The 144,179-nt window shown below is 42.9% G+C and overlaps 3 protein-coding genes across 8 annotated transcripts; 1 reads left to right on the top strand and 2 right to left on the bottom strand.

Moving 5' to 3' along the window:
- Window positions 1-34,141: 34,141 nt before the first annotated feature.
- On the bottom strand, window positions 34,142-38,538 carry LOC124519064 (cytochrome b-c1 complex subunit 7). Its single transcript, XM_047089018.1, has 4 exons — window positions 38,445-38,538; window positions 36,240-36,311; window positions 35,024-35,190; window positions 34,142-34,351 (listed from the first exon to the last, which is right to left on the bottom strand). The coding sequence occupies exons 1-4, from the start codon at window positions 38,461-38,463 to the stop codon at window positions 34,274-34,276; spliced, it is 336 nt and encodes a 111-aa protein (XP_046944974.1). The 5' UTR covers window positions 38,464-38,538; the 3' UTR covers window positions 34,142-34,273.
- A 3,300-nt stretch (window positions 38,539-41,838) lies between these two features.
- On the bottom strand, window positions 41,839-60,910 carry MTERF3 (mitochondrial transcription termination factor 3). 3 transcript variants are annotated; one of them, XM_047088972.1, is made up of 8 exons: window positions 60,639-60,910; window positions 57,902-58,250; window positions 56,005-56,157; window positions 50,961-51,150; window positions 46,831-46,978; window positions 46,378-46,449; window positions 45,023-45,184; window positions 41,839-42,130 (listed from the first exon to the last, which is right to left on the bottom strand). In XM_047088972.1, the coding sequence occupies exons 2-8, from the start codon at window positions 58,233-58,235 to the stop codon at window positions 41,936-41,938; spliced, it is 1,254 nt and encodes a 417-aa protein (XP_046944928.1). In that variant the 5' UTR covers window positions 58,236-58,250; window positions 60,639-60,910; the 3' UTR covers window positions 41,839-41,935. The 3 variants fall into 3 exon arrangements, with proteins under 3 accessions (XP_046944928.1, XP_046944929.1, XP_046944930.1); XM_047088973.1 differs by lacking the exon at window positions 60,639-60,910 and adding an exon at window positions 58,738-58,897; XM_047088974.1 differs by lacking the exon at window positions 46,378-46,449.
- Window positions 60,911-61,063: 153 nt separating this feature from the next.
- Window positions 61,064-125,959, top strand: PTDSS1 (phosphatidylserine synthase 1). 4 transcript variants are annotated; one of them, XM_047088869.1, is made up of 13 exons: window positions 61,064-61,365; window positions 72,361-72,452; window positions 83,862-83,906; window positions 86,925-87,049; window positions 91,372-91,530; window positions 95,004-95,155; window positions 99,541-99,682; window positions 101,592-101,704; window positions 104,808-104,873; window positions 112,696-112,795; window positions 121,738-121,806; window positions 122,543-122,603; window positions 124,860-125,959. In XM_047088869.1, exons 1-13 carry the CDS (start codon window positions 61,187-61,189, stop codon window positions 124,967-124,969), a joined length of 1,413 nt encoding a protein of 470 aa, XP_046944825.1. In that variant the 5' UTR covers window positions 61,064-61,186; the 3' UTR covers window positions 124,970-125,959. The 4 variants fall into 4 exon arrangements, with proteins under 4 accessions (XP_046944825.1, XP_046944826.1, XP_046944824.1 ...); XM_047088868.1 differs by having other exon boundaries at window positions 61,066-61,365; window positions 122,543-122,612; XM_047088870.1 differs by lacking the exons at window positions 121,738-121,806; window positions 122,543-122,603 and having other exon boundaries at window positions 61,065-61,365.
- The last annotated feature ends 18,220 nt before the right edge of the window (window positions 125,960-144,179 follow it).

Here is a 144,179-nt window from a genome sequence, read left to right as displayed (position 1 = left end):
TAAGACCAGGAACTGCAGGTTTGCAGGCTGGTAAATTTTTCTCGCACTATATTCCATATGGCAATAGCAAATGGAGTCTCTCATTTCTTCCATTTCTTTAGAGACCATAAAAAAGTATACATTTGCAAAATCAATGTGTTTCCTTTTCTGCCATTTCATGTGATAGACAAACACAAGCCCAGTCCCATAATAGAAATTACATTGTGCTTTGAGATTGCCCCAGAAATACGTACATAGCCAGACAGTTTAATTTCCAAATGCTCTGGTGTCCTGGGCTGGTCTCATGGGAATGTACATTCAGATGGTACCTGGGAAGCTTCGAGGACATCTAAGGCAATGCCTGAAATTGATTAGAGCAATATATTCCGGGAGAAATGTTCTGCTGCATGAGCGGGGGAGGAGACTGTCATCACACTCGGATGAGACCTGTGAGCCCACAGTAACTCAGACCTGACAGCAGGACCTGGTAGGCAGGAATGGGTGAGAGGCCCACAGTCATCTCAGCAGCATGTGACCAAGTGATACGACCAGGTGAAGAAAGCACCTTCAAAGGCTGTGTGCCTAGAAAATTGCATTAGACTTGCGCTAAGCAGGGCAGAGAGAGACAAGAGGTAGGAGGGGGTCCCTCTGGAGATTTATCTCCTCAGGGTCCTGGACCCTGTCAGCCATTAGGAATGTGAAAAGTGTGAAACAGAACAAGCGAGGGAAAGAGAGAGGGGTGGGGCAGGAACGCAGGAGAAAGAAAGAGATGTCTGTTATCTTCGGGCGCTTCACTACCACTATCAGGTAGAAAGGTAGCCTGAAGTAATGAAAAAGAAACGTTCAAGCTGTGCTCCATTTAAGCAAAGACTCAAACTTGGGCTCTGTTATTTATTCATGTACTCATTTACACATTCAACAAATACGGAGTCTCTACTTTGGAGATACAGGAGTAAACAAACGGCCCCTGTGAAGTTTACAATCTAATGAAGGAGAGAAACAATGAGCCAAATAACCAAATAGACATATAATGTCAGGCGGTGATAGGTATCACACATCACAACAAACGGAGAAGGAGACAGGGCTCCGAGTGTGGGCACCAGCAGGGTGTGCCTTCTGAGGACACGACTTCCCAGCAGAGCCCTGAACCAAACGGGGGTGAGCCCTGCTCTGGCTGCCAGAGCTGTTGATGCAGAGGGAACTGTGATCACAACAGCTTTGAGACGAGTATGTGCCTGGCTTGCTGAGGAACGCAAGAAACGTGGAAGCAAATCACTCCGGTCAGGAATTCACAGGACCAGCTCACAAAAGCTGTGTCACCTGAAGCTAATACCCGGGTTCCACTTATATAACTTCTTACTACCCCATCGGTACCATATTGCTATACTAACCACAGCTTACATGAGGACTCTGTGTCACAAAAACATGATTGACTTGTAATCAGGAAGTGAGGATTCGCCTGCCGATGTGCACAATCAGAATGTGGTTTTTCAACAACATGTACTATCTGTGTATTTGCTGTATGTATATATATATATATATATATATATATATGTATATATATATATACACAGCACAAATATACATATAGTATATATAGTATATAACACTGTGTGTACATTAAAAAAGTACAAGGCTTGTTTTTTATTGGATGCAAATTTAAGGTGACTAAATAAAATGTTGAATTTTAAAGTTAAATTAAAAATTAACCTATTGGGGCACCTGGGTGGCTCAGTCGGTTGAGCATCTGACTTCAGCTCAGGTCACGACCTCACAGTTTGTGGGTTCGAGCCCTGCATCAGGCTCTGTGCTGACAGCTCAGAGCCTGGACCCTGCTTTGGATTCTGTGTCTCCCTCTCTCTCTGCCCCTCCCCTGCTCTTGCTCTGTCTCTGTCTCTCTCTCAAAAATAAATAAACGTTGAAAAAAAATTAAAAAGCTATTAATATTTGACATACCTACTTGCTGAATGACTTTTAATGTCATTTACTTAACTAAATTGTAACATAAAAAATCACATATGTGAATCAGTGACTTATATAAATATATAATAATAGTAGCAATGTAATCAAATTTTTAAAAAATTTATTCAATTATTCAAGATTCAAGAAAATTATTTTCCAGCAAAAGTAAAACAATTGGGAAATTAAATTAATTTCTTAAAAATTATTTTCAGGAAGCTTAACTTTTCACTTTAATTCCATATGAGAAAATAATCTTTGCTTTAACAAGCTGCTGTATATCCAATTGATACTGTGGATATTTTTTCTCTTTCCAGCACTTGACATAATTATTGGTGGAATAACTTTGGTAGAGTTTAACAGTAAACACACTTATTCAATTAATTATTCATTAATTAACTATTTTTATTTAATTCTCAAAGACAAGGGCTCTGAGGAGCAAATACAAACAACATTCACAAGGCAGCTAATGCTGGCCAGAAGGCACACACAGGCCACCTCTGGAGATAGGACTTGAAGATTGCACAATCAGTTGAGAGAAAGACCTCTAATTGCACCTATTCACCATAGTTTGTGGCATTTTGTGTCTTTTCCATGAATTCAATGTCAGTGAAATGACAGATAATAACAAAATGCAGTGTAAGATGGTGCGAGTAGGTGGCTAACAAGGCTACAGGAAAAGGTCACTAGAATTGATGAAGTCAAGGGAGTGAGGCCAAAGTGTTGGGTGAATCGTCTGTATAGATGCTGAAACCCCCAAAGTGGTGACAGGAGTAAAGACTCACCACCTTCAGAGCTGATCTGAGCCATCTTTGTCTCCCCGAAGCCTGTTTATGCCTCAGGACTTTGTGATGCCTGTGATATTCAGTCTTTATTACAGGAATCCCCATATCTGGAGCTGCACAGAGGAAGTTTCCATTCTTTGTACCCAGAAAGTCACAACCAGAGTTCACCAGGAATTCCCCCTATTTTCTATTAAAAAGTCAAGTTTCTATTTTATTTCCTCTGAATTTTGGTGAAAGAGCTTGGGAGCTAGAATGAGACTGGGTCCCGGGGTGGATAAAAGGAGGGAAGACTATGTACACGTCCGTTGGTTTATTTTTCACAGTACACTGGCCAGGTTGCTCTAAAATTGCCCTAGACTTTGCTGTTACAAGACATATGAAATCCCCTTCTTTGAACATTCTAGCCATGGTGGGTACAGAGTGTGCTCTACACACGCAGGCCAGCCACATTGTGCTTTGTAAATTCTGCTTTTAAACTTTGCTGTCCCAGGTTCCTAAACACCATCTTTTTGCAGAGAAACCACAAAAACTTCCAGTCAGATCATGCATTTTACTGGAGTCTCTTAACTCTGAGACAAGATTTATGGTGAGTTAAAATTCAGTTGAATCGCCTAGAAAGATTCATTTTCAAAAGAAAGAGAAAGAAAGAAAGAAGAAAGAGAGGAAGGAAGGAGGAAAGGGAGAGAGGAAGAAAGGAAGGAAGGAAGGAAGGAAGGGAGGAAGGAAGGAAGGAAGGAAGAAGTGGGGGAGGAGAAAGGAACAAATGAAAAAATGTACACAGTGACATCATTGGACAGATCCTGCTTTACTAAAACTCATTGGCGCATCATTGAAGGTGACTGAAATTTTCAACAACTCCTGAGTTTGGGCTGCCTTCAATCAAATATAACTCGCAGGGAGTTACAGCTGTAGCTGTCCTTCTAAAATGAAGAAAAATCATTCTCAGAAATGAGACCCTAAAATGTGTTTAATATGTGGCAGATGTGCCCCACAAGCTAGACCATCATCAGAATGCTGGTCTTTTCCTTGTCTCTGCAGGAAAACCATGTAACACAAATGGATTTATCAGGTGTATTACCACTAATGTTCTCTAGATTCTTAAGTGTCCCTGTGGATTCGCCCAGATAACTTAAAAACAGCTGCTGCCTAACAATTGGGACACATGGAACAGATGAACGAGTATAGCACATCACAAGAAAGAAACAAAATCCTAACGGAATCCCCACCTGCCCCCACCCCATCATGATCATCAAAAGGCACTTGGCATATGGAATTCTTACTTCCCTGCCCAGTGACAGCAGCAACATTTGGGAGAGGGATGAGAACCTGAGGCTCCTGTGAATTTGTCTGCCTTTTTCTCACCAAGGAACCATAAGGGATTCTGGACACAAGCCAGAAAACTTGCCTATGGATTTCTATGTCCTCAGACTAGCCATGCCCTAACCTACAGCTCTGTGAGCCACAGCACCACCAGCTGTGGCCCAGTGCGAATCCGGGCATGAGGAAGTTTTGTTCGTTTGGTGGTTTGGTGAGTTATTTCCAGAATGTGTGTGCTTAATGCCTCACCACACGTGTGTGTGTGTGTGTGTGTGTGTGTGTGTGTGTGTGTGTAGTTAAGTTATATTAGGTCCTGAGACTTTCTATGGAGAAGGGAAGGAAAGCAAGAAAACTAGCCTCATTTCCTAGGTGAGAAACTAAGACAGATACAGATACAATACAGATACAGATACAATACAAATACAGATAGAAATTTCTATCTGTATTTATCAGAAGAAAGGTAGCACTTGGTGGAGAGTTCCTTAAAGATGCAAACTGTCTCTTACTCATCTTTGAATCTTTAGTGTTTGAAGATTAAGAAATAGTATATGACCTGAATGCAAATTTGCATGTTTGAGCAATGTTTGTTGGAATTACACGTGTCATGCCCACAATGCTCCAGGCACATATATTATCTCATGTGATCCTGGAAACTACTCTATCAGATAGATGTCATTACCCCCAATTCACAGATAGGAAAACGAACTTTGAGAGGTTCAGTAACTTTGTCACGGTCACACATAGTTCATAATACAGTGTGTAAAGTCAAGTCTTGGCTTTCCAGCTTATGATAGATTATGCCATCTGGCCTCCTTTTCGATTGCAAATTAGTGGCCTCACCACCACCTTGCTTGAATTCAGAACCTGAATTTCATGAGGGCAGGGACCACTCTTAGGCCATACTGGTAAAGGAAAACACTCTACTCTGGAGCTGGTGTCTTGTTTGGTTTTTTTCTTATCCTTAGTGTCTGGCTCAAGGCTTGGCACATTGTAGGTAATAATGAAAGAAGAAAAACTGAGTAAATCAGTAAGTAAATTGATTGTCAGTCTAAACTAATCTACACAAAAACCAAACCCTTGCTCTGAATCATGTTCAGGAGCTTCACTTCCATTGTTTAATGACTCTGTGAGTCTTACTGTGAAAATTATTTCTCAGTGATTCATTCTTCCAGTCCTCCAACAATGTATTGTTATGTAGCCATGACTATAAGGAAGCAGATTTTCTTTTGGGTCCTTGTCAACCTCTCCAGCCCCATCTCCCCAACTGCTTGCCACCTGCTTTGCCATTTCAGGTGCCCCAAAGGACCTGTAGCGTTCCACCCCCTAACCCTACAACACCATTATCCTATCTCGTACCTCTTTACTTTTGCTCATATTTTCCCTGGATTCCTTCTCCCCACTCCTCCCTCTGCCTACCTGCCCTACAACTGCTAGTTGTATCTTATGACTCAATTTAGATGCCACCTTTTTTTTGGAGGTCTTCTGGGATTTCCCCCCGGGCTGGCACATATATCTTTATTTGGAGATTCCATGTGTCTCCTGATCACCACATTTCCATCTCCCACTGGTCTGGAAGTTTCTTAAGGACAAAAATTGTGTTATTCATTTTTGTGTCAGCATTTCCATGGGAGCTTAGAAAAGAGGGAAAAAGGAGGTAGAGAGAGGTTTTCCATAGATGGTGAGTTTGGGATGGCGAAATGTAAGGAAAGAGGGTAGTGGTTCCCAAAATTGGGGGACAGCTTGAGGAAAGACTAAGTTGGATGAAACATTTAAAAATATTGGAGAAAAAGATATAATTATAACAGGGCCAATACAGTGGAGAAGCAGTGGAGAACATAATGAACTTCCTTGGTATTCGCTGCCCATAGCAAGGGAACAGGTAACAGCAGAAGCAACCTGATTCTCTAGGTATATAGGCATTGCTGGGGTTTCTAATCTCACTACGTAAGCGATCCTTACAGTACGTGCTGGACTTGTATAAGCTTATATGGCAGGGCCAACTTTGCATAGTGCACACATTCAGTGGAAATGGATTTATGCTGAGTTAGTTGGACAAATACACAACTTGTTGAAGTTTCTTTCCACAAAAGCTATCATACTGAAAGAAAAGTCGAATCCACATTATAATGGGACTTGCTGAATGTTCATCCCAGGCTGTGCCAATGTGGGACTAGTAGGAAAGTCATTCTGTGTCTATTAGGTGGTTAAAAAGCAGTTGCATAAAATCATCACCAAGTATCATTTTCATAGGGCCCCAATTCGCTCTCACCAAGTAATTCTAGAGTTAGGAACCTTTCCAAAGAATTCCTGCAGAGCTATACCGGGATAAAATCTGGCCCATTGTGAATATAAAATGGCAATTTTATTTAAACAGTTGTAGCTCCTTGGGTCTCTTCTGGCTGACTCGAATATTGCTCCTTGTCTATATACTTTGGACACATTTTCACTTTCCTCTAAAAAGAGTTTTACTGCTTAATCATCTTCCTCATGCCACCTCTCCCTTCTAGTGAATTCTGTGTTGGAACAATGGAATGATTTTTGCTCGGCAGTCTGTTGATGAATTTCGTAGGAAAGTTATCGCTAATAATCCTCAATACGTGTCCCTAAATCTGGCACAGTGACCAAGCCACTTAACCTTGCCATGCCATCATCTTTCCAGCTGTAAAGCTCAGCTGAGACGTCCTAATGCCGCCAGGTTCTCAGCTGCAAAGGATTGCACGGTCTTCCTACCATTCCTTTGCCAGCGTGAGTAATGGCTTCCAATTAAAAAGGCTGACTTCAATTATTGTCCCACCTGTGTCACTTTCCCAGCACACAGGGGCTAGTAAAATGGATGTGACCTGGAAAAGCGTTAGTAGTGTTTTGCAAGGTATTTCTAGTTTAGGGCCATAAAATTGAATTGACGATGCATTGGCCAAGTAGTCTCATCATCAGACTTAGCCAGCAGGGTGCCTTTGAGTTTTACTCGATAACAGATTATGATTTAATGTTTGGTTAGGGGAAAACATAGATTGATCTATGCAGCCAAGAAGTAATTATTTGCTATGTATTATGTGCCAGGCGTGGTGAAGAATGGTGAGGGGGTTGGTTGGTTTTTTTCCCCAGTGGCGGGAACGCCCTAACCAAAGGGTAAAAGTCAAATGCTTAGGGACTATGCTAAACCAGTTTGCATGGCAATAGGTGTTGACAAGTTTCATCAGTGCTTGACAGGGTCTGAGCAAGGGTTCTGTCCTTGTTTCGCTCTTCTGGTACTACCTCAGCATGGCCATGACTTTATGCTTTTCCCTTACCCACCCCTTGGCCAGAGTAAAGGACCAAACCCGCCTCTGTGGGAGTGAATGACATCCTTGTAGGACACGTCATATCAGCTGCATCAGCCTAGATTTGCACCCTTCCGTAAAATCTATCCTAAAAATTCCCAAGTTATTATCCAGTTTTCCTTCCTTTTGCAACCAAATGTCTTGAAACAGAAACCTATCTTTGCTGCCTTATTTTTTTTTTCAATGCCACTCACGTTAAAGATCCAATCACTTTACCGGTCAAACAGCTTTTCTGGCTCCCGTGTGTCTGTCGTATTAAGTTCATTTCTACCTTTAATAAGATGTTTTCCAATGAGAAAAAATAGCTAACCTTTATTGGAACATATGTGCCAGACATTGTGCTAAATGCCTATTAACTCATTTTGTCCCCAAAAGAGTGTGAAATTGATGCAGTCATAGCCCAGTTTACAGATGAGCAAATAAAGTCCAAAGAGGTTTAGCAACGGGCCCAAAGTAGTTTCTGAGGATGGAACAGGAAACCAGACCTAGATTCTCCTGATTAATCTTGAGCCATCAATACCTGAGGCTCCATTTTTCACAACTTTCCTGGGGTCCATTTAAGTGAGCCCTTCCTCCTCCCCAGGTCCCATCTGAACAGGATGGCCCGGTGCAAGAGGACATGTGGTCATCCCCTGAGACAATGATGTCCCTTCCTTATATTTCCTTATCCTTCTTGGTGTGGACAGAGCCTCCTGACCAGCTTCCCAGCTGGAGGCCAAAACCACATGGGAACACAACTGCATCAGAGAAGAGTAAACCCTGTGTTTCTGAAAGACACCAACAGCTACACTCAGCCACACCCCTGTGACAAGACATGCCCTGTGTATATGTGTCATGTTGGCAAAGACCTCCTTCGGACAGAGGAGAGGAAGTGTGTCCTTGAATTAATTTCAGCAGATTCCTATATTTTTTACTCCACTATGTCCTTTCTCCATCTTCAACATCACTGACTATGAGGTCCAATGACATTACTGTTCCAAGAGCTTTCCTGGCTCCCATGGGTCCGCTCAGTGTGGTGACCTCATGCCTTATGCTCACCGCACATCACCAACCTCTTCTTCGGTGGGGGTCCACTGCACCCTGTGCAGACTTTATCAGGTCAAGTATTTTCCTGTCTACATGTTTTTATCTGAGTATAGTTGACACACAGTGTTACATTAGTTTCAGGCGTACAACATAGTGGTTCGACAAGCGCATGCTTTATGCTGTGCTCACCACAAGCCCAGCTACCATCTGTCCCCATCAAGTCAAGTATATTGCTTCCTAATCTCGGTAGACTGTAAACCCCTTAAGGACAAATACCTTGTCTTGTTGTCTTTGCCCCCGGCATTTAGCAGAGCTAAGCCTGTGTTGAGTGGCTCAGCTCCATTTCCAGCTCCCTGAGAAGCCTTCCCTCACACCAACCCCCGTGCAGTCTCTCGTTCCCAAGCAGGATTAACAGAACCTTCTGCATCCCAGGCCACCACATATGCACCAGCAGAGCACGTGTGTTACAGAGTGGCATGACTCTCTGTTCCCTGCCACCTGACCCCTGGCTATCTCTCCTCTCCGCCCTCACTTCCCCTTGTCTGTCCTGCTCCATCCACACTGGCCCCTCACCCATTTCTCAACCACGCACATTCCCCCCTCAGAGCTTTGTACTTTCTGAGTACTGGAACTGAGTACTTTCTGAACCCTGGAACTCTCTCGCCCCAGAGACACATGGCTCGCTCCCTGGCTTCCTTCCGGTTTCTTTTCAAGCCTTCTCAGAGAGACTGTCCCCCAAACATGCTACCAAAATACCAACCCTACCGTCACTGTCTGCCCCACTTTCTTCAGACCTCCAACCCCAACCAGGCTGATATTATCTATTCTTCGTTTGTGTGATTACTGTCGCCTACAGTAAAATCTAAGCTCCTTGAAGACAGGGACTTTGTCTATTCTCTCTTAGAGCAGAGCCTGGAACATATAATAAGCCCTTCAGGACTGTCTGATGAATGAATAACTAAATTTCCTAAGGGACCGTGAGACCCTCAGGAGCCAGGATTGTGTCATTCTTTTTTTTTTTTTTTAATATTTATTTATTTTTGAGAGAGAGAGAGAGAGCAAGCGGGGGGGGGGGGGGCTGGTTGAGAGAGACAGAGGGAGACACAGAATCTGAAACAGGCTCCAGGCTCTGAGCTGTCAGCCCAGAGCCCGACGCAGGGCTCAAACTCGGGATCAGTGAGATCATGACCTGAGCCAAAGTCAGACGCTTAACCGACTGAGCTACCCAGGCGCCCCCAGGATTGTGTCATTCTTCAACCTCCAGCATCTGGGCATGGTGGGCCTAGGACAAAACATGAGCTTGTTACTTGATTTATGATGCAAATTAGAAGTGTGTGCAGAAAACCAGCTGCAGAGTGCCCCCCCCCCCCCGTGACAGGTCTCTGTGGGAGCAGGTATGTGCTGTGGTTCCTCTGCACAGCTTTGCGAGGTAGTTGCTATGACACCACTTAAGAGGGGAGGAGACTCAGTGTCAGAGAGCTCAGGGGAGACTCAGTGTCAGAGAGCTCAGGTGACCTGTCCCAAGTCATAGCTACTGAAGGTCAGATGGGGATTTGAATCTTGTTCTCACGCCAACTGCGATTTCGTCCCTCCTCCTTGTTGCCTCTTCTGAGACCCCAGCTACATTTAAGCAAATGGGTATTTGGATCCGGTAAAGTCCTGTAATCAGTGAAGTAAATCAAAGTAGAAAATTTAGAAAAATCTTTTTTTTTCTAAGTAATCTAGTTTACTTTCTGTGATTTTAAAATTATTTTTCCCCTAGGCCAGTGCTATTTTCATCCTCCCTTTCAAGAGGAAATAGAATGGAAGTGGTTAATGGTAATACACACAACCATCATTGAAACCGGGTGTGAATATAAAGTGTTTTAGAAAGCACAACAATTATGAGGCTAAAGTCTTTGCTGCCCCTTGCAAATCTTTGTCAGAAAAATGAATTAACTCATTCTTGCAGCTCTTTCAATTCAACCTAAAGAAATTCATAAATTTAGCATTTAAAAAAACCACAGGATTTGCACATTTACCCATTTCCTGGGTCTCAGTGAAAGACTTCCTTTTCTTACAGGTGTGCTGTTTGAGATGTGCCCTCCTGGGGGAACACAGCACTTCACAGAGCTGTTTGCTCAAACTGTGTTCAGGGAGGACTGTGTGGAGAATGGGGGGTATTTTGCAAGAGAACTGAAGCTTGGACTGATTTTATAAAATTACTGATTTTCAAATATTTTGCATTTTCCTAAGTCTGAAGTGAGTACCTTTGCCAAATGACGCCGTTATCCCGGTGGTTGTGGTCCATGCGCTCAGAGTCAATTAAGGACACATCAAGAGCCAACCGTGATGAGTTCAGACATCTAGAGGCAGCTGTTTGTGCTGATTCGGCTCAGGAACGGTTTTGCCGTGTGGCGGTCCTGTCAGTTACAACAAAATAACACAAAATGGAACGAACGCTTGCTCCCACTTTAAGAGCTAACATGCCTTGGCTTTGAATACAACCTGTGTGCGGTCAGTGCCCAGATTTACAGTGCCAGCCTAAACCCTCAGGCAGACTCGGTGCCCAGGCACCAGCCCCTAGTCAGTGCCTTCGCTTGTGTGTCTAATAGGCGTCTCGGAGGTAGCATGTGCCAAACTGAGCACTCAACTGGCCCTTCCTCTCACCCTCCAACACCAGGTCCTACAGCCAGGTGCCCCATCTCAAGCAGCGGCAACTCTGCTCTTAGATCCTGCTGGCTTTACCTTAACATATTCCGAATCTGACCCTTCTCACCACCTTCACTGGCCCACCTGGTCCTAGCCACCATCTTTGCTCACTTGGACTCCAGCAATTGTCTCCTAACTGACGCCCCTGCTTCTGCCCCTTGTGTCCCACACCCTAACATAGTCCCCAAGCAGATTAAAAAAAAAAAAAAATTCAGATCATGTTGTTCCACGACTCAAAACCCTCCAATGGTCCCTGTATCACTCAGAGGATAAGTCACATTTCTCAGGATGACCTCCCAGGCTTCAGTATGACCTTTCTTAGGCCTTGTGTAACAAATTACCACAATCTTAGTGGCTGAAAACAATGGAAGTGTATTCTCTCGCCATTCTGGAGGTCAGAAGTCTGAGGGTGTTGACAGGGCTGCTCTGCCTCCAAAGCTCTAGGAGAGAATGCCTTCCTTGCTTCTTCCAGCTTCTGGTGCCTGTTGGCGCTCTTTGGCTTGTGGTACATCTCTCTGCTCTGTCTTCCCATTACTTCTCTGTGTGTCTATCTTATTTTTTTTTTAACATTTATTCATTTTTGAGAATGAGACAGAGCATGAGTGGGGGAGGGGCAGAGAAAGAGGGAGACACAGAATCCGAAGCAGGCTCCAGGCTCCGAGCTGTCAGCACAGAGCCCGACGCAGGGCTTGAACTCACGGACTGCGAGATCATGACCTGAGCCGAAGTCGGACGCTCAACCGACTGAGCCACCCAGGCGCCCCTCTGTGTGTCTATCTTATAAGGACACGTGTGATTGCATTTAGAAACCACCTGGAGAATCCTAGATAAGCTCCACCCCACCTCTCAAGATCCTTAACCATATTTTTGGCAGATAAAGTAATATTCATCACTTGCCATGTAAGAGAACATTCACAGGTCCCAGGGATTAGGGGATACAATTCAATCACTAAGGTCCCTACATGATCTGTCCCTGTCACCTCTCTGGCCTCATCTGCTGCTCCTTTTACCCTTGTTCTCTTCATACTCACTGGCTTCCTTGCTGTACCTTATGTAAACCAAACTCATTCCTGCCACAGGGCCTTTGCATTTGCTGTTTACTCTGCTAGAATTCCGGCTCCTTCACTTCCTTGAGGTCTTAACTCAAAAATTGCCTACTCAGTGAGGTTTTCCCTGGTCACCTTATCTAAAACTTCAATACCCCCTAGCATTTCATTTATTCCTTCCTTGCTTTACTTTTCTCCTTAGCACTTATATTATAGACCTTACCATTTCATCTTATTACAGATTTTATATAATTGCTTATTATCTGTCTTCCCCCACCAGAATAAAGCTACCAGAGGGCAGGGTTTTTTGTCTAATTCACTGATATGTCCCCAGCACCTAGAAAAATGCCTAGCACATAGTCTTTCAGTAAGTATTTGTTGAAGGCATAAAGGCACTGGAGCACTTAACTCTTTGCTAGACACTGTGCTGAGGGTCTTACATGCATTGCTTCACTTTAATCCTTACAACAGTATGAGTGAAAACTGTTATTCCTGTTTTGCAGAGGGGTAAACTGAGGCTTCCAGGTTTATTAAATCACCTAAGATCACACAGCCAGGAAGAAGCCCAGCCAGGATTCAAACCCACATTGCCTGACCCGAAAGCTTGTACACACAATGATTACAAATACCCGTTGTATTCGTTAGCTAGAGCTGTCCTAACAAAGCGCCACTGACTGGGGGCTTAAACAATAGACATTTGTTTTTTCATACTTCTGAAGGCTAGATGCCAGATGCGTTGGTTTCTTCTGGAGCCTCTCTCCTTGTCTTGTGGATGGCTGTCTTCTTGCTCATCTTCACACGGTCTTCCTTATGTGCAGGCCTGTGTCCTAACCTTTGCCTATCATGACACCAGTCGTGTTGAATTAGGGCCCACCCATATGACCTCATTTTACCTTACTTGCCTCTTTAAAGCCCATGTCTCCACACACTGTCACGTTCTGGGGTAGTAGGGATTAGGGCTTCAACACTGGGCGTCACACAAAAGGAGAGGGCCCCTATTCTTAAATCTTTGGTTCATAGTTCATCTTTCTATCATTTTTTTTTGAAAAATTTTTAATGTTTAGTTTTGAAAGACAGAGAGAGACGGAGCGTGAGCAGGGGAGGGGCAGAGAGAGAGGGAGACACAGAATCCAAAGCAGGCTCCAGGCACTGCATTGTCAGCACCACGAATGGTGAGATCATGACCTGAGCCAAGGTTGGTAGCTCAACTGACTGAGCCACCCAGGTGCCCCTCATCTTTCCATCTTCAGTGGCTCCTTCTCTTCAGCCCACAAATACACATAAATATACCCAATTAAAAACAATTCATCTGTTTCCATCCCTTCAGTGAGTATGCCCTCTCCTTCCCTTTGCTTCCAAACTCAACAGAGCTTCTTTTGGTCTTCTTTCATTGCTTGAAATCATCATTCTCCTCCCAGTGTCCATCAGCACCACTTTTCCAGAAGTCACAAAGCCCAGGCCTGTGGCTTCTTCCCAATCTTCCTCATCTCTCCGCTCTCCATTGCACACCATCCCCCATGCCTTTGGGTTTCACTCCACACCATATGTTTATCTCTAACGCCTGTGATGCTCTTGGCTTGGCAAAGGGGAAAAGGAGGTCGGAGGGTAGTTTTTGGTGGTTGGTGTAAGAACAGAGATGTCTGTTTAGGGCTTAGTATTTAGGGTTGCCAGATAAAATACACATTACTGTGCACTAGTTGGGACATACTTATACTAAAAATTCCTCATTGTTTATTTGAAATTCAAATTTAATTGAAAGTCTTCTACTTGCTAAATCTAGCAACCCTGCTGGTATTCAGTTCAGGGGAATGGATTCTCCTTGCCCTGAACCTTCAGTAAAGTCTGCTACTCCCAACCAGTCATAATTGGGGAGTAAGGGAACCAAGGGTGTGTTCTAAAGAAGCAAGAGTTTGAGGAAGGGAGAACACTCACAAGAAACTAAATTCAGAGACAGAAGGACAGATATAAGCCCAGAGAGCCCCTCAGATCTAGAAAAGGTATATTGGGTACCCAGCTTATAGGAAAAAAAATGTTCAAGCCAATTGATTTCAACATTAAAGGAAACAATCATTCACATATTGTCTGTAATGTAATTTAGAATACTGCAGCATAGAAAGAGTGATATGTATGTAATCTACACCCTAGGAATATCCTATCAGAAATATAGTTACCATTGGAAGAACCCATTAGGCATCCACACTCTAGAAACAGCTACTATAAGAGTTTTAATGTTACAATTGGTTCTGTAAACTAGCATTAAGAATGTTATAAAAATATCTTACAGTGGAAATGAGTGGTGCTGAAGATATGGGGATTGGCTAGAAACATTGTAGAGGCATTTTGCATGAAGAGGATATCAGATCTGGTGAATCCAACACTTAATGCCTTTGGAGGGGATTATTTTAATCACCTTCTGTTCACCCCATTGGTGAAGGAGGCATCCCTGTCCTAGGGTTATGGAGATGACCAAGTGTGTGATACTCGACACTGGACAACATTTTATAAGTCATGTACACTCATAGCCTGAGGGAGGAGGACACAGAATGTCCCACAGGGGTTGTATTCCGGAACAGAGTAGACAACCAGGGACTGTAGGAGGCAGGCTTTGTAGTAACAAGAGGGGGAAGTGGCCCATGGCTCTTTTTTTTTTTTTAATGTTTATTTATTCTTGAAAGAGAGAGAGAGAGAGAGAGCGGGGGAGGAGCAGAGCGACAGAGGGACACAGAATCCGAAGCAGGCTCCAGGCTCTGAGCTGTCAGCACAGAGCCCTGTATGGGGCTCAAACTCACGAGCCATGAGAGCATGACCTGAGCCGAAGTCAGATGCTTAACCAACTGACCCATCCAGGCATCCTACCCTTGACTCTTTTGACAGGATGTGCTTGGCTTGTTTGAATAATTCCACGGACTGGCAGGGAACAGAAGACTGCTACTGGGAGGCAGGAACAGTGCCTGGTCCTTGTGATAAGGTTTGTTTGGCCAGAGGACCTTATCTGCAGGAGTAGAGTGGGGAGTGGAATTTGTGGCTAGGCCATTTGTGGCCTTCCTGATTTTACAAGATGTCAAGGCAGCATAAACTATTGGGCCTTGATGTTAGTCCACATGGCCCTTGGCTTTCAAGCTCCACTTGGTCGTATGTGTCCTTACTTCAGGGAGGATTCATCCCATCAGCCTAGAAGAAAAGATGATCCCACCACCGTTCTCACATCTGCTGCAGAATCAGACCTATAAATACAGACAACAAACCGATGGTTGCCAAGTGGGGGGCGAGGGTGGGAAATAGACAAAATGGGTGAAGACCAATGGGCAGTACAGGCTTCTAGTTATGAAATGAACAAGTCATGGGAGTAAAAGGCACAGCATAAAGAATACAGTCAGTGATTATTGTAATAGCATTGCAGGTGACAGACAGTAGCTCCAATCATGATGTTGTATACCTGAAACTAATGCCATATTGTATGTCAACTATACTTAAATAAAAAAAAAATTTCTAAAAAGAGAACATTACATGCAAAGTATTGTTGGAGAGCTAGGACTTCACCAAACCTGAAAGAAAAGGTTGGGTGAATGTCTTTCACTGCACCTGCTGATAAATGTGTGTGGTCTAATTCCTCCAAGACTTGCTTTTTCCATTGCAACATACCTCCTGATGGAGACATTTTGTAGGAGAGACCATATATTTCTCATGTATGTCTAATCCTCAGATTTCTCTTCAAACCAGCCTGGCATTTGTGAAAGGCCAACAGGGGTCCTGGGGGTCTGGAAGGCTGGGGGACGCCTAGGGGATGACACAAATGTGTGTTTAGTACCTTCTCTTCTCACTCATACTCTCCAATGTATCCACTCCCAGGGCTTTAATTATAATCTCTGCAGGTTTTCCTGGGACCGTTAGATCTTGGCCTCCTCTGGAACACTGGATCTGCTTTCCCAACAGTATGGTGGACATCTCCACGTGCTCCCATTGATTCATTGGTTCATTGATTCATTTACAGACAGTTACTGATAGTAAGTGTTCTAGATACAAACACACAGTAGGTCTTGCTGTCTTCCTGGGGTTTACGGTTGGGTGGAGGATGTCATGCAGACCCATAAACTCAACACATCCAAAATATTATTACCATCTTCTATCTCTAAATCGACTCCTTTTTCAGTTAAAGACATCGCCATCTCACCACCTGCTAAAATTTACAACTCAAGTCATGCCTGTTTCCTGTCTCCCTCTCTCATCCCCACGATTCCCTGTTACCTTTCTGCCCGTGACCCCACTCACTTACCATTTGCTAGGCAAGCTCATAGCAATATAATTGCAATAAAGGTTTGTTGGGTCGAGCCCGAACCTTCACCTTCAAAGTCGCCACTTTAATATTTTACTAAGTTACCATCCTTCGGGTCCCCCTTAACACCAACTGTCACCTACAAAGGGTAGGGCTTTGTACTTTAACATCTGCCTCACATCTTTAACACATATTTTCAAACCAAGGTTCTCATTATTTGTAAGGTAAAATTTCTAAGACTTCAAGACGTCTGAAAACTCCATTGTCTGCAAGACCAAAACAAGCCAGTGGCCACGGTCTGGTTTTTTAAGGCCAGAGCTGAGGTAGGGAAAGCAACATCTTTGCTGTTTAGAAACATGCTGATGGTGCTATTCAAAAAAAGGACCCCAAGCGTTCCAGTTTTAAACAGACTCTAATAACAGAACACTTCCAGCCAAAAGAGAAAGCTGATCTCCCGACACAAAAGGTGCCAGCAGTAGCTCCTTCTTCCCTCCACGAGGCTGCTGACGCGCGGTGACGCATCCTCTACCCCATTTGTGGGAGAGCCAATCAGTTGTCTTTGAATGAAATCTTTATTCCACTGTTTAAACACTCCTGGGGGAAGGAAGGGAGAGGACAAGGGAAGCATTTCAGAAACAAATGGAGACCCAAACGCCAAGTTTCTGTTCTTGTTACTGTTCGGGTTTTGGCCCCGTAAAGACGGTCTCAATTCCATGTTTTTCGTTAAGCTGGTTTGTTTGGCAAAATTCACTGATAAATACAGAACTCTGAGGTCAGTCTCACCTTACTCGGAAAGCTCGAGCTGGGGAGTTCAGCTTTCTGTGGTCGGGGAAACTTTGGAAGCCGCTGATCTGCTGTTTTGACAAGGGCAGGCAAAGATATGGGCCAGATAATTTTTTTTCTTTACAAATGTATGAATCTGGGACTTTTCCCTCTCAAAGACCCAACATACAAGCAACCCTTTGTTGATAGTTCAGTGCTAGTTGCCGGGTCGGGGAGGAGGAGGCAGGGTGGATGTTCAGGTGGAGGGAACACGTGGAATTCACAGATAGGCCAGGGCCTGTGCCTCTTCCCCCGTTTTCCTTGTCCTCAGCTACTCATAGGCAATCACACCCCAAAAAGGGCAAGACATTGAGGGTAGATGGGAGGGAGCAGGGGCCTGGGTATTGAGAGACCAGATGGTCAATCTTCAAGAAGCGATGCTGATTTCTAGGACCCAGATCTGCTTCCCTGGCATTTCCCTCCAGGTTATGTGTCCCCAGAGCAGCTTTCCTCCAGGTCAGTTAAATAAGCCCTTTTTAAATTCCTGCCCTGTCAGCTCCTCTCCCTTAAAAACAGAGTCTAAACCTGAATCTGTTCTAGTGCAGGAAATAGGAACACCAAGGTGAACGCTGAGTTTCGTTCAAACCTATGAAATCCTAATGGGCAACAGGTACCGAGTGCTTACTAAGTGCCAGGCACTGTTCTTCGTGCTTACCTACTTAATCAAGCAATCTTATGAGATGAGTAATATCATCATCCCGTTTTTTTACAGATGAGGAGACAGAGACACAGAGAGACTAAGTAACCGGCCTAAGGTCCCACAGCTGGGATTTGAACCCAGGCAGTCTGACTTCAGAGCCCTTGCTCTTAACCTCCACCCCACCCCCACACAGACCTGACCTGTCCCCTAAGTAAGGGTATGTGACCAATGGCCAAGTGGGCAGACAACACTTCTCTCCTGCATTTATTTCCATGGGTAAAGGGCAGCAAATGAAGGCAGCTGGGAAGGGCAGAGAGAAGGAGAGAGGGCAGCTGCATTGGTGACTCCTTGGACCAGGTCCTGCTAAGAGTACAGATCTCACTGTGCTGAGCCTGGCATGGGGCTCCTATGTGCCAGCGTGCCAACCTACCAAGCAGAGAGTGTTGCAGGATTTTTTAACCTCAATACCTAGGATTCATGGTCTTGTTGCTTCAAAGAATGGAGAGGTGGACACAAAATGAGCGGCAGGCATTAGTTAATTAGAGTAGAAGATTAGAAAGTAAGAGTAGTAGGAAAGATCTCTTTGCAGAGAGGGGGCGTTCGAAAGTGAATGTCTGAGGACTATAGGCAAGGGTCCTTGTTTTATAAAGTTCTGGTTGCCCGCCCCCCACCCTTCCCCCTGGTTCCTTCTCAGGTTCTACCCTTATTGGCTGGATAACTCTAGGTGCTGGGTTGTCCATTCCTGACTGGTTCGTTTCCATTGTACGAGGGTCTGTGGCCACACCGTTCCTTGTGGGTCATAAGGTTTTATGGTCTACTACTAATTTTAGTCAGGCCTTTTGTGAAATTCCTGAGGGAAACCTGAGGGGGAGTAGGTGGGGTCTGTTACATTCTCATGAGGAATCTTATTCCTGAGGGGGTTTGCTGTGGTCAGACACTCCCAGCATTGTTCCAAAATACTTGTTTTTTTTCCGCACCCAGGGACCTCAGGTCCTAACCTTTCCCTCTCTGCCTATTTCATCCTATCTTTTCCTATTATAAGAGGACTAAGAGGTGCTTTCACGCTGCATTGTTGTTGGTGGGTGCCCACCCTGATGGGACAGAAAACAAAGCTAGCACACTGGCCTCAAATGTGGATGATATTGAAGGGCCAGTGCTGGGCATTTTATATGTACACACACACACACACACACACACGTATTATTATATCATATCATATCATATCATATATTATATTATATTATATTATATTATATTATATTATACTATACTATATTGTATTAGTCATTCAGTGACCCACTGAAGACATGAAACTTGGGTTCAGTTTGTGGACCAGAAAATAAACACCTTGATGATCATAATACAACCAAAAGATCTCTTAACTGTTACCTTAGTCACTTTGGGTGACTATCACAGAATACCATAACACAGACTCTGTGCCTTAAACAACAAACATGTATTACCTCAGTTCTAAAGGATGGGATGTCCAAGATCAAGGGGCCGGCAGGATGGTGTTTGATGAGGGATGACTTCCTGGTTTATGGGCAGTTGTTTTCTCATATCCTGAGCAGAGGAAGAGGAAGCAAGCTCTCTCCTGTATTTTCTTACAAGGTCCCAAACCCACCGTGATGGCTCCACCCTCATTACACAATTACCTTCCTAAAGCTCCATCTCCAAATACCATCACACTAGGGTTTCAACATATGAATTTGGAGGGACACAAATATTCAGTTTCTATAAGGCTTCACAGGCACCACAAAAAATTACACACACACACACACACACACACACACACACACACTATGCAGGCCCAGACCAAGCTCAGAGATTCAATTACCCCATTGTTCCCAAATGGCTTACTTAATGTCACTGTGTCACTAAGGCAGACAGCTTATCTGTTTTGTTCACCATGTACACCCAAGTTCATGGCCTGGAACTCAGGAACTGAATCATTGAATTCAGTTACTCGGATTTTTCCATTCCTCCATGATATCATAGTCTGTCTTTCTGTACCTTTGTATCTTCTTCCCAAAGCCTTCAGTGTGTCCAAACCTCACACAGCGTCTCTAGATTCTGATGTGACTAATCTACCTCTGTTGACTCACAGCAGAGACGGACACAGTTTGTAGTCATGGCCAATATTTTCATAATTAAAACAAAGTAAAGGTTTTTAGAGTAAAAGTAATTCTGGGTCAAGATTAATTCAAAGATTTCCCAACCTATCAGAGAGAAACCTAAATGCGCTAGACCTCTATTTTTGTTTAACACTGGCACAACCCCTATACTTAAAAAAATAACCTTGTTTGTCCAGTGACAGATTCTCTTCAAACGTTCCAACAGCTGCCTTCATCCATCCCTACACTCTCAGACCCTTATCTTAAATCTCTGAACCAAAGTCCCCAGACCCTTTTCTCCCAGGAATGACGAAGTTGTGGAATTGAGGTTATAAATTCAGTCAAGCCCCAAGACCAAATTCCAAGTTGGAGTGTTAAGGTCTAATGTTGATATTTTGCTTTTTAAAGTCAAAGTTATAATTTGAAACAGTTGTTCATCAGCAAATCAGTTTTCTTACTTTTTCCTGATCTTCAGATAATAGTCTCAACAGTTAAAAGATTGTAATGTGGGTTAGTGAGCTAAGCTATGTTTTTAGTTCTCAATACTCAAGTTAGTTAACTTATAGCATCTTATACCAAAATTTCAGTGTGGATTGGAAAGAAAAGCAATTTGGGGAGAAAAAAGAAAAATGAAGTACTGCCCAAAAATGTCTGTTCCTTCTTTCGCCTCACCCATTTGTGCTGTAAATATTTGAGGAAGGTAAAGATATCAGGCACTTTCTCTAATCCAAGGGACAAATTCCAGCAAATGGTTCAGCATGTTCTTTGCCTTCTCATTCAGTTTCCAGTAGGAAGCTCATCCCTGCAAAAAAAAAAAAAAAAGGCATGTGACTGTTGCTTTTATATAAAGTTTTGCTCACTGAGTTAAGTGAGCCTTGCAATTTTCCAATTAAGGACATTATGATTTGACCCTTGCTGTGGAAGGCAGTATAGGACTTATTCTTTCTGCCATCCACAAACTACTGCCAGACTTCCAAGGATGGGCTGGTAGTTGGGTATTTAACATAATTTAAATGGTGGCAGGTGTGCCTGGGTGGCTCAGTCGGTTGAGCGTCCAACTCGGGCTCGGGTCATGATCTCATGACTTGTGAGTTCCAGCCCTGCGCTGGGCTCTGTGCTGACAGCTCAGATTTTGTGTCTCCTTCTCTCTCTGCCCCTCTGCCACTCATGCTCTCTCTCTCTCAAGAATAAATAAACATTAAAATAAAAGTAAGTAAATAAATGGTGGCAAAACAGCAGTGGCTTGCTATATTGGAGGATTCTGCCAGCGAGTTCAATCCACAACACTTTATATGTGATCACAGTGACACAAGACTTATTAAAGGGCAGGAGATTTCCAAGGTATAGGTTAGAATAGTGCTTTCTGGCAGATGCACGCTACTGAGAAGAGAAAGAGGGGTAAAGAAGTGACAAGAAGGAGGGTAAAGGACCAGCAGATATATCAGGAAGAAATGAAGAGAGATAAGGCATTAGCGTCCAGGGAGGTTAGAGTTTGTTTTTCCATATGAGAAGTACATACATGTTTGGACTTGGTAATCCTTAACCAGGGGCACCCAGATGATTCTGATGGTTTTTGGTTGTTGTTGTTTTGTTTTGTTTTTTTCTGCATACTGAATCAGGATCTCTGGGTGGAAGTACATTGTGGAAAAGGCCCCGCTCAGGTGGTTCTAACGTATACCGTGGCCAAGAAAATGTGTGCTGCAAATATATTTTTCCTTCTTTATTTTCTCCTAATATCACAGTTTAATTTTTCCAATGCTGTTATTTTTTAGTATTCAAATTATAAAAACAGTTCATTGAAAATCTGGAAAACATGAAAAAGTACATAGAAAAAGGCTAAAATCATCTCTAAACTGATTAGCCAGACATATCTTTTTTAGTCCAGGGTGTCTAAATCTGGGACTCTGGATGGATTTCAGAGGGCCCATGGCCTAAACTTCTGAAAACTTACAGAAAATTACTATTTTCTTTTTTTTACCCAAGCATATATATGGCTCTTATAATATTAACATCACACGTTTTGTTTTGAAACTGCTTTTTTTTTTAGTTAACAAGACACATCCTTAATATCCCCATAGCCTTAAGTACCCTTTCAGAATACCACTTTTAAAGGGTGAATAATATTCCAACTCCCAGCTCCCCCTTCTTGACAGTAATATCATCAGTGTGTGCCACAATAAACAATGCTGGAATAAACATCCATGGACATAAATCTCTGCATTAAAAAAATTAATGTTTACTTATTTTTGAGAGAGAGAGCATGAGCGGGGGAGGTGCAGAGAAAGAGGGAGAGAGAGAATCCCAAGCAGGGTCTGCCCTGTCAGCACAGAGCCTGATGTGGGGCTTGATCTCATGAATTGTGAGATTATGACCTGAGCTGAAATCAAGAGTCGGACCCTTAACTGAACCACCCAAGCACCTCTACATGTTATGTCCTTTTAAAGGCTCTTGGCATCTATTTCTTTTGAGAAAGATCTTATCAACTGCACACCCACTAGGAATGTATTAAAGCGAGGGACTCTAGTGTTTTATCTGTATGCTTTTAGAACATATTGTGTCTGATTTCTTTTCAGATCCCCTTTATTAGTATTAGTCCCTTTTCTTTGGGAAAATGACGACCTGATAAAGGGCCAAGTGTCCTTAAATGAGCCACCTGAAGAAGGACAGAAGAACTCACCGGAGTTACTCTAACAGCCTTCTTCGGGCCAGCAGCCCACGCATCTCCCTCAGGAAGTCGCACCTGGTGATTGGTTCCTTCCTGGGGTGTAGATGTGTTAGTGTGTCCACACCATAGCCACTAGCATCTGGACGTGCTCCTGGCAGGCTGTGGGAAGGAACGCTCTAGTATGAGTCCTGGAAGGCAAACCCAGGCCTCAGGTTACCAGAGCTTCAGGAGCAATACGCCTTCTCCCCACAGTCAGCATGGGGTGCCTGAGCCAGGCTCCACCACCTGGAATGTTCCACCTCACGATACTGTCTTGTGGGAGCAACACAGATGTGGAGATAGCTGAGAAATTATGCAGGCCAGCAGCCCAGAGGCCAGCAGCTGCAGTGGCCAGTACAGAGCTTCAGTCTGTCCTGGGACAGGAACTTGGCTGTGCTTGAGTCCATCCACTCTTTCTGGAGGTTTCTCTTTTGCCTTCTGTGGTAGGCTGAATAACGACCTCTATCCCCAAGGAGGTCCTTGCTTTAATCCTTGGCACCTGTGAGTACGTTACCTTATCTAGCAAAAGGGACTTTGCAGATGTGACTTAGTTAAGAATCTTGAGTTGGAGAGATTATCCTGGATCATCCAGGTGGGTCCAACGTACTCACAAGGGTTCTTACGAGAGAGAAGCAGGGAGGTCAAAGATAGCAGAAAGCCATGTGCTAATAGCATCATAAATTGAAGTGATGTGGCCATGAGCCAGGCAATGCTGGCAGCCTCTAGAAGCTGGAAGAGCAAAGGACAGATTCTCCCCCGGAGCCTCCAGAAGGTACCGGCCCTGAGGACACCTTGATTTTAGTTTCATGAGACTTATTATGGGCTTCTGACCTCCAGAACTGTCAGACAGTACATTTGTGTGGTTTTATGCTAAGTCTATGGTGATTTGTTACAGCAGCAATAGGACATTAAAACAACTTCCACTGATTCCATGATATTCTCCCAATACAAATGTCTGCTTAATTTAACCACAATCTATCCCATTGCTTATTACCAACCAAATGTCACCCACCTGCAGCTCCCCCAGGGTTGGGTGGGTCCTATCCTCCATGACCCCTCCCCATCCCCTGCTTTCCCCAGAGAAGCCCTACTCACCCAAAGTTGTGACTGTTCCTGTACCGGGCTACATCCCCTCCAGACCTCAGACACAATGAGGACAAGGATTCAATGTGGTTCATCTTTGGACCCCAGCAGCCAGCACGATGTAAGGAGTAAATATTAGTTAAAGGAACACATTAAAACTTATTTGTACACAGACGTGTACACAAAAGGTGGAAATGCCCTAAGTAATAAAAAAAAATTGTTTTTTGAATGGATGGAGAAACACTCACCTTAGGCACCTTTTCTTTAGACAATGGGAAATCTAAAAACTAGTATGCTTATCTACCAAAAAGGAAAATTCTGTCCTGATTTACGACAGGATTTCAAAAAGCTGACTTTTATGTGAACATAAAATACTAAACATACAATATGTTAGCTAAATCACTTGGATAGAACTGAAAGCAGAGCAAATGTAATCAATTTATGATATTATTAAAACCTAAGGGGAAATGAAATGTCCGTTTCAGTAACGCTGGGTGTGTCCTTGTTTCTCACACTTCGGTGTTATTGTAGGACACTCCAGCGGCTAGTTGCAAAATCTTGATGGTCTGCTAAACCTGGCTATATCCACGCATTTGAGACACTTGGGCTTAAAAGATCTCTCTTGCTTGCATGACAGGGAGTTTTAAAGGATTTTCTCCCCTCCTCACCAAACATGTCCCCTGTCTAAATTTTTTAAGCCTTTGGACCCTATCCTATAAAAATGCAAAAAGGCACAAGTGCAGAAGGATATTCACTGAGGCTCTATTTGTAATAGCATTCCATTGGAAGCAACCCAAATGTCAATCAATGAGAAAGTGGTTGAATAAATTATTGGACACCCATAACCTGGAGAGCTCTGCTTTCCTTAAAAAGAATGAGGTTGTTTTATACATACCACTTGCTTTAAAATCATAGTTCACTGCTCTGCTTAAAAACCCCCAGGGCCTCCAGTTGCATTTACACAAAATTCGAACTCTTTCCCCTGGTCTAAAATGTCCTCCACCGGATGGCTGTGCCTGCCTCTCTGACTTCAGGTTTGCACTCTCTACTCCTCTGCTCAGATTCAGCACAATGGCCTCCATCAGCTTCCCCTCAGCTGCCCCCAGCTAGCTACCACCACAGGTCCTTTGTACTTGCTGTTTTCGCTGCTGGGAATGTTCTTTGCTAAACCAGTATTTCTCAGCCATAGTGACTTATTAAAACCACCTGCATTACAGGCTGCATCCAAATCCGGTCAGTCAGAATCTCCAAGGTGGTTCCCAGGCATCGGGTCGTTTTGGTTTGGGTTACTTGTTTGCTTTTAAACTTCCCTGGTGATTCTCTGCACAGTTCAACTTGAGAATCAGGGTGGCTTCACAGGGTGGTTCCTCTCTGATATTTAGGGTGTAGTTCAAATGTCACCTCCCCAGAGAAGGCGTGATTACACTACTTTTAAAACTAAAGTTCTATCATTCGGCTGATAGAATTTAAAAAGAAAAATATAGGCAAAGGATGAGTATGAAGTGGAATTGAATTTGTAAATGTAAAGATGATAAATATGAGATGGCATATATGGAAAAGACAGCATGGCAATTTCAAGGCAGACAGAATTTAAATTTCAGTTTTCTCTCTTGTGATCTTGTACAGTTACCTAACATCTCGGAGTACATATGAAAAGTTTAAAGAGTTTTTTAAGGAGGGGCACCTGGGTGGCTCCGTAGGTGAAGCGGCCAACTTCTCGGATTCTCTGTCTCCCTCTCTTTCTCTCTCTCAAAAGTAAACAAACATTAAAAAAAGAGTTTTTTAAGGAATAACAAGACTGCTAATAGCACATAGTGAACACTAGGTAAATGGTTTTAGCTAATTTTATTTTTAAAATATTTTTTCATGTTTATTTATTTTGAGAGAGAGAGAGAGAGAGAGAGAGAGAATGAGTAAGGGAGGGGGAGAGAGAGAGGGAGAGAGAGAATCCCAAGCAGGCTCCGCACTGTCAGTGCAGAACCCAAAGTGGGGCTCAAACCCATGAACCCTGAGATCAGGACCTGAGCCAAAACCAAGAGTCAGACACTTAACAGATTGAGCCACCCAGGCGCCCCAAATTTTAAATAACAAATGATTGGTTGAAGCAGTCAGTGCTTCAGAAATTCCAAGAAAATAGAAATGTCAGGTGTTTTGGGATCTGGGAGGGCTACTTTGAGTAGGTAGAATTTAATTTTTGTCTGAAAGTAAAGCTAGAACTTAGGCAGAGGAGATGGTGAGGTTTGTGAGTGGCATCCCAGGAGACAGGGAGCAGGGGAGACAAAGACTAAAGATAGAATTTTGCAGTGTGTTTGGGGAAGAGGGAGTTAAACAAGAAGAAAGAGCTTGCCCAGAAAGACAGTGCAGCAGTATGTCAGGATGGGTGAACCTTCTGTTTTCTGTCATACAGCATCTTTTTAGCACTGGCATTTCCCTGAATTAAATTGTGTAGAAGAGTAAGTCTCTGATTGGAAGCAGATCCATCAGGCATAGAGGCAGAGAGGTGAGAGTAGTAGGAGACAGGCTTTGGAAGGTCATTCCCTTCGACAGGAACTTGTGTGGTCTCTTAGAGGCTGACGCTGGGCCATGAGTTGGCCAACCTCAAAGAAGCAAGCTTGTAAACTCTTCCGGGGACGGACCATAATCCAGTTCCAGTGGTGGCACTTGGTGCTCCCACGGGAAAACCCAACCGTTCTTGAGAGGAGCCCAGCTCTGAGTCAGGGTCCTCGGTTCCCAGTCAAATTCCTGCAACCAAGGACTATTCGGTGAAGAGACTACTAACAAAGGGCAGGCAGGGTTAAGGGGAACCAACAAAGGACAGGAGTGGGGAGGCAGAGAGCTGTAGGAATCCTGAGAGGGACTGACAAACCTAGCCCAGCAGGTCGTGGGCCAGGTAAGTAAACCCCAGTGTCTCTTATCTGTCCTCTCCTGCAGGTGACTTTCCATTGGCCAACCTTAAGCCAGAGGGCAAGGGTGTCTATTGATGTACTCCATATAGGTCAGCCTCCCAAGTGCAAAACAAGATGGAGAAGTACAGAGAGTGGATCTGGAATATCCAGCACAGCAAACAGTCTTACAGAATGACAAGCTCACAGAATGGGCTGATTACCAGCCTGCATTCCCCCTAGAGCATTCCCTTCAGTGGATCCCCTCCCTCTCTACCTCCTACCTTCACCTTCTGCACATGTAATTGATCATCCAGTCTTGCCAGTTGGACCTCCTAGTATCTCTCAAAAATATGCTCTGCTCATACCATATACCTAAATTCCTTAGAGATTAAAGATTTATGGTTGTACTTCTTACAGCTAAAAGCACTGGATGAAAACCTCACTAGATATTTATATAACCTTGGAGTAAAGGGAGGACTTCTCAAAGTATGACCTCAAAGGCAAAACCACAGAGGAGAAGACTGATAGATTGTACTACATAAAAATTGGAAACTTCCATTTGACAAAAACCACCATGAACAAAGTTGAAACGGCATCAAAAATAACCCAAACAAAATTCAAACAATGAAATAAGAAAACATCATCTCAACAAACTTAAGTAAAAGGAGTACTGTATAAATACATAAAGGTCTCACACAAATAGATAAGAACTGACCCAAATTGGGGGGTGGGGGGTGGGGGGAACAAAGAAGAAAACTAAACAAATAAGGAAAAAGCTATAAAAATAAAAATAGAGGCATAGGCAAAGGACATGAACAAGATTGATTAAGGAGGAAAAACAACTTGATAACTGCATATGGAAAAATGTTTACTCAATCCAAGAAATGCAAATTTAAGCAAGAAACTCTCCAACCAAGTTCACAAAGATTGTTCTTAAGGGGAGCATTCAGTGCAAGCAGGGGTGCTAATGGATTGCTTAGAGAAGTATAAATCATTACAAAGTTTCAAAAAGCAAATTGGCAGTTCGATATTGAGAAACTTTAAAATTCATCCCTCTTGACCCAACTTGAAAATTCTGGGAATTTTCACTTCTCAGAATTTTTTCAAATACTTTCCTGCTCACAAAGTCCAAGCATGTCGACAGGGAATTACCTTCCAAGTTTCATCTCACCTCTTCCAGCTGACATTTGCCACTTCATTAATGCAAAACTGCCTGTTCTTCCCTAGACATACACCTTGCACTTCAGTGTCTCTGAGCATGTCCTTTTTATTTCCCTCTGCTTGGAAAGTCTCCACCACCTTCTTGGCCTGCCTGGCTGTGCTTACTCTTCTGGAACCAGCTAAGCTGTCAGAGGGTCTTCCCTGATTACCCTCCTGGTTGAGTAAGTTTCCCCTCTTCCATGTTTCCATAATACCTGATACATATATTTTTGCTGATAATTTACACATTTACATATCTATTTACATATTTATATATCTATTTACATATCGGTCTCCACCATTTTGGTTTCTCTCTTTGTATCCCTATACTGATGGTTTTCAACTGGGGACACTTCTGTCTCCCAGGGGATATTTGGCAAGTTCTGGAGACATTTTTGGTAGCCACACTGGGGGGATGGCGGAACAGGGATGCTACTAAACGTCCTAAAATGTATAGGAAAGCCCACACAGCAAGGAACTATTAAACCCCAAATGTCAATAGTACTAATTTTGAGAAATCCTGTCCTATCCCTAGCTCCCACCTAGTATAAAACACATAAAAAGCACACACTAAAAAAAAAATTTTTAGGGTCACCTGGGTGGCTCAGTAGGTTGGGCATCTGACTTCAGCTCAGGTCATGATCTCGAAGTTTGTGGGTTCAAGCCCCATGTCGGGCTCTGTGCTGACAGCTCAGAGCCTGGAGCCTGCTTCAGATTCTGTGTCTCCTTCTCTCTCTGCCCTTCGCCTGCTCGTGCTCTCTCTCTCAAAAATGAAAAAACATTTAAAAAAAATTTTAACTATATAATGAACAATAGTAAAATGACTTTTCAAGCCCAATTTCTTTATCTATACGGTAGATGTAATAATATCTATGTCAAAGGGTTGCAGAGAGGATGCAAAGAGACAAATATGAACAATGCCTGGTACAAAGCTGATGCTCCATCAAGAGTACTTTTTCTTAACTATAACGTGCATAAGTTAAATCACAGACCCAGATTGTTTTGGTGCTGAAATGTCTTAAAGCCTTTGCAGTTAAGCCCCTTCATTTTATAGCTGGGAAACCCCAATCTATATAGGCTAATGACTTGCCTAAATTGTTGGCATCAGATCTGAGTTTCCAGTTTAGTGGCAAACCACATTTTAAATGCATGCATAAGAAAGGAATTATAAACTGACTCTTCTGTAAACCAAAGAAATTACCTTTCTTGGTGGGGGGATGGCTTGTAAATATAATTTTCATATGTATGTATAAAATTTTCTTTAAAATAGTTAGAATATTAACAGAGCAATGACTCAATTGAATAGTGTTACCAGAATTTTCACAGGGATTTATTTTGAAATTAGATTTTTGGCATTTATGCAAAAATAGTCAAATGTATTAAAATACAAAGTAAAACAAATAATACATTCTTTTGACTGTAGGAGAGATATAGTCAGAATCCAGAATAACAATTTAAATAGTTTGTCATAATACATAAGCCCCTCAAATGTTAACAGACTTTCTGGAATCTATGCTAAAAATTAACTGCCTTGTAACGATTCCATTCTTCTTCCCTGCTCAATTGCTAATACATACAATGACATTTCTTAGCAAAATATAATTCGGAGGCACCATCCAATCTGAGATCTCAGATTCTAACATGTTATGACTTTTAATATGAACAGTATAACCAGAATTTAAACAAATTATGGCAAATAAATTAAAACATTCATATTTTAACATCTATAGACTTTATTAGGTGTTCCTTATACAGTCATCTGGTATGTTTAAAGAGTGAGCAATCATATAAAAGGAAATATGGTCATAACTGATTGAAGTAATAAAATCCTGAAACTAAATAACATCTCATAATTCATTGCACAGCATATATTAGATTTCATTACATCAGTATATAGCTTAGTTGTAAATTCTCCTGATGGTCATAAACCTCTAAGGTGTTGTCATCCTGAAAAATGAAGGGGAGGGAGTTGGGGCACAGAATGGATAAATCTTCAATTGCACTGGTGTAGTGGACCTTGAAGTTGTAAAGTTGTAGTGTATCGCCACCTAGTGGCAGAATTTAGTACCTATTCCAACAAGGGACCCTTTCCCTGTATTTTCTAGAGTTCTGTGTTTCATTCACCCTTCAACTGTGTTCATCTCTGATACCGGTAGTTCCTAAAATTCATGTCACTCATTCAGTGTAAACTCAATTCCCTTCATCCATCAGGTTGTCACGGCTTTGCTTAGTACAGTTTTTATGTTCACCTAACTTAAAAATTCCAAGTACTTTGGGTATTTTCAACACTACACACAGGATGTCTATATTAACAAAACCCCATCATGTTTGTGAATATAGAAGGATTATTATGGCTACAGGAACTTTGGGCTTTGGCCCAGTTTTTATTTTTATTAATGAATCTTTTAGAAAGTCAGAATTAGTGCAGAATTAATGCCTTAAAAAGGAGCCCCTAAAGTAAATAAGAAATCATTATCAAAATCTACACCTGGGACTTTAGTAAGATTCTAGAGTTTTAAAATATGCAATGGTGCTGCCTGTGAACATTCCTTCACTAACATGTTGGTTCTGGAACGCCTGGGTGGCTCAGTTGGTTAAGTGTGGGACTCTTGATTTCGGCCTAGGTCATGATCTCATGGTTCTTGAGATGGAGCCCCATCTCAGGCTCTGCCCTGACAGTGCAGAGCCTGCTTGGGATTCTCTCTCCTTCTCTCTCTGCCTCTCCTCTTCCCTGTGCATGTGCCCCCTTCTCTCTCCCAAAATAAATAAATAAACATAAAAAAATACAACAAGAAGAAAAAACATGTTGGTACCATTCATAGAGCATCACATAGATGTTCAAGCCACGAGAACGCCATTTGGGAACGTTACCAAACATTGCTGTGCAGTTTGGGATTCGAATCAGAGTCAGTATTTGGAGACCTGAGGCCCCACCATTCCTTACTCTGCTTCCTACACCTCAGCAACATGAAGGTTGACTGATGTACTACAGCAGTGAACATAAGCCAGGTGTTGGATGGAATTGCAAAGAACAGAAAGATAAAGTAAACCACTTCAGAGTAAGGAATCTTTCTTCAAGGTCTAGGAAATTATGCATTCAAAACTTAAATCAACCTCAAACTTTGAACGATAAAAAATACCAAACCTTTTACGCTGTACAACATAAACTAGCAGGATGTGAAATTTTGAAAGTTTAAAAAAAAACAAACTCAACTCAAAAGGCAAAACAAGGAGACAGCAAAGTCTTAGCTGGGCTCCATCCCAGTGAAGCTGTCATACAGGACCAATTCCATCTGTCCTCATCTCGGCTAATGGGTACCTTCATTCAAGGTCAGACAGCCAAAGGAGGCAGATGGACCAGAAATGAGAGTGCCACAGGGGAGATTGAGGAGACGTGCCCAGGACCTGGACCTCAAGTCAGCTAACCAGACTTGATGGCTGAGTGCATCTCCCCAGAATATTTATTCTTTCTATTCACCTAAAGGAGCACAGAAGCTAAGCCTCCTAGTGCTAGCCATGTGCCAGGAACTAGTCTAAGTGCTTGACATGTAAGGAAGTCAGGTAATTTTCACAATATCCTTGTAAAGTAGGTTCCATCATTAGCCTCATTGTAGAGTTGAGGAAACTGAGGCACAAGGAGGTCAAATCATATTTCTGAAGTTACACAATGAGTCATGGACTCATCTCTGGGCAGTCTAACCCACAGTCATTTCTGAATCACTCTATTCTGTCTATAGGATGATAAGCCTCTGTATTTCAGATACGCCCATGCTGATTTTTCAAACACTACAGCTTTTGGTAGCAAAAAGGCCCTCTCTTCAAATGAAAGTATTTCATTGACCAATTAACAAAATTCTCACCCCTTCAACTATTCTTTCAATGGCCAAATACTCCTTCTACTGTCTTATTCCTCATAACAAGCAGAACAATACTAATAATTATAATTAACAGTAAAAACTTTGATATAGCGTTCATGGTTTTCTAAGAACTTTTGCATACCTTTTCTATTCAGAAGAATCAGGTAATTGACATAGAAAAGCCTTACAGTTTGGCTATAGAAAGAGCTCTCACAAAGTCACAGATCACCCTACTGTCATGCCTCATTCTCTACCTTGAGCAGGTGGATGACCCAGCTGTTTGTTACACCTTAACCTTGGCCAATTGTTTGCCCCCATCTTTCAGGGGAGCCTTTAGGCTTGCTTTAAATACCAACAGCATTTGCAAACATAGTTCCTAAGCTTAGTACCTCAGCCTCCCTCCACTCCATCCTTCTCCCCACATACCATTGTAGGGGTCCAGTTTGAGATGCTTCAGCTCTGGTCTCCTTGCAAAGGTACACATTGGCTGCCTAGTTGAATAATTATATATAGACTCCTGCAAAAGTGATCTTTAACTTAAGGAGCCTCTGGAGAGTCCTAGTCAAGGAAAATCCAAATGGTTTTAAAAACAGGGGTTCAGGACAGTCTGTTTTCTTAGTCTTTTTCTGTGAAGCAGGACTATGTTGAAACCTCCTCCAAGTGTGGCCTGATCTTTAAAAGCCCCCAGGGAATCTTGATCTTGCCTGAGTGGTTTTCAATCCTCGCTTGTACTAGGAATTCACCGGTGACAAAGGAATACAAGGGCACAACCTGCCTGCTGTTCTTCAGTCCAGTCTTCCCTATTCAGCCTGAACATGTTTTAGAAAAATTGTTCAGTCTTATTGTTAGCTACCATTTCACCCATAAGAGCCCCTGGGGCAGGGGGCTCAAGCAAGTCAAGAGATCCTATGACCTACAGCTTTTGTGCCAAGAACACAAATATCTGCGATTTCCTTTTCTACTGTAAAAGTGACTGCTGTTCAGTTATAAAAAATTGACTATTAGAGAAAAGGAAAAATAGAAATACTACCTTTATTCAGTAAAAGATAACCACTGTTGCCATCTCAATGTTTCCCCAGTCTTTCCTTAACCAAGAGTCAGGGATTTTGTTTCACCTGGTTACATCTTTCTTCATTTAATATCATAAGAAGTTTCCAAGTTTTTACTTTTTTTTTTTTTTAATGTTTATTTTGGAGAGAGAGAGAGACAGAACACGAGTGTGGGAGGGGCACAGACAGGGAGACACAGAATCTGAAGCAGGCTCTAGGCTCTAGGCTGTCAGCACAGAGCCTGACACGGGGCTTGAACCAAGGAACTGTGAGATCATGACCTGAGCTGAAGTCAGACGCTTAACCGACTGAGCCACCCAGGTGCCCCGAAGTTTCTAAATTTTAAAACTCTCTTAATATACTTTTTCCACTTAGCACAGCTTAGTCATGTCCTATTACTGAAAACTTTCATTGCTCAGTTTTTCACTCTGATAAGCAGTGCTGCAAAAACATCCTTTTCATAAAGTATCATTCCATCACGGTTTTGGAGTCCTACACTATTTCTGTGGATGCATGACCTTGGACAAGTTGCTTGATCTCTGTAAGCCTTTCTCAATTTGTAAAGGAGTAATAATCCTATCTCACTGCATTGCGGTAAGATCAATGATCACAAAGTGCACAGTGTCTAATGTAAAATAATCACAATCACTCAATATAATGGTGGCCACTACTGGAATTATTTAGAAAAAGTTTGCGGTTCTTGATACATATTGCCAAAATGTTATCCAAATGGGTTATATCCATAGAACACCCATCAGCAACGTATGAGATTCAAATTAATTTGCAAAGGTGTGAGAGAGGAACGAAACTGAATCACTGAAAACAATGGTCCTTGGTTGTGAGAATTTGTCTTAGTTGCTTCATTGGGCCTGATAGGGAAGCACCTTGACACAAAAATCTTTACTAATCTCATATAGTCCTTCACTAAACCACATCCCAATACTAGCATCTGTCAACATCCTCAACCATTTCTCTGTGATCTGTGATACTGTACCAATAACAGAACTCAAATGGATTGCAAAATCAAATCATAAATCTTACAAAATATTAAGTATGTTAAAGGAGAACTGCTTTGCCATGACCAAATCCATGATCAAAGGAGGATCTAGGCAAATTGCTCTATACCATCCCTGCGAGTTAGGCCCTGAGGGGGCTTCTAAGTATACTGCTAATCTACAAAGGCAATACAAAGGTGACTATTCTACTTGGAAGAATGTTATATCCTTCAGTACATTAAGAAGTTATCCACTCAGTGAGGAAAACTGATTAAAGTAGCTTTTTTAAGCTCCAGGAAGGAGTAAAATGCTAACTAAAAAGTATCTTAGAATTGTAACAGGGAAGTAAATTCAGTAGTTGCTCAGAATAGGGTTTAGAATTCAAACATCCCAACAATAATTACAATAGACATTTATTTAAAGTTAATACATTTGCAGCTCAAATAGTTCCAAATTGTATATTTTGGGTTTACCCAATCTCTTAAAAATATCTGAGGGCAGCTGCAACCACAGATTTCAACTCCATGATTATTTCTTTGCCCATTCTTCTCTTTCTTTTCTTTCCCGAATAACTTCTTTCAGATATGGTTCAAGGTAGAATTTATCCTAAAGAATGAATAAAAGAAAAATATTATATGCCAATATCACACACTGATATATCCCTAACACTCAACAGGTCTTCGACAAAAGAAATCCATCAAAATTAATTTTTATTTCTAACTTAAAAAATATATATATTGAAGCAGGCTAAAAACGGTCTGCTTTTCTAACATGTAAAAGCCCACAAAGATACTGTAATAAGTTGCTTTGATAGGTTATGAGAGGAAAGTCTGCCAGAGAAGAAGAGATGAGAGTACAAGCCTTTGCCTAGTTTCAATGCAGTTCAAGAGGAGGGTTTACTTCGGAGTCCTTCCTGGGAGCTAGAGGGCCACTCCATGGGCTGATCACATGCATATCACCAATTTTTTCATCTGAGCAGAAAGCAGAGTGCAGAGGGAGAACAATGGGCTGGAAGAGACACGATCTGGATTCCAGCCCTGGATCTCTACATTAGAGACTTGCTTAGTGATTTTGGAACAGTCACATCACCTCTAAGTCTCAAAGTGTTTATCTCTAAAATGGAGCTAACATTTGCCCTACTAACCCCACTGGACTGCCATGAGGATATTTCTTTGACATAACCTTAAGAACCCTAACTGTACAAATGAATGTGTTTCTCTGTTTCTAATGCTCAATCCTTGGAGGCCAACATTGTCAGATACATAAAAGCTGTGCTACCTCCTCATATTTTGTCCACTGCTCTTTAGGCAAGATCTGGTGCCTCATGGTCAGGTCCAGTGCTCTCTTAATGCGAAACATCCTGTCATTATAAAGGTTCTCAGGAAGCCTTCTTATGGCCTCTTTCACATCATCATTCTCATATATTGTATCATCTCGCATTAGTCCTATGATAAAAAACAAGAGAGTCAGATTGAACACACATCTCAAAAATCAGACATTTAAAAAAAAAAACGGGTAAATATGTTTATGACTTATAACTTAAGACTCAGGTGAAATATGTATGTATTTCATACATAATAATGGGTTATTTCTTAAACATACTATAGAAACAAAATAAGAGCCTTTTAAAATACACTGCCACAAAACTCACATTTCCTCTGAAACAATTTTAAAAATATTTAAAATATCTACTTTATTTTTAAACACACATCAATAAACCACATGTCTATTTTCTTATACTTTACATCTGAGATCAAGGTATTAAAGAATCTTAAGATGACAGTGTACTAAAGAACCAGTAACATTTTTTTTTTAAATTTTTTTTTTTTTTAACGTTTATTTATTTTTGAGACAGAGAGAGACAGAGCATGAACAGGGGAGGGGCAGAGAGAGGGAGACACAGAATCTGAAACAGGCTCCAGGCTCTGAGCGGTCAGCACAGAGCCCGACGCGGGGCTCGAACTCACGGACCGTGAGATCATGACCTGAGCTGAAGTCGGACGCTTAACCGACCAAGCCACCCAGGCGCCCCAAGAACCAGTAACATTTAATGACACTTCCATCAAGCTTCAATTAATAAAAAGATGAAGTTCATGGCAAATTATAAAATTTTTTAAAAAGTTCAGGTATCAGATGATTGTAAAAATGCCAGACAATTTTAACATTTGAAAAATCTCTTACTTTCGAAGTTCCTATAACTTAAATTTTCAAATGCTAAGTGGAGGAGTTGGGAGAGGGAGTGTATAAGGAAAATGTACTGTTACCATATTTCAAGAACATAATTTATTTCCATCTCAAACATCTGAGATGATTCTATTACTCTCTTCTCAAAATAATAAAAAGGAAATGACTTAACAATAAAATGTGGCCTAATTTTAAAATTCTCTAATGTACACAGGTACAGTTAAACTGTTTTTGGGAATCTTAACTCTTGCAAAAGCACTACTCTCAGATAAAGCAAAACAAGAAAACCGAAGAAAACTCAGATACTCACCCAGTTTATTGAACCCTGCAGCATTGTAATACCATTTTCGAATACCCTCCAGCCACCGACTTGATGCTGCAACTGATATTGTCACACTGTTAGTTGCTATGATTCACTTATTATACTATATGAACATGTAGACAGGCAAGCAACCAGTACTTTTATTACCTTGTTAGAGAATGCAAACATTGGGAGGAATTTCCTTTTAAAATCGCATATCCTATATAGATAAAAACTGCTTATTGTATCTATGAGCAAAAGTGATCACAGGTTAAAAAAAGGTGGGCAGCAAGTCATGGGAAAAAGGGTAAACTCAAGTATCTGATGTACAAAAGATCTATATAGAGGTACTTATTACCACTCCAGCCTCTCCATGTCAAGTGTCCCATCCTTTTATGTACCTGTTACCATCAGAACTGAAGGGGTAGGATGTGGGAATGGTACTTGGAACTCCTCCACCTTTTGTAGTTTCAGAAATTACAGGAAGGAAGTGTAAACTTTTCAAAGGAGTTGGAGTTATATGAAAAGAAGATAAGACTTCAGGATAGGCTGGCAGGTCTCAATGACCCTCTTCCTCCAAAATCTTTATTCCACATTACCTTTACTTCACTTGGCTACCCTCTCTCTATATATATCTATATCTCCCGAATATATATCTATATATTTCTGGGAGGATTTTGATACCATTAGCCTGTCATTTAATATAGATTATGGTAGAAGCAGCCCACTTTCCTCCTCCCAAGTAGCTAATTTTCCAACAAGGAAATGGATGAGAAGAAATAAGTAGTGTTAAAGCCTAGCAGGACTGAGCCTGATGGGATAACCCAGTAGAGGCTAAGGGCAACATGATAGTGCCTGACGTATTCGTAGGAGAGAGGTGGTAAGAAGGGGAGGAAGAGCATGTTTAAATTTTCTTTTAAAGTTTAGTCTGGGGCTAGCCCCTCACTAAGGGACGAAAGCAAACTTCCCTTTTATTTCAATCCCTCCTTATCCCTACTCCTTAGTATATCACAGATTACAGAACTTTGGTTAAGTCTCCTTGAAAATTAAGCACCATGTATAAAATTGCTTCTAGAAAAACAAGTGCCAAAGAGTCAACAATCTACAAACATACTTGTAGAGGACAAATTATCTGTAAACATATTTACCATTGATGGTGGTAATGATTAATATCCATTGAACACTTGCATGCTAGGCACTATCCTATCTGCTTTACCCACATTAGCTCCGTTTATTTACAACACACCTGTAGGTCTATCTAGTTCTCAAACACAGGATAGAGTGGAGTGCTTTCTACGTTTGTCAAACTATGAAACAATGAGTTCTTAAATGTCTCCCCGCCACCAAAAAGTTCAGTGTCATTTAAATTAATGGATTTTTCGGGCAACCTGATGTTTCCTAACAGCTTCGACCATTGCTGGGGGCGAGGAGAAAGGGATCAATAGTTTTTAAAAGCTACTCCAATGTATACCTCCAGAGGGCAGAGACTGGCAAAAAGTAGTGCTGGGGAGGGAAAATCCTACTTGGTCCTCACGATCTGTTTTAAATACTCTGGTAATTTCTGTATTCTATTCCATTAGGTATGTTTGCGCCAGTGCCTACAGTAAATACAAATTTATCCAAACCTACAGATCGAGCTGCCGTCCCAAATAAGCCAAGATTAATCTGAAGTTTGGCTGTAACCTTAGCTCAGCTGCCCCTAATTTCCGTTTGAGAAGCGTGAAGTTGGGAACCGAGTTTGCAGACCTATTTCCTCCGGCCACTCTGCCTTGGTTACCTGATCTGCAGAAAAGGGAAACTAGTACTAATCTCTCACGTCTCACTGGCAGGAGAATTTATCACACATGATAGGGCTTGACTCACGGCAAGCACTCGGTTCATTCTGGTTGAAAATCCTGCACTAATTATCTCCTTGTGCCCTTGAACTTTTTTAAGGTCGAGCGGAAGGACTGCCGAGCACGGGCAGCTGGGATGGCAGGGCTGTGGAGCCACCGCGGGCACCTTCACCAGCAGCAGATCCACCTCCCGACCCTCCAGGTGAGCCCGGGGACAGCAAGGGGATGAGGGAAAAGGTGTCCTTTAGGCTAGAGCGGAGCCGCCACCTTCTCATCGCCGCACACCTGGCCCCTTAGAGCAGAGGAAGTGGAGCAAATTGCTGCAAGAATAAAAGGTTGAGTGTGGCGATGCCTGGCAGGGTGGTCGCCAATAACTTACCCGCAGGTCGGCTCGCCATTTTGACCCGATACTGGAGCGTTGCCTGCTGGGTAAGTCCTGAAGGACGCGCTGGACACAATGCGCAAGCGCCACCTGTCGCGTCACCAGGCGAGGAAGGACGCCCGCGCAGGCGCAGTTTTGGCGCCGACTTCGGGCGCCTGCTGGCGGCGCTCTTTCCCTTGGGTCAGGCCGCTGTAGTAAGTCTGGCGTTTTGCGCACCCTGTTCCATTGAACATTTCATGTGACCTGGTGGGAAGAACATTACGCAAGGAATAAGGACACTGGGGCTTTAGCCTGGATTCTATAATGGACAAGCTGTGAGAATTTACGGAGTATTAATTGAGCCCTTTGTACATAGTAATGCGCTAAGCCTTTTACCTGCATATTCTCATTTTCTTTCATTTAGTTGTAAATCTAAGGTAGGTACTGTCATTATCCCCATTGTAGAGAGGAAACTGAGGTTCAGAAAAATTGGATAAATTGTCCAAGACCACAGAGCTAGAAAGAATCCAGATCATCTTCTGGTATCAGAGTATCTAGGTAAAACTTTGGGACTCCTTAACTCTAGGACCATGTACTTAACTACACTACTAATCCAGGCACCCTAACCTTCTCTGGACTTCCGTTTCTCCAGTTTAAGATCTACACCAAGCCATTTTAGTGGAAGGGAAGGTTAGATAAGAACAACAACAACAAAAATTGATGCTAAAACTAAGAGATATAGCAGAGTTTGTGTACAATTTTAAGATAGAAATATACTCTTAAGATCTCAGCCCCAACATGTTAAGTCTAAGGGATTAAAATCTTGGGACAGAAAGCAATTAGAATTAGTGTGACTGATTCAGTTACTAGTGAACCTCTAGCAGCATTACTGTCATGGTCAGCTTGAACTGCTGTAACAAAACACCAGAGACTGGATAGCTTAAAAAACAAAAGTATTTCTCACAGTTCTGAAGGCTAGAAGCCCAAGATCAAGGTGGCTGCACAGTTTCAGTTGAATGGTCTTCCTGTGGGTGGTGCAGGACTGCAGTCTCACTGTGTCCTCACATGGCAGAGAGAAAGCAAGCTCTTTTGTGCCTATATTATAAGGGCATTAAATCCCATTATGAAGGCCCCACCCATATTACTTCATCTAAACTTAATTATCTTCCAAAAGCTCTGTCTCCAAATGCCATCACCTTGGGAGTTAGGGTTTCAACATATGAATTCTGGAGAGACAATTCAATCCATAGCAAGTACCCACAAATATCTACTTTTGTTTTCTTCAGGCTTAAGCTGAGAACTGGAACCATATAGAAAGCCATCTCATTGTAAATTCAAGAGGTTAGATTTAATGGTCTTGGTCACATTCCAGTCCTAAAGATTTTACTGCCTTCCCCTTTTTTCTTTTGTGCCACCAGATTCTCAACACTACTCAGTCCTTATGCAGCACTAAAAACTGACGAGGGCTGCTCCCGGACTACACTAGCCAAAGTGAAGTCTGAAAGATGTGAAGAAATGCAATACATTTTACACTGGCACATTACTTTACCAGTGCTCTACTAAACTCTTTTTCCTTCCTCATTACCCTGAAGTTTCAGCTTGCTGGTTATAGGGTGAAGGCAGTAAGAGAAGGAAGACCTTGTCAAGAGGTCAGATATCCAAGACTGTTGCAAAATCCAGCTCCTAAAGGTATTGAGCCTAGAGATCCTGGATGTTTGCTGGCAGTCATTAGTATTGATTCAAAAAATATGTTTGATTTCCTCCAGGCACATGGGTAGGATTGCACTTCTCTACTCCCTTAAAGGTAGGCATGGCCATGTGACACTTTGGCCAAGAAAAATGTGAGAAGTTTTTAAAAACAATCCACATTCCTTTCCCCTTTCATGGATTGGGCTATAGTTAAGACACAGTGGAGGTTCCATCAACTTCTATTGCTAAAGATGATATGGAGCACAGCTCTTTTGGTCCCAAGTTGGACATGTAGGAGACAGATTTTTCTGTGGTTCTAAACCATTTAAGGCTTTAGGACTATTCATGAGGGCCTATTCTGACTGATATGAGTGGTTTTTTAATAAGGGCAAAATGAGGTTCTGAGCCATAGACCAGTTGTTGTTTAGCTGAACCTTCTTGTTTTCTTTGTATTGATCTCATTCATTAGAGAATTCCATGAAGGCATATATCTATGCCACACTCACCACTGCATTTTATGAACTCAAAAATCTGTTGGGCAAATGAATAAAATACCTAACAGGAAGGCTACTATACTTAGCCCTGATCAATTACAAATCTAGTTGCTCATGAGGTTGTGGGACATACATACAGCACATCACAGAACCCTGGAGCACAACAAACTACCCCCAAAGTTAGTGGTTTAAAATATTATTTCTTCAAATTTTGAATTCAGCTGGGTAGTTCTGCTCCATGTGGTATCTGCTGAGGTGAAATATCGGAGATAGCTTCATCCCTCAAACATGTGGTGCTGTTGGCATGGCTGGAACAGCTGAGGTTTGGCCAGGCACGTCTTTCTCTCCACCTCCTTTCTCTAATAGGGTCACCCGACCTCCTTCCGTAGTGGCTCAGGGTTCCAAGAGGACAAGCCCCAATGTGCAAATACTTGTCTAGCTTCCGCTTGAGAATGCCTCAGGGACCAAATCTCATTGGCCCAGGGTCAGTGTGGAAGGGGACAAGGAGTGCAAATACCAGGGTGGTTCACTGGGAACCACCAGTGTTACCTAGCCTGTGATCCCAAAGCAGATAGCTAAAGTCACAACACCTTGTTTTTTACAAATAAGAACTGGACCCAGAGGTTAAATTATTGGCCCAGGATTACATGTCTAAATGACAAATGGGGGAAAAAAGTATCTGCTCATGCTGTAAATCTTTGCATACTGGCAAGAAGTCAAAGGTTTGTTATAGCCTTTTACTATGTCTCATTGCCTTCCACTTCCCTTCAAACTACTTTCTGCTCCTTTTTCCTTTCCTGATTCTCAGTAGCCAATTGTGGGCAACTTTGAATATCTATGCTCAGGAAGATAACAGTGCAGATAATCCAAAATAGAATGTGTCTTGTAGCATTATCTAAATGAATAATAGATATTAGGTGAATAATAATAAAGCATGCTCCAGAAACTCATTATATTTCAAAGAAAATAAAGATGTCTTGTGACAAAACCACTTTAAAAGACCCGTAAACATCAGAGGAAAACCTCTGTTCTCATCTTCGCCAGAATGACAATGTGCCAGCCTATAGTAAAGTGACTCTCTCTCTCGAAGCTTGCTGTATTTTAAGTTCTGTCCTCCCTGAGAAGGAAGGAAATGGTTGAGTTAAAGAAAAATTATGTCACTAGGAACTTGTAAGAAAGATGTACTGTAAGTGTAACCAAATTCACAATATCAAGAAATTGCGCCAGTATCAATTGAGGGCTGGGCATTTATTTAAAACTAAATATATATCATCCATTCATATACACGTTCATTTTACATTATTACATCTTAACATTCATCACACACTAGAGAGTTTTTAAGAATTTTTCAAAGTCCTGTACTGAGGCTTTGGCAATCTCTTCACAAAATATTTCATCAGGCACAGACACTAATTTGTCCAAAGAAATGTAGTTAAGTTTTGTTGGATCATACTGTGCTCTTCCTAAATAGGTAAGAAACAAATGTCTTTCCTTGATTTTAAACAACCTTGTATTAAATACCTAGAAAAGAAAAAAAAAAGGTTAAAAAAAACATTGTGCACTGAAAGATGAACTATTAAAAATGTCTATTTCACTAAAAATTAAAAAATTTTTAATGTTTATTTTATTTTTAAGAGAGAGGCAGAGCGTGAACAGGGGAGAAGCAGAGAGAGGAGACACAGAATCAGAAGCAGGCCCCAGGCTCTGAGCTGTCAGCACAGAGCCCGACATGGGGCTCGAACCCACAAACCATGAGATCATGACCTGAGCTGAAGTCGGATGCTTAACCGACTGAGCCACCCAGGCGCCCCTTCACTAAAAACTTTAATTAGGCTAACAACTATAAAGTACTGACTACATACTCAATAACTATGATAAATGCCACAGGGTTTAAACCATATAGCTTCTGCTAAGAAATTATGATTAAAAAGGGACTCAAAACTAATAAACAGAACAACTATAAAGTAATTAAGGGCTATATTGTAGGCAAAGAACATTGACTAATCCAGATAGAGGACATGTTGTTAAAACAGCAAATCCTCAGGCCTTGCCCTAAAAGTACTTAATCAGAAACTTTGAATGGGGTTCACAGGTTCTCCAGGTGAGTCTGATGACTGCCAAGTTTGAGAACCGAGGTTAGAAATCAAGGTCAATGGTACCAAAAAATTTGTAAGATTTCACAATCTGTGAAGCTTTCCTTATTATTCTTGTAAAATTCCTGCTTGCTCCCTCTCTCTGATTAGCATCAGAATGAAATGAACCTGGCCTCTAGGAGAGCAACTTGGGAAAGCATGTCTTACCCATCTTGGGTTAAAACTCCTAAGAAGTAGCATAAGTGGCAGCAACTTTAAAAGGGAATCAGAAATAGACCAACCAGAACTGTTTTTTTCCAGAGAAAATTTGCTTCACACCACTGGTTTTAAAGCACCAGCCAAAACTTTAAGGTCTGTATCAGTTCCCTCACAGCCCTGTCAGTTAATGTATTTTTCCATTATTATTATTTTTTTTAAACAATATTAGCCAGACCCCTAGGACTCTGAGAATCCCAAGAAGGAAGTCACAGTTTTATAACTGGGCTTCCCAGAAGTTAGGGGTCAGCATGCCTAAAAGTCTGTGTTTTTAAATAGTGATTCTGATGCATCTGGTCAAGTTTATAGTTTCCTCAGAAAGCTTCTGTCCATCTTTGAGACCCCACTCATTCTACTGACAGTGTCAGTTCTTAGAGTGATAGCATATCCTAGTTAAGAGGATGGGTTTTTAAACTCGACTGCCAGAGTTGTAATCTTGGCTCTGTCCCTTGTTACCTAGGTAGCCTTTGGACAATTCTTTTATGCTTACTTTCTCCACTTGTAAAATGGGGATAACAGTACCCATCTCATATGGTTGCTGTGAGGGCTAAATGAATCAATACAAGTAAAACAGTAAAGACAGAGCTGGCACACAGTGAGCACTTAGTAGCTATCATTATTTCTATGATTTTCCTACTTCTTCTAAATTAAATTAATAGCTCTACAAGGTATCCGGTTAAGACTCTAACATTATGTAAATTAATTACATTTTAGAAGCTTGTCTTCCACACTAGATTACAAATTCCACAAGACTACAGACCGTGTCTGATTGATTTTTGTATCCCCAAATCAGATTATTTTATCATGCTCTATCACTGAATTATTTAACCACTCAGGGGAAAACTAATTGTCATTGCTTTTTAGTTGAAGATCACTTACTTTATAATTGTTCCAATGAGCCAAATTTTAACACCACTGCAGGCTTCTGACACTTTTAATAATGAATAGATACGCATTTGATGAAACAGAAAAATTCTCTATTAAAGGCCCATTCATAGTGAAGTATGATAGGTAAATAAACATTGCTATTTGTGAAGGAATTGTACCAAATGCAATCTAGTTCTGAACTGTATTAAAGTCATGTTTCTTTTGCCTATCTTTGTATCAAGAACATATATAGCAAATAGGGTATGGGGATCACTTTAATGAAATTCAATCATTCATTTGTTCAGCAAATATTTATCTAGTGCCTACTAAATGTCCTGGTTTAGTTCCAGGCACTGGGAATCCAGTAGTATATAAATCAGACAGGATCTCTACTTTCAAAAAGTTAACATTCTTGTGAACAAGCAGATAATGTCACTTACTAAAGACCAGGAAGTCTGATTAGATTAGAAAATAGAAATACGGCTTTGGCACAATGGCAAACTAGAACTGTTTCATGCTTTGGGAGGTGATCATTACAATATGGCTTAGCTAGTGGATTTAGATAGATTGTGAAATAAAAGTATACATAGAATTGAAAGGACCTTTAAGGGAAGTAATCTATTTCAGATTTAAATGGAGAAAAACACAATAGGGAATACCTTAGATTCCAACAGGCAGAATGACCAATATATAAAAACTATAGGGAAATAGATTCATCATTTGTGTCTCCTCTGGAGATGTCCATGTGTGTTCCAGAAGTTGTAAACATTTTTTTTTTTAACATTCATTTATTTTTTGGGGGGGGAAGGGGCAGAGAGAGGGAGACACAGAATCTGAAGCAAGCTCCACACTATGAGTGCAGAGCCTGATGAGAGGCTCAAACCCATGAACCATGAGATCATGACCTGAGCTGAAATCAAGAGTTGGCCACTTAACCGACTGAGTCACCCAGGTGTCCCAGACATTGTTAACTTTTCACAAGTGATCCCTCAACTTTGTTTGCTAGATGTGTTCTTGATTAAAAAGATGGGCAAAAGAAATATGATCTTACTACAATGGTCAGTCTCAGAAGCAGACTATATTTGGTCCGATTCCTTTCCAAACAGCAAGTCATTTTTGCAGTGGAACAGCACTATTCACACAGACAGCAGTTCTGGATGAAGGGCAAGGACAGCTCTTCGAGTTGTGCGCTTGTTACCTGTGGGAACCTGACAATGAGGTGGTGGGGAATGCTCATCACATTGTGCACATAGTCGAAAATCTCTGTAAGTTTCCTTTTATTTGCAGTTAACATCTTTGGGACTTGGGTGATCATATGTTGAATTTCATTATGTTTAAAACCTAGTTCAAGACGATAAACCTAAAAGAAAGTAGAGTTGCTATGAATCATGAATGGAAAGAGTTGTTTTGGTAATAGGCCAGAGGACACACGGATTCCTTCAAAATTTGAAATGAGGACCTTAGAATCTGGAGACGGCTATGCCAATGCCCTCAAGGGTTCATAACTTCCTGCTTCTGGGGTCACCTGAATTTCAAGCCCCTCTCCTGAGGATGAACTGCTCATGCCATGGTGATCATCATGAAGATCATAACTATGGTATAACTATCATAGCTATGAAATAGAATACTGGTTGGATGTGGAAGGCCTGGTCAGGCTATCTGGATGGGCCCTATATCACAGACCAGCAGTTAAGATTTTCAAAGTGTTTTTTTGAGCCTCTGCTCCCAAACACTCATATACATGTTATCTGGAAAACCCACATCTCAAAATTCCAGACAGATGATAAAACTAAATACCCAAATGTAGGTTATTGTACGCACTTATAGTATCCTATGCTCCCCCACCAATCGACTGCTCTTAGTACTCTGTTTGCTATGCCCCCACTAGACTATAAGCTCCATGTGAGCAGGGACTATCTCCCCTAGCACAGTGCACAGGCAGGTGCTCAATAAAAGTTTCCTCAACAACTGGACATGAAACACTTTTAGCACCTCAGAAAAATAGGCCTTATATCATAATTTCAAATACTACTATAGCTTTGCTTACTTGTCAGCTGCCTTTGGCTTTATACTATCCTCTTGAAGGAAGGACAGTAAAGAGTGTCTGGTATGTTCTGTGATAGAACTGGCAATTGGCACAGTTCTAAGAAGAGCAATGTGCTGGCTACTAGTTTCTTCACAGAAGTCTTTTGGATCCAGCCTCCAAAACTCATCCCCCACCGAGATGACATAAACCTGGGCAACAGATGCCCTCAAGTCTCACACTGGGCAACAGATGCAGTTTCCAGGCATCAGCCAGGTACCTAATTCATTATTCCAGGGTTACGTTTCAATGTCTACAAGGGGATTCACTCCCATAACACCTGGTAAACATGTGAACATGTTATTAACTAAAATAAACTGCTTGCTAGATACTTATTGTATCATTTCCTATATCCATCTTTTTAGAAATAACTTCTTTCACAATCTAGTTTTCTTTTAAAATGACAGTACAAAATCTATCCTCTTCTTAAGCAACAAAGCTGATTTCTGAAAAGCTTAAAGTCATCCTACCTTCATGTTTTCTTTCACAGGTTCCAGACTTCCAGTTAGTAGCCTTGGGAGACGAACTATCAGATCTCTAGTCTATAGTTGTAAAACAATCTATTATTACTATGTATGCATATTTAACTAGTTTGGAAAAACAAGGCATTACTAGGAACTAGGAAGGAACACAAAACTAATTTTAAAATATGACCCATTAAGAAAAATGCTAGGAAGCCTGATAACACATAAACTTAATACTGTTTGAGGAGAAAACAAACACTCAAACCAAACTTAAGGCACCACCTTGATGGAATATTATAAAATGATATGGCTATATATTTAACATAGCAGGGTAATTCATTCTGGTACAAAAATACCAGGCATTTATAGAATTCATATGGGCTAGGTATCTGTTAGAAACATGAGAGATTTAAGTTACTAAATGAAGCTGACACGGAAGTATACAAATTCTCCCCTTACCTTCTTCACGCTAAGTTCAAGTTCTTTCTGAAAAAATCCCAATCTGTTATCCAATCTTTCCACTGAAAAACTCAGCAAAAATGGTGCATTTCTGACCATCTGTGCAATATGTGCCTTACTGAAATTTTTTGACTGTAGATAAGCCACTCTAGAGAAACAAACAAAAAACACACGTACACATGATCAACATTTACTAATGTCATGCTACTTCCCAAAGTAACAAACCAAAAAAGGAATAAGTAAAAACATTCTATAGTAATGGCCCAAATATGGTTAAAGCAAAACAAGCATCCATCCAACTCTAGAATGGTTCCCATTTATACTTAGAAACCAAATAATTCTGAAATCTACTAACAGACTGATTCTCTTTTCAGTTAATCTGACTTATTTTATTACTTGATAGAAGAAAATCAAATAGTTTCTGTTTAAGAACAGAAAATCCATAAATTAAGAAACTAAGAGATTCCAAACTCTTTTTGTAAAGACCCTCAAGCATGGCTAAAATCGGGAGTTGTTTCAGTTAGTCAATTTCCTGAGTATTTATTTTCATAAATTTTACCATGGTTTCCATTGTGCATCTTGTTAACAACTGAGAAATTCCTGTTCAGTTTCTGGGAACAAAAGTAAGGTAGTAAAATATAGAAAATATGACTATGAAATAACATTATTGATTTTAAAAACTTATAAGCACAGTAAGAAGCAGTTTTATTAAATGCCTAAAATATAGGAGGGCATGTTTAATTCTCACCAGAAAAAACAAAAAACAAAAAACATGTGAACCAGGTAAGTTTTCCACATTGCATTTGAAGAAACACAGATTCAGAGAAGTTAAATACCTTCTTTAGACCACAAACTGATTAATGACCAAGCTGAGATTTGAACTTGGGCATGCCTACATTGAATGCCACCATATGGCATGGTATATTCTATACCGTATGCCACCAGAGCTTATATTTTAAAGTGACTACTACTCTTTTAAAGGACTCCTTAGAGTTCATGAGAAAAAAGACCAATAAATTTAAGTATATAAATATTTTAAATGCAAGGCAAAAAACAACAACAACAAAACCACCATCGACAAAGTCAAATGACAAATATTTACAATATGTCATAGAGAAACAACTACTTTTATTAAAATATAGAAGAATGCTTACAAAAGACAGAAAAAGTCCTAATTTTAAAATGGCAAAGGACGTATGTGATTTATGAAAAAGGAAATGTAAATGGAAATTTAGCATACGAAAAGATACTCCAAACATTTCTGGAACAACACTGAGGCAGTTTTTATGTACAAAATGAACTGAAACCATAAAGTTAGATGTCACAGTATTAGTGAGGGTACTAGAGAAACTGGCGCTTCTGTAAGATGTTGGTGGAAGTGTAAACTGGAAAACAACCTGACAAAGGACCACCTGTCAATACCTATTAAAATTATAAATGCACATACCCTTTGACCTAGCAACTCCCTTCTAGAAATCTGTCGCACAGTTATATACCACTATGTGTGAAATGATACATATGATAACGAGAGTCACTGCAGCCTTGTGATTACTAGTAGAGATTGGAAACAACCGCCATGTTTATCATAAGGGACTAGATGATCCTCAGTATGAACTATACTAGCATTAAAAAGATAGGAAGTGCCAATACAAAACTATCTCTAACATATAGTTAAGGTAAGAAAGTGGAGTGCAAAATAGTATGCAAAAAAATGCTGTCAATTGTATGTATGGAGATTCATGTATATTTGTACACACAGATCTATACATATGCTTGCATATGATAAAACATTCTTAGCACGTTGAACACAAAATTGGTAATAGTACTGCCTCCACAGATAGGTCTCAGAAGGTTGATGAGGGATAGGAAATAAGTGGGTGGAAAGTAGGGTTACTTCCATGCCCCCCCCCATTTTTTTTTGGTCATAGCAAAAATCAGTATCTGACTAAAACATTATCAAAACCTTTGTCTACGTGGTGATAATTTTTCTAATAAAAAATTCAGATATAAGGCCCAGCCAAAAAAATTTTTTAAATGATTTAAATGCAGATTATTCACTTGAAAATTCTTATGAAGAATCAAATAACTTTTTTATACATTTGAAATTTTCCACATTCAAAAGACAAAAAGTATATGAAACCAATGCTATTACAGAAATCCTAGAAAATAAGACTGCTGTACATACCAGAGACAAAAGCTAGTAAGTTCAATTAAATAAAGATTATCTTACTCTCGACTCTTACAGCAGAAGCTTATTTGTTGTCGTATGTGGATAAACTACCTATTAAAAAATTCCAAGTAACTAAAACAAATGCTCCAGAGTTTTGAGTCAGCTAGGTTTAGGGATCATTAGACCATGCTGTCTACGGGAGAATATCCCTTAGTTGTTAGGAGTATGCATGATCTACAGCAAGTAACGTCAGCTTCTTTTAAACTTAGGTTTCCTTCACAGAATTAGGAGTGGGGAGACAACATGGTGCAGTAGCCAGGACTCTGCAGTTAGACTAAGTGGGCCTGAATCCCAGCTCTGCCACTTATACTACCTACGTAATCTTGGGCAAATCATTAAACCTCTCTGTGCCTCCTCTGTAAAATGGGGTTATTAGTAATATGGTGCCATAGTTAATGGTACTGAAATAGTGTTGTATGGTGATGGATGGTAGCTACACTTGAGGGGAGCACAGCATAACAGACAGCCTTATACAGACTTGTTGAGTTACTCTGTTGTACACCTGGAACTAACGTAGCATTGTGCATCAACTATACTTCAATTAAAAAAAATAATATCAGTGCAGTAGGCAGCATCTGAAATGGCTCCCAATCCCCAACTCCTAGTATACACACTTCTTTTGAATACATCTTGAACAATAGGGCAAACTGGTGTTGGAATGGGGAGAGATCAGTGTTCCAGAATCAGAAGCAGAGCTGGATACATCAGACTGCGTTTCCTTCGTTCTCTCCCCTGTATTCTAATAGCCTATTTATATTATACCAGACTGTAAGTCCCACGAAGAGAGAGTGTGCATGTCTATCTTTTGTGGTTCAAGTCTAGCTAGGTGCCTTACATATCTAACCGCTCAAATTGTTCAATGTAAGGAATCCAGTTTTTTGTTTAGATTTTTCCTATTCCAGAGACAAGACATTGGACTCTGAAGCTTCAAGGAACTGCACAGTTCTCTGAAATGCATCAGTGTAAGAATAATCTGGAGGTGAAGACTAGAGGCAGACCACTTAGGAGACTACTGCAGTAATCTTCATGTGAAATGATGGGGACCCGAGGAAACCTTCACAGTGAAGATTAAGAGAAATGTGTTGACTGATTTGAGAGAGATAAAAATGGAATTCATAGGTGATTTCTTAGATGTGGATACTAAAAGAAGAAAAGTCAAAGTCAATACCAATATTTCTAATTTGGGCAACAAGGTGAGCAGTGCTTTATCTGGGAATACAGGGAAGAACTGACTCTTGGGTGAGAAGTGGGGATGAGGATAAATTCAAAACATGAATTTAGGGACAGGGGCTCTGTCTTGTTCTCTGTGGTGTTCCCAATGCCTAGCAGGATTCTTATCTCACAGATCAATACTGTCTCATTTCACTGTATTGATTCTCACAGATTTTTCTTTGAATGTTGAATGAAGTACAAAGATGTTTATAGAAGTGCTTTTTAAAGAAGAAAAAAAAGAACAACCAAAATAGCCAATTTACGGAAATGATTAAGCGAATTATACAATAATGTGCCAAGAGGATGCCAAATGTCTACCATCAAAAATTGGCCAGAAAAATAAAAAAAAACACAAAAAAGTTCAGGCTTTCATAATTTAAGTGCACTCTCAGAAAATTCAGCCATCTGCTAATGGATTAAAATTTTTTTTTATTCTGATCTCCAAAGAGATACAGTTAAGTATTGACTCAGCAATAAGCTGAACACATAAAAGTATGAAGTTGAATAGTAAACTGTCTTAGATACTTAATCTTGATCAAAGAAAATCTATAACAACAACAAAATAACATTCATGTTCATTATCAGTCAATCCTTATGCAGCTGAGACTTAAAAATAACTTACATATACATTTCCTTCATAACCATAACCACTTCTTGGGTTATGTGAAAATCATTGTAACAGCCCTACCTGGTCTTAAGATTTTCAAGGTCTTCAGAGAAAATAGCATAGTTTTTAGTAAGGTATGTTCCCAGTTGGTTATCCTCTATACCCAAATCTTTAAGAAACACGAGTATTTGCTTAATGTCTTTTTCAAAATCCAGTCTCAGAAGGAGGTTGGCTGCATCTGGATGTTTTTCTATCTTTGAGAGATCCACTCCTATAATAAATTGCAAATACTGTTTGAGTTTAGGTAAGTCATTAAACTTCATACACAAAAACACAAAAAATTACTGATGAAGACCAACAACCTGTCCAAAGGAGAACTGAGATAGGCCAATAGCAATTTCTAAATATATTTAAACTAATCTGGTTGCAGAAATAAAAATAAATTAAAATGAAATATAGTACTTATTTCAAAGTCATCTATAGAGGAAAACAGTGCATTTGGGGCTAAATTTCTACCCAAAACAAATTTACCAAGTCATACTGACCTAGCTAGGATCATCACCTTTATCTATGCTTTCTTGAATATTGTTTGAAGGATGCTTATCAATCCCTGGTGATCTCCACAGTAACTGCTTAACTGGTAATTCTGCAGTGTAACAAACCCTATAAATGACTGTTACTTTCTTCGAAGTTTGTCATTTTCTTAGTTATAATCATTATTTTAAAAATATACTTATGATGGGGCATTTGGGTGGCTCAGCTGGTTAAGTGTCCAAATCTTTAATTTTTTTTTAACATTCATTTATTTTTGAGAGACACAGAGAACAAACAGGGGAGGGACAGAGAGAGAGGGAGATACAGAATTTGAGGCAGGTTCCAGGCTCTGAGCTGTCAGCACAGAGCCTGATGCGGGGCTTGAGCCCACGAGCCATGAGATGTTGACCTAAGTCAAAGTCAGACACCTAACCTACTGAGCCACCCAGGTGTCCCTAATGTCCAACTCTTGATTTTGGCCTGGGTCATGATCTCTAGGTTCATGAGTTCACACCCCGCATCAGGTTTTACACTGGCAGCATGGCACCTGCTTAGGATCCTGTCTCTCCCTCTCTATCTCTCAAAATAAATAAATGAACTTAAAAATATATATACTTATGATCCCCTCCAGAGGGGAAACAAAAATAACCTGATGTCTTACTCATTGTAATCTCCATGTCTTCAGCATAAAGACAAGTACCTTGAAGGAGCTCAAGAAATATCTGTGTGAGAACAGGTGAGCGTATACAGCCCTCAAATATGCAACACAGCAGGAAGTATACAACCTGTAACCCTCACATATCCTTATAATCTTAGGTAGTCTAAGAAAATGAGACAAGGGACAGGAGAAAGGAAGAAGGAGAAAGCAAGTTGTTATTTTAAAGTATTCTCTGGTTATGGATATAATTAGATGTCAACATTAATTAGGCAGGGAATCAAAGTAACCTGTAATTCAAAATTCTCATTAAAACTGAGTGTTTTATTCTCTCATTTTTTTCCTTTTATCTGGTTAAAAAAAAAAACATGAATAGGAAAGGCCTATTTCTTACCTTCAGAATAAACCTTTGAAGATAATGTAAAATTTCAAGGTTAGACTTAAATTTTATATTCTTAAAAATATTTCTTCAGGTTAAAAATACTCTAAAAACTGATTTCCAGAAGCAACTGTATAATCTTAAATATAAAAGCAAAGAAATAAAAACATTCTTTCTTTAATGGTATACACAACCAGAAAAATAAATTATTATATCCAAACATATTTGTAAACCCATATTTATTGATATTAAACAGGCATTGATATAAGATGATCATGAACAGAAAAACAGATTACACAAACACGCACACAGAACGAAAACCAGAAACAGATCCAGGATGAGCTAAATAAATAAAAAATTAGCATAAATAATGACATTTCAAATTAATGATGAAAAGATGGACAATTCATTAAAATATAGTGGGATCACTAGCTATACATTTGAAAAGTAATTGTTTTCATAACTACACTTATCATGGTGAACATGATATAATGTACAGAACTGTTGAATCACTATGTTGTATATCTGAACTACATAACGTATGTCAATTATACTTAAATTTAAAAAGTTCCTTCTACATCTGATATAAAATTTCAGAAAGATTAAGAATCTAAATGTGTACTAACTCTACAACTACTAGAAGAACACAGAGTTTTAAAAATATTAGGCTTGACTACATAAAAATATAAAACCCTTGTATGGTTTTCTGTAATAAATTGCAGAGAAAAAGGTGGGGAAAGCTATTAACAAATTGGTGATAGGGTTACCTTTGGAAAGTGGAAATGGATATGCAGAGAAGGTGAGAGTTCTTTCTCTTATGATACTTGCATTATTAACAACTAGATGTAATTATTTTATAATTTAAAAATAACATTAGTAGAAAAATAAATTAAAATTGTTAGATGAAAAGACAGAAACTAGTTCTAAAAATCTGTGATAAATGTGGGAAGAGGTGCTTTAAAAATAACATAAAGTGTTCAGACTTCAAATTTAATTTAATATTTTAGCTGACATGTGCTGAAGTGCCTTGCTCAGCGTGAGCCGTCACACCCTGACTGTGCTGAAACAGAAATCCTGAAAAGCTGCTTTTTAACAGCAATAGGAGAGCAGAATCTCATCGGGAGAGCACGCTGCTGTCAGCACAAATCACTTGGGCTTACTCAAGATTTCATTAACTTGAAAAAATAATCACTGAATGCGTACTATGGACCAGGCACTCCTGTTAGGCTCTGGGGATATAAAAAATGAATAATACACGACGCTAACATCTAAGTGACCACAGTCTAAGTTGGTTTTATCTGTTCAGTAACTAAAAATATTACCATTGTATTCAGTTATGGTTGTACATATTTAGTGTATCCACCAAGGTCTGGCAGGATTGCCCTAGAAAGTACAAACAAAAAGAACTTTAATGAAGAGACTGTACAGTGTGGTGTCACAGAGTTGAGGGAACCGACAAGGGCACCCCTAGTGCTAACGAGACAGGCAACAAAAAGTATTACCCAAACCCACAGGGAGCTGCAAGCTATTGAGAAAGGGCTGCTCAGCTGGAGCTGTTGTCATGGAGCGAGGCAGTTATAGGACCCAAAGCTGGGAGGGAACAGGGAAGACAGTACTCCCACCTGCCCTCCCTCTCCTCCTGCAAGTGCCTCCCACTGGCTGAAGCTGCCCAGAAGCCAGCTGGCAAAGGAGCTCTAGTACACAGAGGTTAGCCTCCTAGGATACAGACAGAATGGACAGAGAAAGGCAGAAAATAGATCTGAGAAGCAGAGAGGCACCAGGACACTAGGATCCTTAAAAATACTGTTTGACCATGTAATCATGGGTCCTCTGTTCTGTCATTTAAATTACTTCCAAGATGTGCTGTCCACAAATCAACATACAGATGAACAGCTGAAACATATTCTAAAACTGTTAAGTATGCTGTAAATTATTTAAAGGCAGGGCCACGTCTTCTGTTTATCTTGTGTTACCCATAGTACTTCTCATAAGGTTGGAGGAAGCTGTTCCAAAAGGAAGGGGGCTGACTCTTCTGTTTGCAGTACATGTTATCTTTCTCTCCCCTTTGACCCCACGAAACACTTTATTCATATGTCTTCTGTGGCACTTACCACTTTACCTTTCATCCTTGTAGGCTGGTTATTCTTATAGATGTATATTTAGATGCTTCTAAAGACTTGAAGCTTCGTGAGAACAAAGGGCATTCCCTGTATATCTGGGTAACTTGCATAGGAACAGGTAAGTAAGCAACTGTAATACTGTTATTAGCAAAGAAAGGCAGTAAGCTGCGGGTGATAGGAACGCCCAGTGAGCGGAGGGTCACTGAAGACATTTTAGAAGTTACTTGAACTTGAATTAAGTTTTCCAGTTGTCAGAGTTGGCCAACCAAAAGGATGGAAGGGGCAAGCAGTGAAGCTGCAAAGGTAAGCAGGGGCCAGACCAGACAGAGCTCTGGTATCTTGGGAAGGCTTTGAAGGACTTCAAGTAGCTCACTGATGTAGTCAGATCTGCATTTTAGAAAGAGAACTGACATTAGGGATCATCAGGGTAATGGTGCTGATAAGACGAATATCAAGTTAGAAAACTCCTCATTTTCCAGTGAAAAATAAGGATCTAAACTATAGCAGCGACTGGAGAATGAGAGTAGCACATGGATTTGACAGAGAATCCCTCACCTACCCTGCTCCTCTCAATCCCCTAGGAGAAAGGTTTGTCATATGGGAAAATGACCTGAGAAGTGCCAGACCCAGAGATAATGAGAAAAGCAGAAGGCTGAAATAAGATGCTGGACTGAAAATGAGAGGACCAAGTAAAAAAGCCTGTGGTGGGGTCCCTTGGCTGCCTTCAACTCTCCAGGCCCAAGTATGTCCTCCCAGCCAACAAGCTGAAATACTCTGGAGTAGGCTTAGAGAGAAACCATCGAAATTAGGGGGCCAGTGGGCTTCAGGAGGAAGGCTGTTGGGGGGGGGGGATGGAAGTAATTCCTCACCTGATAGGGTTTACTGTAGGAAAAACTGTCCTGAGAGGCTATTGGAAGGTGTGGGAAAATCTGGCTCTAGAAATAAAGAAAATGAATCAAAGGAAAAACAAGAATTATCATTAACTATGGAAAAATGAAAAGTTGTACAGGAAGGAAAACAATCCCAGGACAGCAAGCAATATTGATAGTCATAATGTTAATTGATGACTGATGATTCATCTAAAATTTGTTACCATAAACATACTGGGCCAATTGAGTAGGGGAAAGGTATGTGTGTACATACAAGAGATCAACTAATGTCTAAAGCTGATGAACCAAGAAATAACAGTATAAACAATTATATAAACAAAGGTTAACTGCAAATAGAGCCGTAAAAGTTGAGTGGATACCTCTGGGGAAAGGCATGAAGGTCAGGAAGGATGAAGCAGAGAATATGGGTTTTCACTAGAGGGCTTTTCACACTATTTGACTTTTGTTCATCTTGATAAAGATTAAGAATGCTGATTTGAACAAAGTAAGGCAAAATAACACAAATGAAGACTACACCAAGAAGTACTTGTAGGTTATTCAGACTTACCTAGAAGCACTAATTTCTGCAGAGTCTCAGAATGATCCACATAGTCTCGAAGTGTGAATGTATCTGGGGGCAATGGAGGGTCTGCAATAATCTGAATGGCCTCCTCCTCGGAAACTGGCTGCAACGGAGACAATGGAGGCAGATCGTCCAGTGCTTTGAAGCCAGCCATGTAGAAAGAAAGAAGCAGTTAGCTATCCAGTCTGTACAGCTAAAGCTAAACCCCTTCTTTTTAAATCTTGGAACCATTTCAGAATTAAAGATCTGAGTTCAAATATTTTCCACCTTCAGAGAGGTAAGGTTAAGACTATTTATAGAGAAATCAACTGCTGTTCCTCCAAGATAAGAAATCTGTTGGTAAGTTTCTATTCATAAAGAGGTCCTATACAAAATTCCTTTCCTTTGTTTTACTTTTAATCAACAGGTAAGAATGCTAAAGATCAACTGACCTTCAAGTATATTTTGAGATAGATTCTACCATAGCTTGTTAAACTGGACCAAAATACAACATATTCTACCAGCCTGATTTGTATGAGTTAAAATCATTATCTCCTGAAATATCTTTTTTTTTAATGTTTATTTATTTATTTTGAGAGAGAGCAAGAGGGGGAGAGAAAGAAAGAGAGAGGGGGAGAGAAAGAGAGAGAGAGAGAGAGAGAGAGAGAGAGAGAGAGAATCCCAAGCAGACTCTACACTGTCAGTGCAGAACCCAACACGGGGCTCGATCTCATGAACCATGAGATCATAACCTGAGCCGAAATCAAGAGTCAGATGCCTAACCAACTGAGCCACCCAGGTGCCCCCTGAAATGTCTTCTGATGCAATCCCCTTTCCTCCAAGTTATTCTCAAGTATGTTGGTTAAGCGTCTGACTTCAGCTTAGGTCATGACCTCACAGCTCGTGAATTCGAGTCCTGTGTCAGGCTCTGTGCCAACAGACAGCTCAGAGCCTGGAGCCTGCTTCGGATTCTGTGTCTCCTCTCTCCGCCTTTCCCCTGCTCATGCTCTGTCTCTCAAAAATAAATAAACATTAAAAAAAAATTTAAAGGAATTCTGTGACTCTGTTTGTATCACCTGTAGTCCTTCCCTAAGGACATGACCCTCTCTGGTATAGTCTTGATTCTGATATTTTCTTTAAACCAAACAAGGTATGGAAGACACTGGGAACTGTCACCAACCTTAAGCTAAAGAATCAAGACTATGATTTTTTTGTTCTATTTTTTGCTTCATAACACTACCCTTTCTTATTTCTTATAGCCAGTCTTTCCTCCCTGCCCTCCTCAACCCAGCTATCTTTCTTTCATATTCTGCTTAACCTAATATTACCTCATTGTGGTGAAATATTCCTTTTACAGAAATATTCCTAAAATAGAAAACATAGAAGGGAGAGGACTGACTAAAAAATGACACAACGGTGCTTTCAGGGGTGTCCCAATTGTGCTCTTTTTGGTTTGTTGATTATGGGAGCTGTTATATAACTAAATGTGTATGTCAAAATTCGTAAAACTGTATATTCAAAAGCAATGAATTTTACTTGGATAAAATTATATCCTAATCAGGCATATAAAATTAGGATAAATTATTCCCTAATAAACCTAATTACCACCTGAAAATTTTTTTATAAAGATTCTAAATAATAAAGTTTTTAGAAAGCAACTGTTATACATATAGCTAGCTACAATGATATATATACATTTATATGTGTATATATACACAAATTTATGAACTTTTTTTTTAGTCAAATAAAGATATAATAGAAATAAATGAACAGAACCAGCATTGTTCTTTTCCTTGTGTGGTACAAAGTTATAACTTGAAATGGGCTAACAGACTATAAACAGTTAACTTGTTCAAACTAACAAAGTGGGGCAAAGGGGACTTTTCTGGAAGTTCAGAATTACCTTCTAGAGACAGCTCAGAATCAAAGATGGGTATCTTTTGTGTCTTCTGTGTCTGCTCATTGACGGAAGGAAGCAGAGCACTCTGGGCAGAACTAATCTCTTGCCTACTTGAGTTCGTAGACTGGGAACTATTCCACAAGGAGGAAGTCCTATAAGTCTTAAATCCCCACGGGAGAAAGCAATTGTCAGAGGACATCTGTGGCTGAGCAGAAAAGCCATGCGACAATGTTTTTCCTCGTCTCTGAAACTGTTTTCCGAGTTGTGTAGCTGTAATGAAGCTACTCAACTTAACTGAATTGAACCATCTGGGTATCTGTTGGGCTGACAAAGCCATCTTTCTTAAAGTAGGCTATAAAGGAAATATATAACAGTCAAAAGAGAGAAACTTACTTTACTTAAATGTTTAAAACAGTATTCAAACAACAAAATGATAAACTGGAGAATCTTTTTTCTAACTGAAAGATGTTTAATAAATCTAGATGATTAGTCAGATGTTTCCTAAGCACAAGAAAAGCCATAAGCAAAGCAGTCCCAGGTATAAACCAAAAGACAGGAACTTCTGAACTGGAAAAATAAAGATTGCTTTACAATTAAAAAAAAAAAATTATTGGTATAAGAAAAACACTTAAAACAAAAATCTGTAAATGTTTAAATTACAGCTGAACCCAATAATCTGTTTATTTAATATTTAGAGGAAATAAGGTGATATTAAGTGTTCTTGAAATTTGGTTTGAAAGACATTTAAGAAGCAGATTGTTAATCAAAACACTGACTTATTCAAATGCATTTTATGTATGTACATTAGTCACAAAATAAAAAACAATAAAAAAATCTACCTTGTCCTAAATGAATTATCAAAATATTATCACTGTTATCTAGAAGATTGTTTCTTGCTTTACTCTCAGGGCTGAACACTGTTAAGATAAAGCTGTTCCTCAAAAGGGAATTGAACAAAACCAGTTTTGTCAAATTTTGTTTTTGGCTGTAGAAAAAGAAAAAGAAAAGCCTTGAAAAACAAAAGGTCAAAACTAGCAAGCAAAATGAAGTGACAGAAATACATATGCAACCAGCAATGAATATTTTTACTGAAAAAGTAGTGGTTTTTAAAAAAGATTTTTATAAGGAAATTATGAAGAAATCTTGTCTACATCCAGCTTCATTAGAAGAGTAGACTTGCTGCATATAATTTTATGTTAAATAAGATAATCCACATAAAACACAGCCTGGAGTTCAGCATATGGAAAATGCTCAACAAATGTTAGCCATTATCACTATTATTGATTACACATCCAAACAGAAATGAATTCTGAATTAATTGCAGCATACAATTTCTTGTTTTTCTACATATTGGAATTCAGCTTGTTTTATGATCTGAATTAGAGCAGATATTGAAGGTCTAACCTCCTTCTGGAGATTTGTAGTTTAGGGAAATTTCCTGAAAGAGATTTACAAATGTCAAAGTCTGTCATTCTGAAATGATTTTAGAAAGGAAATAAGTATGCACAACAACCTTGCGGGATTGGTGCTTTTTGTTAAATTCTGGTAGGAAATGATCCTCCAAATCTGTCAAGTTTCCACTAAAACCTACAACATTGATTCTCTGCACAAAGTCATAAGGGAACTAAACTGGAAGCCAGAAGGTCTCAGTTGTGCTAGTTGACAAGACTATTTCTTGTGGTGCTGGGCAAATTGGCCCATGAAGGGGGTTCAATAACTATTCTTTAAATAACATTTTTTTTAAAGGTTATAGGTACAGTAAGATGATTCTTAAAGTCCCTAGCAGCTCTAAAATGTTTTTTGACTTCTCAGTTTGTCGAAGCATTTCATACTACTTTGATTTCAAAGCAAACTCCTTAAATCCCACATTCACTGTAAAGACTTTCCAGCCTCACATATCGCGCAGATGAGCTTTTGAATTCCATCCATATTCATTAAAAGACCTCTTGCGTACAACTAATGTTTATCCCATTTGTATTTACAAGTGCACTAATCTCTCTTCCTCAACATTTCATTGCTGTAGATACCTTTTAACAATTGATGAATTATTCGGTCATGGGAGCTGGGATGGGTCCCCTCTCTCGACCCACCCTCCCATTAGCCCAGAGCCTTGCACTGCTCCAATGTGTGTTGGATGGAAGTGAGTCAGTTCCAACTACGGCTAACTCATTTGTCTAGCTCGGTATTCAAAAGAGGGTAAGGCGCTTGCAGACGTGCATAAAATCCAGCGTACTGGTAAAAGTAAATATAACACAACTTCAGGAAGATCAAAGAAAAAAGCCTTAAAGAATTCTGTAAAGTCCATTAAAATATCACACACTACTTCTTGCTCTAGTTCCTCGCTAGGAATAGTAATTGGGACTGAAGTACTGTTTTTCCGGGGTTCAAGATTTCTACCTCTGTAAGGCTAATTAGCGAAATCAGGAGGTGAAAAAGGGGTGAATGGGAGAAAGGCTTCGTTATAAGGGGCCTCTCCTAACAAGCCTCCATAGCGAACTTCCGCAGGAAGCCAGCTGACAAGCTAGGCTTCCTTCCGCAAAACACGCTAATAGACAAGCATGGTTGAGATTTCGCGTCGTCGACCAGGGAAAAAAACAAAACAAAACAAGACTAATTGCCCCCGATAGGGTCGCGGAGACCCGAGAGCCCTGAGGCCCCGGGTGCGGCCTAGACGTGGGCAGATCCGGACCCGAACCCCACCAGGAGCGCGCCCCTCGCGCTCCGGCGGCTCCCGCTTTACCTGTGGCGAGGCCCAAGCTCGCGGTTTATTTTGGGGTGGCCTCCAGGCTGGCCCGGCGGACCGTCCCGCAGTACCCCACGCCAGCCGGTCAGCCAGCCCCGCCACCCCTGCCGGCCACCACCGCCGCGCACCCTCGCCCACGTGGACTGCGGCCGGAGTGGGCGAGACTATCTGCGAGGCTGCGCGGGGGGAGAGCGGGCGGCAGGCGGTGGGAAAAGAGCCGGCCAGGGGCCACAGCTTCTCTTCTCTCGCACGCCACTTCCCTTAGGCCTTGGCCACTGGGCATCTGAAATACCACGAGTCCGTAGAGATGCTTCTGCTGGAACGCCAGCGCGGGCACGGCCGGCGCCGCCCCCCGCCCGAGTCCGCGTTGGCGGCGCCTCGACCCCGCCCTCCCGCGCTTGTCCTTCCCTCGGCTCCTAGCTTGTGTTCCTCGCCAGACTCGGCCCCGCCGCCCGGCTGCCCGCTCGCTGCGGCTCGTCACCTCCCGGGTCCCAGCCTTCACGGGCCGGGGCCGCCGCCGCCGCCGCAGGACGGGGAGGCGGGCCATGGCGTCCTGCGTGGGGAGCCGGACCCTGAGCAAAGATGATGTGAACTACAAGATGCATTTCCGGATGATCAACGAGCAGCAAGTGGAGGACATCACCATCGACTTCTTCTACCGGCCTCACACCATCACCCTGCTCAGCTTCACCATCGTCAGCCTCATGTACTTCGCCTTCACCCGGTGAGGCGGGCCGAACCGCGCGGAGGGAGCGCCCTTGGGCGAAGGGAAGGGGCCGGCGGGAGGCGGTGGTGAGGAGCATGGGCCAGTGTAGCTCTGCGTGAGGAATCCGGCTGGCTGTTCCACGTACACCCTCGCAGACCCTCTACCCGTCAGTTCCTCCACCGGCCCGGTGTCTCACTGCACACGCAGCTAGTTCTGCCCTACAGCTCCTCTGGACTGGCGTTGGCCCTACCCTCCACCCCCCACCCTCACCCCCCAACCTATACCACCTCCTCCTGTACAGCGCTTTGGGCCATATCAGGCGTACTCGCGAGTCACCTAGAGCGATCCCCATCTCTCCTATCGCACCGAGCATCCTCCCTGCACACATCACGACACGGCCCCTTCCTCTCCAGCCCCCGTCCCTACCCAGCACACCGCATGAATCATCTCCTATGCACCACTTTCAGCACATACCGCTACATGGCTGAAAGCACACCGGTCTACAGCGTCTCCACGTACCATACACGGGCCCAGGGCACAACCTGGATCCCTTCCCTTGGATCGCCTCCAGTTTTCAGCACTACGGGCCATGCACAAAATGCACATGTGAGTTGCACTACACAGCCTTTCCCATGCAGCACCTCCTGTAAGTGTGGCACACAGACCATCTAGCATGACCCTTCCCCCAGCCTGAAACAGGACTATCTATATACCACAACACAAATGATGTAGACACCTATCAAAGCTGACCTTTCCCCTTCCAGCGCAGCCAGTACCTGTCACCTCTTGTGCACATTGCTATACAAACACCAGCCCACTGCGTATCACACAGTGCACACTCTGCCTGGTTCATCATCTAACACATATGCTGAAATGAGATATCGTCAAGCAATTGTAGCAGTGTCTGGTGCATAGTAAATACTGTGGAAGTGATACGTAAAACACATAAACCTCAATATAGCACAACTCTCCTTTCTCCCTAAACACACACACACATCCCCATACGGTCAAAGCTCTTCTAATATATACTTGTGCATAGGAACTACCCAGCCCAACTCTTGATACCTACATCATATAACTGTCCCTCAACTGAACATATGGCCCCTCACCCCCAAGCAAGGGAACCATTCTATCCCCTGTTCATAATGACATGCGCACCGTGGGTCCTACTTACAAGGACTTGTATTTTCTGAATGAACCTCTTTAAAGAAAGGAAAGGCATGCCTATCACGCTGCTATGTTTTAAAAGATCAACCCAGGGAAGTGTAGTTTTGGAGCCAGATTGTTGGCTTCAGAAGTGTCTGTGTGTCCTTAGTTGAGTTACTTAACCTTTCTCCGATCCACATTTGTAAAATGGGGATAAAATGTGTACTTACCTCATACAGGTTTATGAGTATTAAGTGAATATGTGTGAATGCACTTAAGAGTATCTCCTACACGATGCGCAATTAATGTCAATTACTTCTCTTAGTATTTTTGTCTGACAATCAATGGTTCTCATTCCAAGTCAGCAGACAATGTGCAGAGGTATATTGAGTGGTCACAAGCATTGGAACTTCTGGTGTTTTGTGGGTGGGGATTAAGGATGCTAGATGTGTTATGACGCATGGGACAGCACTGTACAGCAAAGAATGAATTGTCCCCTATATAAATGCATGTGTGTGCATGTACACATACAAGATAAACACACATGCACACATGTTAAGGGCCAGTGGTGCCTCCACTAAGAATCACTGAAATTTTTCACATTTTCATAAAACTAATAATATTCTTCCACATCACACTTGTTTCTTACCTCCAGAATCCAGTTGACTCTTCATTCCTATTTTGTGTTCATCTATTTGCATAAATCTACCTAAAGCAATAAGGAATACATAACAATAATTACTCTTAATGATTACTCTTAATGATTGAGGGATACAGTTACTATTATTATAAAGTCTTCTGCTAATGCTATGCAGTGTGTTAAGACCAGATATTTCCATAGTATCCAACCAAGAACTTATTTCTAGCCTTGGAGAATACTCATTCTTGTCCCTAATTATGGTTCCCTTCAAATACTTCATTCGTCATGTCATCTGATTTACCACTTAATAGTAATGTGACCACTTAGTTTTGCTAAGCCATAGTTTACTTATGTATATGTAAAATGAAAATATCTAATAGTACTCCATAGGATTGTCTAGCATGAGGGTTTAATTCATTTTTTTAGGTAATCTGTGTTTAGCTCAGTTCATGACAAATAGTAAGTGCTTAGTAAACATTATCTATTACTATTACATCATTTCATTGTATGCTAATGCCTTCTAGATTATATTTCTCTTTGAATGAGGATGAAGTATGCTCTGTTATTGACAAAAGGGATGAAGGCATTGGAATAGTGGACGTTGCTTTGCTTGGATAACATACATGCCTGTTTAGTATTAGCTTTGGTTTAACTCATCTCCTGTGTGGATTGGCAATGATGTAATTAGTGTGGGAGTTTCTTTGGAAATAAGAAAAGTAGTTACGGTATTTTATTCTAAATGAGAAGCAAGAATGAGCAGTTTGTTTCCACCTTTTATCTGTAATGTTACTCTAGGCCCCCTAAGAATAGATCTCTCTTCCTTTTTTCTAATACAGAAAGTCGCAGTCTTCTGTAACTTCCCCTTTACAGCATATTCTGCCAAAGCAGTCGATAAATTGCAGCCAAGAATATGAATTTCGACAGCTTGTCAAAAGTAATGGAAAAGGCATAATCTAAACCTCAGGCTATGGTCTTTTCCAAAAATCCTCATCATTTTATTTCTTTGAATAATTTCATAAAGAGAAGTCATATATTGAAGAACTCATTAATAACCAGTTTCACCTTATATAAAATCATAAGCACCATTAATGTAGTTGGTACTTATTATCTCTTATTCATTTTTTGTATGATTTGTGATCCTTTAAAGTGGGACCTTACAGTGATCGCTCTTTCTCCATAAAGATTGAAAGTAATGACTTAAATGAAAATTATTCATTCTGTGCTCTTTTGTAATGATTGTCTCCAGTACCTTGTACTTATTTTACAACAGGATTTTAGTTGGATGACTGTTCACTGCAATTCTTTCAGTAAAACTTTCAAAATATGCCTTAGCGTTTGTTTTTCAAAGACTAGTGATCTAGAATACTTTCAGGGTGTCATAGCAGCAGTCGGTGAGAAACAGTACTGGGTCACGTCACATGCTGTAGAGACACAGCAAGAATTTAGGGTCGTGAAGAATTAGATACCATGCACAGAAGTCGGAGACAGGGTTGGATTTGTCAAGTAGTTCTTTTGTTAAATAGCAACTAGGTCAACTCACTCTTAAATCGTAGCGTTTAAATCTCCTGTCTCTTTCACTTTCATTAAAAATGAAGTCGGGTACCAGTGAATCATTCTCCCTAACCTCATTTTGCCACATTTTAGGATAAGTATTTTTATAAGATAAATGCTTTGGCACGTATTTTGGAAGTTTGTTCAGCCACAATGGGGTCAGGAGAACCTTTGCCTTGAGCTCAGAGTATAATTGCTAAGGTGCCTCATATTTGCTCTGCTTTCAGAGATTGGCAAACTTGGAAATAGTGAATGGCTTTAGGTTCAAAAACTCAAACGTTAGATTTGAAAACACCCAAGTCTACTAACACGTTCATAGCAGCCCACCCCCTCCTTAAGAGGCACTTGGCAATGAAACAGTGGCATCCACCTGTCCAGGAGCGCTCGTCCGACAACCATGCCGGTCGTCCCTTACACAGAGGAGATTGCCTTCCTACAGCTTGCTGTACCTAAGCGCTTCGCTGTCCGTCTGTGCTAGCTTTCTCCTTGATAGGAGGCTGAGGACGCAGGTGAGGGCAGGGAAGTGGACAGACGTTTGATTTATTTATTCTTATTTGCTTGTTAATAATGGTTTTTAGCTTATTTCCCTTCGGTGGATTTGGAAGAACTATAGTTCTGCCTTCTTTGTCAGCTTCCCTCATGGATATCTGCCAGCCTTCCCTATTCTTTCCCTTTTAGACCATATAAATCCCATTAGAAAACATCTCCTGATACTGCTGACTCAGTTGTCTTAGTTCTGTTTCCTTTATGTACATCATGTTCTTTCTCTCTCATTAACGGAAGGCCTGGATGTCCTTGTTCCCTGACACCAGTTCTATGAAGTGATGGTCCACAGGGCTGTGTGCTGGGGTTCAACCAACCCTGAGGTCACCAACCACTGTTGGGTGGTGCCCTCTGAAGAGGTTCACTTAACAGTGATCTTAATATTTCTCTTTTCCACTTCCTATTTGGATTTTATTTTGTGATGGATTTAAGTAAGCATCTTCTATATCCTTTCTTATATTCATGTCTAGTGTTTTAGGTTCCCAATAAGATTACAAGGTCCTTGGAGGGGAAGATGTGTCCTATATTTCTTTGGGGTCTTCTGTAGGAAATAGGTTCCTGGGTGACTTCAGATGTTCATTTGGTTTTGATGCTGCCTTACCTCAGAGAGATTCCATGCCTAGGGATTGCTACGTGGTATTTAGCATTTGAGCTGTAATTCTGTTACCAAGTATACTACAGTTAGTCTTGTGATATAATCCCTGTAGCCTCAGATTTCTCTAGTGAAGTTAGCAGGTTTTCAGCCTCCTAACCTCTGAATTCAGAAACCAGACATTGTCCAGTCAGCCAGGACTGCTTCCTGAGCCTTTGGCCCTGGCATCCTGTTTAATTCAGTTCAACAATTCAGTAGTCCAGGTCTCCGCTCACCTGGAGTACACCTAGTTTATCTTCACCAGGTCTCACAGGGCCTTCACGCCTTTCAGAGCTGTGTTCCCTCCCAGGCCCAGGCCGTGGCTCAGCAATCCTCTTATCCTTCGGGATAGTATGCTCCCAGACCTTTACTCCATCTCCCTCCCACTCAGCCTCCACACTGCTGCCTTCATGACCTTCTAAGACAAAGGGGAGACCCGATCTGTCTCCTGCTTACTGTCTGTCACTACGTCCCCCTCACCTGTAGGAAATGCTGGCTGGACTCAGGCCTTCCATCACGAAGTATCCCTGCCTCTCCAGCCTTGCCTCCCCTACAACGCCTGCACACAGGGCGCACGGCAGGCCCGGATGGCTCGCCGGCCCCACAGCCAGTGCCAGGCTGGCAGCTCTTTCCCAGGGGAGAGCGCCTCCTGGCACCTCCTGCCTGCCCATGGCGTCCTGAGCTCCTTCCTGAGCACCTTTCTTGATTGTTTCAGGAAGCACAGGGAAGACATGTTTATATACTTCCAAATACCTTTTATTATTGTGTGTCTCTTATTGGTGTTGTAATAGTTGTTAACTGCATCAGTTTCTTGAGCCCAAATATCTTAATCACCCCAAGATACACACCTGGAAAATGCTAAATGAATAAAAATGCAAGAAGTCATTTATCCAATAAGAACTTAAAAATCACTCTTCTCCTTTAGTTGTTATCTAAGTTATAATTCTTGACAAGGACTGTAACTTACTGTAAAATGAAATGAATATAGTCTTTAAAGGTAATACCAAAGCTAGTTAACCTGGATCCACCATGTAACCGAGGACTAAGTTCTCCATCGGGAGAGAGGATCCTTACAGTGACCAACCTTATAAACATGACCCTACCTGTGTGTCTCAATTTCAAGGACTCCTATTAGAGGGAAGGGAAGGAGAAGATGTGGGGAGGGAGGACAACCCACTTAGCAGCCTTAGGAGTCGTGATAAAGGGTTCCTGTCTGCCCGGCCCCGGGGAGGAAGCCTTGTCTAGATGGTCTGCGAGTATGTGGAGTTTGTTTCGCTTTCCTGAAGTCTTCCTCGCCCACTGCCTATGGTCAGACATTAAACTGACACAATCTGAGTCCAAAACTTTTCTGAGGGCAAACTTTTTTTAAGTTCAGGGCTTGTCTTAAACCTTTCCTGCTTTTAGGACCTTCTCTCCTCTCTGGGTAGAAACAGCATTCTGCAGAAGGAGTTGAGGTGTTTGAATATTTGGCCCTTCAGCACTGGGACAGTAAAGTCACTGTTAGTGGATTCTGTGGCCTCAGGCTGTGCTTCACTCCTTCGTGACTTGAGTCGCTGGGCTCACTCAGCCATAGCATCCCTTTCATTCTGGCACCCACCATATTGAGAATGCCTGCCGTGTGCTAAAGCATTGTGCCGGGCATGGGAGGTACCTCAGAGGAATGAGATGGGACCTGTGCCCGCTGGCGCTTAAATTACAATTTTATTATAATCTGCCCATTCAGTAGTTTTACTGTATGTGGTTGGGGCTACCCCCCCCCCCCACTTCTGGAGCACCTCCTAAATTTGGCAGAGAGAAAAGGACTTTGTCCCCCCTCCCCAGCTTGTCTGTTTGTATCATTTTGGTAAATGTAGCAATCTTGACCTAGAGCCAGCATTCCAGAAGCCCTGGCTCCTACTTCCACTCTGCCTCCTATTTGTGTGTAACTGTGGGCAAGATAAAGAAAGAGCTTTATCTTCTTCATCCTTCAAGTAAAGATAATACTTCCCCACAAAACTGTGAAGCAGTTAAAAGAAAATGCCAGCTGAGGAAGTTCTTTGGAAAGTTCAGAGCACCAGAGATTGAGACATTTGTCGTTGATGGCTGCAGTAGACCTTGGGAAGAAGTCAGGGCTGTGGCCAAGGTTGTCAGGGCAGGGAGAGTTGACTGGGCAGGGGTTGGGGGTGCTGGGCAATGCCTTCATTCATGCATTCAGTTCTTTCTGTGCACCCACCTCTTGTAAGGGGCTGTTCTAGGTGCGGTGGGAACACCCTCTCCACTCTCCAGAAGCTGCTTGTGAGGCTGAGCTCAGATGGGGCTCACATTCCTTCCGAAGATCACCTGCTTACGCTCCAATCATTGGTCACAGAAGTCTGATCTTCCTGTACTGTACATTTTCAGTTTATCTAACAACCCTGCTGTCTATCTTTGCGATGCTTTTTTCCCCCTCATTAGATATAAGGCTGCCAACTTTCAGACCCCACTGCTACTTTTTTTCAGATTTAATCAGCCTTTTTTTTTCCCCTCCTGAAACAACTAAGCCATCCCTTTGATCCTTTCTAATATAGCTGCTCAAAATTTACAAAATTGCAGTTTCATTTTATGTGTTTATTTATTTACTTTGAGAGAGACTGAGAGAGAGAGAGAGAGAGAGCGCGCGGGAGGAGCAGAGAAAGAGAATCCCAAGCAGGCTCTGTACTGTCAGCGCAGAGCCTGATGCTGGGCTTGAACTCACCAACCATGAGATCATGACCTGAGCTGAAACCAAGTCAGACTCTTAACCTACTGAGCCAGGTGGGCACCCTGGTTTTATATCCTTAGTTATTACTGATCTTAAGTTTTTATGAATTTCATGTTGATGTATATTTTCAAGCATTCTGACTAGCAAGTAATTTCAAATAGAGACTGATTTTCTGGTTTGCTGTAGCCATTTGTTTAGGTAAAATTTAATTACCTTTTTTTTGGTAAAGAATAATGGATACACGTTGCCTGAAATCCATTAACCAAAGAGTATGTGGAGAAAAGTCTCCCTCCCTCCTTTTTTCTTGGAGGAAACAGTGTTGCCATTTCTTGGGTAGATTTCTGAGACCTGCAGCTGTCTGTACAAGTTGCAAGTTACATGCACATACACGTGCCCCCTTTTTTGAACAGAGAATATTTGCTTCCTAAACTCACTGTTCTACAACTTGCTTTATTTATCTCATGATGTCTCTTATTCTGTAGTAGTTAACTTACAGGAAGCTTCTTCAGTCTTTTTTTGGTTGCCCAGTATTTCATTATGAGATGGGACCATAATTGATTTTATCAGTTCCCTTTCAGTGGACACTTATTTAGCTTGTTTCCATTCTTTTGCTAATGCAAATAATGCCACAGTGAACAACCTTGTACATATGTCATTTTTGCATAAATGAAGGTATAGCTGTGGCATAAATTCTCATTCATGGAGTTACTGAGTCACAGGGTATATGCATTTATAAAGTTAGTATGTTGCCAAATTGCCCTACTTTAAAGTGGTTTCAATCTATACTACTACTGGCAATGTGAGAGAGACTTCCTGTTTATCCTCTCCAACTCAGTCATTCAATTTTTACCTTTGTTCGTAGGTTCATAGAGAACGGTCTCTGGGGGTTGTTTTAGTTTGTCCACCTCTTAACCATGAGTGAGACTCAGCATCTTTTCACTTGCCTGAGAGCCACTGGATTTCTCACTCTGAACTGTCTCTTCATATCCTTTGCCCATTTTTCTATTTGTTTTTCTTTGTCCATTTGTTGTTCTTTCTGTTAATTGATTTGGGGAGGAGTGCTTTGTGTATTAGGGAAGTTAACTCTTTGCCTTGATAGAAGTCCGAAGTTTATCATTTTTCCTTTGTTGATTCTTTGCTGTGCAGATTGACCGGTTTTTTTCCTTTATGATTTCTGGGTTGTGTCATATTTTAGAAGGGTCTTCCCTGCTCTGAGATGGTTGTGTTTTGGCTTTGGTTTTTTAATTTGCCCATTGTTTCTTCCAGAACTTTTTTCCATTCTTGTTTGTTTTTAGTTTTTTTATTCTATGAATGTCCAGAGTATATTTTGGTATAAAGTATGAGTTACAATTCACCTTTTCCCAAGCAACAGTTATTTATTTCAGCCTTGCTTTTATTTTATCTGGAACTTACAAACGTTATGTCCTGTCAAACTCTCTTCTACCATCCCTGTACATCTAACATGAATCAGATTGATTTAGGATGACAGATAATTTTTTTAGGAGGCAATTTGGCATTGTCTTCAGAGTCTAAAAGACCTGGTTTCAAATGCAAACTCTGTATCTTCTTATCTGTGTAGCCTTGGGCAAATTAAAATTACATAACCTTTCTGAGCCTTTGTTACGTCATTTGTAAAATATGGTTGATAGTACTCCATTTTGCAGAGGCGGGGGGGGGGGGGGGTGGACAATTAGCAATAATGTTTAGAAACTGCCTGTTCAGTGCCTGGCACACAGTAAATACTTGATAAACAGGAGCTGTTATTATGGTCGTTATTGTTGCCAATATCAGTAGTGTGGTGTTGGTCTGAATGAAAACATTGTGTCCCCCCCAATCCCTGTATGTATTCATTTTTCAGTACAAGCTGGTGTTCCTGGAAATTGGATATGGGGCTTCCCTGCCTAGGCCAAAAGGCATTGCAAATACCCTAGTAATAATCGGGCTAGCATTTTTTAAGGCCATACTCATAACTTCTGGGCAGATGTTAAATTGTTACGGTGTACTTTAAAATAAGATTGCGCCTTGCTGCAAGAGAAAATCTGTCTGATTGTATAGTTTGGTTTTATAAGCAGATCTGTGAAGTTAACAGTTAAGCATTGTTTGTCCAACATTAACATGAGTGCTGTTTGGCCAGATGATGGTTTAAGAAATGGAATCTGTACGATCTCTTACCTCAGAGCCTTATGTTCAGTCCTCTCATGAATCTGGAAATCACTTAATTGGGTGCCTGAACAGAAGTTCATAGTAATTCATTATTGTTTTATTCTATACCTCTCATGTATCCCGATGCTCTCGATTTTTTTTTTGTATGTTAACTTGATTTTCTTATAAAGTTTTTATCTTCTTTTTTCAGTAATGTTTAATCTTTGTCTTTTGAAAGCTCTTTCACTGCAGTCCTTCCACTGATAAACTCAGCCTTCAAAAATCAGTTATAAATTTATTGCTCGTAGTCTTGTTATGTCTAAGTATCTCCTTCTGTTCTGTTTTCTTATTTTCTGTCTACTCATCCTGCATCCTTTTAAACTGAAACCCTGGACTTTCCTCTCTCAAGCTTCTTAATAATGATCAACAATTCACAAAATCTTGCTGTCTTATACTTCTGTTTTCCCTCTTTTGTTGGTTTCTCTTGAACCCCAAATATGTTACTAGACTCTCCTTTTTTTTTTTTAATTTTTTTTTTAACGTTTATTTATTTTTGAGACAGAGAGAGACAGAGCGTGAACAGGGGAGGGGCAGAGGGAGAGGGAGACACAGAATCTGAAGCAGGCTCCAGGCTCTGGGCTGTCAGCACAGAGCCCGACACGGGGCTCGAACTCACAGACCGTGAGATCATGACCTGAGCCGAAGTCGGACGCTTAACCGACTGAGCCACCCAGGCGCCCCTCCTTTTTTTTTTTTTTTTAAATGCAGTGAGAACCTTAATTTTTTTCTGCCATCAGATTTCCCAAAGGAAATTTTACTTGGTTTTATACAATAGATTTTCTTCCTAATAAATAATCAGTCCACAAATATCTATTAAAGGTTTACCATGTGCCAGCCTTTAAGGATACAATGAGAGAATAATCCCCTGCTTTCACGAGTTTACTTTCTATATTGAAGACAGACAACATATCAACCAACAAATGGAATCATTTCAGTTACTAGGGTTATGGAGGAGATAAACACAGCAATAGATTAGAAATGACCAAGCGCAGAGGGAAGAAACTCATTCCCTTTCTTCATAGTTCTTTTGCTTCTGGTCTGACTTTAAGTCTTATATTCTGTTTTTAATGATTTTTCTTTTAATAAGTATTATTTTCTGGTGTTTTCTTATTGCCCAACATTTTCGCCCTTTTTGTTCATCCCTTAGGTAGTCAACTGCCTGTTTTTAAGAATTGATACCTAATCTCATTGCATTATGTTCTTCTTCTTTATAATATTATGCTTTCTTTCTGACTTCTAAAAGATTTCTTTGCACAGTCTATATCATAAAGGTCATCTTTAGTGATTCTTGAAATCAAAAAGCATTTACCTTTTGACATACTGGGCATTAAAAAAAAAAAAAAAGAAGAGTGATTCTCAAATGTTTGTCTGAAGAGAACGTATGTTGGTGTGCAAGGTTGCCAATGGAATTTTTTGTAAGAGCTGGACTTTATTATAAGATGGGATTATTTTAGGAATTGATAGTGAATGGTAAGTAGTGTTTGTAATGACTTTGCTCAGCAAAATGAAGTTAACAATCCCAATCATGTCGTCTGTTTAGATCTGAAAATGAATACTCAGTGTTTTCTTTTCTGCTTTCAGGGATGACTCTGTCCCAGAAGACAACATCTGGAGGGGTATCCTTTCTGTTGTTTTCTTCTTTCTTATCATCAGTGTGTTAGCTTTTCCCAATGGTAAGTGACGTATTTCTCCTGTGCGTGGTATCCTTTTGGTATTTTTGAGATGCATGCCACCTAAAAGGTGAAACTGGAAAGTGGAGTAAAAACTTAATCTGTGGTGGTTAGGGCACAGGCCCTGGAGGCAAACTGCCCCTTCTGCCAGTTGCTAGAAGTGGTCCTGGGGAAGTCCCCTAGCATTTTCACCGTGCTTGAGTTTCTCTTTTGTACGTTGGAAATAACAGGTAGGTACTGTTGAAAGGGTTAAATAAACTAATACATGTTATATTCTCTGAGTAGTGACTGACCAATCGTAAGCTCTTAATAAGTGTCCACTGTTGTTCTTGTTGCTATTTTTGCTGTATCAGCTGAGTCATAAAAATACACAATTATTATTTAGTCCTTTTTGCTAATGACAGGGTCAGTGCTGTGATGAGTATTACTTAAATAACGTGTTGTTCCAGATGATCTTTTTATCACAGTAAACTTTGCTGATCATGCATTTGGGATATGAATTTTCATCATCGGATTAAAAAAAAAGACCATTATTATAGTGAATTTTATCTCCCATCATGATTATAGAGTGAGGCAAAGTCTGTTAAAAAAAAAAAATCTGCCATACTCAGGATTCATCCCTTTCCTCTGAATTGTCTCTTGCTTTACTTTTTCTTATTTCTCTTTTGTACCTTCTCCCTGGAATATGCTTACTTATTTTCTGTAACCATTTATAAATGCTTCCTTTATGTAGCCTATTTCTTTTACACTTTAGATATTTTGAAATTGTTCAGTCTTACCTATGAATTATGCTCCATGTGCCGTACTCAAACATCATACTTTAGGGTGTGTTTCTTCTCTATCCTCCTGTCTCTTCAGTAGATGTAATGTATAATATAAGAAGCTCATTGTGAATGTTACTCATTGCTGCTTGGAAATGTACCATGGTAATTACGTTCTAATGCCAATTCCAAAATATGTGTGTTGGGGGATAGTAGCAGGCCTGGGGTGGGGGGAGGTGTTCCCCCATCAGTAAGCAATTTTCAGACATCAGCTGGTTGCCCTACAGTTCAACTCAGTTCTGACACTGTCTACCCAGAGTTAGCATCAGATCCCGCAGGTTAAGGGCTCAAGCTTAAGACTGTCCCCATGTCAGATGCCAATTGCAAGTCCAGAGTGTCACCTGTGCTTCTGACCAAATGGTTATAAATCAGAGGTTCCCATGACCCCTCCTTGGGTTCAATTAATTTGCTAGAGTGGCTCACAGGATTCAAGAAATAAGTTTACTCGCTAGATTACAGTACCAGTTTATTACAAAGGGTATTTATCAACAGCCAAATAAAGAGATGCATAGGATAAGACATGGGGGAAGGGGCAAGGAGCTTCCATGCCCTCTCTCCGTGTGCCGCTTTTCTGGCATCAGAAAAGTGTTCACCAACCCAGAAGCTCCCCAGACCCCATCCTTTTGGGTTTTTATGGAGGCCTAATTTACATAGGCATAATTGATCCAATCATTGGCCATTGGGGATCCAACTCAATCTCTAGCCTCTCACCCTTCCCTGGAGGTCTGGGGGTGGGACTGAAAGTTCCAACCCTCTAATCACATGGTTGGCTCTACTGGCAACCAGCCCCATCTTTAGGTGCTTTTGAGTTCTCATTAACACAGCAAAAAACATTCATTACCCTCATCACTTAGAAGATACCAATGGTATTAGGAGCTCTGTGCCAGAAAAGGACACAAAGACCAAATATATATTTCTTATAAATCACAGTATCACACATGGCAAGGCCTTCAGTCTTTTCAAGATCGTGGCAATAGTGTTTCGTTCTGTATGTTTGCTTAATCTTACGTAACACTGCGTGGTTTTTGCTGATAACATAATCCAACCAGTAAAACCATGACTGAATTCTTAAGAAAATGAGTTGTTTTAGATAACTAAGTTATTTGACAGCTGAGTTTAACTCTCCAACCACTCACGCTTCTAGATTAAATTTTATTTTTAGTGGAAACCTTTCAAGATATGAAAGCCTGCTGTCTCAGTCAGTGCAGGCTGCTATAACAGAATGCCCTAGACTGGATGGCTTAAACAACACAAGATTCATCTTGTGGCAGAATTCCCCTCCAGCTGTAAACCTGTGAAACCAAGCACATGCTTACAAAATATAGCAGTGGGACAAGCTCTTTTCTTCCAAAAGGGAGAAATAGGAAGGAAGGAAGGGTGACAAGTCCCAAGCAAGTTCAAAATCAGGAAGGCAAACTCTGTGAGATTTTAAAGCTCTAGAATCATCAATCCTGGGAGCACCTAACTGGTTCAGGTTGGTGGAGCGTGTGACTCTTGATCTTGGTGTTGTGAGTTCTAGTCCCATGTTGGGAGTAGAGTTTTCTTAAAAAAAAAAAAAAGAAGAAGAAGAAGAAGAATCAATCCTTTTTGGATCAGTGCTCTGCCTTCCAGACCTACTGGGGTAATAATAGTCTGCTTCCATAGCTCTGCCCAGCAAGGGGTCTAGCCTGCCCCCGTGGGTCTGCTGGGTGTTTATCTTGCCTTTAGAAACCAAGGTGGAGCTTCCTTTCCCCCCGCCCCTTGCCCCCCCCCACCCAGTGGCCCATGCACTCTGAGGCCTATGGTGGAAGTGACAGCCCAGATAATCTCCCCAATTACCTTTGAGGTCTTCTTCCTGTGTCTTAAAAAATAGCAAATGTTCACAGCCAAGTAGCTTTATGGTCTGGTCCTGTAGGGTCCAAGAGTCCCAAGAGTACAAGAGTCCAACAGAAATCTTCACTTTAGGGGTTAGGATTATAACATAATGCATTTTGCCGAGAGTCTGTAACACCTGCACACCCTATGCAGATATGACAGACATAGTTTGGCCTTTCCATGATGATTGAGAGTTCTGGTAATGCACAATTATTGGAGTATGACAATAAAATGTCCATGACATTGGCTGGGAAAAGTCCCCGTTGTCAAACAGCGTTTTGGCTATTTGCCAACTTTCTTTTCCCTTCCTCTTCAAACACACAAAACCTCAGAATTTTTGGTTTAGAGGAGAGCTTGGACATTATGCAACCCATCCCCTCTTTCAGGGGTCCTATGTTGTAGGATAGCTAAGTGATCACTTGCAACATGAAGCACTTTACATACATGAACCACCTAAGTCTGTGGTTGGTCTCCTTGAGCTCTGAAACCTGGCCTTTTCGTGCAAAGGTGACATGAGAACACAGCCCAAAGCAGGGAGATGGTGAGCCCCAAAGGAGGGTATATAGGTGACAGTTCAGGTGGGGTGACTGCCATTCCTCCCCTTAGCCATTCTACCTCTCCTGTCCCGTGAGGGCCCACTGCTTACTTCTACGTCATTAGTCAGTGCCATGACCATTATTGCTGTGTACCCTTTGTTCTTATTTCTTTCTTATCTAGTCTTTCCCTGTCCTACTTTTTAAATATCAGTCAAGGCATGATAGGTGCTCAGAGAACTGATCAAAGGTGTCAGGTCTGTTCTTCAAGTCTTTAGCTTTTCTTGGCTGGGTGCTAATTGTTGCTTAGTTCTCAACAGTAACTTCTTCATGGCTTTGACGGTTTCTTTTCTGCCTTTGTTTTTTTTTTTTTTTTTCTTTCTTTTACACTTACTTTTTCTGAGTCCAGTGTCATTTTAGAAGTCTGAGGATTCTCAAAGATTAGTCTCTCAATAACCATGATTTTATAGCCATCCCTTCAATGAGGCTTCAGCAAGAGCTGAATTTGGGGCTTCATTAGCAGATGGTTTTCTTCAGGTACCAAAGGCCCTGAGGACTAGGGGATTAAGTCTATTGCAAGGAACATTTTATATGATTTCTGCTCTTTTTTTCTTCTGTTCCTAATGAAGTCCTCTAATCTTCAGCGTCCACCTACTCAGTCTCATTGTGGGACTGTGCTATTGTTTTCCTTCTGGGAAGATAAAAATGAAGTTTGTTTTATGCTTTTCTTATCCTGGCTTGTGGACTTTGTGGGGAGGACCCATAAGGCTCATCTCATTCAGCCTGCTCAGTTTACAGCTGTGAAAGCTGAAACGTGTTCATCCATGAAAGGTCACCCAGCCATTTGATGTCAGCTTGCTGGTAGGGCCTTGGCTCCTGTGTTTTCCTTTAGTCTCTGTTGTCCTTGTCATTTCTCCCTATTAGATCCACTGGCATGTGTTTTTGTCTCTGTCTTCCTATGTGGTTTTGTCTTCTTTTTTTTATGTTCTTCTCTGTTAGTGTCTAGCTTTTCTTTTGCCCAGGTAAAAGGGTCTTATGGTATTAATTGGTCTGTACTTAGTTGGTCTTAGGGTCTTAGTTGGTCTGTAGGCAGTGGCTTTGGATCCTGCAGAAGTTGGTAGGTGGTGGTGTCCACGTTCCTGTGTTGCCCAGATGTCATCTGTGACCAGCCGGAGTTAGCAGATCAATCGGAACCTTCCTTCTTTTTCTTTTTCTCATCACTTCCTGCCTTATTCTTCCCCTTCCATGTCTGTGTGTGCCTGCAGAACATGTAGGCAGAGCATGCCAAAAGAGAAGATTTTAGATGGATACAGAAAGGGGCAATGGCAGTTTAATCTATGTAAGAAGGATTAGGATGCTAGTATAGCATGTTTTTAGAGGGATTCTCTTGAAGCCCTGTGTGCATAGCAAACACGTGTCTGCCTTGTTTTCTAAAGATCCACTTATCCACACTTCCGAAAAGATTAGTGAAACTAGAAGTTTTCCACATTGAAGAATGTTGTTGTTGAACAACAACAAGTGCGGGCTGGCTTTAGGGGGTGCTGGTGTTGATGGTGGGGGAACTACAAGGCCATTGGGAAAGGGTGGTCTGGGCTATGTGGTCACTTAGACCTCAGGCCTTCCTGGGAGCCTCGATGCCGGGTGACCGCTTCCTTAGCTGAGTGCACACGCCCCCTCTTGCTCCAGTCCAGTCACCTTATTTTCCGTTCTCCTCCCCCTTGGCACGAATTGTTAGATTAAGTAATGAAAATGAATGGGAGAAACAGAGCCCAACGTTAGCCTTCTCCTTGAAAGGCAGTTTTGGGGCAGTGCCTGCAGTGGATGGCATTCCCAGAATGACTCTGTTTTGGCAACTTCAGATGCATTTATCCTTGACCTAGCAGAGGCTGCCCTGCATGTTTGACTGCAGGCCTGAGTTTGATGCTATCCATATGTCTCATTTGTGTGAGTCCATCTGTACTACCTGTGTGGTAGCATCAGGCAGCTCCTTCAGGAAGGGGGGCCCCGTGATTCTTTTTGTAGAGTCTCAATAAGAAAGAAAGCCCTTGACTTTCTCCATAGAGTTCTATAACAGGATGCAAGGGCCACCAAGTAATAGGAAGCCCATTTCAAAATAGCTTGAAGAATAAAGAGAATGTTTACTGGAAGTTGTGAGATAGAGTGGTTCCAGGGTTGACTAATTCAGCTGCTCGGCGGCATGTGAAGACCCAGGCTCTCTGCCTTCTGCTCCCCTGTCGTCATGTTGGTGCTGCTCTCTGCTGTGCTAATGATCCTGAGATAGCTGTTGAGTGCTGAACATATGGTCACAGTCAACATCCAAAGGAAGAGGAGGGCACCTCTTCTGTAGATCTTTTTTTTTTTTTAATTTTTTTTAATGTTTATTTATTTTTGAGACAGAGAGAGACAGAGCATCAACGGGGGAGGGTCAGAGAGAGAGGGAGACACAGAATCTGAAGCAGGCTCCAGGCTCTGAGCTGTCAGCACAGAGCCCGACGCGGGGCTCGAACTCACGGACCGTGAGATCATGACCTGAGCTGAAGTCGGACGCTTAACTGACTGAGCCACCCAGGCGCCCCACCTGTAGATCTTTTTAAGAGTAAAGAAACCTTTTCTAGAAACTCTCCAGCACACTAGTCCTCACTTCTCTTTGACTAGAATTGAGCCCTGTGCCTCTTCCCCAAGCAGACCTCAGGACAGGAATTCATATTGTCCAAAGGAGTTAGGCACTGATAGATCTTCAGTGACCAAAGGAATAAAAGGGAAACAGGATTACTTCCATCGGCTTAGACTTTACCACTGAGTTATCTGGGAGAGGCATGGACACTCAAAACAGAATTTCACTTGGCGTCAACAGGGTGAGTGGCTGGGGTGGGTTCTCGAGTTCCTTCCTTCAGGCCTGGGAACAGATGTGGAGGGAAAGACCCTGAGGCGAGGCCAGGGAAGGAGGATCTGATATTGACTTCATGCTGCTGCTTTCCTGCCATCTTCTCTCTTGTTCTCTTTCAGTTCCCTTAAAAAAAAAAAAAGTTTCTTAAATGCTGCTTTCATCTCATTATAGCAACTGACACTCAGGTAGAAGTGAGCTTTTAACTCCACCCCTGTATCATTAGAGCGTGATTATAACTGTATCACTCTGTCAGTGCAGTGAAATCTAGAAACCTGTTTGGCTGTGAGGTTTCTTTCAACAGGTGACCTTCAGGGGTACTTTTCCAGTGTCTGAGGGCTTCCTTGAACTGTTTCTCCCCCTTGCACCCCCACCGCCACCCTACCCAAACTGGGCAAGCCTTATCCTCACCCACAGCTCCTGGCCCACAGGGGCCTCTCAGTAGGTAAATGTGGGATTAAGTCATGAGTCTGCTGGGAAGAAAGCTCACAGAATCAGCCCTGTCTTCCCCATTCCTTGTCTGCAAGAGGAATGCCATTCAGCACTTCTTTAAGGTATTTTGAGAAGAGTGAAATACTAGTATGTCTTGATTTTCCCGAGTTTATCCTTTTGTCTGTCCTTTGGCCTCATTCGACTTCTCTGAGCTAAGATGGTGTTAACCACATCTCCTTGGGGTTTGAAGGGGATCCAGAAGGTTCCCCGTCCCCTAATTTAAAACAAAAGCCTAGTCTTCTCCCCCCCTCCTCCCACCATTCTGTTCCCTGCTCCACTACTCCTGCTTTAAAAAATGCTTAGGTTTGAAATTTGCTTAAAGATAATTTTATTCACCTTTTCTAGGTTTTTCTTAGAGGAATTTAAACTTTTCAAGTAATACTCCTTGTCAGTTATACCTCATTAAAGCTGAAAAACAGTGGTAATGAAGAGAAGATGTGGTTGAAGAGGCCCAAGGACACAGATGTACAGATTTTGGAGAGGCAGCTCCTGAATTTGATTAAAGGAATTATTCTTCCCTGAGGTTCGGTCCCTTAAACCTAGTTTTTCCCTGGGACTAACAGGCTGCTGGCAAGTCAAACTGTGATCTTCTTTTATTTTCTTTTTGTGTGTGTGTGTGTGTGTGTGTGTGATTTTCTGATTTCTAATTTTCTAATTTCTTTTTTTTTAATTTTTTTATTAGTTTTCTTTATTTTTGAGAGGCAGAGAGAGACAGAGCACGTGTCTGAAGGGCAGAGAGAGAGGGACACACAGAATCGGAAGCAGGCTCCAGGCTCTGAGCTGTCAGCACGGAGCCCGATGTGGGGCCCGAACTCACGAACTGTGAGATCATGACCTGAGCCGAATTCGGATGCTCAACCTACTGAGCCACCCGGGCGGCCCTCTAATTTTCTAATTTCTGAGGTCGGATCTTTTAAATGCTAGCTCTTCTCATGACAAAGACATTTGATTTCTGTTTCTTTTGAAATCAAACTCACTCCTAATATCTGATTGAAAATTCACATGTTCTAGATGGAGGGACTGATAAAAGAGAAGCAACCATGCCATGTTTAAATGCACCCCGTAAGAACACAGTCCAAAACAAAACAGCACTTCTTTTTCCCTCGCGACCTGGCCAGGCCTTCCCCGTTTCTCCCACATAATCAAGAAGAGTAACTCTTGCAGGCAGCTTTTGTCAAATCAGAAATGAAGTATAGACAGTACACACACCAGGATATGGAGCGCCCCTAACTTCTTGACCATGCGGAGGAATACGGGGGACCCTGCCTGTACATGCCCACTGAGAAAACAGTCTGTCGGGAAAAAAGATAGAGATAAAGTGAACGTTGCGGGAAGGCTGTAGGCAGTGCTAACATGTCTGGGCAGATGAACACTGTGAGAAGCATGGCTTTAAAGGTGACCTGACTGGATTAGCCAAATGTGAGTAATCTGGTGAGCATAAGTGTCAGGGTTTATAATAAAATATAGAAAGACACCAGCCTCATCCTCCATTTTTAAAAAAGCAAAATAATGTTTGCAGCAATATTAACATCCTTGATGATAAAGTTGGTAATCTTAGTAATGCTCCTAGTGTACTTCTTAAAATATGACATCAAAATATTGAGATTGTCTTCTCCGAAAGAAGTGGGCAGATTTGATCATTGAAATAAAGCCTGGATTTGGTTTTGCAGTTAGCTGCTGAAGGTGTCACCTTACTTTCCAGGGCCACATCTCACCTTTTGGAGGCAAAAGATACCACTACTCCCCACCTACTTGGTTGAGGGCAGAGCAACATCTTTTCTGAAATCTACCACACCAGATTTCTTAAGCCTTTCTCAGATCCCTTCAGTGCATTTCGATTTGCAAAACTGAAAGGCCATTTTAAAAATTAGCATTTTTTTCCGGAAATATTGTGATGTGATATTACAATGTGTAAGTGGGAAATCTGGAGAAAATGGGGAAAGATTCAATAGGGAGGAGTCAAGACAAGACTTAAAAAAAAAAAAAAAAAACCCAAAAACAACAACAACACCAACCAACTGCAGTAAGATGAAAATTCTCATCCTGATTCTGGAACAACATGTGCCTGTCACAGGAATCACAGACTGGTGGAAAGAAATACCCTGGAGCCGGAGCAGGTCCCGGTTGGGTTAAGGAGAGCTGCAAAGCCCCGTCAACCCCAAATTCCTCCACCACCCCCTCCTCTTATTTACCCTGGACACACTGCATAGGGTGAGGTAAGAGAGGGCCAAGTTCTGTTTTCAGAAGACTACTCTTCAAGTGATCATGGGCTGAAGATGACCTTGGATGGACTTATGAGGGAACTTACATCAGTTCCCCTTCCTGTCCCTTGTCCTTCCTGACCTTGTGTTTCCTGACCTTGCTTATCAGTTCCACGTAGCAGCACCTCCAAACACCACTCACTAGCTTGCTTCTCTCCCCTCACTCTCCTGGCCTTGAGACAGTCCTGCTTCAAACCTTCAATGCTCCCCACTCACCACCCCCACTCTGTCCTCTTCAGCTGGCCCAGCCTGACAGAGCTGATCAGAAAGCACAGAAGTGCTCTCAGGCCAAAAGTGGAGTCCTGTGAGCGGTGTGACCTTGGGAAAGTGCCTATGCCTCAGTGTCCTCATCTGTAAAGTGGGAGTGACCATACACTCTCATCAGCCAGTTGTCAACTGAGGGGACAACTGAGAGACAATGGCAGGGTGGGGTGGGGGGTCTCTTACCCTCCAAACTGCTCCCCATTATGTGCTCAGCAAAGTACTATTATGAATGCTCTTGAGAGTAACCCTTCTTTTATGATTTTGAGTGTTGATTGGGCATGGAATTCTGTTTGCAAGCCAAATAATCATACCATTTTTGACTTTCACCTTGCAAGAGGAAACTGTAGAGAAAGCTGGGATCCCATGTTATGTCTAAAAGGTTAATTCAGTGGTTTGGATGAAGTAATACTTGCAAAGCAGACAGCCACCATAATACAAAAGTCATTCATGGTGACAAGTTGAGCTGTCACCTAACAGCAGTGAAGAAGAGAATTTGGAAGAGAAAATTACTTAAATGATGACCATTTTAGCCATCAGTTTTCCAGTGACTTGAAGAAGGGTAGCCATGTTAAGTTACCTGGAAAGGGATCCTGGTTTCTGTGCCTCACTGTGCCTTTCTGAGAAGAAAGTGGCCAATTAAAAAGAATGCAGGTGTTCCTTGCTGTCTGAGCCTTTGCTATAAGAACTCAGAAATGGATCAGATTTTGAGACATCTTATTTAAATCCCTCACTCTGAGCCCTCACTACTTGCCATCTGAAACTCAGACATCATATTTCTGGATACAGAAGGGTCCTGCACGAACCTAACTCACCTTCTGAGCTGCCACTGTGTAAGCTCCAGAACTGACTAGATTTGGATGGTAGGGGATCCTTGTAACTCACTGCTTTTCCTAACATGAACTTGATCCATCAAAAGAAAGCAGTTACAATATGTTTCAAAGCCATCTTTTAAAAATGAGGTGGATAATTCAGGATGAGTTCCAGAATAAAAATTACAATGTCATGTTTCCTTCAGACAGGATTCCAGGTTGCCAGCAACAGAAGCTGACTGCTGATTAAAAAGACTTCTAGGATGTTGGCTGGAGGATTCCTGGGAGGGCTAGGAGGCTGGGTCCCAGGCTAAGCTCCTAGAAACTGGCACATCACCCAGAGCTGGTCTCATGAGGAAACCCCAGTGTGCACTCTGCCGTGATTTGCCACCATCATGAGTGTCCATGCCAGCCCCGGCAGAGGGACAGGTTGGGGAGAGAGCTCAGCGTACTTAACATCTGTATCACCAGCTCCTGAAATCAAGTCTGGCTCAGGGGCAACTGAAAAACTAAGCCCCAGTTATGAAGAGGGCAGGGCAGCGAGTTCTGGCATCTCCCTGGGAGATGTGGGATTCATAACATTGGAAGTGTGCCCAGAGTCTGTAGGAAGGCCGTTCCAACGGGGTGGGCAGCCCCAAGTAGGTCAGGTGCCCATGAGAGCAGTGTTTTCAGCATTTGCGAACTATGTAACCTTTCAGTGGATGGTAATTCAGTTTAGTGGATCAAGGCCCAACTTGCTTGCTTCTCCTTTTCTTTTCTTTTCTTTTTTCTTTTCTTTTCTTTTCTTTTCTTTTCTTTTCTTTTCTTTTCTTTTCTTTTCTTTTCATTGAAGGAATAAAGTAGAAGAGAAAGTATTGGTGTGTCACTTATAGTAAGAGTAAGTTTCATCCTGTAAAACTTGTTTTCGTGGTGCCAGAGTTGCATCTGTGTGTCTGAACTGGGTTGCCGTGTCCCAAGTATTTTGTTACCATGGCTCATGATCAGAAGCCACTGCACTAGTGTGTTCCAGTGCTCCAAGGGTTTGTTTTCCATTTCAAACCCCACCCCACCTCACTTGTTTTCAAAGCAGTGTTTCTCCTGTTTAATTTTCAGAACCTACCCCCTGCCCTGTGTCAGGCTACACACACGGGCACGCAGGAGATTTCGCTTGTGAAACTGTAGTATTTTCCAAACCCTTACAGGGCATCCTGGTAACCTGCTCACTGTGGTAACGTTGTTTCCGTGGGAAATTATGGTCTGAGTTCTAAAGACAAAGCTTTAAAAACAGAAACCTCTGTTGTGGAGACTGGTACCTGTTAACAGTTGTAGTGACAGTTGCTACAATGCGAATAAAAACATTTCAACCTAGACTTCAACCTAAAAGTATTTATGTGGAAAAAAAAAATTAACAGTAGAGAGCCTTTTTTTTTTTTTTTAAATCTCTGTAGAGAGCACTTTGCTTTTAGTTTTTGTTTAAAACCAGTTCGCTCTAACCCAATGTTTTTCCATCTACAGGTCCATTTACTCGACCTCATCCAGCCTTGTGGCGAATGGTTTTCGGTGAGTTACCCATTGGTAGATTTAGAGATATATCCTACTTAAAATCCTTTTTCTGTGTATCATTATAGCAGTTTTACTTACTGCTGTACAGTAGAACTTTATGACCTTTTACTTTTTGGTGTTCTTAATATAAATTTTTATGAAAATTCCTTGCCACGAAGCAGATGTGCCGTTGGTAATTTCAGATTCTCATACGTGTGAACTGTCTCAGATCTCCTCCCCCCCTCCCCCCCCCCGCGCATGCTGTCGTGTCTTACTGTGCACAGGTCTGACATAAGGGGACGCGGCTTGTTTTTCTTTATGCACCTTTACGTTGCTCTTGGCTGGTACAAGCTCCGGTGTGTGCTGTGAGCCCATTTGTCCTGTCAGCAGCCAGGAGGTACTGAAAACGGGAAAGATCCTAGAGAGGGAGAAGTTCTAGACAGAGAGTCCTGATTTGAAATGAGGATTAGTGATAAACATCTGTAAATATTGGGTGTCTTATTTTTACTTGATTTCTAGTCCACAAATAGATCCCCTAAATGGACTTAAAACACGTCTTTCAAATGTTGGCTGTTGGCTTCGTCCTGCCTAAATAAGACATAAAATAAATTATTTTAGGTTCAGAAAATGTAGTTTTACAAAAAGGACCCCAAAAATGGATATTTTGCTCAAGGTCACCTATTTTTCTTTGAACTTTCAGACATCATAAGTAACTCTGTGTGTGGAGCGGGGCGTTATTCATAACCACAGTAGGTGTTTATTCTGTGTGGCAGGGATGCTGTGGTCCTGAGGCTGAAGGGGAGGGCCACACAGACAGGGGACTCCCCTCAGGAGCGGCCCTTCCTGTCACAAGGAGGGAGGACAGCTGTCGCAAACTATTAAACAAATCAACAACCAAAAAATATCAGATGCCACTAAGTGTTAGGAAGTTAATTAAAACCATGTGAGGTGACGATGACTCAGTGGCTGGTTTCACTTGAATGTGCAAGGAGGCCTTGAAGGAAGGATGCTTAGTGGAAACCTGAATGCCAAGAAGGATCTAGCATGCAAGGATTGAGGTCAGGGGAAGCCCGGCCAAGGGAAAGGCTACTGAAATGGTCCCCAGCCAGAAAAAGTATGGTGTGTTCCAGGGCACTGTGGCCGGAGCAGAGCAGACCCTAGGGCTGCAGTAAGAGGCCAGAGCTGGGCATGGATGGAATCCTGCAGGGCTCGTGGGCCAGTAAACAGTGCAGATAGGAAGGGCAGTGGGAAGTTCTAAGAGGATTTTTTGCAGAAAAGTGACCATTTACATTAAAAAATGTTTATTTATTTTTGAGAGAGAGAGAGAGAGACAGACAGACAGACAGAATGCAAGCAGGGGAGGGGCAGAGAGAGAGGGAGACAGAATCCAAAACAGGCTCCAGGCTCTAAGCTGTCAGCACAGCCCGATGTGGGGCTCGAACCCACGAACTGTGAGATCATGGCCTGAGCCCAAGTCAGACGCTTAACCGACTGAGCCACCCAGGTGCCCCCATTTACATTTTTAAATAGATTATTCTGGTTGCATCATATTTACATCTCATCAGCTTAATATTGCTGTTTGAAATTATAAGTTTTCAGCTGGCTGGTTACATTTGAATTTTTTCTACTTCAAATGATCCATTATAGGTAATTAGCAGTGTAATTCTTACCTGAGATCTTTTTGGGATCATGGAGCCCTTTGATAATCTGATGAGGACTATAGACCCTTTCCCAGCGTGTGTGTGTGTGTGTGTGCGCGCGCGCGCACACACACACACACACACACACACACACACACACTACATCTGGGGCTTCATGGACCTTGAAGCTCAACCATGAATTCCAGTTTAAGAAGCCCTGCTCTACCCAGGTGGTTTTTTTCTGTCTTAGAATAATTGTTTTGAAGGATTATTACAAAAGGGTATAGTGGGGGGCATTTGAGGTGAACAATTTTAAAAACAGCTGGTGATAAACCTGAGGAGATCCTCATACTAACATGCCTAACGGGTGTGCCCCTGGGGCCCTGGGATGTGCAACCAGGTCAGCCATGCTCTGCTCAAGTCCCCTGAACTCCCTGAGGGTTGAGAGAGGCCCTGTCAGAGGACCTGGTGAGTAGATGTTCCAGGGTACTTCATTCCAGCCCTGGACACTGTCTCCTCTGGAACAGCTCATTGGAGATTAGCGCTGAGCCAAGTTCACATGATCCAAGGTCGTTTGTATCACCGTGTCTGGGTGTCCTACACAAATGTTTCAGTTCCAACAGGTTCAGGAGAAAGAAGTGATAAAGCCACTGGTGGGGTTTTTCAGATCTTTCTAAAAGGCTCTTGCTGTTTTAAAAGTAGGTTATTGTAATATGGGGCGGTTATTAGGGTACCAGTTATGATATGATGTGACGGGAACCCCAGAAGGGCCCACATGGGGTCTAAACTGTGGATGTGTGGCCACAGGCCACCTCTTGGCACATCCCACTTGTCTCTACTGATGTTGCCCCTTGGCTGGGCTGTCCACACCCAGCCTTGCCCACCTCCATGCACTCTGCACACAGCAGCCAGAGGCCACCTTGTAAAACGTTACCCAGATCAACTTCTTGCCCCCATGTAAAACCTGTCATGTGTTCCTAGTTTCACTGAAGGTAGAATCTGAAATCCTTGCCGCGGCCGCCAAGCCCCCTTACTTCAGTGCCACCTTGCTCTCTCGTGTTTGCCAGCACCCCAACCACAGGCTGGCCCCTGAATGGTTCTCCTTCCGTGGGCCTGCCTGGATGCCTTTTCTCTGCCTGAATATTGCCGGTCCTTGGTCCTTCAAGACTCAACCTGAGCATCATTTTCTGAGAATATTACCGAGCCTCTCAGCCTGAATTAAGACTGTGTATCAGACTCACTCATCAAAGGAAATACTGGATTGTAGTGAGGATCTCCAGACGCTACGTCACAATTTCACTGTCTGCTTTGGCCATAAGTGACTTGAGTCTAATGTGTGTCATGCATCTGACCCCCAGATCTTTCCTAAACATAAGAATATTTTTGTTTCCCTTAGGACTCAGTGTGCTCTACTTCCTGTTCCTGGTATTCCTCCTCTTCCTGAACTTTGATCAGGTTAAATCCCTAATGTACTGGCTAGATCCAAATCTCCGGTACGCCACGAGGGAAGCAGATGTCATGGTAGGTACTTGCCAGTCCTCTCTTAGAGAAATTGGTAGACTGTTGGGTATAGGAGATAGTTAACTTCACGTTCTAAGTTGTTCCTTCTCCATATCTCCTGTGTAGATATCTAAAAGCCAGGCCTCTGGGAAGGTGAAGCATGTGGTTTCCACGAGTGATAACAGTCCAGGGAAATGGTATCTTCTCTTGGAGCAAAGGGGGATGGTAGGAAGAGTGTGACTGTTATCGTCAGACAGCCTTGGGTGTGAATTCTGCCCCTGTCACTTGTTAGCTGTAGGATTTGGGGCAATGTACTTGCTAGCCTGATCATTTCTTTGTGAAGTGAAATAATAGTACTTATTTGGGGATTTTATTGTGAACTCAACAAAGTAGCACTATCTATGAGGCCCAGCATGGTGCCTTGCACACACCAGGTCCTCAGTGATGGTGGTGGTGGCTGCTCTTATCAGTGTCACTCACCCTCAGCAACTCTGCTCCCCGCTCTGGCCCTGACGCCATGAACTTCCCACCTGCTCGCCATGAAGGGGCCAATTGTAATGATCTAGGCCATTTCGGTCATTATTTTTTTTAAACCCACAAAAATAATTTTATTCTTGGCAAAAGCTACTCTGTATTTTGGCTTTTAGTGAAGAGACCGTTTTATGCTCCAAGGCCATTCCTTTTTTGAAAATTTTTATTAATTTATTTTTAAATAATACATAACATTTTGTAGACTGAAGGAAAAACCTAGTGATGCTCAGAAAAGGAGAGCAGGCATTTGGGCTATAGGCGGGTCCTTGTTTAAGAAACAAGACAAATGGACTTAATAAACGGTCCAAGAAGTGATCATTCTATTGGAGTTAAGATAGGTCAGACCCTTCTCGAATGGTGTATTAGGATTTTCTCTTTAATTCTTATAAAGGACATGCTAAAGGCAGAAGTAAGAATGCCAAAAATTATTTAAAAGTCTCAGGAAGAAAAGTATGTTTGGGGGGTTTCTTAGTTTATGGAAGAGAATGGCATGGGTGACTTCAAGCTTCTGCTGATGGAGAGGGTGGTGGCAGTTACCAACTATGGGCTGTCTATTCTGCCAGACATTTAACATATAATCTAGGTAAGCCTCCCACATGCATGCTAGGCATTAATATCCCCATTTTATCAAGGAGGAAATGGAAACTTAAACAGGATAAATATCTCATTGAAAGCAGAAGCTGGTAAGATCTCTCTGACTTCAGAACCTATACTTTTCCTTTGCTCTATGCCTTAAGTATGTAGTTATAATAATGACAGTGCTTTGACACTCACTGGAGCCTCATGAAACAGAGATTGGGAGGAACGTATTCCAGATACGATATTTTCCCCTGAGAATTTTCTTGGGTTTCTGAGCAAGATTGGTTATATCACAAAGTAAACTGACCTGCAAAATGGATAAGACTTGGTATTTGGTGAAGCGTTAGGCAATCGGGGGAGAGGATGGAGCCACCAAGATCAGCCCTGCGAGCAGTTGGGAGGTGGGCACAGTCTATCTTTACCTACCATTTACTCGTGTGCACACACCTTCCCTTTCTGGACTCCCTGGCTCCGGGATGTCCTCATTTAATGCCTCTTCCCCCTGCTTCCCAGGGTTGTGCTGCATCTGGCTCCCTGGCAGCCCTTAAGCATCATGTCCTGCATCCCTCCCACAACCAGGACCTCGAGGTCTTCCTGATGTGATCATTGGCAAATCTGCTCATTAATAATTACAATGCTAGGGGCGCCTGGCTGGCTCAGTCGGTGGAGCGTGGGACTCTTGGTCTTGGGGTTGTGAGTTCAAGCCCCACATTGCGTGTAGAGATTACTTACAAATAAAAAAATCTTAAGAAAAAAACCAGTAACTATAATGCTAATAGTTACATTTGGCTCTTTATGATTTTCAAAGTGACTTTCCATCTGTTGAAGCACAAAAATATCCTCACGGAGAGTAAAAAGGCCTCCAAAGTCATCTTTAACCCATGATCACTTGAAGAGTAGCCTTCTGGAAACAGAACTTGGCCCTCTCTTACCTCACCCTATGCAGTGTGTCCAGGGTAAATAAGAGGAGGGGGTGGTGGAGGAATTTGGGGTTGACGGGGCTTTGCAGCTCTCCTTAACCCAACCGGGACCTGCTCCGGCTCCAGGGTATTTCTCTCCGCCAGTCTGTGATTCCTGTGACAGGCACATGTTGTTCCAGAATCAGGATGAGAATTTTCATCTTACTGCAGTTGGTTGGTGTTGTTGTTTTTTAAGTCTTGTTTTGACTTCTCCCTATTGAATCTTTCCCTGTTTTCTCCAGATTTCCCACTTATACATTGTAATATCACATCACAATTGTTTCTGGAAAAATGCAATGTTTTAAAATGTTTACTTATTTATTTTGGGGGGAGAGGGGTAGAGAGAGGATTCGAAGCAGGCTCTGCACTGACAGCAGAGAGCCCAAGTTGGGGCTCAAACTCCTGAAACCGTGAGATCATAACCTGAGCTGAAACCAAGAGTCAGACACTTAACCGACGGAGCCACCCAGGTGCCCCAAAATGCAGTTTTTTTTTAAAAAATCAGCTTTGCAGGGGCGCCTGGGTGGCTCCGTCGGTTAAGCAGTCGACTTCGGCTCAGGTCATGATCTCGTGGTTTGTGAGTTCGAGCCCCGCGTCGGGCTCTGTGCTGACAGCTCAGAGCCTGGAGCCTGTTTCGGATTCTGTGTCTCCCTCTCTCTCTGACCCTCCCCCGTTCATGCTCTGTCTCTCTCTGTCTCAAAAATAAATAAACATTTAAAAAAAATAAAAAATAAATAAATAAATAAATAATAAAAATCAGCTTTGCAAATTGAAATGCACTGAATAGATCTGAGAAAGGCTTGAGAAATCTGATGTGGTGGGGTTTGGAAGAGATAGAGGAGAATCAAATTGCTCTTTTGCTCCCTTAGGAGGCATCATTTCTAGAATTTGAAAATATTAATACCTTGTTCCAGGAATTTCTTCAGCTGGCTGCTAATAGGTGGCTATTTTCTGAATCTTATTTCATCCTATCAGATTACTTTTGGGAAGGAAGAATTCAAATGTAGAAATTCCTGAGAAATCTTATATTGTCATATGATAACCACTTTACTAATATATACAGAAACAGAAGGATGTTGACTTAAAATATCTTTAAAATGTGCCAGTTAGGGGCACCTGGGTGGCTCAGTCGGTTAAGTGCCCAGCTTCAGCTCAGGTCATGATCTCACTGTTAGGGAGTTTGAGCCCTATGTTGGGCTCTGTGCTGACAGCTCGGAGCCTGGAGCCTGTTTTGGATTCCATGTCTCCCTCTCTCTCTCCCCTTCCCCCACTCATGCTCTGCCTCTCTCAAAAGTAAATAAATAAATTTTAAAAAAGGCAAACTCATATGTCCTAATAAAAACAAAAAGATAGTAGAAACAAAACCAAAAGTCTCCAAAGCTTTGTAATTTTTAAATACTTAAATTACGTAGCATCTGAAAATGTTAACTTTGGGATGGGAGGTTGATTCCGTTTCCTTCTAATTTCTGAAATTGGATGCTTCAGCTTTTCCCCTCTGCTAACAAATTTTTCTGGCTTTGGATCTTCTGTAAATTCTACTTACCTTCATCCCATCGTTCTGACACATAGTGTTTTCATTACCATTAATACTGAATATAGTTTACATTTCCGTTGTGATTCCTTTTTTACACCATGATATTTAGATGTGTTTTCAAATTTTCAAACCTATTGGGATTCTACTTATTTTTTTGTTAATTGAGATTCTATTTATGTTTTTATCGCTGGCTTTAACATAGTTGTCCTGTGGTCAGGTGACCTGAGCTGTGTGATTCCACTTCTTTAAGACATGCTCAACTTGTGTAAAATTATTTTGCTTCCCGTTAAAAAAATTTTTTATTTTTGAGAGAGAGAGAGAGACAGAGCACGGGTGGGGGAGGGGCAGAGAGAGAGAGGGAGACACAGAGTCTGAAGCAGGCTCCAGGCTCCTAGCTGTCAGCACAGAGCCCGATGTGGGGCTGGATCGAACTCACAAACGAGATCATGACCTGAGCCGAAGTGGGATGCTTAACCAACTGAGCCACCCAGGCGTCCTGCTTCCTATTTTAATCGAACTTTTGCAATTCAGAGCAAAGCAATTCTGAGTCACCAGCTTTAATATTTGTATGTTTTTCCTAAAGGATCTTCAGTTATTAAAACTTTCAGGGGCAGGCGGGCAGGACAGGTGTCAGTTGTCATATCAAGGTCGTATCAGTTCTTTTCATTTGTTGTCAGCATCCTAGAAGTAGGTTGATTTTGAGACTATCCATTAATTACTTCCTTATTTACTTTGAATAGGAATATGCTGTGAACTGCCATGTTATCACCTGGGAGAGGATTATCAGCCATTTTGATATATTTGCATTTGGACATTTCTGGGGCTGGGCTATGAAGGCCTTGTTGATCCGTAGTTATGGCCTCTGCTGGACCATCAGTATTACCTGGGAGCTAACTGAGGTAAGAAGGGGTAGCGATCAGATAGTTTACATGTAGGAGGAAGGTTGTGTGTCCATTAATAGTCAGTTAATCCATTCTCCAGCCCCTGTGGTACAAACTATGTTTAAACCATCCCCTAGAAATATTTGATGCCTTTGTGGCAGTTGGGGGTGGGGTGTGATTCCTTATTAACTTAAAATGTGTCTCTTGTCTCACAAGTCTTAAAGAGAAACCAATGAAATGAAGCAAAAAAGAATGATAATAAAATCCTCAGTGAGACTGAGACAGGTACATAGTAATGAGGACATCTGCTTAGGGGTAAATAGGTGGGTTACCCACTAGTTAGTTTCTGGTTTTGGACAAATAGAATTGTGTTTATGAATTACAAGGGCACCCAGGATATTTTGTAGGTGAAAAATGGATTCCTGATATAGCTCTGTTGTCTCAGGAGTCAAGTTTGTCTCATTTCATGAATGAAAGAGATATAGTCTTTTAAAACTATTAGGAAAATGATTTGGGGGGAACTTATTTATTGTTCAGTTATGATACCATTCTTCCTCAGTCCCAGGGAACAAAATTTGGCCATGTGTGCAGTATATTTCTTGATGCCAACTATTGTCTCGACCCCAACTTAGGGAACCATGCCAGCCAGATCTAGCTTCCGTTAATGTGCCTCTCATAGCCCAGGAGGCCAGAAGTCTGAGTTCAAGATGTTGATTGGTGCCCTTTGAGGGCTGCGAGGGAGAATCTGGCGTAGGCGTCTCTTAGCTTCTTATGGGTTGCTGGCCATCATTGGTGTTTCTTGGCTTGTAGATGCATCACCCCGATTTCTGCCTTCGTCTTCGAGCCGGGTTCTCCTTGTGTGCATTCATGTGGTGTTCTTTTTATAAGGACACCAGTCACACTGGATTAGAGGCCCACCCTATTCCAGGATGACCTCATCTTTACTAATTACATCTGCAACAACTCTCTTTCCAAATAAGTTCATGTCATGAGGAACTGGATGTTAGGGGTTCAGCAGGAGGATTTTGAGGGGACACGATTCAACCCACAGCGGTACCCAACACTGTACATGTATTGTCTCCTAAATCCTCCCCATAAACATATTCCCAGTGGACAGATGAAGGGACCAGAGCCTAGAGTCTTGCCTCCTTAGGTGAGCCAGTAGGATTCCACATGTGCTGGACTCCAGGTGCACAGCCCACGTTCCTGCTCTCATGCCACGTTCCTCCGAGTTCCAGGCATCTTCCTGACTGTACTGCCGTGTGACCCTGTGCAAGGCCCTGGGCTTTTCTCAGCCTGCCTGCTTCTCTCCCCTCATACTGCAGATGGCCTCTGGGCCTTCCTTCTCTGTTCCTCTGTGTCCTCTAGACTCTTGCAAGCACCTCTGCTCCGTCTAAGTCTTTCACGACCCTGCTCTGCTCGCATCTACCCTTCTGTCCTCTCTTGTGTGAACTACTTGCTTCCTCCCTTCACTGTCTTTTGCCAAAGTGATCTTTTTCACACCTCGATCCAGTTGCGTCCTTCCCCAGCTTAAAACTGTGGTTTTGTCCATTGCTTTTAAGACAAAATCCAAACTTCTGGACCAGCCTTTGAGGCGTGATGTTAACTGGCCCCAGCCCACCTGCTTGCGACCCTCTCCACCCTGCCATCTTGCTCCAGCCATCTTTGCTTTCTTCTTGTCAAAGAGTCCGTGTCTTTTCTATCCCAGAGCCCACTGGCAGGCTGGTCCCTCTTCTCCCTGCTCCCCCTGTGCTCCATGTTTATACACCTGGAAAGAGAGTACCTGGGCCTTCTCCTTTGAAATGCCCATCATATTATAGGTACTTATAGTGTCTCTTTTCGGCTAAGTGTTCAGCCTCAAGAGGGCAGGGCCCATATCTGCATAGTCCCAGATACTCTGCCCCACAAGTGGTAGGTTCTCCCCAAATTACTCATGAGTGAATGAGTCCAGCCCTCTCCAGTTCCTCCTGCTCAGTTCTGGACAGATGAGGGAACCGGAGCCCAGCACCTTGCTTCGTTAGGTGAGCCAGGATTGGGTTCCAGATGTGCTCCTGCTAAGATGTGCAGCCCATGTTCTTGCTGCCCTACCACGTTCCCCTCTGTGAGTTCCAGGCATTCATCTGGACAGCCCATCTCACCCCCAGAATCTGGTCCTTTCCAGGAAAGCTCTTCAGGCTGAAGCATGTCCTCCACACCCCACCTCCCTGCATAGTCTTGTTTCAGCAAATATGTGTTATCAATTTCTGTTGAAGTTTCTCTCTTCCCCTTGTACACACCACAGTTAATGCCGCATCTCACGGCTGGGGACCAGAGAATACACTTCGGGGGTCGGGTTGCGCCTGGCTCACCTGAGGGAGGAACGCAACTGCAAGCCTTCACATGCAGTAGCTGTGCTGGGTCTTCTTGGCAGCAGGCACATTAAGAAGGCAAACTCCATATATGTGCCTTGTCTTACAGTCTACAAAATGCTTTTGTGAACAGTTTTATTTTGTAGTATTTATTGTGTTACTTCAGAGGTTTGTGATTATGGGGTTGCCTCTTTCCAGAGGATTTCCAGGTACCGTCTTTGTCATTTCAGACCTTCTAGAAATGGGCCTTCACACAGCAACATGTGCTGCTCTGGACGCAGCTGATAGGCTGTTTGTTTTGGACCAAAGGATTTCCATAAGAGATTTTTATTCCACCCTTGATCCTGCTGTTTCTGGAATGCCCTCAGTCTTCATCTCCATCTTGAAACCAGTCATCCCTGTCCTTAACGACCTCTGTCCCAATAGGTCTTGCCCCAGTTGCCGTCTGTCACAATGAATCTCTCTTTTGTCCTCACCGTGCTCCATTTATGTCGCCATGGTAACATTTGCCACAGCCTACCTTATTTTGTGGTTCTGCATAAACATCTGACTCCGTCCTGCCCTTGGGATCGAGAACCGTGACTTTATTTTGCCTCACCCCTTGCACATCATAAGCACTTAATAAGATGATGATTGTGAATCAGTTGTCATAGGGTTTCCTGTTAAGCTCTCCGTTTCCCACCTCATGTCATCAAAACCTAACCTTTCTCCTTTTATAGCTTCCTTGCTGTTTTACCTAGATATCTATAGGATAGTTCTAAAACACACAGCTTGAACTCTCAAGCTGCTAATTTTGAGGACTATGCCAGTGATCTGTTGGCAGGTATGAAGACTTTTCTCCCTTTCCTTTCTTAGATCCTTGTCTCGCTGTCGTTAGCCAAGGTAATTCGTCAGTAGTATTTTTCAGGAGGGGTTACCTTGTCTTTAAAGCCGTATGTCAAGAGAAGAACTGTTTGGATTCATAAAATGTATAAACTTACCACAGCATAAAAAACAAACCCAATTACAGGCCTTGTTTTGATTTATGTGTTTCATACATTGGGAAAACCTGTAACGTCAACGACTTCTCCTAAAAGAATGTATTAAAGGGAAGTATATCTTTCTGCAGTTTTGTTTTTAAAACCGTGGTCTCGTGTGTCTCAGCTCTTCTTCATGCACCTTCTGCCCAATTTCGCTGAGTGCTGGTGGGACCAAGTCATCCTGGACATCCTGCTGTGCAACGGCGGTGGCATCTGGTTGGGCATGGTCGTTTGCCGCTTTTTAGAGATGAGGACCTACCACTGGGCCAGCTTCAAGTGAGTCACCTCCCCTCTGGACATTAGTCACAGCCTTGCACAACGAGGACTAAGCTGCTTTAGTAGCAAGCACCTTCAGTATGGTCTTTGACGATAAGACGTAAATGACACATTAGTAGTTGAAACGCATGAATGATTATAGACCGTGTTGCAGGCATTCACCCAGATGATGCTAAACCATTTATGATTTCATTTCTCTCACATCCATTTTGTTTTCATTCTCCTGCCTCAGCCTGCATGCATACTGCCCTCACTGGATTAGTTAGTCCCCTGTTCCCTGGTTACCCCCTGCAAACCACCTCACCCCGCTGCTTGAGGGATCTTTTTAAGCGTGTCAGATTCATCATGTCATTCTCCTGTGATGGCTCCTCCTGGTCTTTGGGACAAAGTGCACATTGTGGGCTGGGCAGGTCCAGTCATTCCCTCCATGCCCCCTGGGGCTCCCAAGGTTCTGAGCACATGCTCCTCTATACCTAGGTTTGACCCATGTCCCCGTGTGCCAGGCTGACAGGTCCTCTCCTTTCCTACCTCGACTACCTTGACACCTCTTCAGGTAGCTGTCTCTGACTTTCTGATGCAAGTTGCGCGTCCCTCCACTGTGCCTCCAGGGGGGACAGCACCCACTTCTATCATTCCTGCCTCCCTGAGCTCTCTCAATTTGACTGAAACAGGAACTGTGCCATTGAAAAGGAGGAAAAGAACAGCAGTGGGATTATGAAAGTAGTTGTCTTTATTGTGTTTGCACCTTCATTTATTTATCAAACAAAATATGAACATTTTCCCACATCATTATATATTCTAAAACATGATTTCAAAGGGCTTCTTTATATCCCAACATATGGATAAATCATGAGGTATTTAACCAGCTCCCTTTTGTGGTCATTTGGATGTGTTTCAGAGTTTTCAGTTTTATGAAGGAAAGCTAGAGTGAACATTCTTGAACATGTATCTTTGTAGATCTTTTTTTCTCTATAAATAACTTTTTTTTGTTAAATGAGGGGCACTTGGGTGGCTCAGTTGGTTAAGCATCTAACTTAAGCTCAGGTCATGATGTCAACAGTTGGTGAGTTAGAGCCCCATGTTGGGCTCTGTGCTGACAGCTCAGAGCCTGGAGCCTGCTTCGGATTCTGTGTCTCCCTCTCTCTCTGCCCACCCCGTCTCATGCTCTCCCTCCTTCCCTCTCTCTCTCTCTCTCTCGCTGTCTCTCTCTGTCTCAAAAATAAGTAAACATTAAAAAATTTTAAAAAAACAAATAAGGGAAAATGAGCATAAGTCACAAAGAAAATGTCTCAGCGCAGAGCCCGACACAGGGCTCAATCTCACAAACCATCAGATCATGACCTGAGACCAGAGCTAAAATCAAGAGTTGGATGTTTAACCCACTGAACCACCAGGGTGCCTCTATAAATAAATTCCTAAAAGTGTAGTACTCTAATTTATATTCTCACCCTCATTCACTAATGTATATATGTGTCTATTTCACTATTTCTTTGAATTTTACTTTTAAGCCTTTTTTAATGTTATCACATATGTGATACTGAATTTCTAGTCCGTTTCTATTGTATTTTCCCTCCTCTTATTAGTGCTTTTTATAGGTTAAGGACATTAACACTTTGTCATAAATGTGACTTTATTTTCTGTTTTGTCATCCACTTGTAATTTTCTTTATGGTAGGTACTCCATTTAAACTTTAAAAGCTTTTCATCTTTTTGTTTAGGTAAATGTTAACCTGTATTTTCTTCCGGTTCTTTAATGGTTTTAATTTCTTTAATGGTTTGGTCTTTTATTATGAGTAACTTAGTTAGTCTCTCTCACATTTAATGTGCTAGATGGTATGAGGGAGAGATTTCAAAATGTTTTTTGCAATTGATTAAGCCGTGTTCCCTATTCCTCTTTAAATCATCCTTTCTCTGGGTGCTGACTTGAAAGCACACTTTTAATATATTTAAGACAGTAGATAATGGAACAAAAGCTGGAGCTGTGCTAGATGTTGCTGTAAGTCAGCTTTATTATTTTTTTTTTTTAATTTTTTTTTTTTTTCAACGTTTATTTATTTTTGGGACAGAGACAGACAGAGCATGAACGGGGGAGGGGCAGAGAGAGAGGGAGACACAGAATCGGAAACAGGCTCCAGGCTCTGAGCCATCAGCCCAGAGCCCGACGCGGGGCTCGAACTCACGGACCGCGAGATCGTGACCTGGCTGAAGTCAGACGCTTAACCGACTGCGCCACCCAGGCGCCCCTGTAAGTCAGCTTTATAAGCAGTATCTCATTTTAGCCTTACATCAGTCCTAGGGGTTGACACTCCTTTTCTCTTCATTCTAGGGATGGTGACAGTAAGAACTAGGTTCAGTACTTTGCCTAAGGACACACAGCTAGCAAGCTGCTGAGTGTGAATTTATCTCAGGTTGTCTGGCTCTTTACACACTGCCATAATGCTTCCCTATTTTCATATATTTATGCTTTAGACTCAACTTGAGAGTTGTTTTGTCAGGTTCCCAAAACACAAGCCCAACTAAAAAGCAGAAATCCCATTGGTGCTTTTTTCTTTTAAGTGACGTCAAATATACAAATGAATATAAAGCTGAATTAACCTGTTGGCTGTACAGACAATTCTGACTTACAATGGTTTGACTTAATGATTTTTTGACTTTACAGTGGTATGAAAGTGGTACACATTCATCAGAAATCATACTTTGGATCTTGAATTTGGATCTTTTCTCAGGCTGGTGACGTGTGTAGGGTAGGATCCTCTCTTGTGGTGCTGGGCAGGGGAGAGCCGCGGCTCACAGTCAGTCAGGCGATGGTGAGGGTCAACCACTGATGCACTCACAGCCATTCTGCACCCAGACACCCACTGTTTTTCGCTTTCAGTACTGTATTCCACAAATTACATGAGGTAGTCAACACTCTATTATAAAATAGGCTGTGTGTTAAAGGATTTTGCCCACCTGTAGACAAAGGTAAGTGTTCAGAACAAGCGTAAGGTGAGCTAGACTAAGCTATGGTGTTTGGTCGGTTAGGTGTATTAAATACATTTTCATCTTATGATATTTCCAATTTATGATGGGCTTGTCCAGGCGAAACCCATCATAAGGTAACAGAGATCTGTAGTAAGTATTCCAATACTTGATCACGCTCTGTCCTCCTATTTATTCCCATATTCCTCTACCTCTTACCATATAGTTTGCTATTGTTTTCTTTTAAATACAGGTCCTTCATAGTTCTTGTTTCTTTTTGGAGAATCTCTATTTTTTGTCGCTCTTGTGCCTCATATCTTTTTGCTGCAAGATTTTCTCAGTACGTGCCTGTTGATGGGTAGGCGAGTGGATCCTCCTCTGCCGCAAAAATAAAAGACCTGACTTGTTCGCTCTTGTGCCTTCAGCACTTAGCACAATGTCCAAGACATAAAGGCACTTGATAAAAATCTTTGTCGAAATAAAGAATCTTTACCAGTTACTAAATGCTATTTACCTTGGATTTCGGCTCCTGGTCTAGCAGGGGAAGCTAGAATACACAGCCAACTGTGGTGCTCATGACGGGAGCTTTCCTCTGGCAGGTGCCCTGAGCCTGACTGTTCTCACGTGTAACACGTAGGAATCTGTGTTCCTGTCATGGGAGTGTGAAGTTTTTAACTGAGTGATTTTGTAGGATTAAAATGAAGGAGGCTTAGAAATTGCTGTTTGTCATCCCAAACTGTTCATTTATCTTAGGAAGAAATAGGACGAAGAAATGGTGTGGGTGACCTCTCTGTTTAACTAAAATGCCCTGGCTTGGGAGGGTCCCCGGGTGGCTCAGTCTGTAAAGCATCCGACTTCAGCTCACGGTTCATGGGTTCAAGCCCTGTGTTGATCTCTGTGCTGATAGCTCAGAGCCTGGAGCCTCCCTCTGTGTCTCCCTCTCCTTCTGCTCCTCTCCTGTTTGTGCTCTGTCTCTCTCTCTCTCTCTCTCTCTCTCTCTCTCTCTCAAAAAATAAATAAACGTTAAAAAAACAAACAAAAAAAATGCCCTGCCTTGGGAAATATAGAGTGGGTGGGATCATGTCCTTGTGGGTGTCCTCATTCTCACTGGCCTGGTTCCAGGGGGCTGTTACTATGCCTCAGCTTCTTTTGTCACCTGTTCACAAGTTAAGGCCTCTCCTGGCTCTTTAGTGACCTGACCCCTGCCCTGTGCCTGTCATCACTGAAATTTCCTATCGAGGATACATCTCTCCGCACTCCATATAAATAGAGAGATCATTGTTGGGGAGATGGTTCACCCAGAAAGGAATCTTTTTGTCTTGAGCATTTGTTGTAAGATTGTCAGTGCAGTTTTTTTTGGTTTGTTTCTCTTCTTCCCCTTCCTTATCTCTTTGGATTTTCACTGGAGCCATTCTCTTCTTACAGAGACATCCACACCACCACTGGTAAAATCAAAAGAGCCGTGCTCCAGTTTACTCCTGCTAGTTGGACCTACGTTCGATGGTTTGACCCCAAATCTTCATTTCAGAGAGTGGCTGGAATATACCTTTTCATGATCATCTGGCAGGTATTTTTTCAGATGCCCAGAAACGGGGGCGGGGGGAGGGCGGGGAACAAAAGAAAAGCAAAAGCAAAATAAAAACCATTCAGGAATTTAGAGTTAACATTAGTTGACACTGCTTACCAGCTGGGTGGTTCAGAAGATAGAAAATCCTGCAGCTTACATACAAAAAATAATTAAACAGAGCAGTGTTATTATGCCCAAGGCCTTGCTTCATCGTAAAGACATTTTCAAATATCTTTCTTGGAGTTGGAAGTTAGAAAATGCTTACAGTTCCCCAAAAGAAGCTTTTGGTCACAGCATCTGTTACCCAAGTTGTTAGGCATCGGATAGATTTTCAGAGGGATCATTTTCAGGACCAAAGGAACAAATGCAAAGGGTTTTTCTTATATTCTAAGTTTAACGTTTACTTTTTAAAATTGGGCCGCAGCTGTTACCACCTCAGGTAATTTGTAGAGAGCTTAGTAAAGAAGGCTCTACTATGTGTGGGGCCCTGGGTCCTCCAAGAACGTGTTGTCAGTGGAGAGAAGGTCTCCTTCCAAGCAGCCCACTACGTGATTCAGGCAGCCAAGGGTCTTGGAAAAAGATTACTAAACATCTCTGTTTTCTAGAGACAGCCTTTTGTGTTGATCCTCCTGTGCCCAAGTTAATCATTTTACAACTTTGGGAGACCAGCTTTTGCTTGACGGGTGTTTCAGAATCATGAGAAATTATATTTTGAACACAGGCACGAAATGCTCCCAACATAAAAAATGAGCGTGAGTCACCTTTAAGACAATTATCCTTGTCCACATGTGGAGAATAATATTGCTCATCTCAGCAGGTGGAGTTCATGGATTCAGAAGTGGATGTGAATAAGTAGTCACCATGGTTTGGGGAAGTCAGTCTGATGAAAATGGGAGTTTAAATGGGTAGGGACTAAGTTTTTCCTTATCAGAGCGATGTCTGGGAAGGTGTAGGTGTTCCATTAGTATGCGAACTGAGGAGGAGGTTGGATTGGTCCAGGAGAGACCGGGTGTGCTCCTAGAATGGCAGCATTACACGGAGCACACTTCTCACACTCACTGAGCTGGGACCAGCTTTCCATGTGTGGCATTAATTAGTGGACCATTTTTTAAATTTTATATCCTTGAAATCAATGCTGTGGGAAAAGACACATGTCTCACGTCACTGAAATGAACCTGCTGGTCCGTGCGTTCTCCTTTCCTAATCTCTGCTCCTTGCTGAATCTGGAGGGGAAATGCAGGAGATGAGCTCAGCACAGACCACATCCTGGCTGGTCTCTCCTGTGCTGCCACGGGTTCTTCGTGTGATGAGCTGCACCAGGATGCTAACCTCAGGGAAAGTACCACTGGCCATAGGTGAAACTTGAACTGACCCTTGGCACCCACTTTTAAGAGCTGCCTTTGATCAAGGCGTGTGCTAGATAGGTTCCCAGTCATTTCTCGTTGACGTATCTCAAGCTTCTTTTGGTTATCAAAGAGCTCACTTTCCTACAGTGAGACTTCTTTTAGATCTGGCCTGATTTCTGTAAGGCTGCAGAGGTGTTCCATGGTGTATATTTGTTTTCATGATTTCTGCTGTTCTCAGAACATCTGTCTCCCAACTATCCCAGCAGATCACACAGGTGACCCAAATGAGAGCCACGCACCAGGAAACCTGACAAATAGCTGATTCCACCATATACCCCTTCCCTATGCCAGCACCCGTGATCCCCCAGCTGGTTGGTGCCCATATTGTACTGGCTGTTACTTAATTTAAATACAGCCGTTCCAGTAGCAACTTGGAGGACCCCATAAATTTTCTGAAAATGCTTTAAACATACTAATTATTTTTTAGAATGTCCATAACAAGGAATTTGTTGTTATGACTTAGCATGCAGTATCAGGTTGACTAATGCATCCTTCTTTTTCAGCTAACTGAGTTGAATACCTTCTTCTTGAAACATATCTTTGTGTTCCAAGCCAGTCATCCATTAAGTTGGTGTAGAATTCTCTTTATTGGTGGCATCACGGCTCCCACAGTGAGGTAATTCTATACAAGCCTGACTGTCATTTGAGCGCATTAACTTGCTGTGCATTCTCCTGTTCAGCATAAGGAAAGTCACATATGTTAGATTTTCCAGGAAAATATTAAAGAATTATACATCTGAATATGAAGAAAATGTTTTGCTCTCAGACCTCAGTAACATGAAGTGAGAACACTACACACACCATTATCTTCAAACCTTTTTAATAATCTTTCACTGCTGTTCTTTTTCCCCCCTTTAACATCCTTTAAAAAAAAAAATGAGTAGCAGTGGTGCTGACTTTTTTTTTGTTTTTAATGAGGTGATCGAAAAATACAGAAGTTTTAATGTTGGATCTGAAGTCATAAATGATGCTATTTTAGAGCCAGTTACTTTCCTTTTATCAGCATCCTTCCTGTCATCTTCCAGGACAAGTGAGATAAGCTTAGATATTCATGCTGTTATGCTTCTGACCTGGGTAGGGCCCCAGAGGTGAGGTGTGATTTGGTGACTGTCGCTCATGCAGACTGATCCCAGTGCACATCAGAGACCAACAGTCATTTGTTTCATTCCTCCTCTCTAGAACTAACAGCATTGGGGTTTGACAATTCATGTGAAGCACCGCCATTGATTCACTAACAACACCAGAGGTATCTGCAAAGTTACAAAGATACAAATAGATACTAAGCAGCTACAAGAGTTAGCTTCAGAAGCTGTAGCTGTAGAATAACTTAATTCATCAGTTTCAATGTGCATGCAAACCACACAAGCAGAGGGCCTCACTTGCCAAGAAGAGTCGGTATTCTCCTTGGTCAAACCCTTCTGTCTTCATTAATTATTACAAAGAGGAAACAGATAGATATAGATAACCATCTGTATCTATATATATCTCCTCCCCTTGCCTCCCTCCTCCTGTGGCGCAGATCCCGGATTGAACAAACCAAATAAGATAGAGCTGAGTCCTGGGAAGTTAAGACCTAAAATTCCATCTCTTGTTTTCTTTAAGGACCAAACCGGAAACCCACTAGTTGGTAGGCAGGCAGAGTTTTGACACGTTACAGACCAATGGTCTGTTGAAGTGGTTTTCTCGTAAATGCTATTTTCCCTTGGTGGATTGGAGCCTCCCTTTCTCATTTAAAATTTAATTTAATTTGAGGCTCACAGTTATTTTCAAGAAAGATTAGCAGCAGCTTTTTCATTAATTTAGGAGTGATCAACAAAGTCAGTAAGTGGGGAAAGAAATCGCTTATATATAAAACAGAATCACAAATCACATCTGATTTATCATGAAATTTCAATATTGCTAAACATTTCAAAACAAAAACCAGAGGCTACATGTCCAGTGTTTTGTTTTGTTTTATTTTATTTTATTTTATTTTATTATTATTATTTTTTTATATATATTTTTTTAATGTTTATTTATTTTTGAGACACAGAGAGACAGAGCATGAACGGGGGAGGGTCAGAGAGAGAGGGAGACACAGAATCTGAAACAGGCTCCGGGCTCCGAGCTGTCAGCACAGAGCCCGATGCGGGGCTCGAACTCACGGACTGCGAGATCATGACCTGAGCTGAAGTCGGCTGCTTAACCGACTGAGCCACCCAGGCGCCCCTCAGTGTTTTAAGTTTTTGAGAGCTCCTTAAAATTTCTGCCCAACACTGTGGATTTCTACATGATTTCTTTTTTGTTTAAAAGTCAGCCCCTTTTCTGTGCTCTCATACCAACTTGAGGCATTTCCTATGTAAGAAGATGCTTTGGCAAGCTACTTGGGAAGATGGAAGTGTTCTAATGGGTTCTAACACGGCTACCCCAGGTAGCAAATGGCAGTCCCTAAAAGGAGAGAAAGCTTACAGGCTTTCAGATAAATAAATCATACGGACCACATCTCCATTTCCTTCCCTCTTGATTCGACTCTCCTGCTTTGCGAAGAAGCTTGACTGAACCTTCTCTTACTCTGATAATATCAAGTACAGTGTAAAGGGATGGCCACAGTTGGAGGGGAGAGAAGCTGAAGTGGTAAAAACATACTAGGCCATGAAAATGTGAAGTGAGAGGTAGACCTGAATTCTTCATGACTAGAATTCTTCACTCAGGCCTTTGGAGTGAAGAGATGATAGTTTGTGGATGACCTTCAAGTATCCATGAGTCCCCTGCAACTTAATGCAACATTTTGTGTGTTTGTGCCCCTTATTATAGGTTTCATTAAATCCTCAAAAAAGTCTGTGACCTCCAAAAAGATGATGAGCTCCTGCTTCAGATGCTACTTCTGAAGGGACGAATTGGGTTTTGGGGGTGGTCATGAGGGTCTAAACGTGCACTGTCCTAACAGCCACTTACCCTACCATGTGTGGCGGCTGAGCACAGGAAGTGTGGCCAGTCTGTGTTGAAATGTTGTACATGTTAAATACACACTGGATTTTGTGCAAAAACTTAGTGCAGAAACCTTGTAAAATACTTCATTATAGTTGTTTTCAATACACTGGGTTAAATAACATGTTACTAAAACATCTATTATCTTGTTTCTTTTTGCTTTAACATGGCGGCCGGAAGATTTGAAACTGCATTTGTGGCTTGTATTATGTTTACGTAGGACAGTGCTGCTCTAAGCTTTTCAACTCCATATCATTGCCTCATTTTTCTGAGCTCATCAGTAACATTCAAAGTCATGGTATTGAGTGAACAGTGACCTGCATGCGGGATCCCATTCCAGTTTCTGAGAGCCAAAAGTGTGTGTCTGCCCTGCCCGGTTACAATCGGCAACCTTTGTCCTGGAGAGTGCCAGAGGAGACAATTCATGACAGTGTAGGTGACCCTCTGGAATCACTTCCCTGCAGAGAGACTGAAGCACCCATTCTGTCCCTGAATCAAAACTGCCTTTGTGAATACTCAGCTCTTTAAGCCATGCTCTCTCCACTCCAACCCAGCCCGAACTCTTCACCTTTTATAGGAATGTTCCAGCAGCCACTGGCTTCTCATTCCTTGACTAGAAGTAGACCACTTAGCCGGAGTATGTAGAACAAGGCGGAACATCTTTTATATTTATCCTGTCAAAGTGATTTAATTTTATGCTGACCCATTGATCTTCCAGAAGCTTTCATTGAATTCCATCTTTGTTCTTTCAGGCAGTACTATGCTTACCTCACTGACACACAGTGCAAACGCGTAGGAACACAGTGCTGGGTGTTTGGGTGAGTAATCTACTATTGTGGAGGCTTAAAAACCACTTAAGCCTCTAAATTTCCTTGGTTATTTCTTGACCCTGTATTAAGTGCCTTTCAGTACAATCTTCCTATGAAGGCTTGCTATTGTTTTGTTACATGTCTTTTCATTTTTAACATTCTTTTTTCTGATTTAAGTTTAGAATATTGTAGTTAATTGGCAAATTATAGAAAGAGGACAAACTTTTTTTTTTTTTTTTTTTTTTTTTTTACAAAAAGAAAGGAAATCAAAAGATATTTGCTGCATGGAACTCAGAGACCTTATTTTATGAAATAAATTAGATAGACAATGGATTGTTCGAATTCCCTCCAAATTTGGTGACAAGTTTGGGACATCATTTCATGATAGGCTTAGTGATGCTTTATGTTACTTTTACATCAAAAAGCCTGCTCAAAACAGCTGCTTGCTGCCTACCAAGGTATAATTTTATTGTTCCAAGGAGAACTAACATACAGCCACACAGTCACAATTTATTGTCTTGTTACAGATACAAATGCTATCTTAAAGTATTATTATTTAAATGATTTGAAAGAGACCATAGGCTAACTAGTCTAACCCTGCAGTGTTAAATGTGAGGCCATCTTCAGTGTCTCAGGTAAGTGGTTCTTTTGCTTAAATTCGGCCAACAATTTACCATTCCATTTAGCAGCCGAGGTTCTGTAGTTGTGTAGCACATCTGTGTGAAGTTAAGTCCCTGAGGTAGCTTAGACTCAAGACCTAATTTAGGTTCTAAATTGAGTGTGACAACGTAAAAATGAATACCCATAGTAGGCAAGAAGTTACTACTTTCAGCAGATTTTTAAGCAGAGTAACTTTTTTTTTTTCCCAGTGAGAAGGTAATTCATATGTTTAGATTAGAACAAGTGGCAAAAGAAGAAACTAAAGATCATCCAAAGAAGTTAGCCCATCAGGGATCACTGTCCTTAACCTTTCTATGTTACTCTTTCTAAACATTTTCCTGTGTGGGTGTGTGTCAGCTCTCATTTCAGATTCTGAGGGCTTGCTCAAGTTAAAGATGTAGGCAGGGTTCCCCCTCCCACCTAAAACACAAAGGGCCATTGTCCTTATTTCTTATACATTCTGTGATGTAAGCTGATTTTCATACCCAGAGTAGCTTATGGGGTGATAACGTGGGTTGGCTTTCCATTGTTTAGTAATCTAGCAGGAGAGAGAATTTACACGTTTACCAGATTTCTGAAATACAGAGCAAAGGCCATGCGACCGCACTGTTGTAGTCACAAAAAGGAGGTAGACGGGCTCTCCTTACTGTCCCATCCAAGGAGGACAGGAAGCGTTGTTCTCGCACCACAGAGCGTCTGAGCCCTCCTCCACTGCCTATGCCTTCTTTCCACACTTAGTTTCCTCTTCAGACTCAGAAGTCCTTGCCAAAGCCTTATTCTGCTGTGAGTGCACGTATGCTCCACATGACTTGTCTCTGTTTTACCTGTTGAGGAAAAGGAGATGCTGATCAGAGAAAGTGGCAGCGTGGCAGCAAAGTTGGTTTCTAATCGGGCAGCCGAAAAATACAATCCCTAGCGGTGGGAGAAATGGCAAAGATAAACGGGGCTGGAGCGGCACAAAACGCTGCTGCAGAAAGTCACACGTTGTTGAAAAGGGCTCAAGTAAAGTAAAATGCAAAGGAGACATCATTTGGCTTATTGAGTATGCTGTCCGAGAATCGCGAGCTCCCAGAATGGTGGTATCAGGACACACACCTTGAGAACTAGCGGGCCATGTCGGAAAGAACATTCCTGTCCATAAACCTCACACAGCCATCCGCCTGGGGGTGTGAGCACACGCAAGAGCCACCTCTCGTCAGCCAGCGGCAGGGAAACACGGGGCCCGAGCTGTCTTCTCTCTGCAGGTTTGCCCCTTGGAGGCCACCACCTCCCCTCTTCTGCCCCGTCCCTGTTGCCCTCGTTTTGTCTTTTTCCCGTCTCCTAGTAGCTGTTTTATAGCTCCTTTTCACTAGTTTTGGAGCAATTTCAGGCTTCATTTAGCAAGGTGTGGAGGGGGGGGAATAGGAGCGCCCCACATAGCCACAGTCAAATTTTTGCCTTTGCGGAGGTGGGCGGGGGAAGGGAAAGGGCAAACAGGACCCCCTGAGGTGTCTGACCCACCATTCCATCTTTTTCTCCTGAAGAGAGCACTTTTCTCTTCTGTAAATGTTATACCCTGAAAGGGTTTGTATTAATTACTCGTGATGTAACTAAATACGGACTTACAATGTGGTCTCCCACAGTTGTACCATAAAACTGAGCTTTTAAGCTTTTTATACCCAAACCTGCCGTGCCCAGCGGAGAGATGGGACTCCATCCAGCTAGGGAATGGGAACCCCACCAAGGAGAAAGCAGTAGTGTGTAAAAGCTGGCCTCTTCTGTCTTTAGAAAGTCCCATTACACTACTCCAGCTCTGTGGGGGTGTTAGGCCCAGACCGATATGAACAGATTCCCCAGGGGAGCACTTTATACCATATTTATCTTCGTCTTTCTCCCCACTCTGCCCTCATCATAACTGTTTCTGAACAAGAGGGAAGTAGCCTGATTTATAAAGAAAGGATTTTGATCGCATGGCCCTGAAGGAAGGTGTCCACGCTTTGGCCATAGCAGGAGTGAGTAATCACTTTTCCTTCCCCTGAAAGTACTTGGGTGGGGCCTTCAGGGGCTGGGTTGGGTAAGAGTCCACTGTTCCCCAGGGGCTCCAGGACCACGTCCGCCTCACTCTCAGAACTGTCCTTTGCTCCATGTTGTCCTAACCCAACTGGTGCCCCTTTGACGATAAGCCTCAGGTCTCCAGTGCTCTGCTGCACTGTTCTTGCCAAGGTCAGTCCCAAGTCAGCAGGCCCTTCCTCTACCCACATCTCCCCTGTCTTCCCCGCGGCATCTGCCATCTTGAAACTGTTCCTTCTCGGTTTCCTCTGCAGGCTGTCCATTCCACATCACTCCTTTCCACAGTTTCTTGCAATGGTACTTGTTCTTCCAGGTTTTTCCCCCTGTGCTCCCCTACCCCTGGAAGGATAGACAACAGCTGTGAGGCATAGGGTCCTTCCAGGAGGAGGGTGCATGCGAGGGGAATAGACTTCTGTGGGAGGTGTCATCCCACTCTGACCTTTTCCCAGCACAGCCCTCACCTTCCTGCTGTTGACCTTTGTTCACAGCCTCCTGCCCTCCTCACCTTCTCTCCCCATCTGCCCACCTCTGTGCCGTGCCCTCCGTGCTCACACTGCTGGGGTAGCATTCTAGTTTCCCTTTTCCCGTGTCTTCCCCTTCATCCTGTCCTCCTCACGATCGATAGTCCGTCCTTCCTTTATCCCGCCACCCATGCTTCCTTCCTCAAAAACCCTTCCAGTCTTAGCCCCAAACCTCAGTGGTAGGCACAGAAGTTTTTTTTAGCAGTTGAATCCCTTTCCCCAAATGACATCTTGCCCCAAATCCTAATAGAGAGCAAAACAATTGACTAAGCCTGGGTGGCTTAGTCAGTTGAGTGTCTGACTGTTGATTTTGGCTCAGGTCGTGATCTCATGGTTCGTGGGTTTGAGTCCCACCTCAGGCTCTCTGCACTGATGGTGCAGAGCCTGCTTGGGATTCTCTCTCCACCCCTCTCTCTCTCCCCCTCCCTCGCTCACATTCTCACTCTCTGTCCCCTCCCTCCCCTCAAAATAAATAAATAAACTTTAAAAGAAAGAAACAGTTGAGCAGAACTGTCAAGGTGAGGACCCTTTTGCCCCTGTCCCCAACCACCCCACCCTGCCCCTGGGGTTCTTGGGAAGTCAGCAAGTTCCATGGAACACGGTTGAACCTTTTTTTTTTCTAGCTGGTAAAGCCTAGCCCATCTATGACTGTCTCTACAAAGGTGCATCTACTCCCCCTAATCTGAACCGGAGCCTGACTCCTGAACCGCAGGAGCGGTTCCTGGCTGCCTGTGTGACTGTGCGGTAGGTGTGTCACAGATTTGCACGTCTCGTTTCCACTGCTGGAGGGTCAGCTCCTGCCTGGCCAGACAGAGCGGCTCACCCACCCCCTGAGCCATCCCAGCAGTGTATTCTGGCACAGCCATGGGGCAGTATATGCAGTATATGCGAGGTGCACGGAGGCCGTGGCATCCTCAGAATCCAAAAGCATTGGCGAACTGAAAACTTTTTCCACTTGTCAGGGTTGGCTCGGGCACCCAGTTTATACATGTGGAGCCTAGTGCTTTTGTGCCCCAAGTTTCTGCAGTGACTCTGCTTACATTCTTATCCCATTCACTGAAGAGCTCCTTACCCTGGACCCCACGTTCCTGTCATCTTTATTTCTACCATGTCTGGAAAGAGCAGGCTCCGCAGGGCTGGGAAGCTGAGAAGGTCCCAGTCAGCTGACCAGCCTCGTCCCCAGGCAGGAGCGCCTCACCTTGCTAATTAAGGATAAGGATGGGTGGAGGCATCTAAGAAAGTAGCAGCCCCGACTGAATTCCACCAAACCACAGTTTGGCCACCTAGTTCAGTCTGGTAAAGATCAGATAGATTTAAATTTGCGCCCCCAACCCCCTCGGTGAGGAGGTTGTGCTTTCGCAGGTGACAGGCTCAATAATATGGGCTCCCAGTGCTCCTGAGCCTTTGGACTCAGCCCTAAAGGGGCAGCCATTGGGTCTTATACAAAAGTGATGTTAGCCTTCCTTAAGGACTATATTTATTGGGATTCCCTCCAGGGGCCAGGGATAACGGCGGAGGGGCAATGACTGGTGGTGAAAGGGTCCATGTGATTGCTGGCTTTAATGTATCCCAGTTCCCACTGCTTCTCACAACTCTGCAGCTACTCCCTGGGTCCCCTCCCTAGATTAGAAGGCTCCCTGTTCCTGCCGCCAGAATGAGCAAATTAAAATGTAAATTGAATCATGTGAAAAAACTTTTTGCTCAAAACCCTCCCTCAGACTAAAAGCCAAGCCCTAGTGTGGCCCTCACGACCCGTGTTGCCCTGTGACTCAACTATGCCCCTTCCCCTCACTTCCCCCCACCCTGCTTTGCTCAGTGGTCACGTTCTCACTGAGAAGTCCACGCACATGGACAGCAGCTTACATAAGATTTCCTCAGCACAGATGAGTAAATCCTAACCCTAAAGTTGCTGACTGAAATGCTCTGTGGTCTTTAACTTCAGGTCATTGTGAAGTCAGTTGAGTGGGTCCTGCCAGCATTTTCTTAACGTGAAATAGAATACAAAAAAATGTCAAAGGAACAGATTGTTTTGCAAAACTTTTGTTTCAGGGGTGTGTGTGTGTGTGTGTGTGTGTGTCTACTAGCTCACAAAAAATGTGTTTCTTGCTGTGGGTCTCAGATCATAAAAGTTTGAGAATCATGGCCCTAGTTACTGTGTTTTTGAAAGGTGAGTTGATCAAGTTGAATACCCCAAATTCTCACAGGAAACTCTGTGACATTTCAGTCTGGCTTAAGAGCAGATAAGCACACTGACTTTCTGGGCTGAGCATCTGCTGTTCTTCAAGAAGTCCCAGCCAAAAGTTAAACTAAATATTCTTTCTGAGTCTCCTCCACAGGCACCAGTTTGCACTGTGCTGCCATCTAGTGTGGGCTCACAGCCCGGACTTGAGGATTCTAGCGACACTCAGCCCTACACTTTTAAAAGCCTGTCGTGTATTGCAGCTAGAATGATGCTTTCTCACACATGTACTTTGTTGGGGGGTGGGGGGTGGGGTGGTGCATGGGTTGGGGATGGTCTTTAAAGATTCAGGCCAGCCACTCCTAAACATTGTTTGGTTGGGGTTAGGGGAAAAGAGTCCCAAACTCTCGAAAGATAAATTAAGGAGATTTTCTGCTTTGGTTCAGATTTGGGGTGTTCAGTTGTTTAGAGTCATCTGTACATTTGATGCTGGGAGTGATCTTTGGGTCTTCCCATGGGTAGGGGGACCAAGGACCTTCTGGGCCCCTTCTTGCCTTTTGAGAGAATATCTGTGCGACTACACCAACCCTGATTGACCAGATTCCATATGGAGTAAGGAACCCCTGAAGTGGAGTTGTCTGAAATCGATATTCTTGGGTCATCTTTGGGATCACGTGGCCAGCTCATGCTCACCTCATCCATTCTTAACTACGAGCTTGGAACCTTAATAAAAGCCTGATCTTTTTAAACTTTTTTTAAATTTTATTTAAATCCAAGTTAGTTAACATATAATGTAATAATGGTTTCAGGAGTAGAATTTAGTGACTCATCACTTACATATAACACTCAGTGCTCATCCCAGCAAGTGACCTCCTTAATGTCCATCCCCCATTTAGCCCACCCCCCCTGTACCCTCCAGCAACTTGCCCTCAGTTTGTTCTCTGTATTTAAGAGTCTCTCATGGTTTACCTCCCTTTCTGTTTTTATCTTATTTTTCCTCCCCTTCTCCTATGTTCACCTGTTTTGTTTCTTAAATTCTACATATGAGTGAAATCATATTTGTCTTTCTCTGACTGACTTACTTTGCTTAGCATCATATATTCTAGTTCCATCCGTGTTGTTGCAAATGACAAGATTTCATTCTTTTTGATTACCAAGTAGTATTCCATTGTGTGTATATATATCGTATCAATCCGTGGACATTTGGGCTCTTTCCATAATTTGGCTATTGTTGATAGTGCTGCTGTAAACATTGGGGTGCACATGCCTCTTTGAACCAGCATTTTTGTATCCTTTGGATAAATACCTAGTAGTACAATTTCTGGGTCATAGGGTAGCTCTGTTTTTAATTAAAAAAAATTTTTTTTAACATTTATTTATTCTTGAGAGACAGAGAGAGATAGAGCATGAGTGGGGGTGGGGGGCAGAGAGAGAGGGAGACACAGAATCCAAAGCAGGCTCCAGGCTCTGAGCTGTCAGCACAGAGCCCTACACAGGGCTCAAACTCACAAACCGTGAGATCATGACCTGAGCTGAAGTCGGACACTTAACTGACGGAGCCACCCTGGCGCCCCTGTTTTTAATTTTTTGAGGAACCTCCATACTGTTCTCCAGAGTAGCTGTGCCAGTTTGCATTCCCACCAGCAGTGCAAAAGTGTTCCTCTTTCTCCACATTCTCACCAACATCTGTTGTTTTCTGAGTTTTTAATTTTAAGGTTTGATTTTAATATTCATAAATGAAGGTGCAGAACATAAAAGTGGTGTTTTTCTTTGCTCTTTTAATTAAAAAGTAAAACAAAGTTGTTGTTGTTGTAGTTTTTTAACATTTTTATATTTAGAGGATAAAGGCTTACTTTATTGTCATCCAGAATGGGGAATATTGAACCTGGAAATGCTTGGAAGTCTGGGAGGGAATGTGATTGCTGCCTTCAAATTATTGAAAAACTTGCTTGGAAGGCTCAGACTCACCCTGTAGGACAGGAGGGCAGAGTTAGGACCCACGGGCAGGCGGAGGCAGATACCAGCCTGAGACAAGGAGAACTTCCCCACAGCTAAAGAGATTGAGTGGCAGAATAAGCCCACCTGCCAAGGTAGTAGGTTCTCTGTCACTTGAGAGGGTGCCAACAGAGGTGGTGACAGTTCATCTCGAACGTGATAGGCACTCATCTGGATGCTTCCAGCTATTAAAATGTATGAGTGGAGGTTCTGTTCTGGGAGGAGGGAAGAAGTGAGTAACAGTAAAATAAGCTAAGTACTAAATATAAATATATATGTTATTTCTGAAGAAATTGCAATGGAAGAGAACAAGTGTCACTTTGTGGGGAACCCGCTATCAGTGTGTCATGATGGCATAAGGCATATTTATGTAGAATGTATATGCTCTGATAAGACGAATTAATATTTAACCTCTTGTTCTAACTAGGGTCATTGGTTTCCTGGAAGCTATCGTGTGCATAAAATTTGGACAAGATCTCTTCTCTAAGACCCAAATACTCTATGTTGTGCTTTGGCTTCTTTGTGTGGTAAGTTTATTTTTTTTTTAAAAAAGATCACTTTTTTACCCAAAAGTGTTAGTGAAACTCCTCATGGTGTCTCTTTAAAAAAACCAACAACAACAGCAAAAATTCTTGTGCACCTAGTTTTTTTAGAAATTCATAGACCAGACCTTCTGCTTGTAATCACCCAAAATTGGCCACTAGTCTGAAGGTCAAGATTAAATACATGGGACCACCCAGCATCCAAAACGGGTCACCTTGGTAAGTTCTGGTCAAATGCCCTCAGCAGGTACACCATACATGCATAAATTTCACTTGTGAGAATTCACCTACATGCAGGCCTCCATGAAGGAGCAAGGGTGTTACAGTGTTACATATTGCTGTACAAGTGTCTATGGACAAAATGATGGACTGTGGTTTATAGGTCTTGAGAGATGTTCTTGAAGGTAATCAGACCATGCAGTTTCTGCCCCACAGGCTGACTTAAGGGGCCAAACCCTATGAGCTGACCTTCCTGTCTGAAGGGAAGAGCCCCTTGGGGGCCTCTGGCTCCACTGTCCTGGGACTTTTCTGTCATCTGTCTTTCTTTTTTTCTTTCTTTCTTTCTTTCTTTCTTTCTTTCTTTCTTTCTTTCTTTTAATTAAAAAAAATTTTTTTTAACGTTTGTTTATTTTTGAGACAGAGAGAGACAGAGCATGAACGGGGGAAGGTCAGAGAGAGAGGGAGACACAGAATCGGAAACAGGCTCCAGGCTCTGAGCTGTCAGCACAGAGCCCGACATGGGGCTCGAACTCATGGACTGCAAGATCATGACCTGAGCTGAAGTCGGACGCTTAACTGACTGAGCCACCCAGGAGCCCCATCTTTCTTTATTTTTCTCATGTTTATTTATTTATTTTGAGAGAGAAAGAGAGAACGAGCAGGGGAGGGGCAGAGAGAGAGGGAGACAGAGAATCCCAATTAGGCTCTGCACCGATGTAGGGCTCAATCATGGCTCAGTTGGTTGGGCGTCTGACTCGTGTTTTCAGCTCAGGTCATGATCTTACGGTTCATGAGATAGAGCCCTGAGTCAGGCTCTGCACTGACAGTGCAGAACCTGCTTGGGATTCTCTCTCTCTCTCTCTCTCTCTCTCTCTCTCTCTCTCTCTCTCTCCCTTTCTCTCTCTAAAATAAATAATCTTAAAAAAAATAAAATTAAGTAAGATCTTAACCTACCTTAAGCATTCTGTGTCTGCCCTTCTTAATTTTTTTTTATTATTTTGGACAGAAGTCTTATGTTAAGCTTAAGATTCTTCACTTTTACTTGGTTGGTCCAGAAAATTAGTTTGGGTTTTCTTGGTAATCATAGAAAATTTCAAACATATGTGGAAGTAGAGTAGATGACCCCTCATGTACCCATCTATCTTCCAGTTTCTTTTTTTTTTTTTTAATGTTTATTTATTATTGAGAGAGCATGAGCAGGGGAGGGGCAGAAATAGGGGGAGACACAGAATCCAAAGCAGGCTCCAGGCTCTGAGCTGTCAGCACAGAGCCCAACTTGGGGCTTGAACTCACAAACCGCGAGATCATGACCTGAGTCGAAGTCGGACACTAAACTGACTGAGCCACCCAGGCGCCCCTCCATCCTCCAGTTTCAACAATGCTCACCTCGTGCACAGTCTTGTTTCCTTGTATTCCCTACTCTCTATCCCCGTGCTGAATTATTTTGGAACAGATCCACCTTTAATATTTCAGGATGTATCTCTAAAAGAAGGTAAGAATGCTTTCTTGTTTAATGCAACCACCATACTGTTATCACATCTGCAAAAGAATAATTTCATAATACTATTAAATATCTAATCAGTGTTCAGACTTTTAATATTTTTTAAAATTATATATTTTTTGAACAGTCTATTTGAATCAACATCCACTTGTTGCAATTGGTTGGCGTGCCCTTTAAGTCTCTTAATGTATAGTTTTCCCTCTGTCTCTGGCTCTCTCTCCTTCACGATTTATTTGTTGAAGGATCCAGCTCTTTGTCCCATAGATTTTCCCACAGTCTGGATTTTACTGATTTTGTAGTGTACTGTAATTTAACAGATTTCTTTGTCCTTTGTATTTTCTGCAAATTAGTAGCTGAATCTAGAGGCTTAATCAGATTCAGGTCTACTTTTTTTTTTTTTTTTTTTTTGGCAAGACTTTGTGTTTTTAAGGTGTTTTTTATTGCCTTTCACGGCATCTATTTTTAGGGTTACTTGTTAGAAATCTTAACTGCACCAGAGAACCTTGAGCCTGTTCTGTCCCATTTTGTCTTGAACAGCAAAAGGGAATAATGATTTCCTTTGTACCTACGCTCCAGAATTAACGTTCGAGTGGTGTTTTTCCAGCCCGGTGAAACTAGATGTAAGAATTGGTTAGGGGAGTGTGTTTACATGTGCCTGGAGATTTTAACTGTGTGCTCTCCCACTTTTCTCTGGCACATGCACCTCAGGTGTATGAATAGTATTGTGACCGAGTGTGGAGGGCAGGCAGAGGTGGGTGTGGCCCTCTCCTGGTGCCAGAGCCATGGGGACCACAGAGAGGCTGAGGCAGGTGGGACTCCTGGGACATGGGCAGCAGCTGTTCTCACAACACCCGCATACAGCCCCACCCTGGGGTGTCTGTGGCCAGAAGGGTCTTCTCAAGGCCATGTCCAAGAAGCCCTGTCTGGTCACCTGCCCTGCAGGGGCTCCTCTAGTCTCTCAGTTCTCGAGACTTTTCTCCATTGTACTTATTTGACACTTAGCATACGCTCCCTTATGTTGGTGACTTTTGGTTTGCCTTGGTGCCTGTGTAATTGTCACTTCATTGAGGACACGAATCACTTCTTGTCTCCTTATTGGTCTCTCCTTCCCCTGGCATGGTCCCTGTAAGTCTGTCATTTGTTCACAGAACGTTTACTGAGTGTTCATCAAAACTGCACCCAATGCTGGTCCCACGAAGATAGTTGATGGTCAAGATAAGATTTATTAATGGTCACTACATGCCAGGCTCTCTTCTAAGCAATTCTCATGAATTACATGTTTGATTGTTGCTTTGAGGGGAGATACTTTATTAGCCCTCTTTTATAGATGAAATAAAGGCAAAGAGAGGTTCACTAACTGGCTTCAAGGTCACATAGGTAGTAGGTGGCAGAGCCAGGGCCTACATCCAGGTAGTCTGACAAGAGAGTTTGTGTTCCCCCACCCGCCCCCCTGCAAAAGGTGTCCCCTTCCAAGGCTGTCCAAGTCCAGACGGGAATTGTCCACGCAATCTCATCATGTTCATGTGTGATAACCATTGTGAAGGGTGTGAATGTAGTGCTAAACGGGCACTAGAGAGCACCAGACGAGCCAGGGAGCTGCTGAGGGCTCCCTGGATGTAACATGTGAGCAGGATTTTGAAGGGTTGCCACGGATGCTCTCCCAGCTGAAAACCTTACAGGCTGCTTCCTCTCCTCTGTCACTCTTGAAATCAGCAGGTCACGAGGTTCTGTCCATCCCAACCAGCTATGTAGCCCATCTCCGTCCCCTCCTCTCCATTCCCACTGTCTGGACATACGTGTTCGTCCCCATTCTGCTCTTCAGACCTATTCTCTACGCTGCTGCCAGGCTGTCTTCTAGAACTCGTATCTGAATCTCTTTCCCTGCTCAGAACCATTCCCTGCCATCGGGGGTGTAGAGGAGTCAATAATACAACACTTTTCAGTTCAGAATAGTTAAAAGATAGGGTGAAAGAAGGATGTAGAGATCAGAATAGCATCTTTATCACTGACGATACACATTTTTCAATCTCAGCTTTAGATGCATGGCAACAAGGGGTTTGTGAACAGTGAATCCTCAAATGAGACACTCTCCCACCCCAGGAAGCAGGCCTCACTGTGTTGTGTAAGTGGCCTTGCACCCAAGGAAGACAGGAAATGTCCAGCTTCCTTATCTCAGATTCGCCAGTTGGTTAAGAGAGAACTCGTTCTCCCTGGGGTGGAAAGGAGCAGGGGTATTATACCAGCAAAACTCTGTCTGTGTAGAAAGAAACATCAAGAAGGAAGAAGGATCCCTACCACACATCCTGCCAGCTGAAATATGTTGCTTGTGTGTTTAGGACGGTCATCATCTGGAGCATTCATCATACCCGCCCTCTTGTACTTTCTTCTTGGGCCACCCCAAACTGGACGTAGCCACCTCAACAAATCATCCTTCCAGACTTCTCTTGTCCTCATCCAGGGCATCTTCTTTGCTTGGGCTAAGTGCTTTTCCTTCTTTTTCTACCTAGTGACTCTTATGCCAAGATCAAACTAAATTCACACCCTCCATGAAGTGCACCCTGATCTGCCAGGCGGCCTGGATAACTCCCCTTGGGGGACCAGTCACACTTGGTACATATTTCATTGAGTTCTAACCTCAGTGTAATGTAACTTGCAGTGTTTACATCTGTCTCCCCAGCATTGTACTTCTTGCTCACGAAGACTAAGTTTTTGTTGTCTTTTTGTCCCCACTGATTCTAGTGCGGTCCCTGATGCATAGGACTCACTCGGCAAATGCATGGAGAATAAAGGAATGAGTTCAAGAGGCAGAGACCAGGAGACAGACGTACAGGCAGGCTGAGAGACAGGCATGTATGAAAACATGCAGCTGTGCCCATGCCCAGCTTCTCAGGAAGATGGCAAGCTGTTTGGGGAACGAGAGTGAGGAGAGTGAGGGGGGGAGGAGACATGGGACATCTGCTCAGGAAAGACCCTATGTGTCTGTAGTTGGAGATCCAGAGGCAATAATTCAGTGGGAAGACACCTGTTCGCAGAGAAAGGCTGCATGGGTGGGAGAGTCCCAAGGGAGTAGAGGTGCTGTCTGAGGGGGTTGAGGATCCCAGAAAGAAATAACTGAGGCTTACCCAAGGGTGGTAGCGTGGAAGATGCAGAGAGAGGGCTGGATATGAGAGCTGTTCAAGAGGGTCAGCTCAATAGGACGCCAGCCCCTTGTGATAGTGTGAGTGACTCCATGGTTTCTAGTTTGTGCCACTGGGTGGCAGTGTTGGTGGTAGTAACAGATTGGGGGATATCACAGAAGCCGGTTGGTTGAGTGAAAGGAGATGAATTGGGTTGGAGTGCTGGGATTTGAGGGACCCTTAGAACTAATAGCTGAAGGTGTCCCGTATCGTGGGAAATGCCAGTCTGTCCAGTAACACTGGAAAGATGTGGTCAGCAATAGAGGTGAGAGAGTTGAGGGCCACTGGTGCACAGGGCATGGTGGGAGCCGCTGGATTCGGGTAGGGGAACACCGCGTGGGCAGGAGAAGCTGGCTGAGGATGGTCTGTGGAGCAGCCACATTTAAGAGGCCAGGCCTGAGAAACAGACTCAGGAGAGCAGGCCTTTGAAGAAGCAGAATCCCCTAATGAGCATTATCAGTGCCATGGAGGGGGACCTGGCCCAAAAAGAGACCATTGGCCGGGATAATTAGATGTCTCCACTGCTCATATTCATGGCCTTTACTAAACATCAAGATTGGAGTGAGGTGAACATTATTCAGTAGGAGAGTTAGGTTTGACCATGCCTCCCTTACTCCTCAGAGAAACAAAGCCCCTAATTATTTCCCTTGCTTGGTAAGAGAATATCTCCAGACCTCGAGATTAATGCAGAAGCAGAGATTCCCGCATGCCGGTTAGTTAAGTTTCTCCTCAGCAGTTGTGTGATCAGTCATCGGCAATTTGCATGCTCATTACTCTGACTGGAAGCCAGGGGAGATCTTCCGCCCTCATTGCCACCACACATGACGCTGTCGTGTGCTGCCTTGGCTCTCATCCCACATATTTTTCTTCTTTCTCTTTTTTTTTTTCCTTCTCTTTCTTTAAACAAAATCTGTACAATTGCTATTTTAAATCCAGGCCCTGACATTTTAAGTGGATGCGTGCCTAGGTTTCCACAGGTGTGCTTGTGAACCCATAAATTACAAGCTTTTGTCTCCTGGGACAAGTGTGACCTGGACCTCTAAGTACCCAGGTGAAGCGGTAAATTTGGCAACCACAGCGGCCCCTTTGTGTGGCGATTGTGATGATAAGCACCTGTCGCTCCTGACCTGCCAGTGTTTGCCTGCCTGCAAGCTGCAAAGCCCATTCTGTCCTCGCAGGGACAGGGCTGGAGAAGGCAGAGCACCGCACTCCTGCCCTCCAGTGGGCAGAATCCGCAATGACCGGCAGCCCTGTGCTCACCGCCCCTTCGTCCTGTGGAGTAGCAGCTGCCTGCCAGCCTCCCCACCTCCATCGCACCGCGATGACTGGTCTCGATGACTGGTCTGGGGACGTGGGACCTGCCTCCCACGCTCCACTCCCTCAAACCTAGGACAGTCTGTTTTGCCCTTCGTAAAGGAGCAAACACGTACACACTGAAAGTGCTCTAGTCTTCCCCACTCTTTCCGTGCCATGAAGATGGGACATTTAATGGTGGTGTATATTAGAAATCTGAGCAAGTACTACAATATGTTAAAGGGTAGAAGTTACTTTCACTTTATAATCTTAATGTATTCATTCATTGCCTAATTAAAAAAAATTTTTTTTAAGTGTTTATTTCCTTTTAGGAGAGAGAGAGAGCACAAGCAGGGGAGGGGCAGAGAGAGAGGGAGGCACAGAATCCGAAGCAGGCTCCAGGCTCTGAGCTGTCAGCACAGAGCTCGATGTGGGGCTCGAACCCATGAACTGTGAGATCATGACCTGAGACAAAGTCAGACACTCAACCGACTGAGCCACCCAGGTGCCCCCGATGCCTAATTTTTTTTTTCAATATATGAAATCTATTGTCAAATTGATTTCCATACAACACCCAGTGCTCACCCCAAAAGGTGCCCTCCTCAATACCCATCACCCACCCTCCCCTCCCTCCCACCCCCCATCAACCCTCAGTTTGGTCTCAGTTTTTAAGAGTCTCTTATGCTTTACCGCTGCCTAATTTTTTGATGGGGGAGGATATGAGCTTCCTTTTCTTTAAATCCCTCATCTGCATATGAATGTCCACTTGCATATGGATTTAAAATAAAATGAAGCAGTGGGCCTTATATTTTATGTTCTGTCTCCACCATGCCGGCATTCCCACTTCACTGACCTAGAAGGAGAAGGCCCGCCAGAGCACTCATACTCCTGTCTTTCTGCACTTAAGATGACACTGCACACCCAACAGACGCTTAACAAATGTTGACTGACAGGAACGGGGCCAGAGCTAGACTGCACGCTGCAGTGATGAGAGTTCACAGCCCTGCCTTGCCTGCAGTCTCAGCTCCACCCTTGCATCTGGGGGCTGTGCACAGGGATGTGCTGGTCCTGGCTATTCCCGGCATGCTTTTCTTTCTCCGGAGGTGGGTGAGTGGATGGATGGATGGATGGATGGAAAGAGATATAAAGATGTGTAGACATAAAACCAGTATTTGTTTATCTCTACAGCCATCCCTAAAACTTGGATCCAGGAAAATCAAGAGACCTGTGTTCAGGCTCCAGTTTTGCCACATACTAAATGTGTGCCTTTGAATAGACACCTCTCCAAACTTTCATTCCCCTTCTGTGAAATGAGAGGAGTTGAAATGAATGATATCTTTTGGATCTGGAATTAGTTTTGGGGTGCCTGAGTGGCTCAGTCAGTTAAGTATCTGACTCTTGATTTTGGCTCAGGTCATGATCTCATGGTTGTGGATTGAGCCCCACATCAGGTTCTGTGCTGAGCATGGAACCTGCTTGGGGTATTCTGTCTCTCTCTCTCTCTCTCTCTCTCTCTCGCTCTCTCAAAATTAATACAAACTTTTAAAAATTAAAAAGTTACGATTCTCGGAGAGAATTAAAATTATTCCAGAAGAGAAGGTTCTACCATGATTTCACGACTGTTCACATAGTTGGTTCAAGGTGACAGCCTTAACGGGAAATGCAGGAGAAGAACCAGAGACCAGATAGGGAGAGTGCTTTGGTGTCAGTGAGTTCCTAAGGCAAGGAATTCTAAAGACAGGAGGGACAGACAGTCATTTTGTTTTGTTTTGGTGACTCATTTACGGTTGGGAAAGTCAGGCCTGGCCGGAGGGCCTGGCGGAGGTTCATCTGTCCTTAACAATGCTGAGGCACACCCTCCCTCTCTCCTTTAGTGCTCTGGCAAGGCACCCAGAAACTTCTCCCAGATTTTCAGTGTTTTGGCACATGTTAAAACTTCGGACTCTTGTAGATGCTATTCTTTGCTTAAATTGGAGTATAATTTAGGGTGTGGTGCAAGGTGGGTGGGGAGTCTCGGGGAAGTAGAGGTTATCCCTGCCTCTGGGTACCCACAGGCCATGCCCCTCTCATTTCACTCAGGGGTTTACAGAGCGGTTTTGTTTTCTCTGACTTCCTATGTACTTACAGAAGAAAAACAAAAGCAACCAGAACTGGGGTTGGGGTGGGGCCACAGAGACAAAACAGCAGTGAGAGAGCAGTGCAGAGCCACCCACTCAGACACAGTGGGCCCCGGTCCTAAATGCCCTCCAGCGCCACTGTGCTCCCAGACTGAATGAAGCTCCTTTTTCATTCAGAACTCGTCTTCCCCACGGAAGCTCACAAACTGAGAGTCCTTGTAACTTTCCAGTGATGGGGGCAGAGAATGGGCCGTGAGAACCAGAAATAAAGCATATACAATCCTATGTATCCTCTGTAGGAAGACCTGCAAAACTGTGCAGAAAATATATCCCACCTTTCCTACATCTAAAAATGATCTTGCATTCTGATTATTAGCGTCGTGAGTAGTAACTACAGTCTGGTCATAACTCTTGTCAAAAGCTGTGGGGGGAACGCTCTCCCCAACCCTACTAGCTCTGCCATTTTGTAACCAGTGTCCTCAGAGAGACAGTAGAACCACATCAAGCCGTCCTCTGTACATTACTGTTGAGACCCTGAAAGTCTGGGAAATGGGATTTCTTTTTTTTTTTTTTTTTTGGTGCAACATTGTTTTATGAAATATGCTTGGTTTTCTCTGCCAGGCCTTCACCACCTTCCTGTGTCTGTACGGCATGGTTTGGTACGCAGAGCACTATGGTCACCGAGAAAAGGTATGGAAGGAAGGGCAGAGATGGTCTCTGTAAAATAATCACATCCTGCTTGGAGCTTTAGCAGGGAAGCACATTCCTGTGAGAATGTGGTGTAGCCAACTGTGTGAGCACGCAGGTTCAGTCCTGCCGCTGTAGAAACGTAACCGGTTCAGGACCCGTTCCCTATCGGTTGCTGTCCTTGCTTGTGAGCGCCCTGTTCAGTAGGTCAGTGTTTTTATCCTCCCTTTTATAAAGGGGCTTAAAACCTAATTATGCGTCTGCTTAAAAATAAAATTGTGGGGAGAGCCCCGGACTAGGTTTTGAAAGGCTGGGTTTTATTCCCGGCTCTTGTACTTTGCGCAGGCCTCTTTGTGACCCAGCCTGGGGCTCTCCCCCATTGTAAATGGCCCGCCCTGCCCACCGTGTAGTGGACACAAGGATTAAAGCAGAAAATGGATGTGAGTGAGCTTAAAATGCTACAGCAGTCTTGCAAAGTATAATATCTTTTTAAGTAAAATAATAGCTTTCATACTCGATTCATACTTAATTCATATTAAGTCTGAGGAACTAAAGGTTCTTTCTAGACAATTGATTCTGTATCACCTGGAAGACAGTCATGGCTTTATAGCCAAGGAACCTACGAATGGGGAGGTTCTGTTACTTGCTGGTGGTATAGGGGCGGAGTGACCTCCCTTGCTTGTCCTGCAGCCCCAGGGAGTCCTTGAAACTCCATCACTAAGTCTGCTTCTCTCTCTAGACGTACTCCGAGTGTGAAGATGGCACCTACAGTCCAGATATCTCCTGGTCTCATGGGAAAGGTACAAAAGGTATTTCTTCCTCACTGCTTAGAACTTGACTGGGTTCTTGGGCGCCTGGGTGGCTCAGTCAGTTGAGTGTCTGACTTCGGCTCAGGTCATATACTTGCGGTTCATGGATTCGAGCCCCACATCGGGCTCTGTGCTGACAGCTCAGAGCCTGGAGCCTGCTTCAGTCTCTCTGCCCCTCCCCCGCTCTCTCTTCTCTCTCTCTCTCTCTCTCTCTCTCTCTCTCTCTCCCACTCAAAAACAAACAAACACTAAACAAACAACTTTCCTGGGTTTTCTTCCTTCCAAGGCCCAGTGAGCAGATTTGGAATCAAGATTTATCCTCAGAATGGTGATAAGTGTATGCCCTGAAGGGTCTCATGTCTACTTATCCCATGTCGTCTGTTACTTATTAATGAAAACTGCAAAGTGCTGTCAGGATCTGCCCAAGAAACTTGCTTCTAAAGAAGAGGCAGCATGTGGTTCTGCCTCTTCTGACACAGGAAAACATAACGAGGCAAGGCCTGTACCGTCCCAAGCACCCTATTGGGAATGTTCTTCCTCTTGGCTTTCATCCTGAGTGAAAAGGGTTAGGAAGAATTGTGCACTGGGAGGAGGAGCTTTCAGAAGAGGTGGGTTGATTTCATCGTATTTATTCAGGAGGCAGGCCAGAATAAAATTCTGGTAGTATAGCCGGGGATCTCCCGTTGGCCTCTCCAAGGAGCCTTTTGGAAAGATTTGGGGCTACCTGGGTATTTTAAAGAATTAAGGCTTGTGGAATGATACCAAGGAGGCTCCACTGGCCAGTAATCTCTGGGCAATGCTCGTGAGCCCATTGGAAGGCTGCCTGAGGGGAGAGAGTTATGAACACTGGAGATGGTGAAATTTAGCTCACAGAATTGCCCAGAGAAACCGTGGGCCCAGGGAGAGGAAGGAAAGCACTACTGTTGTGGTTGCTTTCCTGAGTTCTTTTAGGGTCGAGCTTTTTAGAGCTCTTTCTGGGGAAAATGCTAGCATGTTCTCTGCTGAGTTGCCAGTCACCCTTTTTGAGACTCTTGAATCAAGGAGTCGATAGGCGCCCTATGTTGGAACGCTGATAGAAGTGGACGGAGGGGTTCCCTGGGGTTCCGCCCTTCAGAACCATCCCCTCACAGATCCGTTCTTGGCACTTGCAGGCCCTTCTCCATTGAAAAGACTACACGAAGCAAGCAGTGGTAGAGATATAAATGAAAGGTAGACAAAGAGTAAACTAAAAAAGAGAATCTTCAGAGCAGTAAAAGAATCTCTTGGACAAAGCCAAATGGCCTTTGCAAGGAAGACCAAATTCTGAGAAGTTTTTTCTTTGTCTTGTTTGTTTGTTTGTTTGAATGGCCGTCTTGGGTGGAGATTTCCTCTGGGGCTGGATCTGAGCCCTGAAGCAGAGAACTCTCTGGCTTGACTGCTGGGCCAGAGGTTGGCCACACGCTCAGTCTTTAGGCACAGCCAGTCCAATGCCAGGAAGTTTTGCTCACCTCCCACGCCTTCCTTACACACGGTTACCGGAAGGCCCACCCTCTCCCTGCTCCCCCACTTCTACCCTCCACCTTGCCTGATGCCGGCTGGTGGCTCAGCGTCCAGTTGACACGGAAGTTTTTCTCTGAGGTCGCAAACAAATAATGGTGTGACAAATACTGCCAACTGTGAGAGTCTTGAGGGTGTGTGCCATCTTCTGTGGGAGGCTCCAGAGCCGTCATGAGCAGAAGCGACCTAGGTTTTAAAGGTGTCCTCTGGATCAAATGAGAGAGGTCGTAATGTCTTTACTTTCATAAAGTCAGGAATTCTTTCTCATTTAGGGATGTAGAAACTCCGGTGTATAACAGGTCAAGGTGTGGAAACCTAGGGGATGCATCCTTTGGTTGTGAGGGTAGACCCAACACCCATGTGGTTTAATTGTTCCTCCTTGTTCTTTGGTTTCATTTTTACGGTCACTTCTTGACCCCATTGCCATGAACACAATCCGCCTTACACAGTGAGAGTGTAAACACTCTTCGGGATGCCCTTGCTCCCCACGCCCCCAGCTCTGTGGGGCCATCCCCTTGCATACACAGGCTCGGCTGCTGCACTAGCTCCGGGCTGGGGTTTCAGGGCCTTGCCTTCATGGATCCATGAGGCCACTAGGTGGAGCACATGTATCAGAAGAGGGCGGCCTGAGCGGGACGAGCTGCCCGTCTGAGGAGCGAGCCCGCAAACCCCACGCTCAGGGTGACAGCGTGTTCTCATTCCTTTGGCCAGGTTCTGAAGACAGCCCACCCAAGCATCCGGGCAACAACGAAAGCCACTCTTCCAGAAGAAGGAATCGACATTCCAAGTCAAAAGTCACCAACGGAGTTGGAAAGAAATGAAGGAGCCCGGTTAATCGCAGACGTCCCAGAGAGTGCCTAGAACCGAGAGGGAGACAGAAAGGCTTGGACCTCCCTGTCGGGAGGGCAAACATGCGGTGACATTGGGACGAGGAGAGGGGACTTGGGGGTCATTATTTGAGAGCGCGTGAGTCTTGTTTCCCACAGACCCAGCCACGTGAGGCAGGTCAGTGCCTGGGATCCTTCGCCAGCTCGGGGTCTCCTCCAACTTCAGCACTTGGCGTGCGGTCACTGGTAGCCGTACGGAGCATCTGCAGGAAGGGCGGCCTCTCACTCACAGCTGCCCGGAGCAGCACCGCTTGCGTGTATTGTGGTTGCAGTTAGTTGAAACACCTTCATTCAGACAGGGCATTAACGGTACGTTAACACTGGTGACCAGTTTTTATTTTTATAAATCTGCCTTTCCCATTTGACTGATTGGTTTAAGTTCAGGCCACTCTTCTGTCTTTTATTGTTGGTATCTTATTTGTTGTTAAGTTAGGATGCTTAAAAGCCTTCAGAAGCCACTGCTGAAATTGAGTTGGGGGAAAGCTCTTCTCTCTCCTAAAGAAGAAAATGGGGAGAGCATTTGTGTTACTGTCTGGCAAACTCATCCCCCTTTTAGGACCTGAAACCACACAGTGGTGTAAACCAGTCTGAGGAAAGACTGGCTACCTACATAGGATCCTGGGCTTCAGATCAGAACCTTTTTTGTTTGTTCTGAATGTCATTTGTCCAGAGTTATCCACAGTGCACAGAAGTGAGCCTGCTTGAGAGGCGGTGCACATCGCAGCTTCTCTCCCAGCCAGGTGCCTTTTACATTTTATTTGTTTTCCTTCCATGGTGTGTTGCTGACCTTGTCTTTTAGTCCCATGTGAGGTGCTGGTGAGTATTACCTTTCATCTGTGTGCCATGCTCTAGAACATTTACCCTGGTAGTTCACCACCTCTGATGGATCCCTGTTTTAAATAAAATAATACACGTTAAAGCCCATCAAAGATTAGTCTCTAAAAATGCTCGTTTCTTTGCATCCTATTGGTATTTTTCACCACTTGTAAGCGATTGCTGTGTTTTTCAAGTGACTTTAAGGATAATATGAATGTGTATGTGTGTTTATATAGTGAAAAGAGAAAAGAAGAAAAATATGTATTGTAGAGGACTTACAGATACATGTTACATTTCCTGAGCTCCCAAAGTAATCAATGGGAAATGAACAAGATAGTCATTGTGTTTTCACATGGTAATGGTTACATCAACCAAGTTGGATTTTTCTCTCTACCAAGATATCGGCGCTCAGCCGATTGGCTTATAGATCTAAACTTGCCCAAGGAAATCCTTCTGTTCCTCATTTACAGAGCAGAGTTTTTCATGTCTTCTCCCCCTTTAAGGAAATCTTTCACCACAGAAGTGTCATGTTTTTCTTTTTCTGCAAAGGAATTCTGGGGTGAAGGGGTTAAATGAATCATGCAAAGCCGGGGTCACATCCTGTGCTCTGGGCCTCTGGTGATCACTTGGTCGAGAGCCTCACACAGACTTGCCGTGGCAGCCAGGCGTCTTGCCAGTGGAGGAGTGCCTGTATTCGTTCAGCTGGCACGGTGGCCGGGGTGGGGGGCTGGCCATGAGGGGCCGCGGCTGTGCGCCTTCACGTGCGGTCCAAACTGCAGCCCCGTCCTTCCCAGCAAGGACTGAGAGAGCCGAGGTCCCCTTTCATAAACCCACTCACGCTTCCGTAGCCCATCTAAGGGCCTTTTTAAAACATCGGTACACCATAAACTCTCTTTGCAAGTAGGCGGGTTCATCTTGTTTCCTCATGCATTCTGCTTTCCTGAGCACTGAGCTCCTGAGTACACCATAATATCATATACATGGTCCGCCTCAACTCTCCTTCCTGTACCTGGCCCACATCACTGAGCATTTCCAAGCTTGTTATCTGGGAGAGCCTGGTCTGGCACTTGAACGCTCCTCTAACTCCTCGTCGGGTCAGACTGATGCAACGTGTTTCCTTTCTCCGAGGCCGGCACAGAGGGAGGTACCTGTTTAGCACCCGGTGGCTGACTTTCCTGTGGGATATTTGAAAAGCAAAGTGAACACGAGACCATTTTTCCTCCACGGCTTTGTGTGAAATCCCAACAAAGCCCTCCGATGCTGTCTGTGCCTGTTCTTTGAGTTTACACTTTCTCTTTTCCCTTTCAGTAAAAGTTCTGGGCACAGTAGGTACAAAACCAATGCTTTCTGTGACCGGCCAGAACCTCGGCTGCCATTCCTCCTGGACACCATACTGCTGGGTTTGGTCTACTTTTTCACTCGTGTCTATGGAAATGGACCTCACGTTGATGGAAATAGATCAGAGGCATCATTTAATATCAGAAATGATTCTCTTGCAAATCATCTCACGTTGGCGATTTGCAAACTGCCCTCTTAAAAGCCACCATTGTTTTTGGACATAATGCTCAAAGAATGTCTTATGTGTTTTTCTCCATAAGTAGCATTGTACTTAGTATTAGCTACTTTTCCCTTTTTGTCATTCTTGGGCTTTCCATGGCCCTTCCCCGCTTTTCTTGTGTCTGTTTTAACCATTTGTAAAAGACTTGGCCAAACTGCTCCCACAGCAATGCTAGGACATTTCATTGACCCGTTAAGCATTTTGATGATAAAAGACATCCCATAAATGCCAGCCTTATTTTCACTAGAACTTCTATAGTGAACTTGTGTATAAAGTACTCACCCAGGAGAAATAAAATAAAATTCTTTACCAAACACATCAGGTTCAGCCCTGTTGGTCTTCCCCATGAAGCTGCATCTCTAAGTGACATCTCTTTTTGTCAGAGCTCTCCCTTTGGATACTGGATTGTTTCATTCGTCTATAAGCGTGCACTTGGTCAGGCCCTTACAGGGGGGGAGGCTAAATGCAGGGTGGAATAGAACTACCTGTTACCCATTGAAAACCCGACTGAAGTGAGCACTTTAAACACAGGAGATTTGACTTACATGCTCTTTGAATTATGCTCAGCGACTCCTGCAGAATTCCTGGGCCCGCCACAGTGTTCACCAGGTTTCTTGTTGTTAGAGAAACTAGAAATCCCACAGGCAAGCTATTGTGATCCTCAATATATTCCCACTTACAGGATTGAAATCAAGACGTAAGGAGAGCCAAGACTTCTGTCCATCAGTGTTTCATCATAGAGGCATCTCTCCTTCATACATGTGTGTGCCTTTTGCAAGGGTTATATTTTGAGATTTGGTTCTTTGCAAGGGTCAGCATTAGTACCGGCTAAGACCGATGGGCTGTAGAGTCTCACTGCTAGCCCATAATTCGATTTTTACATTTCCCTTGATCACATTTTATTCTAAACCTGATGCATGGACTATCATAAGCGAAAGTCACAAAAATTTTTAATTGGAACTTTTTTTTTTATCTTTGATGCAATAAATACTTAACGGCTTTTTTTTTTAACTTTTGCTATCTTCTGTGAATTTAGAGGAATTATTTTATTAATGTCTACCAAAGAACGGGAAAAATAGTTGCACGTTGATTTTTTTGTTTTTTAGTTTGTTGGAATGCCGAATTGTAAAAATCTTCCTTGTCTCCTATGTTTACTAAAGAGTACCTTTAATCCATTTCAGAAATTCATCTGTGACTTTGTCTATCTTGACATTCCCTTTCTTGCAGCTTTTTTGGGTAGATTTTGAAGCTGCCTGCCCTATAAGAAAATATTTGTTGTTATAGTCTCACACTGGTAAGGATTTGTAACAGGTCCAAGTAGCTCCAAGGCCTCCCATGGCGAAGCTCGGTTTTTATTATACATCATGATACTCTGACTGAAGACAGCACACATGGCTGGCCAAAGGGGTGGGTGACAGGCAAGCTTCCTGCCTGCAGTGCTGGCAAAAGGGACTCCTGGTCCCCAGCCTTCCTGTCCTGTTGGAGCAAGGAGAAGCGTATTGGCAAATCCATTATAAACCCAGTGAGGACAAGAACATCATTCAGAAAAGAGAATTTGTCCAAGAGGTTTGCTTTCACAGCTGATGCAGCCAGCCACCAGCCTCCTTAGCCATTCTGGGCTCACACTTGAACCTCTTGTGCCCCGGGTATTAATTATTTTTTTCTTTGTTATTGGAAGGCTCTGGAAACATGCTCCGAAGGCCTGCAAGTTGTGGGTGCCGATAATGTCCCACAATGTCTTGAAGGTTTTCTTCCATCTGCCTGGCCTCCTGCCCCCCACTCCCCACGCAGTCTCCTCAGGGCCTCAGATACTGGTGTTTCTACACAGACTGTGTTCCCGTTCTGGATGCTCAGAAAAGGTAACTAACTGTGGTTTTACAAACCACAGGAAATAAGAACTGGTTGCCTTTAAAAGAAAAGTAGAAAAATCTGAGACTAAAGAACCAAAATCCTGCATTTTCATGTCTGAAGTATACATACAATAGCCTTAATTATGGTGTCAAATTGCAGGCAGGGTTTATGTAATAATCCATACTGGAAAATCTTGACTGTAAACCTTAACTATTCCCTCTTGCCTGACAAAGTGCTGCCTTGGCTCATTCTCGTCAGTCTGACTGCAGACGTCATGGACTGATTAGGTATTTTACGGGTGCAACCCAGAAAAGACTTAAGAAAGATCTCCAGCTTTCAAAATGTTTAGAATCCTATGCCTTCTCTTGGAGTGGACAAAATCCAGACCAGGAGTGGGGGCATGTGTTTAATGGGCCACTGCTAACCTATCTTCCAGACAGGCTTTCAGAGGACTTAGAACCTTGGAAAGACCTCTGGGTGGGGCTCCGGGGACCCCCTTGCTCCCATGAATCTTCCCAGGGCGACAGTAACACTCAGCTGGTTTTGCTAGTGAGCCAAGAACCAGGATGGCATTTTCAGTTCCAGGGGAAAAGGGTGTCCCTGAAACCACCCTTCCCCTGCTCCATGGGTCCAGCACTCTGTGTGTGTGTGTGTGTGTGTGTGTGTGTGTGTGCTTTTTGAATCCTGTGAGTTTGGTGGTGTGATCCCCATTTTCCGGGGTCATGAAGCTTAGGGAGGAGAAGTCCTTGACCCAAGAGCACACAGCCATTAGAGGCTGTCGTATCAACCAGAGCCTAATGCTCTTTCTTCCACTTGAGGCTCCTTGACTTGATTCTTGTACACAGCTCTTATGCCTCATTGCCAAACTAGAGCCTTCATGTACCTACCCCCACCTTGCTTCCAGCCAGCATCAGTGGCCGACACGTGGACAGTGAGAAGCCTGTTCCGATGGAGGCGCCCAGGCCTTTGTCTCCCCTCCTCCCCCTGGAAGGAGGCTTGGTGTGAGTCAGCTCTCAGGTGCTCACTTTGTGAGGGAAGGCCAAACCTCCGAGCCTCTCCCCAGACGTTGGCTCCCCATGTGATTTTGGCTGGTCGTGTGCTGGATGGAACAATAACTAGTGTTTATGAGTGCATGGACTGTGGCCTCATCAGTCCTGTTTCTGTGGCTTCAAATGAGTCAAGCTGTCATTCCTTGAAGCAGGTCCCGTCTCCATTTGGGTACTTTTCCTGATGTTTTGACGCATTCTGCAAACTGTCAGAAGGCAGTTCCTCAGCCTACGGCAGCTCCCTCTACCTTCAGGAATCTGATTTATGATCTGGTGAGGCCATAAACCTCTGCTCTTCACTTCTGAAAAACAGCGAAGTATGGGAAAGAATGTAAATTATAAATACTGAATTCCTATGGTCAGCAATAATGGAATGGCCTGGGTTGGGTTATTTTTTTTTTTAATATGGTATGCATATGGCTTTAATTTCTAAGGGGCTGGGTTCCCCACTCCCCCAACCACCACCATATTTCCAGGGAGAACAGATAGCAGTAAAATATCTCGCTGAGATATGGATAAGAGATAACATTTTTCTGATGACTCACCAGCCAAATACTTTGGAAGCTACCCTTCACAGCATAGGGTAATAGGTGACTGTCACATAGCCACATTCTTCCCACTGACCTGGTGCCACTCCAGATGAACCCCCAGTGTTCTCACTTAGCAAGCCCCCTCCCACCCCAATTTTAACTCTCTAGGAGGAGGTTTTCCTGTGAGATTTGTGAAATTCTCTTCCCGTCTTATCAGTCAAGGTTCTGCGCTCTAACCAGGAACAGACTTCTTTTTTTTTTTAAAATTAATTAATTAATTATATATATAATTTATTGTCAAATTGGTTTCCATACAACACCCAGTGCTCATCCCAACAGGTAACTTCTTAACTGCTGTCACGAGCAGTGAGGACAGCGACAAAGTCATAATGAAGACCACACAGTGGCAGTGGGTTTGAATTTTCATTCCAGGGGTGGGGTCACCTCCAGCTTAGATTTCACAAGCTGGGCAGAAGCAGCACCCCCCCCCCCCCCCCCGCCCGGCTCTGCTGAGGCAAGAAGGAACCACCTGGTCTCCGTGTGAGTTTCTGTTGTGGGTCTCACACCGCAGAACACAACGCCTGGGATTGCTGTGCTGGCGTTCAGCCCTTTTCCCCTTAAACCCGACCTCATCCCAGTTCACAAGGAAGGGCAAAAGCTGAAAAAACACCCAGAGCCGCAGAGTTCCCAAGCCATTGTTCTAACAGCCCAAAAGTCGATAGGATTGTGGTCTGTGTGCGGTCAGTAAGTGTGCTGACAGCAGAGCCGTGAGTGTGAGAATATGGCGCTTATAATCACAGTCATTTCCACCACAGAAACACGTAACCTCACAAGCACCTGTTCACCCCCGCACCGGCCCTTCATGTCTTCCTGTCATTTTCTTTGGACCACATCTGATTCACAAAATGCCAGGCTCAGCTCGAGTGTGGGACGAGCCAGACCACACATAGGGCATAGGACCTGGAGGAGAGGACCAAGGTTCTCACAGACATCCACGCGGAAATGCACATTTTGGTCCCCAAGGTAACCTCCGCTGCAGGTCTCCCTATTGTGTCTCTCCCAGAAGTTTCTGTTCATGTACATCTGAGTGATTTCAGCAGAAAGTGAAGATAAACCCAGCAGTGGCGGGCAAAGAAAATGTCTGTCGGAAGGGTGGTTAATTTTACGTGTCAACCTAACTGGGCTGAAGGAGGCACCAGACAGCTAGTAAAACGTTCTTTCTGGGTGTGGCAGTGAGGGGGTCTGTGGAAGAGATTAGCATTTGAATCAGTACACTGAGTAAAGCAGATGGCCCTCACTAACGTGGGTGGGCATCCTCCAATCCATTGAAGGCCTAAATAGAACAAAAAGGTGAAGGAAGGGTGAATTTGCTCTCCCGGCTTGAGCTGAGACATCCATCTTCTCGGACATTATTGCTCCTGGTTCTTGGGCTTTCAAACTCAGACCATGGCTTAGCCCCTCCCCCACACCACATGCATAATTCTCAGGCCTTTAGACTCAGACTGGGTTACACCATCCACCAGCTTTCCTGGTTCTCTAGCTTGTGGACAGCAGGTCATGGGACTCCTCGGCCTCCATACCCTCCTGAGCCAATTCGTATGTAGGACATTTATATACATATCTCCTATTGGTTCTGTTTCTCTGGAGAGCCTTTAATACAGTCAGCCTTGTGGTTAGACTGAGGTTTGTAAGTTAAACTTATGAAAGGAAATGAGAAAGTCGAAGTGGAGCCCGGTTCACCAGCCAGGTGCCGCCTTCCTTCAGGATCAGTCTTCCTTTGGGGCCTCAGTTTCCATCGCTGCCTGGGACCAGCTAATCCATCCAGGAGATTCCCATAAGCACCACCCCAAAAGGGGAGAGTTAAGTTCTCAGCTCCTCTCGTGCCCTTTGGCCTCTTGGCAGCTCTGTTCTCTCCGCAAGCCTGGAACAGCTTGCTTGTGGTGCATACAGCAAGTGGGTGCCAGGTTACAAACTAAAAAGTTCTGTTTTGCAGTGTTATGGTTGTTCCCCTGTGAGGAGCTGGCTGGGTCTGTTTCATCGGACCTGACCGAGGAGCTCCTGCTCCTATGTAAGCTGTTTCCTTCCTGACGAGACCCACAGCCCTTCCGTTTTTCAGATGGTGACAGCAGTGTTCTTGAGGGTTCTTTACGGAGCCACAGGGGCTGGGCTGCCAGGGGCTGTGTCTGCTGGGCGTCTAGGGAAGATGTTCGTTGCATACCTTGTAAGGCCTGATTACTGCTTCAGTGAGAAAAGGGTCCCAAAGAAAAGGCACTTCTTATTGGTGGTTCTCCCCAAACTGAAATAATTATCTTTCATCCTGCTAACTTTATCCTGCTGTGACCGGTTTGGTTCGGGGAATTATTTTTGCTTTTGAAGGCAAATGTTCTTTCCTCTCGCATCTGCTCACCACCAGCTTTCCAAACAGGCAATGACAGACCATCGAGTAAAATGTTATATCCCCTGGATAAAGCACTTATGTGTTTCCTCAAGAAAGCCATGTGCAACATCCCCCTCTTCCGAGCAAGTGTCTGTGTGAATCTGACTTCTCTCTGGGGTTAACTGAGCCAAAAATAAATCACTCCCTTGGCTGCAAGGAGAGGCTGACCTGCCATTCTGCAAGATTACAATCCGTAATCAGCCTACCGATCCCTTCTGCTGATTGAAGCCAGAAGACTGGGCTGTATTAAAAGATAGCTGAGGAAATGACACAGAATAGCACATTTTCACCTCTTTTCCAAAGCAAAGAGAGTTGCTCCCAGATGCTGTTTCTGCAGTCCAACTTCTGACTCGCAAACTGTTCAAGAAGGAGGTTGTGGATGGCAAAGAGCCCGCGTGACCTAACCTTCATGTTGTAACACGCACACATGCAGATGGTGGAAACCAGGAGACACTGGGAAGAAGGGGCACAGGCTGAGCCTGAGTTCACAGGTCAAAACATCAAGATGCCCTCACACCCACTGGGATGGCTGCTTTCCAAAACAACGAACAAAAGAGCAAGTGTTGGTGAGGATATGGAGAAATTGGAACCTTTGTGCCACGTTGGTGGGAATGTAAAATGGTGTAACTTATATGGAAAACAAGTATGGTGGTTCTTCAAAAAGTTAAAAATAGAGCTACCATATGATCCAGCAATTCTACTTCTGAGTATATGTCCAAAAGAATTCAAAGCAGAGTCTTGAAGAGAGATTTGCACACCCATGTTCACGACAGCCTTATTCCCAATAGCTGAAATGTGGAAACTACCCAAGTGTCTATTGATAGACGAATGGAGCAGGAAGGAAATTCTGCAGTATGCTGCAATATGGAAGAACCTTGAGGACATTATGCTGAGTGAAATATGCCAGTCAAGGAAGGACGAATTCTGTGAGATTCCACGGATATGAGGCTCTCAGAGTGGTCAGAATCACAAAGACGGAAAGTGTAATGGTGGTGGCCAGAGGCTGAGGGGAGGGTAGAAATGGACAGTTGTCATTTAATGGGTATAGAGTTTCGGTTTTATGAGGTGAAAAGAGTCCTGGAAATGGATGGTGATGATGGTAGCACAACATTATGAGTATATTTAAAACCACTTAATGGTACACTTAAAATGGTTAAAATGGCAAGTTTTTATGTGTATTTTACAATTACAAAAAAATTGGAAGAAAAAAAAGACACAAAGGCCCAGAGTAGTCAAGTAACTTGGCCCAGAGTCACACAGCTGGCTACCCCAGGGCTAGGCGTTTGGTTGCCCCCGGATCCATGCACCAGCGTTCCCGCCCTCGCCCGCCACGTCCTCCCGCCCACGCCCGTCAGGACCTCCCGCCCACACCCACCACGTCCTCCCGCCCACATCCGCCACGTCGTCCCGCCCTCGCCCACCACGACCTCCCGCCCACGCCTGCCGCAACCTCCTGCAAGTTACTGACGCCAATGAACTGTGTGTTGGTTAAGCAAACCCGGAGGGTGCATGTGTTTAAGGTATTTGTCCTTTCAACCAAATTTCTTTTTTCCTTCCCTATAACCGTGTATTTGTCATATTCAGAGCCTGCTCCAGCCTCAGAAGCCTTCTATCACTAACAAGTTCAGAATTTTAAAAGGCATATATAAAACCAGAGCGCTCATAGCCCAACTTGCTTATAAAAGGACAAACCCGTGTAAAAGAGTAACGTAAGTGGCCAAAGCCTGGGTTGATCTGAGCTATTTGGAAAGTGCTAAGGATAATTTTTTAAAAGGAGGTAGGGAGAGATTTTGAAAGTCACCTACAGGACAAGAAAGCAAAACAAAAGATTGGTGTCCCCTATTTGAAAAAAACAAGAAACAGTTCAATCTTATTATGTTTTATTATTTGTTATTTCCATGCTGCAGATCTTATGTGATTTCTCTTTGCTCCTTACTATGGCTTAAGTCAAGTTCTGGCCCCTCTGTGTTCCATCTCCCACTCTTCTCTGTGCTCCAGCCATTCTGGCCTGTTTTTATTGAATACTCACTAGCGTCTTTCCCATCACATCCTGCCCCCCACCCACCATCTCCCTAGTAAACTCATCCATATCCTTTCATTCTCAGTCAGAACATTGCTTTTGTAGGAAGACCCTCCTCGAGGCCCATACTAGTTTACCACCCCCAGAGTACCATCCTTCTCCTCTTGTAACTCTTAGTTCCTGTACAACACCTGTCTTTCCTGCCAGATTATTAACTCTAAGACTGTTTTTGGCTTGTGGGCTCTCAGATACCCAACACCCAACACAGTAAGTACTTAGTAAACATTTGTTGGGTGAATGAATTCTTGAATGAATAGTTGATAGAGCAAAGGAAACAAGTCAATACATGCATGACAAAGGAATATAGGAAGGGAGAGATGTGATTAGTCAGGAAAGACTTAAATGAAGTGAGAGATCATCCAGCTGGTTCTAGAAGGAGATGAATATGAATTAGCAAAGAGGAGGCGGGAAGTCCGTGGGGAGCAGTGGGAGAAGCAAGAAAGTCTGAGGCAGAGTCCATGAGGACTCTGCCTTGACCTTGAGTGAGTTATTTTGATTTCCTCTATATGTTCCCCATCAACAGTATGATTAAAGTATGATGTAACAGTATGATACAACCCAGAAAAAGGCAGAACATGCATTTCGTAGAAGAGAATTGGAATCCAAGATAGTACCTGTGTTAAAAATGTGAGCTCCAGGTAAATATTATATAAACATAGTGCTGAATTTTAGAGCTGTTGTTGGTTAAACCCTGAGACACAAGAAAGTGTCATTAGAAGAGAGGAGGTAGATTTTGAAAACTGCAGATCAACAAGCTTGATATTAATTCACAGTAAAATTCTAGAACCAGTTACAAAAAGTGGTCTGTGACCATCCTTACAGAAGAAAGCATTAATCACTGAGCATTAGCAGAGGTTCACTAAGAACAAACCATGCAAAGCTAATGTGTCCTTTTTTCACAGGATTACCAGACTGGGAGATCAAATCTCAAATCTCAGAGTACAAATCCCATCTAAGCTAAAAAATAATTTTAAAATATTAAAAAAAAAAAACAACCCATCTCAACTTTGAGAAATCCAGTATGCTATTATACCTCCTCCTAGAGAGTCACAGTGCATATAGCACATTAAAGGTTCTGAGAATTCCAGCATCAAAGAAACCTGTTTAATATTATTTAGCTCAGCAAATGTTCCACAGAACACCCTTGGAGAAAGGATGGATTGGGAAAATTTCAGCGAGGAGTTTTGCAGTCTTTTATTGTATAAACTGTGAAGGAAATGAAAAAATATGGGGTTAAAATAGCCCATTGGAATCACAACTGGATAGACAACTGTACTAAAAACATTGATTAGTCATTAGTAGCCACTCTGTGGGAGGTCTCTAATAGTATGTCTTGAGGCTTTGCCCTTGGTCCTGGCATGTTCAGCATTCTTACAGTGACTTGTCTCACAACATTGAAGACCAAACCTAATTTTAAAATTTTCAGGTGTCCTAAAGTGTGAGAAGCTAATATGCTATATAACACATTGAAATACTGTCTCAAACCAAGAGAGGAATCCAGCAGAGTTCCATTAAAAATTTGTTCGAATCAATAGTGAAAGTAAAGGATAGATTACCTCTGACTTTGAACTAGCTCATATGAAAAAGACATGGGGTTGTAGCTGTATCAGGCAAATGTGTGATAGGGCTACCATGCTTCTGACGTCAGTGAAGCCATCCTGGCAGGTAAAATGGCTTGCAAGGCAAGCACGGGAGGCAAGATGGTCTGGCCACTCTAGGAATGGTATTCCAGTCTTATGTTGCATTTTGAGAGTGACATTGACAAATTGGAGCATGTCTAAAGAATGGCCACCATCAGGAAAGTTCTGGAGAACATATGCTGTAAGGAGGAAAGTGAAGAAACCAGGGACATTTAGGTGGTCTGTAGAAGAGAGATTAAGGAACATGTTGATAACTGACTTTGGGGGGCAGTGTAGTCGAGTAGAAATGAAGTGAGTTTGTGCTCCAACCTCTGCTCTAGTACTTCTAGGCTGTGTGTTCTTGGACAGGTTTCTTAACATCTCTTATCTTCTAAGCCCTTAGATAAGAAGTCATCATCCCTATTTAGTGGGGTTATTGCGATGTCCTGAAGCAGAATAGGTGGTCAAAATGAGCTTCTCTTTCCTTTGTCCATACAAAGGGCAGTCATAGCAATCAGAAAGGTGATTCATTTGATGTAGATCCAGGGGGGAAACTGGGACCAGTAGGAGAATTCCTCTAAGGGAGGTACATTTGGCTGATGAAAAATAGGAACTTTGTAGTAACTAAAACCTGGAAAACAAAGGAACTGACTTAGTTGCCTTTAAGTTGACAGTGGAACTTCCGAAGATTGTTAGAAGAGATCCTTGCTTTGGTAAGAGGTGTGATTAGTGACTCCCAGATCTCTTCCAATTCTGAGATTCCATGATTCATAGATACAGCTAGACTGTATCGTTCTCTTCCATATGTGGTCAACTCATATATATTCAACCTCCACATTCATATATATTGAAGAGATACTTCAAATTGTTCTTGGGCCATTTCCTATGTAAATGGGGGCTTTCTCTCCTATTTCGGCGCTCCGTTACAGCCTAGTTCAGGGATTTGTTCTCAATGGGCACTTAATAAATGTTCATGTGTTCAAATCTTGACTCTACATCTTGGCCATGTGACCTTTGGCAAATTGCTCTCTGGGCTTCCATCTCCCCATCTGTAAGATAGAGATAGCAATAATAGCTTTATGAGATAAAACGAATAGAATATTTTAAGTCCTTAGAAAAATAGTAAGTTTACAATCAATGTTAGATATTATTATCTTTGTAGTTGCTGTCAGTGAACTTAAATCTGTTTACTACTTATGTATAAGTTTTCTGACCTCACAGTAAGAGTCTTAGGGATGAATTGGTTCTTCCTGTACCATCTCCCCAGTACCTAATATTTTGTCCTAAAGAGTGTTCTCGGTTATCATGCCCCAAAGCCTACTTAAGTCTATTACCCTGGTTCCCATAGCATTAACGATGGGGACAAAGACGTATCAACTGGAAAAAAAGCAAAAGTGGAAACACTGAAGTGGGGGCAATTTAGCCTTGGCCAGGAAATCGATGACAAGGCCAGAGCTGGTCTGAAACATCGTCTTGGGGGAACGCCCAGCATGCAGTCAGTCCATGCTGGAGACTAAGCTAGCCTTAGCTGTGGCCCTGCCTTTTGTTGTTGACCTCTGCAGAAGGGGGAGTGTTTGTGGGCATGTGCTGGGGGGCCCTGTGAGCATCTGCTGACAGAGTCTATACCTTGGTTAGTGCCTAGTCCAGCGTGGGCCATGGCCTAGACCTAGAGATATTTGACCAGGAAGGGAGACAGGGAGGAAGGAGGAAGGAAGGGAAGGAGAATGAAGGAGAGATCCTTTTTTAAAAAAGGATCGCAATTAAAAAAACAAACAAAATTTACCATCCTGACCATTTTTAAATGTATAATTTTGTAATGTTAAGTATATTCACATTGCTGTGCAACAGGTCTCTAAAACTTTTTCATCTTGTAAAACCAAAACGTTCATTAAACAATTCTCCATTTACCCCTCCCTCCACCTCCTGGCAACCACCACTCTATTTTCTGTTTCTGTTAATTTAACTACTTTAGATACCTTGTGTAAATGGACCTATTATTTGTCTTTTTGTGACTGGCTTGTTTCAATTAGCATAATGTCCTCAAAGTTCATCCATGGAAGTCCATGTGACAGGACTTCCTTCCTTTTTAAGGGTGAATAATACTCCATTGAAGATATAGAGATAGATGATAGATAGATAGATAGATAGATAAATAGATCACATTTCATCTATCCATTCGTCCATTGATTATCACTTGGGTGGCTTCCACCTCTTGGCTATTGTGAATAATGCCATGAGCATAGCTGTGCAAATACAGAAGTGCTTTTGGGCGGGGGGCACATAGGTGGCTCAGTCGGTTAAGCATCCGACTTAGGTTCAGGTCATGATCTTGCAGCTCCTGAGTTTGAGCCCTGCATTGGGCTCTGTGCTGACAGCTCAGAGCCTGGAGCCTTCTTCCAATTCTGTATCTCCCTCTCTCTGCCCCTCCCCTGCTTGCTTTTTGTGTGTGTGTCTCTCTGTCCCAAAAATAAATAAACATTAAAAAAAATAAACATTAAAAAAACATTAAAAAAAGAAATGCTTTTTAAAAAATGTTTATTTATTTTTGAGAGAGAGCATAAGTGAGGAGGGGCAGAGAGAGAGCTGGACAGAGGATCTGAAGTGGGCTCTGCACTGAAAGCAGCAGCAAACCCAATGCAGGGCTTGAACTCACAAACTGTGAGATCATGACCTGAGCTAAAGACTGAGCCCTCCAGGTGTCCCTAGAAATGCTTTTAAAGGAATAGAGAAGTTAAGATTTTGGAAACGTGGGAGGGGAGATTTAGGGAAACAAATTTGTAGAGACAAAGAAAAAACTCAAAAAAGCAATCCATGCCCAAAATGGCAATTTTGAAAGAATACCAGTGAACAGTTGGCCAAGAAAAGTCATTAGTCATGGATTACTGAGTTGTAAGGAACAGAACCCGCTCATACTAGCTCAAGAGAAGTGCTTATCAGAACACAGGGGTGTCTCACGGCACCCAAAGTGGGGCAAGGGAAGGACTGGATCCAGAAACTTGAGTTTAAAACCAAGTTCCTCTCTTCATCTTATAGAACCTACAATTGTTCTTTCAATTGCAGACATTGCTGTTCTAGGCTTTGAGGATGCAACTGTAAATAAAACCGACTCTACCTTGGGGAAGGTGAGTAATAAGCAACTAAATAAACAAGAAATTCCAAATTCTGTAAATTGAATGAAGAGAAAAGCAAATTCTGTGAGAAAGAATATCAGGGAGGTGAAGGTGGCAGAGGGACCTAGCGGATCATTGATTGCTGCTCTGAGGAGGTACGCTGAGGCTTCAAGCACAAGGATGAGGAGGTGAAAGCCATATGCCAGGCAGAGGAGATGTTACGTTAAGGAAGTGAGAGAAAGCCATGAGCCTGGAGCAAGGTGGGCGAGGGATGGTATAGCAGATGGAAAGGAAAGGAGTGTAATGGCAGACACCAGATCATTCAGAGCCTTGTTGACTATGGAATGAATTTCTTTTCTAGTGCAATGGAAATCCACTGACAAGTTATAACCTGAGGAGTAACAATATCTGATTTATGTCTCTAGAAGATCCTTTTGGAAGTCAGGTGGAGAGTGGATTGAGAAGGGGAAAGGGCGAGAGAGGGAGCAGGAGTGGGAATGTCATAGACAGTGGCTTAGGCCTCCACCAGGGAGGTGGAGAGAAGGGGGAATAGTCAAGACATACTTGGGGGTACATCAGTGTTCCTAGCAGCTTTATTCCTGATAGGCAAAAAGTGAAAACCGCACATGCTTATCAACAGATGAGTGGATAAACAAATTGTGGTATATCCATACAGTAGAATAGTATTCACCCATAAAAAGGAATGAAGGACTGATACATGGTCCATTGTGGATAAGCCTTTAAAAATTGTGCTAATCGAAACAAGCCAGTCACTCAAGCCTCATATTTTTTTTTTTTTTAATCTCATTCTTATGGAAGTCCAGAAGAGAGAAATCGTAAAGACAGAAGGTAGATTAGTGGTTGCCTAGGACAAAGGGGTGGGACTGGTGGGAGGGAAGATGACAGCTAAAGGGTAGGGGGATTTATTTTTGAGGTGATGAAAATCAAAATTGGCTGGGATGATGGTTGCCCATACTGGTGAATATACTGAAACCATTGGATGGTATACTTCAAATGGGTGAATTGTATGCTATGTGAATTATTTCTCAGTAACACTGTTGAAAAAAAGAGAGACCACACCTGGAGCAGGACTGACAGGACAAGCTGTTGGTTTGGAGGAGGAGTGTGTAGCCCGTCGTCTCTCTTCCCTCTCTGTGCTTCTGTTTCATTCCCCTTCTGCTCTGTGGCTGGGCTTTCTCTGTGCACAGGAGAAAAGAGGCTGTCCTAGGATCTACTCTACACTGCATCCAGCCCCCATGCTCCTGCTCGTACAATAGAAATCTCTGTAGCGGTACCTGGGTGGCTCAGTCTGTTAAGCATCTGACTCTTGATTTCAGCTCAGATCACGATCTCACTGTTCATGAGTTCAAGCCCCACATTGGGCTCTGCGCTGACAGCACAGAGCCTGCTGAGGATTCTCTGTCCCTCTTTTTCTCAACCCCCCTCCCCACTTACAATCTCACATGTGCTTTCTCTCTCTCAAAATAAATAAATAAACTTAAAAAAAAAAAGAGAAGAAAAGAAAAGAAATCTCTGTAGACCGGTTTCAAGCCCCCTGGATGGAGACATGTTTGCCTAACCAGGCCGCCCCTTAGTAGGTCTGTGTGGGATGAGCAGTCCCCATCCTCAGAGGTAATAGCAGTCTATTTTCAGAGTTTTCTAACAGAACCAACATATAATGAGCACCTTTCATGTGCCACATACAGTGTCAACTGCTCTCACATCCCTAATCCCGTATAATCCTTTATCGACACTGTATGAAAGCATGTGCTGACTCAAAGAAACTGTCTCAGTTGGGTTCAACTTGTGGTGTATGCATAATGTCACGTCAAGGCCACAACTGGTAAACTCTTCTACCCCAGGGTAGGAGGAGGCCTCCTTGAAATGGGATTACCAGCCACAGAGTGTGCTTTGCAGAGAATAGTGTTTTCAGTTCACCAAAACACAGGGTTCAGCGTTCCTTCTGGTTAGTCGCATTGGCCAACAGAGAGATGTTTCTAAAAAATGCTTTAAAACCAGTCTGATGGGGAGAGAAATCTGTTACAAAAACTATTTGGATCTTGAACATTAGCAATCTGTAAATTCTCTGTTTAGAAATCCTCCCTGGCCTTCCTGATCTGACGTTGCTCTTTGGAAAGAATGATGGCAAATGCCCGAGGCTGAAGGTGCAGAGCGAGCCACGAGGAAAATCCATATTCTTTAACTTAATCAGTGTTTGTGGAGTAGGCAGAACCCAAATCCAAACCATATTTTCCAAAAAGATTTTCCCTGTTAATTCTTAAATCCATGTGTATTATATGAGAAATCTAATCCATATGTTTCTTACTCATTTACACTCAACTCATCAAAGCACTTCCTCTGAAGAGCTATTTGATGTCCAAGGAGACTTTAGAGACTTTTTTTTTCTTTTTAACAAGCCTTTGTTCTTGGAAATAAAGAAGCTGCTGAAATTGTTATATGCAAAGAGTAAATGAACTTGAACCCCAGAAAGGTTAAACTTTGTTTCAAGGAGGTTCTATATTCAGAAGAAACCACTTTAGGAACGAGCTCTTTTCCTTTTAAATTCTTTTTAGGAGGGGCCTCCAGATGGGTGCTTGGATTTTCATGCCAAAACAATTTGCTCTTCAGCTGTTGTTGGTAGGCACCATTAGATAGATAAAGTCCATCTCATTAAGGCATTCCTAGGTGGTCTTCGACTTTTTAGTTAGAAGAAACCACACCTAATTTTGATCTCTTTCTGATAATTTGTGGCAAAATCTGCCCAATGCAAGATGCATCCTTCGAGATTCCCAAGATGTGTGTTAGAAAGAACAAAGCTCTGGGATAAAAGAGGTGCCATGAAACCATAGGGCAGGACCACCTCCCTTCCCTTCGATCGGGATCATGCCCAAGCCATCTCAGAGAGTATGAACTCATAACCTCTCTCTTCTCCCACTCTGACATTTTTCTTACTTTGCTAACACTTATCTTTATGCTTCATTCATGTCAAATTTTATTGTGCATCTCTTAGCATAGCTGTCCTGGGGCTGTGAAGGAAGGAAAGAAGTAGAAGGCACTATCCCTACCCCTGAGAGGCTCATCATTTCACTAGGACACAATGTAATCCAAGTGAGTTTATCAGGTGTGTGCTTGGTGGATATTCCAGGACTTCCAAGAAGAGAAGGACGGTCAAGGACAGAGCATAAAAAGCTTCCCAGGGCACATGGGCCCTGGGGTCTGGGAATAACAGCCTGAGTATTGATCTGACTGTATCCAGATGGCATACTGGGCTGGCTTCATTTGGACACTCCTTCAAATTGATGTGCTAAAAATATTTGTTTGATATTTGCCGGAAGAGAAACTGAGGACTGAATGTGTAAGGCATGCAGGACTGAAGGTGGCAGGACTCACGGTCTCTATCACCTCTACAATTCCACTCTACCCAAACCCATCCACCCCACCCGGCAAACCCAAGCCAGGCAGTCAGCAACTGGCCTGTTCGGTGACCATCAGTTGTGACTTTTCATGCCCATAAGGAATCTTAGAGCCCATTGAAAGTGCTCTCCCTTTGTTCTAGTAAATACAGATTTCTTCACCTTGTACCATTTCTAATGATGCTTTAGCACCCTTATGGTCTAAACCCTTATGGACTATTCTTGGACAACTGCCTACTTGGGATGACGTGAAAAATGGGCAAATATTTGGCTCAGTGCATAGAGAAAAGGAATAAAAATGAATAAGAGAAAATAAGGTCTAAGGAACCAGCATTGTTTATTTTCTCCTATGTTCCAGCCTAGTGCTTGATGTCATACAAGCATGTTATTATTTGTTCTCTATAACAGCACTACAAGGCAGGTGTTGTGATCCCATTTGACAGATGAAGAAGGAGACACGTAGAGGCTAACACACTTGCCCATGGGCAGCTAATAAGTGAAGCTTGGATACAAACCCAATGTAGGCTTAGGATAGATTCGCGGCAGGGGAGAGGGGCGGTTGGGTGAAGATCAAAGTCAGGAAGCGCAATGAGGAGCCATTGAGAAACCCAGGGATAAAAGAAAGTAGCAGTGAGCTAGAAACAGGGCATATTAGTGACTGCCACATTTGAGGGTCGGGAGTGG

Source organism: Lynx rufus, unplaced genomic scaffold (assembly GCF_022079265.1).
Source record: "Lynx rufus isolate CCGP_SWC_20201006 ecotype Redwood Valley unplaced genomic scaffold, mLynRuf1.p SCAF_26, whole genome shotgun sequence".
NCBI classification, from domain to species: domain Eukaryota; kingdom Metazoa; phylum Chordata; class Mammalia; order Carnivora; family Felidae; genus Lynx; species Lynx rufus.
The sequence above is the reverse complement of the archived record's forward strand: the minus strand, read 5'-3'. Positions and strand labels throughout refer to the sequence as shown.

Coding starts and splice junctions, on each gene's coding strand:
- MTERF3 (XM_047088972.1), bottom strand. CDS start 58,235: ATGGCTTTGTCAGCCCAACAGATACCCAGATGGTTCAATTCAGTTAAG. Junction 56,158..57,901: donor TTCTGAGCTGTCTCTAGAAG/GTAATTCTGAAC, acceptor CTGGCTTCAAAG/CACTGGACGATCTGCCTCCA. Junction 46,450..46,830: donor TTGAACTTAGCGTGAAGAAG/GTAAGGGGAGAA, acceptor TTACAACTATAG/ACTAGAGATCTGATAGTTCG.
- PTDSS1 (XM_047088868.1), top strand. CDS start 61,187: ATGGCGTCCTGCGTGGGGAGCCGGACCCTGAGCAAAGATGATGTGAAC. Junction 72,453..83,861: donor TGTGTTAGCTTTTCCCAATG/GTAAGTGACGTA, acceptor TTCCATCTACAG/GTCCATTTACTCGACCTCAT. Junction 104,874..112,695: donor ACACAGTGCTGGGTGTTTGG/GTGAGTAATCTA, acceptor TGTTCTAACTAG/GGTCATTGGTTTCCTGGAAG.
- LOC124519064 (XM_047089018.1), bottom strand. Junction 35,191..36,239: donor TGCAGGGTTCAATAAACTGG/GTGAGTATCTGA, acceptor TTTTTATCATAG/GACTAATGCGAGATGATACA. Junction 34,352..35,023: donor AGTGGACAAAATATGAGGAG/GTAGCACAGCTT, acceptor TTCATTCTTTAG/GATAAATTCTACCTTGAACC.